Source organism: Pleurodeles waltl, chromosome 12 (assembly GCF_031143425.1).
Source record: "Pleurodeles waltl isolate 20211129_DDA chromosome 12, aPleWal1.hap1.20221129, whole genome shotgun sequence".
In the NCBI taxonomy this organism is placed as follows: Eukaryota; Metazoa; Chordata; class Amphibia; order Caudata; family Salamandridae; genus Pleurodeles; species Pleurodeles waltl.
Genome location: NC_090451.1, coordinates 636,079,678 through 636,201,573, shown reverse-complemented (window position 1 = coordinate 636,201,573; position 121,896 = coordinate 636,079,678). Strand labels below are relative to the sequence as shown.

At 47.5% G+C, this 121,896-nt stretch overlaps 1 protein-coding gene across 1 annotated transcript; it reads left to right on the top strand.

The window, feature by feature from the left end:
- The first annotated feature begins 803 nt into the window (after positions 1 to 803).
- LOC138267167 (cytochrome P450 2J2-like) lies at positions 804 to 87,152 on the top strand. Its single transcript, XM_069216016.1, has 9 exons — positions 804 to 949; positions 2,487 to 2,614; positions 34,904 to 35,056; positions 37,442 to 37,602; positions 38,186 to 38,359; positions 79,781 to 79,922; positions 80,412 to 80,599; positions 81,231 to 81,300; positions 86,447 to 87,152. The coding sequence occupies exons 1-9, from the start codon at positions 804 to 806 to the stop codon at positions 86,653 to 86,655; spliced, it is 1,371 nt and encodes a 456-aa protein (XP_069072117.1). The 3' UTR covers positions 86,656 to 87,152.
- Positions 87,153 to 121,896: the final 34,744 nt, after the last annotated feature.

Sequence of the window (121,896 nt, the reverse complement as noted above, 5' to 3'; positions counted from 1 at the left end):
ATATGTCACCCCACTGGGATTTCCCCCTCTTTTGCAAGTCCTGTCAGTGCTCCATTTCTTGGCAAGTGGCTCCTTCCAAGCGACAGTGGCCATGGCAGCTGGGATGTCCCAGCCTATGTTCTCAAACATGCTGAGCAGAGTGTTGTCTGCCCTGATGAAACACATGCCCAGCTACATCGTTTTTCCCCAGGTGGAGGATTTGGCCACAGTGAAGGCTGACTTCTATGCACTGGGACGTAACCCCAACATCATTGGTGCTATTGATGGTACACATATTGCCTTTGCCCCCCCGTCACCCTGGGGAAATAAACAGGTGTACAGAAATCGAAAGAGCTATCACTCTATGAATGTGCAGATAGTGTGCCTGGCGGACCAGTACATCTCCCATGTGAATGCAAAGTATCCTGGGTCTGTGCATGATGCCTTTATCCTGAGGAATAGCAGCATCCCATATGTAATGGTTCAACTCCGGAGGCACAGGATGTGGCTAATAGGTGAGACCATGGTTCCCACCCAGTGTATGTTGGTATATGGGTGTGGGGTTGGCCCTAAGGGTGAGTGACTGGCTAACCGGTATCCCTCGAAATTTACAGGTGAATCTGGTTACCCCAACCTCTCATGGTTACTGACCCCAGTGAGGAATCCCAGGACAAGGGCAGAGAACGTTACAATGAGGCACATGGGTGAGCAAGGAGGATCATTGCGCGCACCTTTGGCCTCCTGAAGTTCAGGTTCAGGTGCCTCCATCTAACTGGTGGATTCCTGTGATACTCACCCAAGAAGGTCTGCCAGATTATCGATGCATGTTGCACAACCTGGCCTTGAGACGCCAGGTGCCTTTTCTGCAGGAGGAGGAGGCTGGAGGTGGTCGTGTGAAACCGGTGGAGCCTGTGGACAGTGACAAAGAGGAGGCAGAGGATGTGGACAACAGAACAACTATAATACAACAGTACTTCCAGTGACACACAGGTAAGACACTGTAACCTCACCTTCCATTGCTGCTTTGTGAAGTGATTTTTCTATGGCTGGCTGCTGTTCTCACTACAAGGGCCACTTATTGTACCCTTTAACATGTCTATTTGCAGATATTTGTGCCCTCCTGTGGCTCCTGGTGTATTGACTGCAGCACATTATAGGTCATAAGTACGTATACATCACTGTACAGTCTATTTGCGAAGTTCAAGGTGGACAGGGTGACAGAGTGGGACACATGGGTGACATTCAGGAGAGTCTTATTTCCTGGCAGGGGTTTTGGCAATGTTCTCTGGCTTCTGCCGGGATCGCAGGGCCCATTTGTGGGGTGGTTCTCCTTCTGCAGGGGGTGGGGTGCTGGTGGCCTGTTGTTCCTGTGGTGGGGCCTCCTGTCCACTAGCGTCAGCGGAGGTGGAAGGCTGTTCATCGGTGTGGCTAGTGTCGGGCCCGTTGGTGTGCCACTGCCTCCCTCATTGTGTTGGCCATGTCAGCCAGCACCCCTGCAATGGTGACCAGGGTGGTATGGACCTGCACAAAGTAAGCTTTAGATATCGGTCATGGATTTGAGTTACATCAGGGCTGATTTTGCCTTTTTATTCGTCTGAGGTCCACTGAAGGTGTAGTGTTGAGTTTGGGAATAGTAATAACTTTGATTACGGCATTAGAATACTCCAGCGAGAAGTTCCGCTTAAAACAGATTTTGGGGTGTACTTTTTTTTTTTGTATCTCATTCGATTGGAGGAGGTTATCCTCAGACTAAAAAAATACTGGTGTGGGGGCAAGATGCATATGTAACTACAGTGTCAGTAGACATCGCAACACAGTATTCCAGTCAGCAGCACAGCAGACCAAGATGCTCGTTTTCATACCAACTTGCACCATACCCTCTCTGCACAGACACTGTTTAAAACAGCACAACCTACAGTAACATTATGTGTTTATTTTATTGTGTTGCTGACAAGATTTTTACTTTGCCAGAGTAACTGTTGAGGGTGTATAAAAGTTGTAATTGCTTTCGGGATTTTTGCAGTTATATGCAGGGCCCCTGAAATTATGTGGCAGGAAAGGACTAAATTATGAGGCAGGGTTGACCAATGTATGTGGCAAGAAAAGTCCAATTATGTACTTACAACGCCAATAGATTTAACTCAGGCAAATGTAAGACCTATTGCACTGCAAATGCTTGTGATTGGCTGCTCTTGTCGGGTCCTTGGTGACAGGTTGGGTGTCTTTACCTTTTTTTGTGCAATGATGCCTATTGTGACTGTGCACTTTAGAAGAAATAAGTAAACAGAAACAACTTGACAGCCATTGTAAACATATGGGTTCATACTGATATAGCAGCAAATAGAACTATGACATTTCTGGAGTTCTGGGAGATGATGTTTACTTAGTAAATGGATCTTGACGTGTGTAGAAAATCTTTCTGTAGAAATTGTTGAGATGCTTTCAACTCAACTAAATTTGGGTTATGTGTGTTTTTCAGATTCATCGAAAATATGGTGACATGTTTTTTTGGGTCGCACCCCTGTTGTGATACTCAACGGTTACCAGGTGGTCAAGGAGGCCTTTGTGCAATCTGCTGTAGAGTTTGCAGGCCGACCAGTTATGCCCATCTTGGAGTGGTTTCTTCATGGTCGAGGTGCGTTCTAAACCTCTATTATCTCCTATATTAAAGAGGAATGATAAACTAACACCTTCCTGCTGGATTCTCCACAGCTCTGTATTAATTATTTTAAAAATCCATTTACTCCGGTGTCACTAGTTTTGCATCCATTACTACTTGTGTGATACTGGGGAACACTTGCCTCCCCCTGTGCATTTGCATTGACCAGACACTGGGGGTTATTCCAACTTTGGAGGAGGTGTTAATCCGTCCCAAAAGTGACGGTAAAGTGACGGATATACCACCAGCCGTATTACGAGTCCATTATATCCTATGGAACTCGTAATACGGCTGGTGGTATATCCGTCACTTTACCGTCACTTTTGGGACGGATTAACACCTCCTCCAAAGTTGGAATAACCCCCACTATAATTTTTTTGTTTTCATCTGTTTATTGTTGTTTTTCAGTAGAAACATTTCCCATTACATCATTCTCTCTTGTCAGTGCTTACAATGACAATGCGAGCGGGGTATGCATTTCTCACTCATCAGTAACTAAAGTCAGTTTGGCATAGATCCTCATTTGTACATCAACCCTGTCAAGTGCCAATAACATGCATAGTCTTCATACCCGCTTGTTGACACTTGCCAATTTGCTGTATAATTCCTCGGAATAGGTGCGCAGATATCTTACTTTTCATCAATTAGCATCACAATAGGAATAACTATATGATTTCCAGCATCGGCAACAATTCACAATACATTTTCATATCTAACCAAAACATTTCTAGCAACACATTCCAACTGCAAAAATGTAAAGGTAAAACAAGAATCTTCAGGTCTACGTTGGTTTCTTTATGTTACCATTCCTTACAGAACACTGCGGATGGATCGGTGTCCTCTAAATATTGCATTTCAACTATGCCCAGGGTACTTGCTGTAGTCACTAATACCTGCCACTGAGCCCCCTGCATATACGACTAAGGGTGCCCGCTCTGCTCCTTTCGTTTTGCTTGTGTGGGTTTGAATCACCATCATCCATGCTTGTCTACGTGTCTGTGAGGTCTGTACTTAGTCCCGCTACTAATGCATTCCACCCACTGACCATAGGATGCCTACATATACCCATTGCGTCTTCATGGCTCAGTGCTGCTCTCTCAGCCTGTGCCCAGTTCATCAATGAGTGGAGCCAAGCCCTTAAGAGCTGTGGACCTAGTGACTTTTTCTGGTGTGTGATTAGACGCTTAGCTATCAGGAGCCCCTAATCAATAAATCAAGAAGTGGGCTTATGTTTCTTGCTCCTCTGGTATAGATCTAGTATCCATACCTCCCACGTACCAGGGATGCTTCTGTCTGTGCAATGCATTAGGTGCCTCAATACCCTGTCCCAGTATGACTGCAGGGGTGTGCAGTCGTACATGTGAACTATGTTCGCATTTTTCAGTTCACAGCACGGGCATGCAGCATTCGTGGTGCCAAAGCATTTGTTAATGTTAAGAGGAGTGATGTATGGCCTGTGCACAATATCAAATTGTGTTAACTTAAACCATGCATTTCATGGGATGGTTGTGGGGGTCTGCAAAATATTAGACCACTCTTTTTACTTGTTCAGGGGCGGACAAAGTTCTGCTCCCATTTTGCACTCGGGGACTCAAGCAATGATGCTGTGTGCGCACACAGTGAGGCGGCGAGCCACCGCGCCAAGTGTCGATCTGTTCCCATGACATGAAGATAATGTATGGTTTGGTGTATTGGCGGCTCGCCAGCGACCCCACAATGGAGCCATGTAGCTAAAATTGCCTGGGTGGGAGACCCGTTGCCTCTGCCAGCGCCTCATAAGTCAGAAGCGCCCGTCTTCATATAGGTCTCCCACCATCGCCACTCGCGCTACTCTCCACAAAACCAGTTCTGCCGCCGTAGTAAATTGGAGTCCTTGCAGCGTGCCCTGTAATGCCAAAGCTGGCACATATGGCACTGTTGCGTCAGTTATGTGCAAGCTGCTCCGAAAACATTTGTGTGCCACCAGTAGCAGCGGTTCACTACAGGGGTGAAATAGACGGAGCACACATTGACCACACACTATCATTCAGAAATTGCCCCAATGTGCCTTGTCGATTTTAATCTTACCAAGGCCTAAATAATAGAATTAGGAGCCACGGTAGACGAGTGTTGCACAGTGTATATTTATTTTGTAGATTTCATACTGTCTATGTTGCTGTCTCACCAGAAAACATTTTAGGATTATATGCATTAGGCCTTAAAAAGTGATGAAAAATATTGTGCTTCTTCTGAACGCTTAGGGCCACTTAAAATGACAGAAAAGGGTGACATGCAGATGGTCTTTTTTGAATATGTAAATAAAAGCTTCTATGACAAAGAAGGTATTGCTATTTCAATCATGTTTCAGATATATATATATATATCTCCTCTTCCCACTCCCCTCTCCCACCTCCCGTGGCCCAGCTCCGCCTTGCACTGCTGATGGCTTAGCCAGCAGCTGTAAAATAAAACCATAATTAAATATTGTTTTATTTTACAGCTCCTGGCTCTTAGCCAGGGGGCTGACGCTCCTTCTCCATTGTAAAGCAGCCACCACCGGTTAGAAATAACCTTTACAGTGTAGAAATCTGTAGTTTTGGCAGAATATTTGGTGGCAAGCGCAACACATCTGTAATAACTCAGAAAACATCACAGCTGTGGTATAGCACTTTTGCAGTGAGACAATTATTGCCACACATGAAAGTCCCACTCACTGAGCCAAAAACCACCTAAAGCAACTGTAGGAAGTTGGCTCTGTATGTGCTATTTCAAAGTAAGGAATAGCTTGCACAGAGTCCAAGGGTTCCCCTTAGAGGTAAAATAGTGGTAAAAAGAGATAATACTAATGCTCTATTTTGTGGTAGTGTGGTCGAGCAGTAGGCTTATCCAAGGAGTAGTGTTAAGCATTTGTTGTACATACACATAGACAATAAATGAGGTACACACACTCAGAGACAAATCCAGCCAATAGGTTTTGTATAGAAAAATATCTTTTCTTAGTTTATTTTAAGAACCACAGGTTCAAATTTAACATGTAATATCTTGTTTGAAAGGTATTGCAGGTAAGTACATTAGGAACTTTGAATCATTTCAATTGCATGTATACTTTTCAAGTTATTCACAAATAGCTATTTTAAAAGTGGACACAGTGCAATTTTCACAGTTCCTGGGGGAGGTAAGTTTTTGTTAGTTTTACCAGGTAAGTAAGACACTTACAGGGTTCAGTTCTTGGTCCAAGGTAGCCCACCGTTGGGGGTTCAGAGCAACCCCAAAGTTACCACACCAGCAGCTCAGGGCCGGTCAGGTGCAGAGTTCAAAGTGGTGCCCAAAACGCATAGGCTTCAATGGAGAGAAGGGGGTGCCCCGGTTCCAGTCTGCCAGCAGGTAAGTACCCGCGTCTTCGGAGGGCAGACCAGGGGGGTTTTGTAGGGCACCGGGGGGGACACAAGCCCACACAGAAATTTCACCCTCAGCGGCGCGGGGGCGGCCGGGTGCAGTGTTAGAACAAGCGTCGGGTTCGCAATGGAAGTCAATGAGAGATCAAGGGATCTCTTCAGCGCTGCAGGCAGGCAAGGGGGGGCTTCCTCGGGGAAACCTCCACTTGGGCAAGGGAGAGGGACTCCTGGGGGTCACTTCTGCAGTGAAAGTCCGGTCCTTTAGGTCCTGGGGGCTGCGGGTGCAGGGTCTTTTCCAGGCGTCGGGACTTAGGTTTCAGAGAGTCGCGGTCAGGGGAAGCCTCGGGATTCCCTCTGCAGGCGGCGCTGTGGGGGCTCAGGGGGGACAGGTTTTGGTACTCACAGTCGTAGAGTAGTCCGGGGGTCCTCCCTGAGGTGTTGGTTCTCCACCAGCCGAGTCGGGGTCGCCGGGTGCAGTGTTGCAAGTCTCACGCTTCTTGCGGGGAGATTGCAGGGTTCTTTAAAGCTGCTCCTTTGGATAAAGTTGCAGTCTTTTTGGAGCAGGTCTGCTGTCCTCGGGAGTTTCTTGTCGTCGTCGAAGCAGGGCAGTCCTCAGAGGATTCAGAGGTCGCTGGTCCCTTTGGAAGGCGTCGCTGGAGCAGAGTTCTTTGGAAGGCAGGAGACAGGCCGGTGAGTTTCTGGAGCCAAGGCAGTTGTTGTCTTCTGGTCTTCCTCTGCAGGGGTTTTCAGCTAGGCAGTCCTTCTTGTTGTTGTTGCAGGAATCTAGTTTCTAGGTTCAGGGAGAGCCCTTAAATACTAAATTTAAGGGCGTGTTTAGGTCTGGGGGATTAGTAGCCAATGGCTACTAGCCCTGAGGGTGGGTACACCCTCTTTGTGCCTCCTCCCAAGGGGAGGGGGTCACATCCCTAATCCTATTGGGGGAATCCTCCATCTGCAAGATGGAGGATTTCTAAAAGTTAGAGTCACCTCAGCTCAGGACACCTTAGGGGCTGTCCTGACTGGCCAGTGACTCCTCCTTGTTGCTTTCTTTGTTCCCTCCAGCCTTGCCGCCAAAAGTGGGGGCCGTGGCCGGAGGGGGCGGGCAACTCCACTAAGCTGGAGTGCCCTGCTGTGCTGTGACAAAGGGGTGAGCCTTTGAGGCTCACCGCCAGGTGTTACAGCTCCTGCCTGGGGGAGGTGTTAGCATCTCCACCCAGTGCAGGCTTTGTTACTGGCCTCAGAGTGACAAAGGCACTCTCCCCATGGGGCCAGCAACATGTCTCTAGTGTGGCAGGCTGCTGGAACCAGTCAGCCTACACAGATAGTCGGTTAAGTTTCAGGGGGCACCTCTAAGGTGCCCTCTGTGGTGTATTTTACAATAAAATGTACACTGGCATCAGTGTGCATTTATTGTGCTGAGAAGTTTGATACCAAACTTCCCAGTTTTCAGTGTAGCCATTATGGTGCTGTGGAGTTCGTGTAAAACAGACTCCCAGACCATATACTCTTATGGCTACCCTGCACTTACAATGTCTAAGGTTTTGCTTAGACACTGTAGGGGCACAGTGCTCATGCACTGGTACCCTCACCTATGGTATAGTGCACCCTGCCTTAGGGCTGTAAGGCCTGCTAGAGGGGTGTCTTACCTATACTGCATAGGCAGTGAGAGGCTGGCATGGCACCCTGAGGGGAGTGCCATGTCGACTTACTCATTTTGTTCTCACTAGCACACACAAGCTGGTAAGCAGTGTGTCTGTGCTGAGTGAGGGGTCTCTAGGGTGGCATAATACATGCTGCAGCCCTTAGAGACCTTCCCTGGCATTAGGGCCCTTGGTACCAGAGGTACCAGTTACAAGGGACTTATCTGGATGCCAGGGTGTGCCAGTTGTGGAATCAAAAGTACAGGTTAGGGAAAGAACACTGGTGCTGGGGCCTGGTTAGCAGGCCTCAGCACACTTTCAATTCAAAACATAGCATCAGCAAAGGCAAAAAGTCAGGGGGTAACCATGCCAAGGAGGCATTTCCTTACAGCAACGTTCACATGACTTGTTAGATGTAGGGACCAAGTTATTTGCTAAATGTGCTGAAGAAAAAAAGAGTAGTATTAACACCAGTCAGTCAAAAATGATTTCTATTTAGACCCTGGTCTTTAAACAACAGCAAAAATGATATACACTGTGATTTGTTATACAGTGGTTAAACAAACTACCATATGCACCATAAATACTCAATATTACAGATCACAAAAATACTAATATATTTAATAGTAGATACGAGTGTGCCACAAATAAAATGTATGCCTAAAAATATTAGCCATGGATAAGATATTAAACAACCTAAAACCGGGATAAAAATTCCCTCACAGCAGCCATAAATCTTCCCAAGGCACAAATCACATCCAGGTATCTCATATCTATTAAAAGAGCAGGTGCTTGGTGCAATCCCGAATGTTGCAGTTTAAAAAGAGTGGCTTTAAAACCTTTTTCGTATTGACCACACCTTTGCACAGTCCAAAAAACATTTACCTAATAAACCACATGTGGATGTTCCCTGTGCATCTAGCATTGCCATTTGTACCTCATTGCTTTGATAGCAGGTATTTAGGCCAGTTCTTAGCGTTAGTACCTCATATCTAAGATTGTGTTTTAGTAATGCCTCTATATATGGGAACCATTCTTCATTTTGCCATGAGTCATATAAGAATTGGGTGGACAACTTACCGTTGAGGTACCCCATGCCATGATCTCTGTTTACATTTGCCGCTAAAGTGCAAAGTTCCCTCTTTGTGGTCTTGATTACCAGATCTGTCTATCTATATTCGGCCCTATTCTCCTAAATATGCCCCCCAGTTTTTCTCTGACACCCTTGGCGCATTTCAGTTCACTGAGTGTGTTTCAGTTCACTGTGTAATCACATTTTTACATTGTATCACTACCTTTTGCCTATCACCTGTTGTTAGGCGAGGCCAGAATCTTGCCACCACCTCACCGGCTAAGCGACTCCAAGAGGGTAATCCTGTTTCCATCCTTATAGCCTGTATCATTGTTGTCTAGGCTTGGGTAATGACAACAGGCTTTTTAAAAATGTAGCCTCTTCTTACTCCTAATACTGCTTACCACTTGGGTTTAGCACTTCAACTCCGTAGTGGAGTTCCAGGTGAACCAGAGCTGCATATGCATTTCGCATAGGTCTTAAAGCCATACCAATTTATTTAATCTTTGCTACATTTTTTAAGGCCACTTACTGAGCCCATTACTCTTGTTTTTAATGCTTCTATGTCCTTTTTCCACAATAGCTTATTTTCAAACCATACTTCTAAGTATTTATGTTTAGCTTACTGTCTCTGGTTTAATAGTACCTAGGTGCCATGTATATTTGACAATCTTTTCCCCAAATACTATCACTTTCCTTATATCTATGTTTACCACTAGTGTTTTCTTGTTACAGTATTCCATTAAAATATCAAGCTTTTTTTGTAGGCCTATTTCAGTCATATCCACAACGACTAGATTATCAGCATATAATAAGCAATTATAATGTGTGCTATTCATTTTGGGGCTTAACCCTCTTGCTGCAGCGAGTACTGATGGAAAATCTGCTATAAACATGGAGAAAAGCAGAGGAATCAGGACACAGCCCTGGTGCAGCCCGTTTTCGATTGGTATTTTCTGGGACAGGCTTTCTTCGGTATCCATTCTTACCTGAGCCTGGTTCTGATAATGACGTTCTTTTAAAATTGCCAACAAGCTCCTAAGGATGCCTGACTCATAATGTTTCCCATAGGCTGTGCCAATCCACTGAATCAAATGCTGCACGGAAATCAACGAAGCAGCAGAAAGGGGATTCCCTTTGTCCACCAACTTCAGTGCAAGAGCCCACAGGTCAAAACAGTGATCTGTCGTTCAGTGGCCCTCCTGGAACCCCCCTTTTCTAATGGGGCTATATTAGACTGGTTGGCCCATTCCTTGAGCCTCCCCAAGAACACTTTTGAAAACCGTTTTACACCCACATCAAGGAAGTTAATTAATCTATCATGTTTTGGGTTCTTAAAATCCTATTTGTTTTATATATCAGCCTTATTATAGCACCCTTCCAGCTGACTGGATTTTGGCCAGTTGCTAATATTTTCTGGAAAAGTAAGTAACAGATTTGGCCCACCAATCTATCTTGGTTTTAATTATCAAGGCTGGCAGGTTATCTGGTTAGTTCTAATGTCCCTATGGTGTCTTTAATAATCTCGAAGGAGAAATATGTCCTAATTTCCCCTGCTACAATAGACCATTCATCCCTATCTCTTGCCTTTTCCTCACATCCTACACCATACATATCTTTTAGGTGCTTTACCCATGCTGCTGCTTCTACCAAACATCTTAATGACACACATCCCTTTCCTGTGCCTTTCTGCACTATCTGCCAGAACTTTCTCGTATTTTTTGTTTCAATTGCTTCCTGCATGCTTGCCCAGCAACTCTCCTTTAAAGCCCTTTTCCTATCAGCTATTAGTTTATTTTTTTTATCTCTGGCGCTGAGAAGCTGGCAGCTTTTTGTCTTCAAGCTCTTCTCCCATTTCCTTTTCTGGTTTATAGGTTTCTACATTCCCTTTTATCAACCCATAGGTTCCCTTTTCGTATACCTACACCGGCCCTTTCTTGCTTGTCCCTTACAGCGTCTATTTTCACCTTTAGACAATCTACTGCTTGGGCAATTATGTCACTATACAATGCTATATAGTTTTCAGGTATATGCTACCACTGCATCGCTTCAGAGTTCTGTTGTAGTTTGGCCAGCCCCTACAGATGCTCTTCTGAGATCCTGGTGGTTAACCGTTTTGGGTGTTCTGGCTGTAAGGGGACTACCTTTTCCTTAGAGTTTGTTCCATCTGATATTGTTTCCAGATGCAGCAGATAGTGGTCACTTCCATCCAGTTTCATTACCTTAAAGCTTACAATTTTTATTGAAAAACGATACGTGTAAAAAGATGTAATCAATCTGACACAATTTCTTACCATTTCTAAAGGTTTGTCTCGCGGGACTGTCTGTTAGTGGGGCCATCTACACTGAACATTCCTATTTGAACCAGGTATATTACCAGTGCAACCTTGTGCACTGTAGTTTTACATGCTGTGAAACTTGCATAGCTAATATTAAATGCTTGTATGGTATCTTTAATCAAGCAGTCGCTATTTCTTGGATCCAATTTATGATTGAAATCTCCTAGCAATATTATCATATCCTTACAATAATTTCTACAGATCCATTCAAGATAATCTTTGAAGATTTTTATTTCTCACCCACAATCTTCAGAGCTCCCTGCATGAATATAAACATTAATTGTGATCAGGCCATCATAATCTTTTCCCTCATTATGCCCTTCCACTCACATACCACTTACTTTTTTCCTTTAGTCATAATATTTTTAGGTAGTCTTTGTTGAGATTAAAGTTAACAGCCCCCACCCAAAAAGGCCATCCAAAGCCCCCCCCTTTTTCTGCTTTTGTGTAGCCATTTTAGCCATAGCTCCATTCACGTTATTTTAACACACTAGGCCAAGCCGCTGTGCACCTTAACCTAGATATATTTTATTCGGCTTCATTTTATTATTGTTACAATAGCCACTTTTAAGGTCTTGTTTTATTTTCTGTTTATCTAACTGTTTTTGCCTAGGCCAGCACTCTGTTTTCAAACAACACATTCTTGATCACTCTGTGCTTCTTCCAAGGCTACAGCACAGTACATTGCCGGTGAACGTGGTAGAAGTATAGTCTCCAACATTCGTAGAAAACACATCCTTACGTAGGGACATTTTCCCAGAACATCAGCTGTGTTGTTATAAAAACACTTCCTTGTCCCTTACACGTTAGAGGGAGGACCACAACTGTATGCCGATTGCCGAATGCTTCGTTACAGATGCTAACGCAGACCGCAGGCCTTTGCTCAGGTATGGGGGATGATGTCTTCCCAGGGGAACCTGAAGGGCAGAATTAGAGCTTAACATGCTGTGCTCTATCATAGCCTAGGTAGGAGTTAGTCTATTGACGATAGTGACAATATGATAGCGTTATTTTTATGCTGCACTCTTCTCGTCACAATTTTAATACTGTTATGTTGTGTCGTCCTGGTTATTGCAGCTCACGCTTTGCTATCTAAGATGCAGTCATTTTATAAAACTCATTATTGAAACATATACTGCCTCTGATTGTCATTTATATATGAGACCAAATGTAACTGAGAGAAACGGATGAGACCTGAGTGACCACGGCTGCCCTGAGAAACCAATTATGTCATGCGCTCGGCTGCCCAGTCATCCCTATCCTTAGGTAGAGATGAGGCACTGCTGGTTAGCCAGAGCAAAATCTGGATTGTAGCTACAGGTGTCACCCGCAGTGGGTTAGACTTAGTCTCCCACACCACAGGCGATTCTGACGCTCAAAATCCAGTAGTCTCATTAGAATGAGAGCCTATGCGACACTTCTTTAACCCTAACCTGCAACCCCCCCCTCCCCCAATACAGGAGGATCATTGCAAAGCCATGTTTCCTGTAAGCATATTATTATTCTATAGAATTCTTAATGTCTTTAAACACAGCTAGACATGGCATTTTTGTTAAACCCAACACATACCAAGATAAAATCCATAGGCTGTGCAGCTGCCTTCTATCCTTGTATAGTTCGCTCAGCCAACCTGACTCATAAGGAGTCTGGGGAAGAGGGTAGAAAAGACTGCATTATAAACACCATAAATGCCTTCCTCTTAGCTGCTGTTAAAGCCCTTACCTGGCATTCGCACAAACTGGAGATTCAGTTGGAGCTAACACATATATTGGCTCAAAGTGTTCTTACGCTGGATTGGAAACTGGATTTATTAAGTGGAAAGGTAGATAGTTGGTGATATAGATGGAATGAAGGTAATGCGGTGGGGGGAAGCTCTAGTGATGAAATAATTGATGTTAGCAACCCTGCCTGATATGCTAACAGCACTCATTAGTCACTGTAAAACTGCCCAGGATCTTCTCAATAACGTAGCCAGAAAAAATTGAGACAATGAGTCCCCCAGTGGGTAGCTCAGTGGGGGATTCCCAAAATAATACCCTTATAAATAGGGAAGGGCTACACATACAGAGAAGGTACAGTGGGGATAAGACATCAAACTCTCTCTTCACTCAACGAGGTGCACGAGGCTGGCCTCCCCCAATCGGCAAATGGCACAGGACGGGACAGTAGCCACATGCAATACCAACTCACGGGTGGTTCAGGTTCGATGTATACAGGAGAAGCTTCTTTCAAAGCTCCCTAAATTGGTGCAACCTGAATAAATATTTCAGTATCAGGAACAGGGACTCCCACAAGAAACAGTTCCACCCAGGGAAGTAATATCGGGGGATCAGGTGTGTACCTGGAGCACAGGGCTAAATCACCTCAAGCCTGACATTATAGGTACTCGGAACTCCCCTGCTTCTCATGGGTCTGACTATGAGCAGGAGTGTCATGGGAAATCAATCATGAATAGTATAAAGTCCCAGAAGAACTTTGACCAGCCTGCTTTAAAATGTACCCCGCGATATGCATCATGGAGGCCTTGAGACGTCCTTAATAAATCAAACATATTGCGTTTGCTGCACAATATAACATTGCTATTGAATCTTGCATCAGGAGATCTCCTCCCGGTAAACATTAATATCTATGCTTGGATCGCCTGAAAACATGGAATGATCAGGGCATCGTAGGTCTGAGGGAAATCAAGGAGGGATGTCCATGTGGTAAGCATGTTCGGCCTGGCCTTCTCCAATAAATAAATGCCGGTATCAATTATAAACTTGTACATAAATCCGAGCCGGGCAAAAAAAACAGGCAAATATTAAATTCATCTTATCTTTGCTGAACAAATTTTAGTATGAGCACCCGGATCATGGATATGTGATAGCAGGAGACTTTAATCTAAGCAACTTGGGTCAGGAGGATGGGCTTCAAGGAGATTCTGCAAGAATGACTTTAGAAACTTCAAAGACTTTGAAATGAGAATGACCAATTGTAGTGAAACTGTTGTTGTGACACCTCTACCAACATTCAGAAATATTTCCATATTATACTACATTTGTGTGTGATTCGGTGGGCCAGATGCCTAAGCCATCAGGTCATTAATAGAACAGAAAGTGACAATAATTCTGTGACAATAGAAATTGGTCTTGGAGCAGCAAGGCATGTGCCCTACAAAGCTACGGGGAAGCAAATGTTATCTCATTTGTGTCATTTGATGAAACTAATTAAATGGGATACAGCTTGCTCTACCAGGTATGCACTGTGGAAACAGGCCAATGGCCCCCTACTGTTGTAAACTGGGACAAGTCCAGTGTCTAACCAGTGGGAAATCATGGTGAATAAGCTCCACTGTGCACTTTATGGCTCTAAACAGCATAGGCCACTTTGCTCTAAAAGAAGGATAAGTTACTTACCTGTAAATCCTAGTTCTCTTCCAGGGGTATCCTCATCAAAGTCATATACATTGAATATTCCTGCCCTCGTGCTGGGATCCCGGAGCATATATAAAAACACACATGTATAAGTATGAAATATATATGAAAAAATAAAAAAAAATAGTAGATAATTTCCTTACCAGAATCATGTATACATGTGTATAATAGCAATGCTGACTATGTTGATAAACAGGCAAAAATGCTTTATTTCTATGGAGTTTTTTTTTATTTTATTTTTAACACTCTCCCTTATAACTACAAGAAAACTTTCTGAAGCCCAATTGGAGGGCACAGAAAAAATACCAGCAACACATGTGAAAAGAGAAAAAACTACATTGAAAACAACAGAGCATTATTAGCCAATAGGCTGCATGCAAGTTAATACAGCAGAACCACAAAATTTGGCACCATGCCTTTAAGACCCTGAGCACCTCCAGTATCCCACCATGCCTCAGGGGTGAAGAAGAGGTGACAGTTGGTTCACAATTAGGTCAGTACTTTTTTACGGTGACAAGGAATCCAACAGATTAGATAGATGGTCTGTACTGCACTTCTAGGAGACTTGTGTCCGGGGAGGAGGGTGGGTTGTTTATGACTTTGATGAGGATACCCCTGGAAGAGAACTAGGATTTCCAGGTAAGTAACTTATCCTTCTCTTCCAGGGGATCCTCATCAATAGTCATAAACATTGAATAGATTAGCAAGCCCATCCCTTATCTCTGCGGACTGTCTAATAGAAGTGCAGGAAAAAGACATACACTATGCAAACAAATTTCTCAGAGACGCTTGACCAACTTGAGCGTCTGCTTTGGCATCTGAATTTAAACAGTAATGCCTAGTAAACGTATGTACAGATCTCCATGTAGCGGCCTTACAGATCTCCGAGATTGGAACATTGTTAAGGAGGGCAGCAGTAGCCGCTTTTCCTTTTGTCGAATGAGCCTTAGGCCTAGCCAATAACTGATTGTTAGCCAATTGATATGCAGTTACAATACATGAGACTATACATCTAGAAATAGTTTGTTTTGAGGCTGCATCGCCTGTTCTCATATGTCCATAATTTACAAACAGGCGGTGAGATCATCTAATCAATTTGGTCTTATCTAGGTAAAATTTTAGCACTATTTTCAGATCCAGGGAGTGCAAGGCTTTCTCCGTCGGAGTATCCGGATTGGGGAAAAATGTTGGGAGTGATATAGTCTGATTGCTGTGAAAATCCTACACCACCTTCGGTAAGAATGATGGATGATTTCTTAGAACAACTCTATTCTCATGGAAAACCGTATACGGTTCCCTGGAGGACAAAGCCTGAATCTCACTGACCCTCCAAGCCGAAGTAATGGCTATGAGAAAAGCTGTCTTCCACTTAAGGTGTTGTAAAGAAGCTCTGTGAATAGGCTCGAAAGGAGGGCCCATGAGTTTAGACAACACTATGTTCAGCTCCCATGGAGGCGAGGGTTTTCGAATGGGTGGAAAAACCTTCTTTAAACCTTCTCAGAAATCCTTGACTACTGGCATGGTAAAGAAGGATTTCTGAGAAGGTGACTTACGATAAGCTGTAATGGCAGATAAATGTACCTTAATAGATGACAACTGAAGACCTGATTTCACCAGATGGAGCAGGTAAGACAATATGACCTCCTCCTGAGCCAGAATAGGATTCTGACCCTGTTGACGATACCACATGTAGAATCTCTTCCACTTGAACGCGTAAGAGCGCCGCGTGGAAGGCCTTCTGGACTCCTTTAAAATGTTCATGCATTCCTGCGAGAGCCCTAGATGCCCATACTGCAGCAATTCAGGAGCCATGCCATCAAGCTCAGTTAGGGAAGGTTGGGGTGAAGAATCTTGACTCCCAGCCTGCAAAAGAGATCCGGTCTGCATGGCAGCCTCTTGTGCGGTTGTTCTGACAGCTTTAGAAGATCCGTGTACCAGAACTGTTGAGGCCCCTGCGGGGCTATGAGAATCATTCTGGTGTTGGATCTGTAGAGTTTGTTTATCACCGCTGCTATCTGGGGAATCGGTGGAAAAGCGTAGATAAACTGACCAGTCTATCAACAGGGCATTCCCTCTAGTCCCCGGACGGTAGAACCTGGACGCGAAGTCTGGGCATTTTTTGTTTACTTCATCTGCAAACAGATCTAACTGAGGCTGAACCCATTGAACGAAGATGTCTGCGACGACCTCGTCATGAAGAACCCAGTCGTGGGCGTCTGCGAGGGTTCTGCTTAGGAAATCTGCCTCCACGTTCTGCTGCCCTGGGAGGTGGATCGCTGTAAGAGACATTCCCCTCGCTATGAGCCAGTGCCAAATGGTTTGAGACTCCAGAGACAAGGGCCGGGATCTCGTACCCCCTTGTTTGTTCAGATAATACATTGTCGTCGTATTGTCCGTCTGCACCAGCAGAGACTTTCCCTGGATCGATGGTGCAAATGATTTGAGAGCCAGATGAACCGCTCTGAGCTCCAGCAGGTTGATATGGTAAGTCTTCTCTTTGCTGGACCACAAGCCCTGAGCTTGAAGGGAACCCAGATGAGCTCCCCAGCCCTCTAGCGATGTATCCGTTACCAGAGTGTCGGAAGGAATTGGTTGGTGAAACGGAACTCCTACTGGCAGGTGATGTCTGTGCATCCACCATTGCAATGATTGCGGCGCTCCTACAGGAAGAAGCATCCTGTCCTCCCATTGGCCTGTGTGTTGATTCCAGTTTTCCTCTAGAGCCTCTTGAAGAGGTCTCATATGCAATCTGGCGTTCGGGACAATGAAAATGCAAGAGGCCATGGAGCCCAACAGAGATGTCACCTGACGGGCCGTATGCGCGGGGGAACCAAGAAGATCGTGACACTTCCTCCTTATTGATAATAGTCGTTCCTCCGAAGGATACACTTTTTCTAGCTCTGTATTCAGTATCGCCCCCAGGTAGTGGAGGGTTTGAGTTGGGATGAGAGTGGACTTTTGGAAGTTGACTTGCAGACCTAGAGAGCGGAAAACACTGAGAACAATGCCTAGATGCTTTTTTGCCTGTTCCGGAGAGGAGGCTTTTAGTAGCCAATCGTCTAGGTATGGATAAATGAAGATTTTCTGCTTCCTTAAATGCGCCGCTACTGTTGCTACACACTTGGAGAATGCGCGAGGGGCAGATTTGAGGCCGAAAGGCAGAACCCTGAACTGATAGTGTTGAGAGGCTATCACAAACTGAAGGAATTTTCGATGTTTGGGTACAATCGGGATATGAAAATACGCATCCTGCAGATCTATGGAGCACATCCAGTCTCCTCGATGCAGCTGAGGGAAAATCTGATGAAGAGCCAGCATTCTGAATTTTTGTTTCCGTATGAATTTGTTGAGCAGCCTCAAGTCTAGAATAGGTCTGAGACTCCTTCCTGATCCTTTTTTGCTACTAGAAAATATCGAGAGTATACTCCTTTTACCCTTTGGGCGGCTGGCACCTTTCTATCACTCTTTTCTGCAACAGGGCGCGAACCTCTTTGTGTAGTAAGTTCATGTGAGCAGGCCTCGACTTGGTTGGTGGCAAATGAGGTGGAGGTTGTCGGAAAAGAAGAGAGTATCCATTCTCTACAATGTTCAGCACCCATTTGTCTCTTATTATGCCATGCCACTCGTGAGCGAACTCTGTGATACTTCCCCCAACCGGAGTGGTGGACGGTATTAAGGGTAGTGAACCCTCATTGTTTTGTGGGGGTTTTGGGGGTAGACTATAGAGGTCTGCTTGATCCTCGGTCTCTTGTGGCCTTGCGAGAAGGGAAGAGAGGACGCCCTTGCTTCTGTTGTGGTCTCTGGGACCAATGAGGGGTTTGAACCCTCTGTTGGAACGGGCACCTGTCATAAGGTCTGTACCTCCTTCTGAAGTCTTTCCTTCTTTCCAGACCAACTGCCCTCATAGTGTCAACCTCCGCCTTCATGCGTGCCATCTCATCATCCGTGTGGGCTCCAAATAACAAGTTTCCATTAAACAGAAGATTCATGATATGCTGTTGCGCCTCCTGCTTTAACCCTGTGAGCCTCAGCCAGGAAGATCTTCTTGCGCAAACCCCATGCGCGTATCCATGTGCCGCCAAGTCCACACCGTCTGCGGCTGCACTGATGATTTGATTGCCCACCAGACTTCCCTCCAGAAGGATCTCCTGGAAGTCCTGCCTGTCCTCCCTAGGTAGCTTTTCCGCAAATCTGTTCAGCGAGTCCCAGAGAGATTGATCATATCTGCCTAGGAGTGCTGAGGCACTGGAGGCCTTCATCATCGATGCCGCCGTGCCACACATCTTCCTACCCAGAGAGTCCAGATGTCTACTCTCCTTGTCTGGCGGAACCGTTGAGGATGACGCCACTGAATGCGTCTTGCGGGCTGCGGCTAATCTGACTGAGTCTGGTGGTGGATCAGCCCTGAGAAACAAAGGATCCTCATCAGGGGCCTTGTACTTTTTCAAGATCCTAGCAGGAGCTGAACGGAGGTTTGCTGGCGTCAAAAAAGTCTCCATGGTCGGCTGGAGAAGACCAGGCACTAGTGGTAACAACTTCCCTGAAACCGTTCTGTGCTGCAAGGTTTCGAAGATCACTGATGAGGAAGTTGAAGGTTCCTGGACATCAATGTTAAGCTTTTGTGCTCCCCTGAGCAGCACCTCATTGAAAGTTGTTATATCATCTACCGGGAAACTCTAGCTGGTGGAGAGTCTGTCAGAGTCGTGGAGTAACCTCTTATGGAAGACCTCGACGATGTGGACCAAGAAGGGGTCCTTCTGTGATGGCGCGACCTTGACCTAGACCTCCTCTGGGAGCGTGACCTGCTCCGAGATCTTGTGGTAGTGCGTCGAGGCCTAGTGGTAGATTGGCAAGACGTAGAGCGAGCCCGCTCTGCATGCGCCGTTGGCGATGGTGTCCTCGGAAGAGACGCTGATGGTGAGTACATGCGTGAGTACTGAGAGCCTGGAGAAGCCGGCGCCTTGTTAAGGCTCTCCAACCATCTAGGCGATAGGTTTATGGGCGAGATGTGCCCTGGCGATGAGGCCTTTGACCGTCTGGACGATCCACTCCTTATGGAGACCACTGGACTTGGTGGTGTGGGATTCTTGTTGGTCGGGGGTTGCTGACGCTCTTCTCCTTGAGAGACAGCCAGTAGTTGTCTCGACATTGATCGGTGTACCGACGGCGAAGGAGGCCCAGAATGTGTCGTAGGCTGCTCAGGTCTCGACGGCGACTGGTGGTCCCTTGCATGTGTGCGACTCAAAGTCGTATGGTTCGCCGTCGAGTGATGGGCCGCTGACGACGGAAGTCTCTGCTCTCCAGGCTGCGGCAACCTCGTCTTCTGTGCCGTCGATGGCTGTAATGCCTTCGATGGCGTATGAGCACGCCGTGCTGGCTCGACGTCGATTGGTGGGTTGCCGTCGACAAAGATCTGCCCCGATGAGGGAGATGAGCTTTCGACATCGTATCCTTTGACACCGGTCGGGTCGCCTTCGATAAGCGATGATGCGACGGTGGCAGCGATGACGTAGACGGGGAACAAACAGGTACTTTCTTACCAGCTGACATCGATCTGCCTGTCGCTCATGAGAATGGCTTGTTGACTGCATAGGAAGAGAAGAGGATGATGTTTTCTGCCTCTCATGAAGCCCATGAAGTCTGATTTTCTCTCTGTCCTTCAGAGCCCTTTTAGACATGTTTTTACAGTGCCTGCATGTGTCAGGGCAGTGGCTCTGAGGCAAACACACAATGCAGAGAGAGTGAGGATCAGACTGGACCTTCTTCTTCCCACAGAAAGGGCACTTTACAAAAAGAAAAGGCCTTTTCCAGACAGGAAAAAACCCCTCACTCAGAAAAAGTTGAAAAACGTCGAGTGAAGGTAGAAAAAACAAGGTTTTTTAATATTTTTCTGTGAAAAACTCTGAAAAACTGAGAGCTCAATGCTCCAGGATCCTCTCAGAAGAAGCCGGAAAAAAGAACTGACCTAACTGTGAACCAACTGTCACCTCTCCTTCACCCCTGAGGCATCGTGGGATACTGGAGGTGCTCAGGGTCTTAAAGGCACGGTGCCAAATTTTGTGGTTCTGCTGTATTAACTTGCATGCAACCTATTGGCTAATAATGCTCTGTTGTTTTCTTGTAATTATAAGGGAGAGTGTTTAAAAAAAAAAAAAACTCCATAGAAATAAAGCATCTTAGCATGTTTATCAACATAGTCTGCATTGCTATTATACACATGTATACATGATTATGGTATGGAAATTATCTACTAATTTTTTTTATTTTTTTCATATATATTTCATACTTATACATTTGTGTTTTTATATATGCTCCGGGATGCCGGCACGAGGGCGGGAATATTCAATGTTTATGACTATTGATGAGGATCCCCTGGAAGAGAAGTGGATAAATTTACAACATCCCGGGAGTACCAACATAGCAAAAAGGCATGCAGTGAGGCAGAATCACGCTACAGGAAAAATAAAACTCCCATTATGGAATCCCTCAGAAGTCTGGCAAGGAAAGAGTACAGGAAAATAATATGGAAATTAAAGATGAAGGATAGAGAGGAATGCTAGAAACGAATACACACAATGATGCCAAGGAAAAGCAGAGCATTCTGGGGCTATGTCAATACCCTCTTACACACATCTGCCAGCAAAGAGTGTGATTTCTGCTTGTGAATGGGAAAGCTATGCGGGAAAGCTATATGTGGGCCCAGATTATGTAGATGCTCATGGCACCATGGGGTCACAACATATATTATATGGTCTTGATAATAGATCGTTAAACTTTACTACTAAATCAGTGCAAGTCATACTTAGTAGTATTCGGCGTGATTGACCGCCAGATCCAAATGGCCTTCCAGGAGGCATCTTGAGAGATGACTATGGGGGTTATTCTAACTTTGGAGGAGTGTTAATCCGTCCCAAAAGTGACGGTAAAGTGACGGATATACCACCCGTATTACGAGTTCCATAGGATATAATGGACTCGTAATACGGCTGGTGGTAAATCCGTCACTTTTCCGTCACTTTTGGGACGGATTAACACCTCCTCCAAAGTTAGAATAACCCCCTATGTTTTTTGGGTTGAGCCTATGACTATCCTGTTCAATGATTGCCTATATTTTTCTGTGTTCCCAGAAGCCTGGAAAAGGTCAATTTTGTTCCCAGTGCATAAAAAGGGGATATTACCTGGCCTGGCAATTATAGGCTGATAGCACTATTAGATGTTGATGGTAAGGCCTTTGCAAAGGTGCTCCTACAAAACCTTGAAAACTGGATCACGGAAAATGACATTATACCCATATACCAGACTGGGTTTAGATCTTGCTCTTCTACAATAGACAATGTTCTTTCCCCTTTCATACCTGGGTCAAAAGGCACTGAAGTCCCCATCCCATCCACTCTACGCTTGTTTCATAGACTATAGTGCAGCTTTTGATGGGGTTGAGCGTCATATTCTCTGAAAAAATTAGCCGCGTGGGGGGAGAATACCAAAAAAGTTTCTGGGATCTATAATTGTGCTATACTCCAACACATGGGTGCTTATCAAGATATCTCAAACACATGTAACAAAGAAACTTTATACTAACAGAGGTTTTTAAAGCAAGGCTGTGTCATTGCCCCCACTCTTTTCAACCTTTATAAGGCCGACCTGGGCACAGAGTTGCTTAAAGGAAAGATATTCCCTCCAAAATTGGGCAATACTTGCTCCCTATAATTCATTATGCAGATGACTTGGTTCTGCTTGCCCAGACTCGGATAGGGCTGAAAAGGGCTTGGATATACTGCATTGTTACAATGTAAAAAATGCATTACGGGCAAATGTGGCTAAAACCAAAGTTTTGATCTTTTCCCGCCAAACCAAAAAACATCAAATGGATTGGAACCTTGGTCTGTTAAAGGTACAGGGGGAAACAAAGTATCACTACCATGAAGTTTGGATATCAAACTTGGGGAAAATCTCATATCAAGCAGCAGCTTTGGCAGAAAAAGCAGAGAGAGTTACCTATGCCCTGTTCAAACGTTACTATCAGCCTCAATCCCAGACTGCAGAGGCAATCAGAAGAGCCATTAAGGTAAAGTTACTGCCAACAATATCCTATGGGCATCTTGCATATCCTGGTAGGCTTACTATGTTGCCTGAGAAGCTTCAGGCAAAAGCCTACAAGAATATATTTTGGATTCCTAGAACCACTAGTCACGCAGGGATATGCCTGGAATTTGCTTTAATAAAGATGGAAACTGAATGCAAAATGGATATAATTAAGCTTTATCATAGCGTCTGCAGAGCCAACACTGACAGCATGAGGGGGGTCTTTGAAACCAATTTTTCAATTTGAGTAACTGGGCTATTAATCTGAGGAGCGTTGAGGAACTCTTGAATATGTCTCCTTCCTCGATATAAACCACAGGTACTCCAAGTGTGAAAAGCATCCTTCAAATGAAAATACAGCCGACACGTGTTTCGTCAAAAAGACTTTTTGAAGGCTGTAATACAAATAAAGAAAAATATATATCAATGTACCAACCCTGGTATATAGCATGGGTACAAGATGAGAATAAGTGGACTAACTTCTTAAAGAACCATACAAATATAAAAATGAAAATAAGAAGTGAATGCCAAATCTCAAAGGGGTCTCTCTCGTGAGAACGAGACAAGAGAGAAAAAGACGATATAATTATAGAAACCCTGTGAGGGAAACGAGATACATGCAGTGCATATAATAGAACCCTATAGCTCTAAGTGGTACATACACGTTACATCCAAAACCAAAAAGAAAAGCTGGCCCGTAACATACAAAAATGTCCGTAGAACCGGATGTGCCTGTGGTATACCAAAAAAATAAGGAAGCAATCCAACCTAAGGCGAGTAAATGTTTAACCTACCAAAATGATCCATACTAGCGCCCTGTCAAAATAATTATAAGGTACCTGGAGGACACAGGAAACCATTTTAACACCAGAAATATATCAATTGCATAGCATGAAGTATGCAGAAAGAAGTCGAACTTGGTAAGTCTAGAAAAAACGAAGATGATATATAAAAACACAACACAGTGTAGGAAAGACTAAATTTGCCTTAGACAAGACACCAAGAAAAGAGCAGACAAGTAAAGAAAAAGCTCCCCTAAACAAGGTGACATGCCTAAATATTGCAGTGGAAAGAGAGAAGAAAGAGTTGTACTATATTTTCCAGACTACAAACCACTAAATCAAGATCTAACATCCGTTCATTAGCAATGCTACTGTCAGCACTATATACCAAAAAGAAGAATCGTGCTGTCATCCTCAAAACAAGAAATTGTAATAAACTCCAACCGAAAACAAGTACAATAATCCTTTGTGCACCCCATGGCATAAATTCAAGTCCACACAATTATTACTTTATGGCTGATGAACATGTAAAAGGAACGCTTGTATTTATGAATTGCAATACCAAATTCATTGTATATTGCCTGATTTGTGTTGGCAACCGTGTATATGTAGGCAGCACAATCAGGCCATTTAAAGAGAGGATCCAGGAACACATTAGGGCCATAAGACACAATAACACCGATTACCCCTTTGCACAACACTATAATTTGGTCCATGGACAGAGAGAGATACTGGACATATCCTCTTATGGTATAGACACTATAGGCACCTGCCCTAAGGGTGGGGACAAGAGTTTGATGTTAAGACAGCTGGAGAGTAAATGGATTATTAGGTTGAGAGCAATAGAAGGATTAAATACAGAGAAAGACCTACATTTTTTTGGAATAATGTGTACTTTATTGCTGGTGATCACAGGGTTGTATTCATAACATGCTCCGTTTTATTTATTTGATGTTTTTCTAATTTTGTTATTTCAAGACTGTATTTTTTCATATTACCCTTTTATATTTATATGGAATATTTCTTGGTAAATATACATGATGCCACTTTGTCTTTGTTGATTACTAGATGTATTGCTTTATTCTAGCCATGTAGTATTCTCGATTCTGGGCCCTATTTAGGTAGGAGCGTTATATGTGGTCTAAAGAATTACTGGTATTGCCCACACCGCATGGGTTTTATTAGACCTTAGAATGCTTAGACACAGATGTATATGTGCTTGGTAATTATGGTGGTCATTCTGACCCTGGCGGTCTTTGACCGCCAGGGCGGAGGACCGCGGGAGCACCGCCGACAGGCCGGCGGTGCTCCAATGGGGATTCCGACCGCGGCGGTAAAGCCGCGGTCGGACCGGCACCACTGGCGGGGTCCCGCCAGTGTACCGCCGCCCCATTGAATCCTCCGCGGCGGCGCAGCTTGCTGCACCGCCGCGGGGATTTCGACCCCCCCCTACCGCCATCCAGATCCCGGCGGTCGGACCGCCGGGATCCGGATGGCGGTAGGGGGGGTCGCGGGGCCCCTGGGGGCCCCTGCAGTGCCCATGCCACTGGCATGGGCATTGCAGGGGCCCCCGTAAGAGGGCCCCTACATGTATTTCACTGTCTGCTGCGCAGACAGTGAAATACGCGACGGGTGCAACTGCACCCGTCGCACAGCTTCCACTCCGCCGGCTCGATTCCGAGCCGGCTTCATCGTGGAAGCCTCTTTCCCGCTGGGCTGGCTGGCGGTCTGAAGGCGACCGCCCGCCAGCCCAGCGGGAAAGTCAGAATTACCGCCGCGGTCTTTTGACCGCGGAACGGTAACCTGACGGCGGGACTTTGGCGGGCGGCCTCCGCCGCCCGCCAAGGTCAGAATGAGGGCCTATGTCTTTACAGTTACTATTGCTTCCATGTTCGTTATGGGTATAAAATTGTCAATTTGGACCTTAATTTCTCAAATACACATATGGGTCTCTTCAAGTGGCCTGCTACATGTGGTTTTGCTTTACTGCAGACTAAGAAGAAATACACAAATACTGAAAGGAATTTCTGGTATGCAACCCTCTCAGTCCAGAAACACATTTTTCAAGACACGTTGCAATGATGTGCAACACAAGTGCACATGTGGAGAAAATCACCACAGGGAAATAAACGTGCACTGCTTTACTTTAAACTGAGAGGAAACACGAATAAAAGGAATTCCTACAATACAGGGCTCTTTGTCTGAGTAATAAATGTATTAAAGCACTGTTTCAGGTTTGAATGTAGGAGACATGTAAGTCAAATGCAGCAACACGAGTACACCTCCAAAAATAATCACAGCAGTAGAATAATAATATTCATAAAACCAAACAATAAAAATACACTACTTTAATCATGGATTATATCTCTGCATATACAGTGATTATATATTCATGCACAACGCTAAGCCAGAAATAATAATTAAAAAGAATACATCACCATGGGGCTTGCTTGCTTCACCCTTTTGCCAGCAACAGGTTGTGAACCCAGTCGACCGTGGAGAAAGAGAGACATCTACCCTCAAGGGAGTGATGGCAGGCAGAGCGTCCTCTCCCGCCCGAATTCAGTCTTTTTCCCCAGCCATCTAGTTTCCGTCTCTTATATACCTTAAACAAGCCGAAGAGGAGAATTCTAGAAATCCTCCACCCATCCTGTGAGTTGTGGTTCAAAAGCTGGCTACCTCAGGTCAGTTTCGAGAAAACACATTGAGACTGGCCACATCCCAAGATGCGTTCTCAAAACCAAGCTGTTTCTCGCCGTACCACAAACATTCTCCTGGTACATCCTTATCTTACATTTGGTCCCAATGTGACGGTGTGTGAAGTAAACTAAGCACAAAATGGATTCAGTAGACAAGATGAAGCAGTGGTTAAATACAGATTTAATTACACTCCACCCTTTGCCCAATAAGTCTTATAACACACAGGTCTAAAATCAACTTTTCTTTTGTTTAAACACGGCAAGTAATTGGGTATGCATTGTACACAGCAACACAATGTTATAACTATAGAAATTACCACAAGTATCCCACCCAAGACATTGCGTAACAGCCCAAAAATCAGGCAACCACTGGAATAACCAATCCCGCCACCCTTTATCAACATCTTGTTTTACTCCTTTCACGAATTCATGTAAAGCACTATTATGGGACTGGATACATTTGGAGTGGTCGGACAAGTTAAAACAGCACATGCCTTCAAATTCAGAACATCTGTGGTCATGTTTCAACAACAAGTAATCTATAGCAGCCATATTTCTAATGCAGCCTTTCTAGTACCACGCATATCTAATAAGAATTCAGATAAGGCAATAGACGTGTGATTAATATTTTTAACCGTTAAGCATGCCAACTTATTGATCATTTGAGTTTTATAAACGGCTAAGCCGGATACGCCTACAATAGAAAGACTCAAGCTTAGATATTCTGATTTGGATAGTAATTGAATGTCTGAATCAGTGTCCTCACTTAATTGAACTGCGTCCCTAGGATAACAAATATGTAAAGAGTTAAATGGAAACATCATGAGTCCTAACTGTGTAAAGGTACACGGTCCACCAGCGATATTAGCAGGAATGTAGGTGAAAGAAAGGTTTCCACACGAGAACAACCATCCCACTGGTAATTTAACGTGTTTGATGTGACTGGCAGCAGTCACCAGGTGATGACAAGCCATGTGGTTGGTTACGTTTTTGCAATGTTGGTCCGTTCGGGATGAACATAAGGTTTGCTGTTCGCACGGGATCTTTTGAGAACACCCTGTTGTGCTTTCTAGACGTAGTTGAACACATTTTCCAACGTTACGAGGATTGCACGACAACTGGTAACAAACATCACCTGTGGTGATATTGTATACAATTATCTGAGTGAGATTATCCCACTTCTCATTGGTGGCTTCTTGACAGTCCCTACAATATTCATAAGGACTGAAATTAGTTTTTACATCGTGTTCTTAAACAATCCCATCCTGTTTGGTGGCGTTAAAAATACACAACAGGACACTTGCAGGTGTAGGTACTGCAGTCAAACAGGTTGATAGAACATCCACAGTACTCTGCATAGTTCCCATGCAGAAGTCTATTTGGTTAAGCACAACTCGTGCTAAGTGGGTCCAGATATTCTCCGACAAGTGTAGCAGTGGTGTTGCTCGACGTGGTCAATCAATCAATAGTAGTATGATCTGTAAAAGAAACAAGTATGATAATTCTTGCAAATAACATTTGTCAGCTGGGTTGTGCTCCCATCTTTCCTTTCCTGGTTTCATAATCAGAAGGATGTTATCTGGGTTCTTAGCTATGATTTCCGCTGGTTCAGGAGGATGGCTCGGGGATTCTACCCACACTTTAGCATCAGGATTTTTGTCAACTGAATCAAAGCCTCCCTCCCCACATACTGTAAAAAGGGCTGGGGCAGATCCTTTATTAACTATTCCTCCATACACTGGGATAATCACCATTTGGGCAATCCTATCTCCAGAGTGTATTATCAAATCAGTATCTCCACTATTAAAAAATATAGTCTTCATTTCTCCTTAGTAGTCTGCATCAATCACTCCCCCCAAGACCTGAATACCTTTGAGTGCCAACCCAGATCTTTGAGCAATCAATCCGAAATGCTCTGGGGAATACGTATTCCAACACCTGTTTCACAGAGTGCCATATCTCTCGGTTTGAATGTGTACACTTTTAAAGCATGCAAGTCCAGACCTGCAGGTTCAGGTGTGGCTCTGTAAGGGGCTAAGGCTCTGGGGTTTATTTCCCAGTACATGATGGTGTTGGTGGCCACATGGGGCTGTATCTGCAACGCAGGGGTTAACATTCTCATCAGGTAAGTCTCAGCATTTGTTAGTGGTAGTATTCAGAATCTGGAGGGCTTCATTTAAATGCTCTCTCCAGTTTTTCAATGTTTTGTCTGATAATTTTCGTAATTGGGCTTTCGGCAAGCCGTTCATTCTCTCAATCAGTCCAGAGGCTTTTGGATAATAAGGTATGTGGTAAATCCACTCCAATAATGTGTTGTACACAGTAATCCTGTATCAATTTCCCTTTAAAATGTGTCCCATTGTCACTCTGGACCTGGAGTGGTACTCCATAATATAACATTACAGATCCAAAGTTTTTTATGGTATTGTACTGAGTAGCACGTTAACATGGGACAGCAATCAGGTAACCAAAATAGGTGTCCACTGCTGAGCAAGCATATTGACACCCATGACTAATCAGTAGAGGCCCAGTGTAATCAATTTGCCATATCTGTCCTGGTTACTTTACTCTCCCCAACTGACCTCTGACAGTTTGCGGGACAGATCTCTGTTGTGTGTGCTGACAAATAGGACATTGCAAAATCACAGTTTTTATCACATCTAGGGGAATGTGCATCCCTCTAATCTCTGCGCATCTGTAAATGGCTTTTTCTCCCAGGTGTCCACATTTTTGGTGCGCACATTTAGCCATCCCCACTGAGTCAGAATCCTGTGTTGCCCCTTCTGCCTCTGAGATTTTGGCTTTGTCGTCTGCAAGGGAATTGAACCAGCGTTCTAGTGAATCAATGGGACAGTGAGCATCTACATGATGCACAGTAACAGTAATTTACTCCAGCATTTCCCGAATTTCTTGCCACAACTCTTTGCCCCACACTTCCTTAGAATGGATGAACCAGTTATGTGCGTGCCATGTGGGAAGCCAGGTGGCTAACCCATTGGCAGTGGACCAAGAATCAGTGTAAATAATACAAGTTCCAGGCAGCTCTTGCTTTAGAGCCTGATACACAGCGTACGACTCTGCATATTGGCTACTTTTCCCTTCTCCGGTAGTAGTTAACAACTTTTTGGTGACTGGATTGTATGACACTGCTTTCCAAAGTCTTTTAGCTCTCACATATTTGGCTGAACCATCGGTAAACCATACATGCTTCCTTTCCTCAGGGGACAAGGATTCAAATGTCTCACCCCATCTCACTGATGACTCTTTTACCTGTGTTACCTCCTGCACCCACTCCTCATTCTGCACTGGGGCTTGTGACACCTGTTCATGTAGAACAGCAGTGCCTGCTGGTCCCGCTCATGCTCTATCTCGAATGTACCATTTCCAATGTATGATACTAGCTTCTTGCGCATGTCCTATGCGGTGTGTTTTAGGTGAGCTCATCACCCACTGCATTATTGGAATCTCAGGTCTTAGAATCACATTATGACCTGGGGTTATTTGCTCATATCCACTAGAGCCCAATAAGACGCTAGCAGCTGTTTCTCAAAGGGAGTGTATCGCTCCCTAGCTTCAGGTAATTTTTTAGACCAGAACCCTAGGGGCGCCCTTATTCCTCCCTGCTTTTGCCACATGCTCCAATTTGCATATTGCCCCTGAACGGTTACATGCAACTCGGTGTCGCCATCCTGTAATGGCCACAAATCTAAAGCATGTTGAATCGCCTCCTTTGCCAAATCAAACTCTCATTGCTGCTGTTCACCCCATTCAAACTCATGTTTCTTTCTGGTCACTTTGTACAAAGGGGCTAGAATCTGACTTAAATGTGGAAGATGTTGTATCCAAAAACCAAACAATCCAATGAATCGCTGTGTCTCTTGCTTAGTAGGTGGAGTGGTAAACCCTAGAATCTTTTGTTTCGCTTACGGCAACATCTCTCTGTGTCCCTAATTCCACTGAATCCCTAGAAACTTCACATTTTGAGAGGGTCCTTGTGTCTTGTCTGGATTAATCATCCACCCTTTACTCTGCAAGAGTTCCACAACCCGCTCCAACTGAGTCTGCACCTGTTCTTGTGTCACTTCCGGAATCATCACATCATCAGTGTAATGGGTCAACTGCATGCCTGGAATGATAGATATTTCATCCAGGTGTTCTGCCCCTAGCCGGTGATAGATGGTGGGGCTATGTAAATACCCTTGGAGGATCCTTAGCATTTGGAATTGTCTGCCAGAATGCGAGAAAGAAAATTAATCTTGCCACTCAGGGGCCAATGGTATAGAAAAGAAATCATTGGCAATATCAAGAGTAGCATGCCAGGTCCTTTTATGTCTCTGTATTCTCTCAATCAAAGTGACGGTGTCTGGCACCACAGCTGTCAATGGGGGTGTATGTTTGTTCATCTTGGGCTAATCAATGGTCATTCTGTAGCTCCCATCAGGTTTACGAACAGGCCATAAAGGATTGTTCCATTTAGTGGTGGTTGGAGCTATTATAACAGCTTTAATCATATCTTTTATGGTTTTACTTATTTCCTCGTGCCCTCTTGGAATGTGGCACTGCTTCAAGCAAATTACCTTGGTTGCTGGGGGCACCTTCACTGGTGGTATCTTCAACTGACTCACTCTCTTAGCTGCCACTGAAATGTACCTCTGAGCCAAACTGTTGATAACCATCATCCAAATACAAAGTCATTCCTTTTAAAATGTCAATTCACAGTATATACTCCAAAAGGGGCACAATTAAAACAATATATTCTCTTTTTGGTATTCTTCCTATTTTCATTTGAACTGTAGTTTGCACAGTGGGGGTCTGCTCCCCCCCAGCCCTGTTATGGTGTACTGCTGACCTGAAAACTTTTTAGGATTTCCATAAATTAAAGAGGCATCCGCTCCAGTATCGACTAATGCTCTAACTTTTTGCACATTTCTGTGTTTCCAGTGTATTTCTAAATCAACATGGGCTCTGTTATCTTCACGAGCCCAACTTTGTACCAGAGCTTGGCCAGTTTCCTAGTCTCATTTAAACCAGTCAACTTTTCCCCAAGTCAGATCTGGATATATGCTTTCATATCTGCGAGTAGACTCTCCTCCATCTCTGTTCCCCAAAGTTAACCACTTGCTGTCAAATCCTTCCTCCTCTTTCCCTCGTGAAGAGACAGTTTTCTTCTTCTCCTTTCCATCCTCCTGCACCTGTGGCTGATTCTGAGTTGTACGTTTATTATCTTGCTTGTTTACCTTTCTGCTACCTTCCCTACGATCCAAGCCTCTTTTGTGGTACATCTCCCACAAGCTCTTAGTATCTGTCCCATCAATCTGCTCTTTGTGAGCACCATCCTTCAGTAATGCCATGCACATATCTCTCCTAGATAGTCTGTTATCAGTACGACCTCAGACCTTGAAGATCTCTCTGGTTTTTCCCAGACACCTAATTCACCTAACTCTGTGACCACCTCTATCATATCTTTCAAAGCCTACCCTGTCTGATTAATTAAGAAAGTCATTATTACTTGCTTGTAGGCAGGTTGAGCAAGGCAAATTATTGTTTCTTATTGGTATGGTAAGCGGTCTAAGAATTGGTGTGCAGTGCCCAGGAAAATGGCAGGTTTCATTGCCTCATCTTTAATTCTCTGCAATTCATCTTGCAAGGTATACCAGGGTTTGTCATTGGGTGGCCACTCTCAATCTGTAGGATACTTCAGATTACATCCATAAACTGGTAGTTGCAATAAATTAGTCTGGTGTTGCCCTTGAAAACAGTTCCTGTATTACTGTGTCACAACTGAGAGTACAAAACTTACAAGTATCTCCTATATCTAAAATTACTTCAGAAGCCCCGGTTTCAAACAGTCTTACAACCCAGGTAAGTAATGGCTGTGCGTAAACCATATTCTTGTCCTGTGTATTCAATTCACACTGGCCCTCCTTCTTAATCTCCTCTTCACTAGAAGTGGAGAATTCTTCTGAGTCCCAAATGTTCACGCCCCATAAATCTGGGTCTCAGTCTAAACCGGCTTTAGCAAGGGCTAAATGAACTTTGTTCTGATTTATTTTTTCCTCTACGTTTATGGAATTTGTTTTGGGCGACCTTAACAGCTGTGCTCTCGGCCATGGTTTGGTAGGTGTCTGCTTTATCTTGTAATAACTTATTCTGACAAGACAGCTAAGTTACGGTATTTTTTGTGTCAACAAGTTGTTTTTCTTATTGCTTCTTTTCTTGTTCCAACTGCTTGCACTTTTCATGCATTTTCCTGTAGGCAGACATAATTATCCAACCCTGTCTGCCAAGAACAGAGAGGTTATTTTTCCGTTCAAAAGGCACTTTTTTTAAAAACATGTAACCACATTTTGTGGGTCTGCATCCCCTAAACATTTGTCCTAAACTTGAAAGAGTACTGATAAACAAGAGAACTTGTTCACTAAAACATTATATGGCTCTGTCATCTATCCCAGAATTTCACATGCATTTTTAGAAATGGTTTGCGGTGCTGCCTTTGACTTTTTGCCAAGCATATTTCACTTTAAAATTTTGCACTTCTAACTCCCCCTTTCACTGCCCGACTACCCCAATGTGTTTTGCTCTATTGCAGTCTAATAAGAAATACACAAATACTGAAAGGAATTTCTGGTATGTAACCCTCTCAGTCCAAGAACCGAGAGGAAACAAGAATAAAAGGAATTCCAACAATACAGGGCTCTTAGTCTGAGTAATACATTTATTAAAATTCTGGTTCGGGTTTGCATATAGGAGAAATGTAGGTCAAATGCAGCAACACAAGTACACCTCCAAAAATAATCACAGCAGTAGAATAAAAATATTCATAAAACCTAAAAATACACTACTTTAATCATGGATTATATCTCTGCATATACAGTGATTATATATTCATGCACAACGCAAAGCCAAAAATAATAATTAAAAAGAATACATCACCATGGGGCATGCTTGCTTCATCCCTTTGCCAGCAACAGGTCGTGAACCCATTCCACCCAGCTCCTCCAGTGTGTCCCAGACTTCAGCCATCTTGCTTTGCAGGGTGTGGGAACACTTTGGAGGCCTCTGAGTGGCCAGTGCCAGCAGGTGACGTCAGAGACCCCTCATGATAGGTCCTTACCTGATAAAGTAGCCAATCCCCCTCTCAGGGCTATTTAGGGTCTCTCCTGTGGGTTCTCTTCAGATTCTACTTGCAAGTTTCTAGCAGGAATCCTCTGCAACTACTACTTCATCCTCTGACCTCGGATCAACTGCAGACTGCTCCTGGAACCGCTGTAACTGCAACAAAGTATCCAGAAGGGCTACTTTTTCCTCTGCAACTTCAGCTCCAGACAGCAACTGCAACAGTTTCAACGATGTGCACGCTCTGGGGACTCCCTGTCTTTACCCTGCACCAGAAGGACCGAAGAACTCTCCTGTGAAGTGACAGTCACTTCCTTGCTCACGCAGGCATCTTCTGAAGTCGATGACCGGTTCTCTTGGACTCCTCTCCTGGCGACAAGCGTGCTCCTTGGAACACAGAGGGTGGACCCCATCAACACAGACTGTCCTGAGGTCCTGCTGTCCCAATTTGGAGGAGGTAAAACCTTGCCTTCCCCCAGAACGACAGTACCCCTGTGCACAGCGCCGTCTTCACCTCCAGAGGCCTCTGTGCACTATTTAAAAATTCCTTCGTGCACAGCCTGGCCCAGGTCCCCAGCACTCTATCCTGAGACGCTCAACTAGCTGCGTTGTTATCCAGCAGAGTGGGACCTTCCTTTGTAGTGTTGCACCAACCGCATTTTGCACCTCCTTTGTCCCTGTGTCCTGGGACTCCAGTGGGTGCTATCTGATGTCCTGAGGGCTCTCTGAAGTGCTTAGAGCCCCCTCTTCCTCCTCACAGAGAGTTGAGGCCCCCAGGTCCCTCCTGGGTCCAGATAGCGGCAACTTGATTCAAAACGCGACTTTGCCAGAACCAAGGCTTGTTGGAGGAAACCAGCGCCAAAACTCGCCTGCATCCAACTTCTCTTCGTGGGACATCCAGTGCATCATGCAGGAACCCGCTGACATCTTTCTTGGGGGCATTCCTGCAGTCTTCGTCCAACCGGGAACTCTACCCTCTTCTGGGTTGGCAGGGGCTCCTGTCCTTCCTGGGCCTTCTTTTGACTTCTGGACTTGGTCTCCTTCCTCTGCAGGTCTTCAGGTCCAGGAATCCACCATTTGTTGAGTGCAGTCTTGGTTGGTTCTTGCAATAACTCTAATCACTACTTGTAGTGTGTCCTCAGGAAACTTGCAGGACTTTACTCCTGCTTTTCGGGGCTCTGGGGTGGGGACATTTACTTACCTTTACTGTATTCTTACTTTCCCAGCGATTCTGCACACACTACACTTGTCTAGGGAGGAATTTGTGATTCACATTCCACTTTCTTAGTATATGGTTTGTGTTATACCTAGACCTATTTTCTCCCATTGGATTCTGTAGCATTTCCTATTGTTTGCACTATTCTATGTCTAATTACTTACCTTATTTTGGTGTCTACTGTATATATATTGTGTACAATACTTACCTCCAGAAGGAGTATTGCCTCTAAGATATGTTTGGTACTGTGTCGCCCAAATAAAGATACCTTTATTTTTGGTAACACAGAGTATTGTCTTTACTTGTGTATAAGTACTGTGTAACTATAAGTGCTATTGAAGGAGCTTTGCATGTCTCCTAGTTCAGCCTAAGCTGCTCTGCTATAGCTACCTCTATCAGCCTAAGCTGCTAGAACACTACATTTCACTAATAAGGATAACTGGACCTGATATAAGGTGTAAGTTCCCAAGGTACCCACTACACAACAGGCCAGCTTCCTACAAAAACAATATATATTTTTTTTTTTCAGGGATACTGACTGCCCCGTATGGACCTTCTTGGAAACAACAACGTAGATTTACTCTGATGACTCTTCGAAATTTTGGCTTGGGGAAGAAGAGCTTAGAAGCACGGATATCCGAGGAATCAACATTCCTGATCCGGGCCTTTCAAGAAACAAAGGGTAGGACAACTTTGCCTTTCTTTAGGTAGCATTTTTACTGGTCACTAGGGCTCTCTGTCAAATAAACAAAACCAGGATTTATTAGAGCGCTGCTAATCACCCACAAGGGTATCTAGGTGCTGCTGAGGGGGCTCAGTTGAACAGGCAGGTCTTTAGTCCTTTTCCTAATTCCACAAGAGAGTTTTAAGGTCCGTAGATAAAGCAGGTGGGGTTGTTCCAGGATTTCACAGTGAGGTAGGAGAAGGAGCATCCTCCACTGTTGCTTGTGTGGATGCAGGGGATGAGTGCAAGGACGAGGGAAGCAGAGCCCAGGTGTCTGGAGGGTTTAAGCAGTGGTTGATGTATGCTGGTCCTTGATTGTGAAGGGCTTTGTAGGAGTGAATCAGAATTTTAAATTGGCATCTCTTTGGAATCGGCAGCCAGTGGAGCTTCTTGAGCCAGGGGGTGGGGGAGGGGGTCAGAGGGTTGGGGGGGGGGGGAGGATGGGTGGCGGGGTTTGTGGGTCTGTTAGGGGAGGTTGAGGATGAGTCTGGCTGCTGTATTCTGTAGTCTCCTTAGGAGGTGCATGGTGATTCCTACATAGAGTACGTTGCTGCATTCCACCAGACTGGTGACTAGAATCTGAGTGACGGTTCGTGTCATGTGGTTGAGGAAACATATGAAAATCTTACGGAGCATGCAAGGAATGAGGAAGCAGGCAGAGGAGACTGCGTTGATCTGCTTTTTCATGGTGAGCTTGCTGTCCAGGATAATGCCAAGGTTGCATGCGTGGTCTGTCGGAGTGGGTCCTGGTTCGGAAGACCACCAAGAATCTTTCCATGGGGAGGTGTTGTTCCCAAAGATCAGCACTTCCGTTTTTGTCTGTGTTGAGTTTCAGGCAGTTGTTTTTCATCCAGTCGGCGATGTCTGTCATACACCTGCAGAAGTTGGCCCTTGTGCTGGAGGGGGTATTCTGGTAGTGAGAGGATGAGCTGGGTTTCGTCTGCTTAGGATATGATGGTCATTCCTTGGACATTCCGCGACTTTGTCTTTTTTTTGGTGGCCAGTGCCCTCTGTTGACAGCTGTAACCCTGCGGCCTCTCAAATGGTGACTGGACCACCATATGCTGGAGAGTAGCTTAACTGCTAGTTTCTGGGTCTCTCTGCTGACCATGGGGCCATCTGATGTTGAAAGTAGCTCTTGTCTGATGTGGTATGAGTCTCTTCTGGTGCCGAAGAGGCTTTAATGAAGGGTTTTTTTTGAGGGGAAGATATTTTGTTTGGGTCAGACTCTATATTGGGCCCATAGTTTCTTAACTTGTAGAGTAAGTGGTGGATGTAACTGATTACAGGCGTTCATTTCTGGCAACAAAGACCAATTGCTGGTATTGAGGGCTCTTTGTTGGTAGTTGTACGGGTCATATAGTGGTGCTGGATGCTCTTAGATAGTGGTGGGCTTCCTTAAATGGTGGTGGTTTCCTTTTGCTGGTGTTGAAATCTCTATTTGCTGGTGACAGTGGTGTTATTTGCTGTTTCTGTGGAAAACTGGTGAGGTGGGGGTTATTTGTCTCCTGGGGTTCTTTGCTTGTCCCAGGGGACCTTTGTCATGATTGGTGCCTCCTTATGTGTTTGAGTCTCTTTGCTGGTTTCATGTGCTTTATGCTGGCATTGGAGACTCATATACACCAATTATTTGGCTTGAAGTGCACCTTCATGGTGCACTATCTGTATGAGTTAACATCAAAGTAATCCTTTATGTAGGTTAGAGGCACTCTAACTTTCCAGTGTTGAACACTCCTTTCCAATACTTTGGGGGTCATTCTGACTTTGGCGGGGGGCGGAGGCCGCCCGCCAAAGTCCCGCCGTCAGAATACCACTGCGCGGTCAAAAGACCGCCGCAGTAATTCTGAGTTTCCCGCTGGGCTGGCGGGCGACCGCCAGAAGGCCGCCCGCCAGCCCAGCGGGAAACCCCCTTCCATGAGGATGCCGGCTCCGAATGGAGCCGGCGGAGTGGAAGGGGTGCGACGGGTGCAGTTGCACCCGTCGCGATTTTCAGTGTCTGCTTGGCAGACACTGAAAATCTTGGTGGGGCCCTGTTAGGGGGCCCCTGCAGTGCCCATATAGGGGCCCCCAGGGGCCCCACGACACCCGTTACCGCCAGCCAGGTTCTGGCGGTAAGGGGGTCGGAATCCCCATGGCGGCGCTGCCTGCAGCGCCGCCATGGAGGATTCCCTAGGGCAGCGGGAAACCAGCGGGACACCGCCGGTTTCCCGTTTCTGACCGCGGCTGTACCGCCGCGGTCAGAATGCCCATGGATGCACCGCCAGCCTGTTGGCGGTGCATCCGCGGTCCCCGGCCCTGGCAGTAGTCAACCGCCAGGGTCAGAATGACCGCCTTTGTCTTCAGGTCAGCCATTTGATCCTCAGTTCAAAGTAACCAATGCTGTCTCCAACATAATTTGCTCACTCGTCTTTGGAAATCGGTTTGAGTACAGCGATGCCAAATTCCAGTATCTTCTTCATCTACTTAGCAACAATGTTCGGCTGGCTGGCGGGTTGGCTGCTCAGGTACGGCCAAGAACCACAGTGTTTTCTTTCTACCAAAGTATCTTTATTTCACTGCAAGAAAAACATAAACATTTTAGAAACCATTTCCTGTAATGTGCAGTAGGAGACATGTTCTCTTAAGGTGTCAGTTTGATACCATTTTACTAGGACAGAAGATTGTCACCCTTTCACCGGTTGTATTCTTGTTTTGTTCTATGTCAGCCAATTTCATTAATGCACCAAATTACACAGTTTTGTAAAATGGTAGGTCTAAGGTGGCTAACAGAGTGTTGAAGAGATGTGAAGGCATATGTCTGTTCAAATTTATCCTATGATATGCACAGTAGTTACCCTTTTGCAGCCCTTTACCAAGGGTTTTCACCTGATAATGGACACTTTGATAGAGAGGCAAAAAACGTACAACAATGAAGTGCGTAGATTAACATAAGGAAAGGTTGTTTACTACAGGCCACCTAAGAGTGACTTGTGTTTGGAACAGCCCTCAGACTGGCAGAAAATATTGAGAAGGACGTATGAGGATTTTGAAAGCTGTGAGTTTAGGACAACCTCTGTATTCTTTTAGCATTCTGTTGTGTACTTTCAGATGGTCAATATGTGCCCTTTTTTTAGACCCTTTCCTGGGCCACACCAGAAAATATTGGACAATGCTTGTGAAATATTCCAGTTCATTGACAAGACCATCCAGGAGCACAGACAAACACTTGATGCTGAGAACCCAAAGGCCTACATTGATGCCTACTTGCTTGAAATGGACAAGGTAAGGGGCCAGGACCCATGAGTGTCCTACATGGTTGTTGGTCCATTGTGTTTTGAGTCTGACTTATAACCTTGTCACCATATGGCTTCACCCGGAATCTGTGGTCTTACATAGATGAAACTGCAGATGAGATTAAAGTGCAGAAGGAATGTTAGTCATGATGGAACAGTAGAAATCCACAGTGCATTTAATTATCATGATATAAGTGGACATTTTAATTTAGTATTCAATAAGTAATATGTGTCTTGTTTCTGGGAATGCATTTGCTGACAATGACTGTTTGGCTGAGACAAAGAAACTGACAGAGCCGCTTGGTGAGCAGTTTAAGAATTATTTTTCATTTGATTAAGGAGTCTCTATGGTCTGGCTTTACAGGGTAGCTGTTGCCAGACAATTATGTGATCCTTACCAAAGAGGGCCTTTGGCCCTGCCCAAACGTTGGGAGCCAGGAGTACATGTTTTGATCGGGCAGAAGTTGTGTGTGTCCAAAAAAAGACAGCTTGCCTTCCACACATGATCATTTTGTTTATTTATCCAGCTGCCTAAGCCTGAAATTTCAGGGACACACACAAGCCATTGGAACGCTAGCATAGTGGCTTAAAAAACTAAATAATCTATGTGTTTTTTTACCCTGCAGAGGCATAAATGGGATGAGGGCAGTCTTAACCGACATAAATATTTAGGTCTGGATTGACGGTGCAGCTCTCACCTGACCTTTTAACCTACACATATCATTCTACAGTTCTTTGCATCCACACAAATACATCTCTTTTCCCATGCTATTTACTTATAGTGCTTCACATTACCATACAACGTTCCTTTAAAGCCAGACGTAATTGGCATTGCCAGTGCTTGTTTGATATACTGGCTAGGTGTTGGTTGGGGCTTAGTGATGGCACATGTAGAATGCAACTAAACATTTAGAAAAGCCTCAGTAGAAGGGACTGTTCAGAGAATGTTTTTTTCATTTCTTCCTGAAAGAGTGATTTTTAATTTTGGTGCTGTCTATGAAAGAGAGCATGTTCTATTTCCATTGTCCTTAGAATATAAGGTTTGGGCCTTCCTATTTGGGAACACAAAAGGATGATGGACGGAGTGCTGAACAATGCAAACACTCACCCCCAGTCACAGATCTGGGTATAATCCATCGCTCTTTTGCTCACCATACCGATCCAGCTTGGAGCCAGCCATATGCAAATCAGTCTTGACCCTGTTCCTCATGGGAACAGTCCAGCCCAAACTGACAAGCAAGGTCCTCCCTGGACCGGAAAAAAGGGCAATTTAAAACATTAGTAGTGACAACAACAAAAAATGAATTCAAATTTCAATGTCCTTTTTAAAATCGCCAATTATATCTGGGACAATTGAAGCCAGCAAATGTTCCATTTCGGCAGGTAGACAAAATATCAAAATCAGTGCCAAGGAAAACCATAGAGCACTTGTGTTCCAAAGCCTGAGCTTCAGCTGAGGCAGCAGCATTCTGTGGTGTGCCCAATGGTAAGTTAACAGCTCCATTATCCACGACAGCTTCCCAGAGCAAACGCACCCTCGACAAGCATGTCTGGTAATGAGCCCTCAACGAGAACATCAACAGATCAGCATCCAATGAAAGTAAATGCTGTGTAGAAAGACAAACTTTCAGTGCACATTTGAAAAGGCACCAAAGGAATCGAAACACCGGCTGCACACAATCAAAAATCGGTCTGACCAGTCGTACTCCAGTTCTTTTAGGAGTGGTGCTCTGAAATACTGCATAATACATTTGCGACACAGTTGTGCCTGTGAAAGCGTTTTCAGTCCTCCTTGTTTTGAAGGGACAGCATTGCACAGAAAAAATAGCAACAGCAGAATGCTACCTTTCATAGCCAAAGTAATCGGAAATCCCCCTACAACATCCAAAAATATTGAGTGTATGGCGCTGAAGGTATTAAGCCAAATATAGAGGAAAAGGTGTGAACAAAACCAGAACCAACATCCTTTAAGAAATGCGAAATTCCAGTAGTACTGGACGCGTTACATATTCATCCCACAAGTTCACCAAAGTGTCTCGGAAAGTTTGCTCTTAAAAGTGACTGAATCCCTGCAGATGACCTTGCAACTTGAAGCGCATAGGTCTCACGTGCAGATGTAAGCACTACATGTTTTTAAAACAATAAAGCCTTGAGTCCGCTCAACATGTCAAAATTCACATGTGAAGTAGCAATATGAGGCCAAAGCTCTGCTACTTCCCTTTGTTGTGACGAGGGGAAAAGGACACTCCCACAACAGGTGACAATTTGGGAGACCAAAACGAGACAAGCTATTCTGTCTCGCATTCCACAACAACTTTCACTGTTAAGGAGCACATAGTTACTGTTTGAGAGCACCTGGAACGCAGGTCTAATCAAGGGGACCGGAACTCCCTTCAGATAGCAAGCCAAGTTCGCCGCTGCGGCATTACACACCTGTGCAAGGACAGCTGCTTACAAACTATCAAATGGCTCACAGAAGTCTTGCATTTACTGTTGCTAAGAAAGTCCTCTTACATGCCATTGAAACATTTGTATGAAAAGGGAAGCTCCCACACCTCATGTATGTAACTATCTCCCAGCCTTTCACATCTGCCTATTGGAATCTGTCTCAAGCAGGATGTGACTTGAAGTGTTGAAATAGGCACATTAATAACCCTGTGTATCAACCACTCAGCAGATGTTATTTCAGCCACAGTAAAAGACAACTTTTCTAATTCTCGATATTTAGCATGACATAAGTCGCTTTCTTCCTAGCCATTATTTGTTGTTGTCACGTTAAATTAAATGTTGAAAATGTATCCCTTGCGCTAATGTGTTGCCAGGGAGTGCGACCTGCTTTCAATGTTTGTAGTGTCCAACCTAACTGCATAATGGACCTTAGCTGACTGTCCATTCAGTAAAGATGACATGTTGCTCTGTACTGTGTCTATTGCAGAAGAGACAATGTGTATATCCGGTCGGACAAGGTGTTAATACCATTATCTACAATGGCTAATGCTTTCTGTAAATTTTCCTGATCTGTTTGCCTTAACCAGGCAGCAGCTTCTTGTTGAGAAAGTTCCGAAATCTTGTTATATACTGCATATAAGAACCGCTTTCTGTGTTGTCTTCTGGGGCCTAAGAGGAAATTCTGCAGATTCGTTAGACAGGAGACTGAGGTGTTCTTAAACAGCATCAAGTGATGAGCTTTTCAACCATTGCTGGTATAATTTCCATACACTCTATATGTTGTTAATATACCCGAGTGTTCCGTTGAGACATAGCAAGGGTCTAGCTTACTTGTTCTAAACCCCCACGTGGAGTCTGCAAAACGTGTATGGCACCCATTGGTGTCCACTGGCCACAATAACCACCCACCAGGATGTGAAAGTGATGTGTTAAATGTTCCATTCTGGACCTACCCATTGAGCCGATCTTTGGATGCATTTATGTACTTTTGCCATTTGTAAAATTTGGCAGGGGCAGGAATACTGGGCGCATTCAAATCCTTAATTTTTGCCAAGCCTAAACAACTTCTCTGTTGTACAGTTTAATTTAAAAAATAGCATTTGAACAGGAATCAAGCATGCTCTAAATAAAGCTTCCTTCCCCCCTATTTGTCAATATTTAGTTCCCCACACACTTTTTAAGTCAATCGACTTCAACCAATATTCATAGCCTTTTATAGCTAACCGGGAAACAAAGGAATCTGAATAAATTAATTTTGTATCAGTCAATAATGTGTTTACTTTCCATTACTGGCAATTTAAAATAATATGACTCAGAATTTTTAACATTGTGGCCAGAAAAATAGGCAAACTTTTCAGTATATGTTTTGGAACTCCCCCCGGCAGAGTCAGACAAAGTTCCCAATGTGTAAAATTAAAAATAGTCTTTGGGGTACTTGCTCTGTGAATGAAATTATGTCCATAATAATGATAACAGAACATATCTCCATAATTCTCTTTGGATCGATACACATCCTCACTTTCAAATACAATGAAATATTGCAGAGCAGTCATCATAGAATCAACTGTTTTTTATATCCCAATCATCAGAAACAACTCGGGGTGTTATAACATCGTTCATGGAAAGTTTAAAAACATAAGGAATTTGAATGGCCTCCATTGGGCCGTATATATATCAAATGATACTTTATCCCAAACAATCCCATCAGTAATTGGTACAGCGGAAATGTTCACTAGAGAAAAGTCTCTGCGGACCTTGTGAGAAGAAATATTTGGTTTTAGGACCTCATCCACCAGTTCAACTGTAGAGCTTTCAGGAAGGTTATGACCATGCATTAGTAAAAAGAAAACAATGACAAACCCAATCCAAAGGAGGATGGCAAGTACAGGTAAAAAAAAGCCATAGATAGTTCCTGGGAAGAATACAATAGTAAATTTTGAGCCAAATGATCAGCTTACGTGCTCTTGACAGTTCTGTTGCAGTAGAGGCAGATGAGTCAGTGAAAGTGTCATTGATGTCGGCAAAATATCCAGAAAGAAGTTCGTGCAAAAACATTAACCATGTTTGAAGGAGGAGAGCTAGCAGAAGTCTCCCTCAGTGGATCATAGTAGATTATACCATCCGTTTTTGAAGAAGTTGAGTAGAATCACTCAATGTTGTTGACGTTGCTTGTCGCAGAAGAAGTTAGTGGGAATAATGAAAGATTATTTTTCACCCTCCCCAAGCACGGAGAGTTATCAGCATTGCTCTTTAAAACCTGTAGAGGAACATCCTGGACTGTAGTGAGAGGGATTCACCAAGTTCTGCTGTGCAGGATCGGCCATATGGTATAGCCTGACATTGTCAATAGAGACAAAGCGATTTTCGTTAGAACAAGGCAGCAGTAGTATAATGACATTTCTGGTACTGTGTATTCCGAGGAGTGGAGCTGGTACACAATAGGAAGGACCAAACTCCTTTTTCACTGCAATGTTTTCAAGCACTAGATCCCCAACTTTGGGAATCCAGCCGGTAGATGTTATTGGTACATCCCTTACCGGCACTGGGAGATGCGTTGTCGTCACAGAACGGTTGTTAGTCCTGCAAGAACGTGACACCTTCGTTTAAGTCAAAAGGTGTATCTGCCACCTCCGTGCCAAGACCATCAAGATCTGGAACATACATTTGTGTTCCAAACAGGCATTCGTATGAGGTTGCCCCCCCACTTTCCCCTCCCCCAGGGACCTTCTGGGAAGATTAATAAGTGCTCTCTGGACTCCATACAGGTGTGTAAGCCAACTACAACCCGTGCCTAATACGGTGGCTGTTAAGGATTGCTTTAAATCCCGGTTTCTGCGCTCCACAACACTGTTTCCCCCAGGATGAAATGGAGACAAATAATGCAGTTGGACCTTTAACGAAGCCATGGCGTCCCTGAAAGCCCTTAAGGCAAAAGCAGGGCCCTGGTCCGGGTGTAAAGCCGCAACAGCATATGTACTGATAAAGACTTGCAAAATTTTTATAACAGTTCGAGCGTGAGCCAACCATTGTGGTCAAACCCATAGATATCTGGAGCATGAGTCAACAGCGACTAAAATATATATGTATGCACTGTCAGGTGTCAAGAGACCACAGTCCAAGTAATTGAAATTAGAAGGGGTGTCTGCGGTGGGCGTTTGACGGTGGAGCCTTTTATTTGTTGATAGATCTCACAACAAAGGACATACTGCTTGGTCTGTTTGTACAGAGCTTGTAACAATGATATTGTAGCCAACACGCCAGCATTGGCAGAAGCAATTCCCTCCTGCACTGCTTTGATCAATTCTGGTCTTTGATGTTTATTGGGAATCACATGATTACCCACCTGTGGTATTACCACTAGAGCTGTTTTGAGGCATGATATGTGGTAGGAATATTTGACAGGATATGCCTTTGGCAAGGGCGGGCCGTCAGACGAGGCATTCACAGCAGCCATCAGCATCCAATTTCGATCTTGAACGAGTTACTGCAGCAACAGAAGCCGTAGCTACTGCTGATTTGGATGCTTCCTCAGTCAACAGTATTCAACACGCTGGTCCCAGTGTATGTACAACATGGACACTAGGTAGCGTTTCCTTCAGATCCACTACTTTTGCCCGTAGAAGTCTGTGTTTAATGGTGTTTCCTTTTGAATCTCTGAACCCATTTTGGCGCCAGTAATGCAGGTATTCATTGAAGGGCTGGAACCAATAGTATGAATCACATACAGTCAGCATCAGCTGCTCATGATCCGCGTGTTCCACTGCCATCACCAGAGCCTTGAGCTCTGCCAATTGTGCAGTGCAGTCCCCTAAGGTCTGCATGTAAGTGTGTTGTGGATGGAATTCACCATCCTTCATGTAGCCACTCACGCCTGCGCAAGCAACGGAGTATTGATGTTTTGTGCCTGTAGCTGGTTGGGCTGAACCATCAGTGCACATAATTGTTTGATATTGTTCAATAGGCAATGTGTTTGGAACTGGGTATTCAAGTTTGTATTGCAAAAATTCTTGAGTTTGTAATTTTGAGTCAAACGTATAGTCCGCATAAGTGGATGTCAGAGACATTGCACAATGAATCCAACATGGATGTAATGCTTTAGCATTAGGAACGCTAGCTTTGGTCGGCAAGGGCCGGGATACCACAATAATATGTTTCCCCTGGGCCAGAGGTCTCTTTTTAATGACAGCCATCTGAACAGCAGTGAGAATTTTTTCAGTGGAAGCAAAGCATTGTTCTGCTGTAGAGTATAGATGTGATTTGTGTGCAATTGGGACGGTCTCACCCTCAATGAATGTTACGTAGGTGAAACCAATGGCACCAGCAATTACTCTGATGACCAAATGTTTTTTGTTGTCCCTTGTGTGTAGGTGTTTAGTTGCAAGCATGTCTTGCTGTAATGCCCTGAGAACGCATGTGTTTGATTGTCCATTATTTGCTGGAAAGGCCAGGACGTATCAAGTCATATAAAAGTTTACTGTGTTGTGCATAATCTGGAATGTATATTCTTCCAACATTTTAATAGCCCAACAAAGACTGTCTTTTTGATGGTGTTTGGAGGTTGTAGTTGTGCGCAATTTTCTAAAAATTGGGGCGCAAGGCTCTTGCCTTCATCTAATAATTCATATCCCAAAAAGAGACACTAAAGAAGGCTATTTTCATTTTTTATTTTTTTTTAATTGAAATTGTAGCTGAATTTGGCAAATCCCACAACAAAGCGGGCTACCCATATTATGTGTTGCATGAGGTCGTCATCTGCAAGGTAGATATCATCCCCGTTGGACAACCCCTCAGGGTCAATGCCATGTAAAATAGATGTTACACAAGCTGAAAACAGTCCTGGAATTTTCTTTTACCCTTGTGGGAGTCTGCAAACATTTTTCTGAGAGCCTAAAGCGCTGGAACTTGTTAAGTCCCTACTTTCAGGCGCTATATTTTGGCAGAAAAAAACATTGGAAATATCCAGGGTTGTTTTGTATTTTTTGCACACTATGTTGTTCATAAGTGCTGTGTGCATTTTGTATAGCAAATGTGCGTGTATGACTGTTTAAATGTCTGTAGTCTAAGACTATTGTGTATGAATGGTCAGGTTTAGCTACAGGGAATAATGGATTGTTCATTGGTGAGACACATGGTTCAATTATGCCCTGGTACTCTGTGAGAATTCCTTTCACGGGTGCTTTAGCTTCATGCTTCATTGGATATTGGGGACCCCACAATAGATGTTCTCCTCTTCCGAGAGATGTTCCCCCAACAGGTGAATGTTGAAACAAACTGCTCAGTGCCAAATTTGTTGGGACCTGCCCAGAAAGCGAAGAATGGATGGAACCCTGATTCTGAATGTAAAACATGGCTGTCATGTTCTCTGTCTTTAATAGCACAGTTTTCCCTGTAGCAGTGTAACAAACATTTTCAGGGCTAGTCTGATGGCTTGAATCTCCAGGTAATTTATGTGTGCCAGTGGTGCTGAGGGGTCCAGCTGCCTTGGACAGTTGTTTTGTGGTGGTGAGTGTAGGAAGGTGGCCTGGTGTGTGGTGAGCACGCATGGTATTATCACCTTATATCGGGTCCAGGTATTCCCCTATTAGTGAGGTGTAGACAGTGTCTAGGAAGCTAGGCTCTCTAGGGGTAGCAGTGGATGAGCAGCCAAGACTTAACTAGGAGACATGCAAAGCTTATGCAATACCACTACAGTCACACAACACTTACACACATGAAAGAACCACACAGTGTTACAAAAATAAAGGTACTTCAGTATAGTAACACAAATAATAAAATACTGAATAGGCAATACTCCAATAGGGGGTAAGTAAACACACTTATTATGTATACATTAGATGTCAATGATTAGCATAGAAAGCAATAGCAAATAGTAAAACAATAGTAAATAGTGAAGGCCCTGGGGGGAGACCAAACCATATACTAAGTAAGTGGAATGTGAAAGGCAGTTCCACACCCAAGGAAGTGGAATCAGTAGAGGGGAGCTGGAGGAACTAGGAACCCCACAAGGTAGGTACCAGGTTGCCCCCTGGCAACTAGGGGAGGAGAGGTAAGTACCTGGTTTTCCCTCAAACCCACAGGAACACTTTGGAAAAGGACTGTGCAGGACCCAGACAAGACTGGAAGAAACCAAAGGTGGATCCTGACAGAAGAGGATGTGCAAAAGAAGGGGACCCAGTCCAGTTCGAGTTGGAGTGTCCAGTTGTGGCAGGAGCCACTACCCACCCTTCTGTGGATGCAGGACTAGGTCGACGGTGGATGAATAAAATCAGAAGTGCAGCACAGGAGCAGAAGAGGAGTTCAGAAGTTATGCAAGTGATGTCCCATGTCGACAGTCGTGATGCAGTCAGTCAGTGGTGCTGGAAAACCACCAACAAGCCTTGGCAAATGCTAGAGTCAGAGAAGGATGTTTTGCAAGGCTGAAGAGGACCAGCAAGGCCCAGGGGACTCAACCCAAGGAGGGGAGTCTGAGGTGACCCTCAGCAGCTGGGAGTCACAAGAAGAGGAGGCAGCCCCCCAGGCTACCCATGGGCAGCAGGCACAGGAGTCACAGTGAGGCCCACTCAGCACAGTTGGAGAAGAGTCCCATGTCGCTGGAGCAGCAGGTAAGAGTGATGGAGGCCTGCGCTATACAGAGCCTAAAGATCCTTTGGAGGAGGAACAAACAAGCCTTGGTAGCTGCAAGGGTTGTGGTGCACAGGGGTTCTGTCCTGCAAGGAGAGGCAAGGGCTAACTGTCTCCCAAGTTAGAGAGCTGGCAGAGAGGACCAAGTAGACCACTCCAGACCACCACCGGTGATGCAGGGTCCCCACAATTCCGAAGGAGAGAGGATCCACGCAGCCGGTAGGTGTTGCAGTTGGTACCTGGGGACACAGGGGAGTGACTCGTTCACTCCAAGGGAGATTCCTTCTTACTTCTTGTGCAGGCTGATGACTCGTCGGCTTCGGAGGATGCACAGCCAGGGAAGTGTTAGCAGTTGCTGGAAGGAGCCGGAGAAACAATGTCGCAGAGAGGAGTTGTCGCTGGAGTTGAAGATTTTCGATTCCTTGAGGGTCCAGTTGCATTCCCAATGGCCAGAAGATGAAGTAAAAAATGCAGCGGAGTCCTGCTAGAATCTTGTACGTCAAATCTGAGGACCCACTTGAGAGGTAGACCCTAAATAGCCCAGGAAGGGGGATTGGTCACCAGGCAGGGTGACCACCTATCAGGAGGGGGATGTGACGTCACCTGCCTGCCCTTCCCCCTCGGATGCTCCCAGGGGCCTCTGTCCAACTTGGATTCAAGATGGCAGAATTAAGTGGCCACCTGGAGAGCTCTGGGCACCACCCCTGGGGTGGTGATTGACAGGGGAGTGGTGGTCACTTCCCTTTCCATTGTCCAGTTTCCCTGGTCTGCTGCAAACTGTTTTATGCAAGGAGGGCACCAAATGTGCCCTTCAAAGCATACCAGTGGCTTAGGGATGCTACCCCTCCCAGGCCATAGTATACACCTATTTCCAAAGGGGAGGGTGGTAACTTCCTCTCCCACAGTAAATCCTTTGTTCTGCCTTCCTCTGCTTGAGCTGGTCAAGCTGGATGAAGGCAGAAATCTGTCTGACTGGTGGCAGCAGCTTGGGCTGCCCGGAAAACCCCATAAGACCAGTAGGACCAATGCTGGGGGTCCACTAAGGAGCCACCCAGAGTGCATATGATTCCGACATGTTTGATACCAAACAAGTCCAGTTTCGGAGGCTTAATACGGCTACCCTGCGCTTACGAAGTCCATGAAAATGGAGCTGGAGTTCGTAGGGGCACCTCTGCTCATGCTGGGGTGCCCTCACACACAGGTACCTGCACCCTGCCCTCTGGGCTGGGAAGGCCTACCATAGGGTGACTTGCAGTGACCTAGTGCAATGACCTGTAGTGAAGGATGCATGCACCTTTTCACGCAGGTTGCAATGGCAGGCCTGCAGACACATTTTGCAGGGGCTCCCATGGGTGGCTCAAACATGCTGCAGCCCACGGGGAACCCCTGGTGTCCCAGTGCCCTGGATACCTAACTATATACTAGGGACTTAAATGGGGGCACCAGTATGCCAACTGTAGGTTGTACAAAGTCCTAAGGAACCAAATTTAGAGGGAGAGAGCACAGTCACCAAGGTCCTGGTTAGCAGCATCCCGGTGAACAGTCAGAACACAGTTGACAGCAGGCAAAAAGTGGGAATAACCATGCCAAAAAGAGGGTACTTCCCTACATAGCCCCCCACCCCTCCACCCACCTCAAACGAAGGACAATAAGACTAACCTGGGTCAGTTGAGTCTTCATTGTCTAAGTGGAAATATCTAGAGAGTCCATCTGCATTGGAGTGGTTACTCCCAGGTCTATGTTTCACTATATAGTCCATTCCCTCTAGGGCTATGGGGGATTTTCACCTTTCATCTGTTTTAACCATAGGAAGGACTTGTGGTCTGTTTGAACAGGTAAGTGAGTGCCAAATAAGTATGGCCTCAGCTTCCGCAAAGCCCAGACCACAGCAAAGGCCTCCCTCTCTATGGCTGACCAACACGTTTCCCTGGGTGTCAACCTTCTGCTAATGAAGGCAACAGGTTGATCCTGCCAGTCTTCATACAGCTGAGATAGTACTGCCCCTATCGCTACACCAGAAGCATCTGTCTGCACAATAAATTACTTGGAGTAGTCAGGGCATCTTAATATAGGAGCAGAGCACATGGTCTGTTTAATGTCATCAAAAGCTTTTTGGCAGCTAGCTGTCCACAAAACCTTCTTGGGCATCTTTTTAGAGGTGAGGTCATTTAAGGGGGCTACAATGAAGTCATGGTTCTTAATGAACCTCCTGTAGTACCCTGTCAGGACTTGGAAGGCTCTGACTTGGGTTTGTGTGGTGGGGGCATTCCAATCTAGAATGGTCTGGATTCTGGCCTGTAGTGGTTGGATCTGGCCTCCACCTACAAGGTTGCCCAGATAAACCACTTATCCCTGCCCTATTTGGCACTTTGAGGTCTGCTTTCAGCAGAGCCTCCAACACATTCCTAAGGTGGACCAGGCGATCCTCCCGGGTGGAGCTAAAGACCACTAGATCATCAAGATAAGCTGCACTGAAGCTTTCCAGGCCTTGAAGAACTTTGTTCACCAACCTCTGTAATTTGGCAGGTGCAATCTTTAGTTCAAAGGCATCACTGTGAAGTGATAGTGCCCACTATGAGTGGAGAGTGTAGTTTTTGGTTTGGCATCTTCTGAAAACGTGATCTGCCAGTAGCCAGCAGTCAGGTCAAAAGTGCTCAGATACTTGGTAGAAGCCAGTGTGTATCTATGAGCTCATCTGTCCTTGGGCTAGGATGAGCATCTGTTTTAGACACTGTATTGAGACTCCTGTAGTCCACACAAAGCATAATCTCTTTTTTTTACCGTTTTGGGAGTGTGGTTTTGGGACAAGAACTACAGGTCTAGCTCAGGGGTTGTTAGAGGACTCAATGCCTCCCAGGTACAACATATTTTGCACCTCAGATTTGATGCACTCGCTGACATGATCAGGCTGCCTGTAAATATTACTTTTAATAGGCAAGCTGTCACCTGTGACAATGGTGTGGTCACACCATATAGTTGAACCAGGGTTCAGGGGGGCCATTCAGAGAACTGTCCCAGGAGGATTCTGCAGTCATCTTTTTGTGACTCAGAGAGGCAGTCTGCAAGCACAACCCCATCTACTGAGTCACCCACTGTATTGTGGGAGAAGAGGTCAGGGAGATGGTCACTCTTCTTCCTGTCCCTCATCAGTTGCCATGAGCAAGGTCATGTCAAATCTGTCATAGTATGGTTTCAGGTGGTTTAAATGAAGCACCCTGTGGGGGCTTCTAGGAGTGCCTAGATCCACCAAGGAGGTGACCTCACCCTTTTTCTCCACAATAGTGCGTGGTCCACTCCTTGTGTCTTGGAGTGCCCTAGGAGCCATAGGCTCCAGGACCCACACTTTCTGTCCTGGCTGATACACAGTAAGCACAGCCTTCTGGTCATGCCATTGTTTTTACAACTCCTGGCTGGCCTAACGTTTTTGGAAGCCCTCTTCATGTACTCGGACATCCTAGATCTGAGGCCTAGTACATATTCAACAATGTCCTGTTTTGGAGGCTTGAGAGGTTGCTCCCAGCTTTCTTTTACAAGAACAAGGTGACCCCTAACAGGGTGTCCAAACAGAAGTTCAAATGGGCTATAGCCGACTCCCTTGTGAGGATCCTCCTTGTAGGGAAAGAGGAGGCAAGGTAACAGGACATCCCACCTCCTTCTGAGTTTCTCAGAGAGTCCCATTATCATGCCTTTTGTATTAAACCTCTCAACTAGTCCATTTGTTTGTGGATGTTAAGGGGTGGTGAGTTTATAAGTTACACCTTACTCCTTCCACATGGCTTTAAGGTAAGCAGACATGACATTTGCACCCCTGTCTGATACCACCTCTTTAGGAAAAAAACACCCTGGAGAGAACTCCCATGAGGGCTTTGGCCACTGCATGAGCTGTAGTGGTCCTAAGAGGAATGGCCTCTGGATATCTGGTGGCTACCACCAGTATGAATTTATTGCCAGAGGCATTTAGAGGGTCCAGGTGGCCAACAATATCTATGCCAGCCCTCTCAAAGGGCACGCTGACTACTGGTAGTAGAATTAAAGGGGCTTTTGGGGTGCCACCTGTCTTGCCACTGGCTTGACAAATAACACAGGAGTGACAAAACTCCTTGGTGTCTTCTGACACATAGGGCCAGTGAAAGTGAGGGACATGCCTGTCCCAAGTCTTGCTTTGCCCCAAGTGGCCTGCAAGGGGAATATCACGTGCCAAGGATAATAGGAACTCCCTAAACTTCAGACGGATAACCAGTCTCCTGGTGGCACCCCATTTAGGGTCCCTTGCTTCTGAGTATAGGAGGCTATTATCCCAGTAGACCTTATGGGTGCCACTGATATCCCCTGCCTCTTGTGCTGCAGCTTACTGCCTTAAGCTCTCCAGTGTGGGACAGGTTTTCTGTTCCATACAGAGTTCCTCCCTGGTGGGCCCCCATGCACCAGAGAGCTCAGCTGTGTCAGCTTGGCGCTCCTCTACTGTAGGTTCCACCTAAGGAGTAGATTCTCCTCCCTCAGGAGTTCAATCCTTACTGGAGGCTGGAGCAGGGGGTACCTTTTTCCCATTTCTGCTCTTCTGTTTAGGATCCTCCTGGGCCATTGTTCTAGGCTCCAAAGTTCCCTGTTTTTATTTTCTTAGCCTGTGCTCTGGTGAGGGCAAAGATGTGCCCAGGGATGTCCAACATTGCTGCATGGGCCTCCAATTCCACTTCAGCCCAAGCTGAAGTCTCCAAGTGATTGCCTAACAGACATTCTACAGGTAGATCAGAGGACACTAAAACCTTTTTAGGGCCAGTAACGCCCCCCAGATGAAATCAATAACTGCCATAGGGTGGCACAAAGTGTTATTATAAGCATCAGTCACTTGGTAGGTGTTACCAAGTAGGTTTTGCTCAGGAGACACCAGTTTTTAAGTCACTATAGTGACACTGGCACCTGTGTCCCTGTTGGCCTTGGGTGCAACAGCACTGATTAAGGGATGCTACCTGTCCTTACCCATATTACGGGGACAGGCAGCTAGAGTGGCAAAGTCAGTGCCCCCATCTGAGACCAAAACAGCCTCTGTGGCCTCCCAGACTAGCCTAGATCCCACTACAGTCCCCAAGGTGAGCCCAGCTACACTTGTGGACTAATTACTACTAGTGTTATTACCACCTCTACTGCCATTGCTAGGGGCACTAGAGGTAGACGTGGTATTAGTAGTTGTGGGGGGCTTGGTGACTTTCTTAGGAGAGGAGCTTTCTCCTGCCCTATGGCCTTTGTTTTTACACATGTAGCACCAAGTCTTCTTAAATTTGAGGAAGAGGATTTATTCCCACACCCAGAGGAGTTTTGTGGGCCTGATGAAGACTTTAGTTTTATCTTTGTCCCCACCCTTATCCTGATGCTTACTTACTTCCTTCTTCTTGTAGTCACCCACTGTGTGAGTTTTCTTGCTCACCCTGGTGCAGACCCACTTGTCTGCCTTTTTTCTCAATTCTTGGGGAGGGGTCAGATCAGAGCCCACCAGGTACTGATGCAGGTGATCAGATATACAGTTATTCAAAATGTGCTCTCAGAATTAAATTGTATAAGCCCAGGTAGTAACTTACTTCACACCCATGCAACCAGCCATCCAGAGCTTTCATAGAACAGTCCGCAAAATCTACCCAATCTTGGGCGGACTCCTTTTGTTTTCACAGAACTTGATCCTGTATTGTTCAGTAGTCAAACTAAAACCATCTAACAGTGCACTTTTTAGAGCTGTATAATTGCCTGCATCTTTATCTTTGACAGTAAGGAATTTGTCCCTGCCTTTGTCAGAGAAGGGGAGCCACAAGAGTACTGCCCACTGCCTTTAGGGGGACCTTTTGGACTTTACAGGTCCTCTCCAAAGCAGTGAGTCATTTGTAAATGTTATCTCCTACTGTGTAAGGTGGGACTATCTTGCTTAGGTTCCTAGAATCATGAGTCCTCCCTGATTCTGGTGTCCCTAAAGCTCGAATTGCTGCCACCATAGGGTGCTAACCCCAGACCATGTCTTTTCATCTCCACTACCAAGACCTCCCTATCTAGGGCCAGCTGTTGCTGCTGCAGCCTCAGCTTGGCCTCCTCCAACCTCAGTTTCCTAAGCTCCCTGTCCAAGAAATCTTCCCCTGAGGTGGAGCAGTGGGTCCCCTCAGATACTGAGGAGATATGGGTGTTGACAGAGGATGATCTATCCCTCCTCCTGAGAACTATCTGAATCAACCCCCTAGGAGTGAAGGTGGGCCTACTGACATGAACCCTCTTTCATTATCTGCAGTGCTCCTACCAGGGCTATGGTGTTCCCAAGGTTCCCTCTGACCCTCCCCAGTGAAGCCTAAGTCTACCCTGTCTAGGACTGGAGGGTCAGTTTCTACTTCTTCCTCCTCCTGGCTGCCAGCATTGTCCTGGTCAGCTTGGAGAAGTAAGCCAAGAAGTAGACTTTTATTGGGATTTCTCCGTGTCTTCAGTTTTCTAGTGGCACGCTCTTGGAAGGTAAGACCCTCATAGTGACAGTCTGCGGCCTGAGAGTTGTGCTCTACTGAAGACATTTTCTTGCTAGAATGGTGTAGGGTCCCCCATGGGCTTCAGCATGTATTATGCCACCCATGGGGAGCCCTGCCACTGCAGCCTGCGTGAAAGGGTGCATGCACCCTTTTCACTACAGGTCACTGCACCAGGTCACTGTAATTCACCCTTATGGTAGGCCCCCCCAGCCCAGAGGGCAGGGTGCAGGTACCTGTGTGTGAGGGCACCCCAGCATGAGCAGAGGTACCCCCACGAACTCCAGCTCCATTTTCATGGACTTCGTGAGTGTGGGGACACCATTTTACGTGTGTACTGGACATAGGTCACTACCTATGTCTAGCTACATAAGCGTAACTCCGAACCTAGGCGTGTTTGGTATCAAACAAGTGGGAATCGTACCCCAATACTTTTGCCAGTCTTGGAAGTATGATTCCATGCACTCTGGGGGCTTCTTAGAGAACACTCAGCATTGCTCCTACCAGCTTTCTGGGAATTTATGGGCAGCCGAAGCTGCTGCCACCCCTCAGACAGGTTTCTGCCCTCCTGTGTTATCAGCTCAAGCCCAGGAGGGCAGAACAAAGGATTTCCTTTGGGAGAGAGGGGTAACACTGTCTCCCTTTGGAAATAGGTGGTACATGGCTAGGGAGGGCTCCTCCAGAGGGTCCATTGATTCTGCCATCTTGAAACCAAGGTGGGCAGAGGCCTCTGGGAGCATGTGAGTGGCCAGGTCAGGCAGATGTCGTCAGAGCCCCCTCCAGATTGGTGATCCCCTGGCTAGGTGACCAATCCCCATTCCAGGACTATTTAGGGTTTCCCTCTTGGGTGGCTCCTCAGATTCGAAGGTGTAACGACTTTGGGAAGGAATAAGGCCCTAGTGCATAACACCACTTTGTCGGGGTGCAAAGACAGAAATGGGGGGCTTTGAAGAAAGTGCCAGGAGCTCACTCACTCGGCAAGGACAGGTGATCGCAACAAGAAAAACAGTTTTGAAAGTAAGGAGCCATAAGGGACAATTGTGTAACGGCTCAAAAGCAGCATACATCAAGTAAGTAAGGACAAGATTGAGATCCCACTGAGGCATGATCAATCAATCAATCAATCACTGCATTTGTAAAGCGCCCTACATACCTGCGAGGGTCTCAAGGCGCTGGGGAGGGGGGGTGCTACTGGTCGAAGAACCGGGTCTTGAGGAGTCTTCTGAAGGCCAGCAGGTCCTGGGTCTGTAGTAGGATGGTGGGGAGAGTGTTCCAGGTCTTGGCGGCGAGGTAGGAGAAGGATCTGCCGCCGCCGGTGGTTTTTCGGATGCGGGGGACTGTGGCCGAGGGCGAGGTTGGCTGAGCGGAGGCTTCGGGTGGGGGTGTGGAAGCTGAGTCGGTTGTTGAGGTAGGTGGGTCCGGTGTTGTGCAGTGCTTTGTGTGTGTGGATCAGGAGCTTGAAGATGATCCTTTTGTTGACGGGGAGCCAGTGCAGGCCTCTCAGGTGGAGTGTGATGTGGCTGCGGCAGGGGACATCTAGGATGAGTTGGGCCGAGGCGTTCTGGATGCGTTGGAGTCGTCTTAGGAGCTTGTTTGTAGTTCCTTAGTAGAGGGCGTTCCCGTAGTCGAGTCTGTTGGTGATGAGGGCCTGGGTAACAGTTTTTCACGTGTCGAGGGGGATCCATTTGAAGATCCTGCGGAGCATACGGAGGGTGTTGAAGCAGGACCCGGAGACGGCGTTGACTTGCCTGGTCATGGAGAGAGTGGAGTCAAGGATGACCCCCAGGTTGCGTGCGTGGTCCGTGGGTTCCGGGGCTGTGCCTAGTGACGTGGGCCACCAGTAGTCGTCCCAGGCTGATGGGGTGGGTCCGAGAATGAGGACCCCCGTCTTGTCTGAGTTCAGCTTCAGTCTGCTGTCCTTCATCCAGTCGGCTACGGCCTTCATTCCTCGGTGGAGGTTAGCTTTGGCGGTGTGGGGATCTTCAGTGAGGGATATGATCAGTTGGGTGTCGTCGGTGTAGGAGATGATGTTGAGATTGTGTTGTTGTGCGACGTGGGCCATGTAGATATTGAATAGTGTCGGGCTGAGGGAGGATCCCTGTTGGACGCCGAAGATGATCTCAGTGGTTTTGGAGCGGAAGGGTGGGAGGCGGACGCTCTGGGTTCTGCCGGAGAGGAAGGATGTGGTCCAGGCCAGGGCCTTCTCTTGGATACCGGCGTCATGGAGGCGTGCTGATAGGGTGCGGTGGCAGACCGTGTCAAAGGCTGCTGATAGGTCCAGGAGGATGAGAGTGGCTGTTTCTCCTTTGTCCATCAGGGTCCGGATGTTGTCAGTGGCGGCGATGAGGGCGGTTTCGGTGCTGTGGTTACTGCGAAAACCGGATTGGGAAGGGTCCAGGATGTTGTTGACTTCGAGGTAGCGGGTCAGCTGTTTGTTGACAATCTTCTCGGTCACTTTTGCCGGGAAAGGGAGCAAGGAGATGGGCCGGAAGTTCTTGAGGTCCTTGGGGTCCGCCTTGGACTTCTTCAGAAGGGCGTTGATCTCGGCGTGCTTCCAGCTTTCTGGGAAGGTTGCTGTCTCAAAGGAACAGTTGATTGTTTTCCGGAGGTGGGGTGCGATGGCTGCGCTGGCTTTGTTGAAGACGTGGTGAGGGCAGGGGTCCGATGGGGATCCGGAGTGGATGGAGTTTATGGTTTTGATTGTGTCTTCGTCGCTGACGCTGGACCAGACGGTCAGGCGACTGGTGCGAGTGGTAGTCGCAGGGGTGGTGGACTCGGTGGTGGGTGCGGGGGGGTCAGGGTTGAAGCTGTCATGGATGTCGGTGATCTTGCGGTGGAAGAAGGTGGCCAGGGAGTCGCACAGGTCTTGAGATGGCGGGATGTCGTTGGTGATGGAGCTGGGGTTGGAGAGTTCTTTCACGATGCTGAAGAGCTCTTTGGTGTTGTGTGCGTTGTTGTCTAGGCGGTCCTTGAAGGCGGTCTTCTTGGCGGTCCTGATGAGTTGGTGATGTCTGCGGGTGGCGCTCTGGAGGGCTGTGTGGTTGTCTGGTGTTCGGTCGTGGAGCCATTTCTTCTCCAGTTTCCGACAGGTGTGCTTGGAGACCCGGAGGTCCTCGGTAAACCAGGCGGCTTTCTTGTTGGTGTGGTTGGTTGTAGAGGTCTTGAGAGGGGCGAGGGTGTTGGCGCAGTCGTTGATCCACTGTGTGAGGTTGGTCGCGGCTGTGTCTGGTTCGGTGGGGTGTCTCATGGCGAGGGCGGTAGTCAGTTGGTCCTCGGTGACCTTGCCCCAGCAGCGGCGTGGTAGCTGTTGGGTGCGGTGGTGTGTGGTGGGTTTTCTGAAGGTGAAGTGGACGCATCTGTGGTCGGTCCAGTGTGGTTCGGTGGTGTGGTTGAAGGACACGTGGGGGCTTGCGGAGAAGATGGGGTAGAGCGTGTGTCCAGCGGCGTGAGTGGGTGTCGTTACGAGCTGTTTGAGTCCGAGGTTGTCGAGGTTGTCGATCAGGGCGGTGGATTTGGCGTTGTTGTTGTTCTCGAGGTGAAAGTTCAGGTCCCGAGGAGGATGTAGTCCGTGGAAGCGAGGGCGTGGGTGCTGATGAGGTCGGTGATGGTGTCAATGAACTGTGGGCGGGGTCCGGGAGGTTTGTAGATGAGAGTTCCTCTGAGGGTTGTGTTGGGGTCGTTGTGGATCTGGAAGTGCATGTGCTCGGCGGTGGTGAGGGTGTCATCGGTGTTCGTTGAGATTTTGATGGAGTCTTTGTGGATGATGGCGATTCCTCCTCCCACTCCTTTGGTGCGGTCTCTGCGGGAGATCTTGTAGCCCTGTGGGATGGCTGTGGCGATGTCTGGTGCTGAGGTGGCGTTCAGCCAGGTCTCCGTCAGGAAGGCGGCGTCGGGGCGGTGGAGTCTAGGAGGTCCCAAAGTTCGATGGCGTGCTTTCGAACGGAGCGGGTGTTGATGAGGATGCAGCGGAGGTGGTTGGGTTCTCGGGCTGGTGGTGTGGAGGGTTGGATGCTGGTGAATCTGCAGTTCCGGCAGGTGAAAGGCCCCTGGGTGCGTTTCGGGGTGGCCCGGTAGCAGGGGTGGTCTCGTCTGGTGTTGAGTGCGTGGAGGGTGCTTGCGTCGTAGTGCAGTCTGGCGTTGCGGGGGGTGCGGGTACCAGGGGCTCTGGTGCTGGGTGCGGTCCAGACGTGGAGGGGCGCAGACGGGCTTGCCTTAGGCGCGGCCTCCATATGAGGGCAGACGGAGGGAGGAGCAGCTGGGAGGTGGGAGATGGGCGGCCAATGGGAGTGAAGGGGGCGGGGCAGCAGGGGCTCAGCGGCGAGGGAAAAACCCAGAGAAAAACGGCAGAAAAAGACGGCAGGAGAGGGACAACAGGGCACAGGGGTACAGAAAGCAAAACACAGGGGCACAGAATGAATAAGCGAAGTGGCACAGAAGCCAAGCGCAGGGGTACAGAAAAAAGGGAGCGAGTAGTCAGGCAGCAAAAGCGGCAACGGAGGTTCAACCCACAGGGGGCTGCGTGGCAGATGGAGGGAGCGACCTGCCTGGTGACAGGGTCAAAGGTCGCTTATGATAAATGGAGTGGGAAGAAAAAAATGGGTGAGAGGCTTAAGTCGACTTGAGACTTAAAAAGGGAAGGTTGATCAGGCAATCTAAGAAAAGCTGAGATAGCCAATAAGTAACCTTCAAGAGTGCCCAATGCAGAGCCCTGCTGGGCTAAAGAAAGAATGAACAAAAGAACCTCAGAGAGAGGAGCAGAAAGGGGATCAACAGACTTGTGGGTACACCATTCCACAAATTTATGCCAACAGGCATATACCGTTTTGGTGGAGGGACTCCTGGCTTCCAAGCTAACTTCACAGACTTCGGGTGGAAGGTCAAAAGCCGTCAACTGTCGCTGCTCAATCTCCACACATGAAGACGAAGATTGGACAGGTTCGGGTGGAGAACCATCCGGTGCTGCTGTGACAGAAGATCCTCCTGAAGGGGCAGTCTGACTGAAGGATCGGTGGCCATACTCAGTAGTTCTGGATCCCATACTCTCCGTGCCCAGTCTGGAGCTACCAGGATTACTTGGGCCCGGTCATTCTTGATTATCTTCAGAACTCTGGACAGAAGTGGTATAGGCATAAAGGAGGCCGGAGTTCCACTTGAGACTAAAAGCATAGCTGAGCGAGTGGCGCCTTGGAAAACGATGTTGACCCTTCAGGATAATGCTCTGATGTGCCAGCCATATCCAGAGGCGCAGAGCCTCCTGAAATAAGGTCCTGGATGCCACTCTGCCCTGTAGGTTTCAGTACCGCATGGCAGTAGTGTTGTGCGTCAAGACCTGCACCACTTTCCCTTTGAGAGAGGGAAGGAATGCTTTAAATGCAAGAACGATCACCCGGAGCTCCAAATGAATGATGTGGAGTCCAAACTCTGCCGGAGACCAAAGACCTCTGATCGCCACCTCTCCCTTGTGGCCGCCCCAGCCCAGGAGTGACGTGTCTGTCACTACTGTCAGATCTGGTTGGGGAAGGGAGAGGGATCTGGCGCTGACCCAATCCTGATACGAAAGCCACCACTGCAGGTCTTTTGCAGTCCTCTCTGAGATATGGACCATGTCGGAGAGATTCCCCGGATGATGCACCCAATAGAACTTCCAGTCCTACTGCAGAGCCCGCATATGCCATCTGGCATGTGTCACTAACAGGATGCAGGAGGCCATGAGACCCAGCAGCCTCCTAGTCATTTTCACCGAAACCCAGGATAGAGGCTGAAATACCGGAATCATCGCCTGAATATCCTGGACTCGCTTTTCGGGAGGTTAAGCCCAAAACTGCACTGTGTTCAGAACAGCTCCAATGAAAGGGAGCATCTGAGAGGGAGTCAGGTGTGACTTTGGCATGTTTATAGTGAACACCATTGTGTGCAGGAGGTTTGCCGTAGTCTAAAGGTGGGAGATGACTTTCTGGGGCGTGTCCGCCCTCAACAGCCAGTCAAGGTAGGGAAAGACTGAAACCCCCAACCTGAGCAGGTGAGCTGCAACCACTGCCATCACTTTCGTGAACACCCAGGGGAGCTGGTAAGGCCAAAGGGAAGCACAGTAAATTGAAAGTACTTGTGACCTACCATGAATCCTAGGTAACGTCCGTGGGCAGGCAAGACTGGAATATGGAAATAAATGTCCTGCAAGTCCAACGCTACCATCCAGTCTCCTGTGTCCAAGTCAGACAGGACCTGAGCCAGGATGAGCATTTTGAACATCTCCTTCTGAGGGAGAGCTTGCAGGCTGGATGGTCGAGGATAGTACGTAATTCCCTGTCCTTGATGGTCACCAAAAAGTATTGGGAATAACCACCACAACCTACTTCTGGCACAGGGACCCTCTCTATGGCTCCCTGGGCCAAGAGAGATGCTAAATCCTCGTAGAGAAGTGCCAGATGATCCTCCGGTAACTGGCCATAGGATGGAGATATGGATAGAGGGGCAGTCTCGAAGGGGAGGGAGTAGCCCTTTTGGACAATCTGCAAAACCCACCTGTCCGTGGTGATGGATTCCCAGTGGGGCAGGTGATGGCGAATCCTGGCAACTGGACTGGGTTGGGGGAACAGACTAGGAAGGCTTGGAGGCTGCAGCAGGGGCGGGGTGGACTGGGCAGACCTCTGGTTCCCTGTCCCACAAGCCCGTGGGATTCTACATCCCCGGCCATGCAGGGGCTAAACAGCATGGGTGGCAGGGTGGCTGGGAAAGGGATGCGACAGGGATCCCCTTCCTTGGCCACAAAGGGGGCGAAAGGTGGACTGTTGGGGATGAGGGGCAGTCGAATGGACGAGGGACCGAGCTGTAGCCCTGGTGTCCTTGAACCTGTCAAGCGCCGAGTCCGCCTTGTCGCCAAAAAGACAGGTGCCATCAAAGGGCATGTCCATAAGGCTCTATTGGACATCCCCTGAGAAACCAGATGTCCTCAACCAGGTGTGGCGCCTCAAGGCCACCGTCAACGCAACCGATCTACCCAAAAGAGTCAGTTGTGTACAGTACACATTGAATAGTGAACTTCGCAGTGTCTCTCGCATCAGCAACTGCTTGAGAAGTGATAGTCCGGTCCTCCTCCTGTATTTGTGGCACGACGTGCGCGATCGTATCCCACAGGGAGTGAGTACAATGGCCCAAAAGTCATGCGGTGTTCACTGACCGCAACGCCAGACTGGAGGAAGAAAACATCTTCTTCCCAAGGTGCGGAAGGGAATGCGCCAGATGACGAGGATGCCTAGATAACAAGGCTGTCAAGCATGGAATTTGGGACAGGAATTTAGGGTCGTTCAGGGCGGCCCGATTGTGGCGAGCAATGGACCTGTTCACAGGAGCCCCTGTGCGGAGTCTGGACCAAGTACTGAGTAAGACATCAATCAGGGCTTCATTCAAAGGAAGGAGAGGCTCAGATGTGGAAGGCCAAGGACCTCAGCCCCCCTACTTGCAACCATAGAATAAGTGGCTCCCTCTGCCGTAGCCACGGTAGGAGGAGAAAGCATGCCAGCGTCTGGAGAAGTATCCAGACCACTGGCCTCACCCAATTCCTGTGCCCAGTCCATGTTAGGGTTGTCCTGGTACTCATAAGGGTCCAGGGACCCCTCTAATCCGTCTCTGTATTCATAGAAATAAGAAAAAGGGTCTGAATCCAACCTGGGGTGAATAGAACCCATCAAAGAAGAGGGCGTCGTCCGCCGACGCCGCTCCAAATCAGAGTTATCAGGGATTAAAATCGGGGGTGACGCTGATCGTGGGCACAACTGACGACGGGAGTGTTGATGGTGAAAGGGCAGTGAAGAAGGTTGAGATGGTACCATCGGTGTCGGTACGGATCCGGTAGGGGATCCAGAGGGGACCTCAGAGGCCGGGGCCAGAGCTGCAGGTGCGGAACCCAAAGGGGTCCCAGACAAACCCCCAGGGCCCGAAGGCACCGAAGGGGGCGGGGGGGAGGAGGGGGTCAGACTACACAAAAATTAGATACATGGCTTCATAGAATTCTTTCAATGGGGCAGGGGTCGCTCTGGCTCCCAAAAAAGTCAGGGAGGCACAGAGTGGACCCAGAAGTAGCCTCCCAGGGTGGAGGCCTAGAGAATCAACGCTTCTCCTGTCACATCAGCTGAGCGATGGGGTGAAGTCGAAGGTTGTTTAGCCTTCTTCGACTTCTTTTCCTCTTACCTGAGTGACCCGAAGACTTGGAGGATGACGAGTGGTGGTGACTCAGCGAGACCGGGATTGACGCGGAGTCGAGCGCTGGGCCGATATAAGCTTGAGGGAACGCTCCCTCAAGGCCTTCGGGTGTGTGGTAGCACTCCAGGCACCACAAACAGACCCAGTGCGGATCTGTCACCGACATCATGCGGTGACAGGCCTAGCAAAGTTTGAAACCGGTCTGTGGAGACATCCTCAACGCACCTAACATTCACCAAAAACTCAACAAGTGTCAAAATCAGTAAAAAATTGACCAGGGTAGCTCTCTCCAGATCAGTGCATAGTGCGGAAAGAAAATAACTGACGTCACCATGCAGAGGCTGCGTCTATGTACGACTCCCAACGTCATCACAGCGACCACAACGCCCACGGAGTTACCAGACGCCACCTAACGACACTCAAGGTTACTGCTCGAATTAAATTCTCCGGATCCAGTTTTGACGACCAGGGGAAATTCTAAGGTAAGGAATCTGAAACTGGAAGTCTCTATCAGATAGAGTACCTTTATTTTTGTAACACTGAGTGTTTTCTTTCATGTGTGTAAGTGTTGTGTGACTACAGTGGCATTTCATGAGCTTTGCATGTCTCCTAGAGAAGCCTTGGCTGCTCATCCACAGCTACCTCTACAGAGCCTGGCTTCTAGACACTGCCTACACTACACTAATAAGGGAGACTTGGTATAAGGTGTTAAGTACCTTAGTTACCCACCACATATCAGTGAGGTGAACTTTAAATGACACATGTACCAGTTCTGATTTAGACAGAGATAGTAGGTAAGGTAGAATCTGAGCAAAAATGTCTCCATTTGAACCTATAGGCTCTGTTGGTGGAATTAGCCCTCACCTTGGATAATAAATGCTTGAACTCGTTGAATTCAGAAGTCATGCACGCAATTGGAGAGAGGTGGGATGTGGACGGAGGATCTGCTCTTTGTTCATGGTTAATAGAGTTGACGCCACAGGCAGGCGATATGGGTTGGTTTCCAAGAGCAGAAGAAGTTGCATGAACCAGTGTTGTCAGGGCCTGCATGGAGCAATGAGGATCAGGTTGCACGGTTCTCTCTTCATTTTCATTAGAATCCTGGAGATGAGAGGTTATGGGGGAAAAGCGTAAGCAAAGATCCCTGACCATTTTATCAAAAACGCATTCACCCATGACCCTTTCTGTGGTTTCCAGCTGGCGAAGAACCGTCTTTTTTGGTTGTCTTTCGGCGCAAAGAGATCTAAATTTGGTGTGGCCCTTCTCTGGAATATGAAGTCGAGAATTGGTTGATTGGAGTTCCAAATCATGGCAGGTTAGACTGGTTCTGCTAAGGATATCTGCTAGATTGTTCTTTCTCTCTGGCAGATGCTTCGCCTTGATGGACATACAGCGTTGTAGTGCCCATTTCCAAATTCTCTGAGCCTCTAGAGAGAGAATGTGAGACCTTGTTATCTCCCTGCTTATTTAGAAAATGCATGCAGGTGGTGTTGTCTGTTTGAAAGAGGACGGATGATGTTTGTATCCTCAAAAGGAATGATTACAGTGCCAGAAAAATGGCTCTCATTTCTAGGAAACTGATGTGCATTTTGGAAAGAGAGGCACTCCATCTGCCCCTTCTTTGGAGATCTTGAAGATGGGTTCTCCGACCTTCCAGGAAGGCATCTGTGGTGACAATTGTAGGAAGCTGGCCTGGTGTGTGGTGGACACCTATGGTGTTTGCACCTTATACTAGGTCCAGCAAACACCTATTAGTCAGTGAGACATTGTCTAGGAAGCCAGGGCTCTCCAGTGGTAGCTGTGGTGAGCAGCGTAAAGCACTTGCAATACCACAGTTGTCACACAGTAACTTATCTCACATGAAAGGAACCACACAGTGTTGCGAAAATAAAGGTACTTTATTACAGTAACACTGAACTAGATTACTTATAAGCAGTCCCTCAACTGGAGGTAAGACTACACTATATACACACGTAGTAGGAATTAGCATATGAAAACAAGAAGGATTAGCAAGAAATAGCAGAAAATAGCTAGGGCCTTATAGGGTGGTGTAGGAAAATACCACTGTTGGCATGGTCACCCCGCCACTTTTTTTGCCTAGTGTTGATGCCAGCTTTGATGGAAGTGTTCTGGACCCTGCAAAGCAGGCCCCAGCACCAGTGTTCTTTCCCTAAAACTTTACCTTTGTTTCCACAATTGGCAAAGCCCTGGCACACAGTTAAGTCCCTTTAAAAGGTACCCCTGGATCCAAGGGCCCTGTGGCCAGGGAAGGTCCCTACGGGCTATAGCATGTATTATGCCACCCTCGGGGATCCCTCATTCAGTACATGCACACTGCTTTGCAGCTTGTGTGTGCTAATGGGGAGAAAAGACAAAGTCGACATGGCACTCCCCTCAGAGTGCCATGCCCACAAACCACTGCCTGTGGCATGGATAAGTCACCCCTCTAGCAGGCCTTACAGGCCTAAGGCAGGGTGCACTATAACACAGGGGAGGGCATATCTGCATGAGCACTGCACCTCTACAGTGTCTAAGTCAATTCTTAGACATTGTAAGTGCAGGGTAGCCATACTGAGTATATGGTCTGGGAGTCTGTCATTACGAACTCCACAGCACCATAATGGCTACACTGAATACTGGGAAGTTTGGTATCAAACTTCTCAGCGCAATAAACCCACACTGATGACAGTGTGGGATTTATTGAAAATGCACACAGAGGGCATCTTAGAGATGCACCCTGTATGTACTGCTAGTGCAAGGCTGACCGGTCTGTGCCAGCCTGCCATTTCCAGACGAGTTTCTGACCACATGGGGTGAGTGCCTTTGTGCACTCTGTGGTCAGAAACAAAGCCTGTGCTGGGTGGAGGTGCTTCACACCTCCCCCTGCAAGAACTGTAACACCTGGCGGTGAGCCTCAAAGGCTCAAGCCTGGTGTTACAGTGCCCCAGGGCACTCCAGCTAGTGGAGATGCCCGCCCCCTGGACGACCCCCCACTTTTGGCGGCATGTCTGGAGGGATAATGAGAAAAACAAGGAGGAGTCACCCCCTCAGCCAGGTCCACCCCTAAGGTGATCAGAAACTGAAGTGATCCCCCTCCTTGAGAAATCCTCCATCTTGCTTTGGAGGATTAGGACCAATAGGGATAGAGATGTACCCCCCTCCCTAGAGGTAGTGGGCACAAGGAGGGTGTAGCCACCTTCAGGGACCGTAGCCATTGGCTACTGCCCTCTGACCCTAACACACTCTAAATTTAGTATTTAGGGGCAACCCTGAACCCAGCTCTTCAGATTTCCTGACAACCTCACGAAAGAAGGAGGACTGCTGAGCTAAAAACCCCGCAGAGAAGAGAAGGAGACACTGACTCTGCCCTGCCCTACCGACCCGTCTCCTGCTTCAAAATGTTGCAAGAAAGAAAGTAACGCCTTCTGCAGGAACAACGACCCCTGAAAAGCATCCAGGGGACTGCCTGCATCATCAAGGGCCAAGAAACTCCAGTAGACAGCGGACCTGCCCATAGAAAAGACCAAGAAACCAACTTTAAAGTGACTCTCACCTCACCCCAGAAGCGTGAGTTCAACTACTCTGCACCTGACGCCCCCAGCCCATGTCCAGAGAAACCAACTATCCAGAGAGGAGCCCGAGGCACCTCTGACAACGTTGTCCACCCTGGGCTGACCTCTCTGCACCCCCACGACGACACCTGCAGAGGGAATCCCGAGGACCCCCCTGACCGCGACTGCTCGGGACGAAGATATCGGACACCAGGAGAAGCACTGCTCCTGCAGCCCCCAAGCCAGTGAGAAACCGACCCACCGGTGCAGCAACGACCAGCAGGCGGCCCTCACCGTTGCCCAGTTGGTGGCTTGCCCCAGAGGCCACCTTGTGCCCTGCCTGCAGCACCTAAGTGACCCCCGGGTCCCTCCATAGAGTTCTATTGAGAACCCGATACCCTGTTGGCATACTGCACCCGGCCACCCCCGTGCCGCTGAGGGTGTTGTTTTTGTGCCTACTTGGGGCCCCTCCAGTACCCCTCCAAACCCCTCTGGTCTGCCCTCCAACAACACGGGTACTTACCTGTAAGCAGACGGGAACCGGAGTACCCCGCGTCTCCATAGGTGCCCACTTTATTTTTGCACCTGTTTGACCTCTGAACCTGACCTGCCCTGTGTTGCTGGTGCTGGGTGTTTGGGGTTGCCTTGCTGGAATACCTATGCCCGTGAGACTGAACCCGTAAGTGCGGTACTTACCTCAGAAACTGTACTTTACTTACCTCCCCCAGGAACTACTGAAAATTGCAGTGTCCACTTTTAAAATAGCTTTTTGCCATTTTAAAGAAAACTGGGTACAATATTGATTCTAATCAAAGTCCTAAGTATTACTATGCAAAGTACCTTTCATTTGATGTACTTACCTGCTAAATGAATCTTGTGATTCTAGAAATAAATCAACAAAAGAATATTTTTCTAAATAAAAACCTATTGGCCTGGAGTTAAGTCATTGAGTGTGTATTTTCCCTTATTGCTTGTGTGGGTACAACAAATGCTTAACACTACCCTCTGATAGTCATAACTGCTCAACCACACTACACGAATAGAGCATTAGTATTATCTATTATTGCCTATGTCAAGCCTCTTGGGGAACCCCTGGACTCTGTGCACACACTATCTCTCACTTTGAAATAGTATATACAGAGCCAGCTTCCTACAGGGGGCGAAACCATATACTAAAATAGTGGAATGCGAAGTGAGGTCCCCCACCCAAAGATGTAGTATAGTTAGGAGGGAGCTGGGAGAACTCATCTCCAAAGGTGAGTACCTAGATGACCCCCCTGCGACCAGGAGAGCAGAGGTAAGTTACTTGGTCTTCTCATAGACTAACAAGGGGACTCGGAAAAGGAACTTTGCAAGAACAGGACCAGTCTATGGAACCCAATGGTGGATTCTGGAAGAAGAGGAACTGCAAAAGAAGGGGACAGAGTCCAGTCCATACAGGAGTGTCCAGGTGGGGCAGGACCCACTACCCACCCTTCTGTGGATGAAGATCCAGATCGATGATAAAAGATGAAGGCCAGCTGTAGAGTCCAGGAGCTGCAGAAGAGTCCCTGAAGTAGTGTAGAAGCTGTCCCACACCATTCACCGGGCTCAGTCGGGTCAATGGTCAGGAGGACAACCAACAAACCTTAGCAAATGGAAATCTGGACAGAAGAGGATTTGCATAGCTGAAGAGGACCAGTAAAGTCCAGGGGACTCAACCCTTAGAGGGGAGTCCGGGCTGACCCTCAGCAGTCAGGAAAGCCAGCAGAAGTAGTTATAACCCCCATAGGCAACTTACTGGCAGCAGGCATAGTAAGTTGCACTGAGGCCCAGTCAGCACACCTGGAGAGGAGTCCCACATTGCTGGAGCAGCAGAGGGGAGACTGTCCTTGCAAGGATGCAGTGCTGGGGCCGGGGCTCCTTGGAGCCTGAAGATCACTCATAGCTGGAGTCAATAAGCCTTGATTGCTGCAAGAGTCGCAGTGCACAGGGATTCTGTCCTGCCAGGAAAGGCAAGGGCTCACCGTCTCCCAAGATGGACAGAGGGCTGAGAGGACGAAGAGGACAACTCAGAACCACCACCTGTATTGAGGGATCCATGCAGTTCCAGTGGTGAGCAGATCCCAGCAGCCAGATGTCATTGCATTAGGTACTTGCAGATGCAGGAGAGGTGATTCCTTCACTCCAAGGGAGACTCCTTCTTGCTTCTTTGGTGTAGCTGAAGTCTTGCCGACCCCAGAGTATGCACGGCCGTGGAAATGTTGCAATTGCTGGAAGGAGCCGAGAAACAATGTTGCAGGGCGAGGTCGTCTCGGGATTTGCAGATTTGTTTGGTTCCAGTGAAGTTCAGCAGAGGTTCCTGTGGCCGGGAGCAGAAGGAGTCCTGGTGGTGTCTTGCACGCGGAATCAGGGGACCCACCCACAAGGAAGTCCCTAAATAGCCCTAACATGGGGCTTGGTCACCCTGCAGGTTGACCACCTATCAGAGGGAGTCACTGACGTCAGTTACCTGTCTTGACCAACCAGATCCTCTCAGGGGCCTTTGCACATCTTATTTTGATGATGGCAGAATCAAGTGGCCACCAGGGAGAGCTCTGAGCACCACCCCTGGGATAGTGATGGACAGGGGAGTGGTCATTCCTCTTTCCTTTCTGTGCTTTAGTGCCAGAGCAGGGATCAAGGGTCGCTGGACTAATACAAACCAGATTATGCAAGGAGAGAACCAAATGTGCCCTTCAAAGCAAGCCGGTGGCGTGGGTAGGCTACCTCTCCCCCGGCTTGTAACACTTATTTCCAAGGGAGAGGGTGTTGCATCCCCTCTCCCGCAGGAAATCCTTTGTTCTTTCTTCCCCTGCTTGAGCTTGTCAAGCAGCAGGAGGGCAGAAACATGTCTATGGGGATGCTCGCAAAACCCTGGAAGACTGGTAGGAGCAATACTGGGGGGGGGGGGGGGGGGGGCATTATGTAGCTGGACCACAGGTAGTGTGACCTGCGACCAGTACACCGGTAAAATGGCCTCCCCGCCCTTACGAAGTCCAGTGCATTGGAACTGGAGCCCATAGGGGCTCCTCTGCTTATGCGGGGTGCCCTCACACTCAAGAACCTGCACCCTGCCCTTTGGGCTGAAAGGCCAACCACAGGGGTGGCCTACAGTGACCTGGTGTAGTGAACTTTAGTGAAAGGGTGCATGCATCTTTTTATGCACGCTGCAAATGGGAGGCCTGCAGACACAGTTTGAATGGGCTCCCATGGGTGCCATAATGCATGCTGCAAGTCATCAGGGACCCCTGGTGTACGAATGCCCTGGGTACCTAGGCACCATATTCTAGACACCTACAGGGGTGCACCAGTATGCCAACTGTGGGGTGTAAAGGGTACCAAAGCAACCACGTTTAGAGGAGAGAGCACAATCACTGGGGTTCTGGTTAGATGGATCTCAGTAAAAACAGTCTAAGCACACTCAAAACAGGCAAAAACCATGCCAAAAAGAGTGACTTCCTATAATAATGAAATCTGGAAGTGGAGAGAGAAATGTTAGCCGTGCTGAAAGGTTGCTGGCGGATTGTCACCATAGAAGTGCCTTTTTCATAGTCTGAGTAGTTCGAATTAGAGCGTCGAATGATCCAGTTACTTGGAGCCACTGCTTGTCCAACTGTTCTTGGAAGGATCTCATTCTGAGACGTGCATGACGCAGCATGAGGATGGCTGAGGACATCATGCTGAGAAATGACTTGAGGATATACACAGAAATGAACTCTTTTCTGGACAGATCGTGAGCCTGGGATATTATGCTTCTTTGTCTCTCTGCGGACAAGAATGCCTTGTTTTGTATGGTGTCCAGAGTTGCCCTGAGAAAAGTTATCCTGTGAGAGGGTGAGAATACCGATTTTTGGAAACGGACTGTAAGTACTAGAGAAAACAGTTGGAGGCACATTGACGTGGCTTCTGACACCTTCTGAAGAGACAGAGCTTTTACAAGCCAATCCTCAAGATACTGAAAAGGTTGTAGTCCTTTGAGCGACAGATGTGCTGCTACCGTGGCAAGACATTTGGTAAACACTTGGGAAGCTAAACGGAGACCAAAGGGTAGGACTTTGAATTGAAAGCGAGCTCCTGCCACAGTAAAACAGAGATATTTTCGATGCTTTGGGTGGATAGTGAGGTGAAAGTAGGCTTCTTGCAAATCGAGTGGCCATAACATCTGCATGGTCGGGAAGTTGCAATTTCTCTTGGAGAGTTACCATACGGGAGGCCTTTTTCTGTAGATTTTTGTTCAGCTTCCTGAGGTGTAGAATGCAGTGCCATTCTCCCGACATTTCTTTACTAGAAAGAAACAAGAATAAAACTCCTTTCCTCTCTGAGAACGAGGAACGTTCTCTAATGCACCCTTTTGTAGCATGATGGCTGCTTCCTTTTTGAGTAAGTGGATTTAGGGTATAGGTGATGTGATGTTTATGGCAAATGAGGAGGTGGAAGTTGGACAAACTCCAAAGTATGGCCATATCTTATTATATCTAGAACCCACTTGTCTGTGGTAATTTGTTTCCATTGGTTGTAGTAACAAGATGTGTGTGCTTCCTTGGGTGGCAGGATAGGAGAAACTGTAGGGGGCTCCACTGAACTGTCACTTATTCCTTGATGTGTCTCTAGATTGTGCTGGATGCTTACATGTGGGCTGCTGTCTGGAAAATGCAGCTTGCCGTGGTGCAGGATATCGGTGCTGCTGGTAGGTGGAACAAAATGATTGATAGTTTTGTGGTTGGTACTATTGATAGCTCCCACAGAAGGCGTAGGTTTCTTGATCTACTGCTCGATGAAAAGGTGTTATCCTGTACTGAAGTGTTACCAAGGACCTAGCCGTATCGGTATCCGCCTCAATGGCCTGTAAGGAGTCATCTATATGCTTGCCAAAAAGCATATCGCCGTCGAAATGCATGTTCAGAATCTTACTTTGTACCTTTGGCCGGAACGTGGTCGCCTTAAGCCAACTTGGCATCTAAGGACGGCTGCACCAGCCAGCTAACAAACGGCAAGGGAAGTAATGTCCATTGATTAATCAATTATTTCGGAAGCTGCTCTTTCTCCTTCTAGTAAGATTTTGCGTGCCTCCTGTTTTTTATCATCTGGCAGAAAGTCTAGATATGGTATGATATCTTACTACATCTGCCGATCATACCTCCCCAGTATTGCTAAGGCATTGGCTGCCCGCACTGTAGTTCCGGAGATGGTCATGAATCTCTTGCCTATGTTATTGAGTCTTCTACCCTCCTTGTCAGGAGTGGGAGTGATAGGCGCGGAAGGATTCTTTGATCTCTTCTGTGCAGCCTGGGTGATCACTGAGTCTGACTTTGTATCTCCCACCAAACATGCAGGTGCATTGTTTATGGCCTTGAATTTTGTATCTATTTTGGAGAGGGGTGCGGTACTGGTGCCTTTATGACCTTTGCGCCTTCTTCCCATACATAGTAGATTATTGGAATCCCTCTCACAGTTCTTCTTGACTGGCCCTTAAAATGGTAAAGAAAACAGTCAGACTGCTTGACCGTTATAGGAAGGTGAAACCTAGTTGCGTCCCTTTCCATCAGGGCGTGAAAACCACCCATGTCCTCTGGTAGTGAGTCTGCTGGTTGGGCAGGTGGAGGAGAAGGTGTGTGATTCATCCCATTCATTGCTAGAAGGTCTGGTGTCTTGAATTTCACCCTGCTCCGCATCATCATCAGTTGAAGGCAGATCTTGCATTGAAGGAACGGCAATGTGTGAGGGTGGAACAACCCTTGGTGTTGAAGCAGGTATAGGCAATGGCGTTCTTTGAGGAGGAGGTGGTTGTGATCCCACAGGTGTTGGAAAATGTGTACAGTACTCTATCAACATGGGGTGCAAGTCTTCTACTAATGCCACAGGAAGCTGAACCATGGATACCTGAATGGGTTCTATATATTGCTGGGTCTTGTCAGCCACACATTGTGGGCAGAATTCCTGGATGTAATATTGGTCATATTCGTCATCATCATCCTCTTGATATTTGTCATTCAGCTGTGATGGACTGTGTGCTGGGCCAAATAAACCATCATCAGATTCTTCCAGAAAATTGTCAGGTGGTAATGGTGATACCTGCAAAAGATCTTGGTAAAAATTTCTGGAAGATGGTGCCTGAAAAAGAGGGATAACTTGCAAGCTTGAGAGTCATTTCATTCTAAATGATGGAGGCGTCGATAAGAAGCATGCTGTTGACAATGGAACTATATGATATGATGTGGTTGTCTGTGTTGTCATCGCTGATTGTTTTGTCGTCGACGATGTAGTCTTCGATGGTGGAGGTGCTGTCGACGGTGGAGGTGCTGTCGACGGTGGAGGTGCCGTCGACGGTGGAGATGCCGTCGACGGCGGAGGTGTCGTCGACAGTGGAGGTGTCGTCGACAGTGGAGGCGTCACCAACGGTGGATATTTCGCCAAGGAGGCTTTCACTGGTGTCTGAGGAATCTCCATCTAGGGAGTGGAGGTTTTTGCTAATGTCGATAGTGCAAGTTTCTTCTTTGATGGAGATTTTGATAACAGACGAAGAACTAGATGAAGGTTTTCCTTTTTGTGAGGAGATTTGGGAGGGTCCTGGTGCATTTTCTTAGCAGCCTTTTTATGACCCTCTTGAGACTCTTGTGATCTCTCCCTCATGAGCCTCTTGTGATCTCTCCCTCTTTTTGTGCTTTTCAGAAGAGGTGTTCAGAGCTAGCAGTGTCTTCATCTTCAGAGATGACATCAGATTTAGTTTTGAGTCTCTGTAACCAAATCAACAACCTACGCTCTGTCTTTTAGGGTTTTGGTTGAAAAGGTCCTACAAATTTTGCAGTCTTTGACCTTATGCTGCGGGTAGAAGCTATATATAAAATCCTTCTAGGGATCCTCCTGGTGAAGTCTCTTCTCACCACAAGATCCACATGACGTGAAGAGACCTTTCTTAGACGAGTTAATATGGTGAGATATGGATGAAGATATCAGAAATGTGAAGAAATACTGTGCAGAGCTCAGGGAAACTCCCTTTCACGTGACGTGCGGTAGAAAATGTGAGCAACTCAGTCTCTCTTGCAAAGGTTCTACAGGGTGCTGTCGTCTGATTGGTTGTGACCTAGGTTAAGTTATTTTTTTACAAAAGGATATGCATAGGCTATTGCAGTGGCTATCCATTACAGTGTACTATATTAGTGTATATTGCATTGCTGTTCTAGTGATACAGTGGGACTCCCACTTCGACGACGAGGAAGATTCAAGCATATGAATCTATGAAAGATCCAATACTGGAGAAAGCTATAAACCAATACAACAAACATAACACAGGGTCCTTTTTCTGGTTTTTGGAACATAGTAACCATTGCCGCTCCTATTGTGAGACAAACTATGCATGTTGTTATATGACAGAGATTGGCAAAAAGTTTTCATTACTTTGATTCCACTGTACCTTAGAACTGATCTTTGCAGAAATCACTACCCCCACACATTTCATATCCAGAGTTTTAATCACCTTCCACACTGCATTCTGATTTTCTAGGGTCTCAAACTTTTCACCTCACCAACTATCTCAGAAGTAGTTGGGAAGCTGAACCTGTCAAGGAAACCCAATTGTTTCACTCCAACAGAGTGAACAGATATATAAACCTGCTGGTGGAATGTCCTAAACTGTTCCAGTCTCAGTTTTTCAGTACTAAATTATACTTCATTCCTTTTTATTAATTGTGCTAATTTTTTTAATACTTTTATTTGTGCATTTTCTCAAATACACAGTGAAAAAACAGTCATAGCAGTTGGTGTAATGTGTGAAGTGGGAGTATCCAGTTGACCCCTACCTTTAATTGTGCTAATTAATTGCAGTTTGGACTCCACTTGCTGAAAGCCTATATGGTACCAATGTACTTGACTAGTCATTTTGTTAAAAAAAAAAGAAAGTTTGCATTTTAGGAGTGTGTGAGCCATAGCATTGTTAATGTGAATATTTAACTGCCCCTAAACGTAATTGCTGCAACTTTTTCTGATTCTGTATAGAACCATTTTTTTGTGTTTACCTTTTAGAATTTTCAAGTCTTTTCAAAGTCATGTTGTATATTCTGCTTAATTCTTATGTCAGCTACCAGAGAAATGCACTTCTCTAGACAGCAGATTTCACCATATCTTACATGAGCTCATCCATTTCCCCATCATTATTTAGCTAAACGTACTTCCTCACCTGGTTCTTTCTCCAGTAGTTGCCATTGAGCTTCCAGTTATTCTGTTTAAAGCCCCCTCGTCCCAGCAGAATTATTTTAAGATAAACTCTAATGAGTTTGTGCTGGACTGATGTCCTTATGCACCATTTAACAATGGACCAGACATGGTTCTCCTTTAAGCTAAAAGTTATTACTATTACTTTGAAGTATTGTTATTCATCACCTTGGTTTTGATGAATAATCGAACAGCATCTACGGGTTGGTACGTCCCTAGTAGTATATTGTTTGCTATGAATGGCAGTGACAACACTTGTTTCTGTCCGACATGAAGGATCAAGAATCACCAAAGAATCTCCCAGATGTGCTGCATAGATATAAACCAAGAAATGTGACGGGGTGCAGCCCTATCATACATCTCTGTATGTGCCAATATATGTATTGTGGAAAGCAATAAGACAGTGGATTCAAGCTCTAAATGCATGTGCTTTCCCAGAGTTGAAGATTAGCTTTAGTCCTATTAAGCATCCATTCACTGTGCCTATGGACTGGACCTCTTAAAATAGAGGAATGGAAATCTTGCGTTTATCAGTGTAATCTTTGAAAGCGTTAAGTGGACATGAGTTAGCTGTACCAGGTGTTTTCTAAGGTGGAGGGGGAATATGGTTATTGTGGCCCTTCACCATGCCAGCAATTTTCTATAATGAGTTTTGAGTGGTTTCTGTGAAAGACCTAGACATTTTGTTTTCTTCACCAATTTATGTGGGTGTGTGTTAGTCTCAGCAATATAGGGGATCATTCCGACCCCGGCGGGCGGCGGGCACTGCCCAAACACCGCCCCGCGGTCAGATGACCGCGGGGGGGGGGGGCATTCCGACTTTCCCGCTGGGCCGGCGGGCGATCTGCAAAAGATCGCCCGCCGTCCCAGCGGGAAAGCCCCAGCAAAGATGAAGCCGGCTCCGAACGGAGCCGGCGGATTTGCTGAAGTGCGACGGGTGCAGTGGCACCCGTCACGATTTTCAGTGTCTGCCAAGCAGACACTGAAAATCTTGCTGGGGCCCTGTTAGGGGGCCCCTGCACTGCCCATGCCAGTGGCATGGGCAGTGCAGGGGCCCCCAGGGGCCCCACAACACCCATTCCCGCCAGCCTCTTCCTGGCGGTGTAAACCGCCAGGAACAGGCTGGCGGGAAGGGGGTCGGAATCCCCATGGCAGCGCTGCTTGCAGCGCCGCCATGGAGGATTCCTTTGGCCAGGGGAAAACTGGCGGGAAACCACTGGTTTCCCTTTTTGGACCGCGGCTTTACCGCCGTGGTCAGAATTGGCCAGGAAGCACCGCCAGCCTGTTGGCGGTGCTTCCGTGGTCATTGGCCCTGGCGGTCAATGACCGCCAAGGTCAGAATGACCCCCATAGTGTTCATGATGCTTCTGATTCTTGTGAGGATTGTTTTTGTCTTGGTTTTCATTATTTTTTGTGAAACCAGTGATGGTCATTGGATGCTGTTAGTCTTTAGGATGAGATGCAGTTCCAGGCCGCATGCCAAAATTCTGAAGGTTTAATAGTTGCTGATCCAGGGGAGAAAATTGGTGAGGATGAAACTGAGTTATTGTTGCTTAGACCTTGAAGGGGTTCCATCTGAAGGCTCCAAGTATGTGGGTTTACTGGGTGGGGATGTGGAGAAGGGTGCTAACTGTCTCTCAGTTCATATTTTGGTCAGTGGTTGGGGGACTTGCAAGTTGTGGCGGTGTGAGCTAACAAAGTTCAAAACTCAGATGCACTGGGGTATTCTGGTGTTAGTACTTTGCAAATAGGGAAAGTCTGGTAGTAGAATGCCTTTCAGTGACTTTGACCCACTCTTCATGTGTGTTGTGATGGTGATGTGTTATGGGGTAGAGTTGTTTAGGATGGTAATCGGTTTGGATGTGTTTTTTAAGAATGTGAATAAATGGATGGAGGTAAATGGTATGTATGTATGTATGTCATATTTGTAAAGCGCATTCCGACTCACAAAGAGCATCGAAGCGCTAATGTAGAAGGTGAGAAAAGAGGGAGATAGCAAGAATCCAAGGAACCCACCCAAAAAAACAGATAACAGTAAGAGAAAAAATTACTTAAAAGTACAAACCGGGGTACAAAATGGATGCTATCGGGGGAAGAGCCAAGTTTTACCTAGTTTCCTGAACCTTAGGTAAGAGGGTTCTTGCCTGATATTCAAGGGAAGCGAGTTCCAACCTTTGGCAGCAGCCACGGTGAAAGCTTTATCCCCCCATTTAGCTTTATAAGTACGGGGAACCTGAATTTGATAGGCTTTGGAGGACCTCAGGTTTCTCTTAAGAGCATGCCAACAGAGCCTGGCGGTGAGGTAGCGAGGACCGATCCCGTGAGTAGCTTTATATGCTAGACAGAGCGATTTAAAGATGATGCGCTGAGCCACCGGAAGCCAGTGTAATTGTTTGAGGCTCTCTCTGACTGATACCTGCCGTGAGAGGTTGAGAACCGCTCTAGCGGCTGCGTTCTGGACCAATTGCAATTTGTTGATCACGGCCTTGTCCAGATTAAGGAATAAGGCATTAAAATAATCTACTTTAAACATCACCAATGCTAAAATGGCAGAGACTCCATTCATGCTGGAGATAAGGAAAAGATTTCCTGAGCATTTTAATGAACCAGATGCATGTCTTTAAGGTGTGGTTTACCTGATTTTTAAAGGATAAGCGATCATCAAAAAGAATGCCTAAATTCCTACTGACAGTGATGGGGACAGGAAGCGCGCCACATTCTGAAGGCCACCAGCGTGAGCTCCATAACTATTTTCCTGGTCCGAAACAGAGAATTTCGGTTTTGGTGGCATTCATTTTAAGCCAGTTAGTCTTCATCCAATTGCTAACTGCTTGCATACAGTTGTTGAACCGGTCCGCAACCTCCTCCCAAGGCATTTTGATTGGGATGATAAGCTGAGTATCGTCTGCATAAGAGGACGGGATGAAGCCAAAGGAGTGAATCAGACTAGCCAGCGGGGCAACATACATATTAAACAGAGTGGGACTCAGAGAAGATCCCTGTGGAATCCCGCAGGGTAATAGATAAGGCGTGGATCTAAAGTCGCCACAACTTACAGTGGTCCATCTGTTAGTAAGAAAAGATTCCAGAAGCTTAAGGGCTCACTCTCTAATCCCTACTTGACAAAGGCGGGACTTCAATAGGTGGGGGGAGATGGTATCAAACGCCGACGATAAATCTAATAGTACTAGGATGACCCCTTGACCTCCTTGAAATCAAGGCCGTCTCCGTACTATGCGCCTTTCTGAAACCATGTTGAGGCGTCAAGGGCTCCCACTTCCACTAAGAATTCAGCCAGTTCCAAATTCAAGATTTTCTCTAAAATCTTTGCCAGATAGGGAAGAAGTGCTATTGGCCATAAATTGTTTAGGTCCTGGCTGTCGCCATCTGGCTTCTTCTTAAGGGGAACCACTATGGTTTCTTTCCATAGGGAGGGATACACCCCAGATATCAGAACCTCTTGAAAGATAGGAGCTAACGCCCGAGCCTTCAGGTCGGGGGCCAGTTGAAAAATAGAATGGGGCCAACGGATCCAAAGGGGAACCAGACTTAATTTCTATGATCCTCTTTCTAATACTGTCATGAGATGGGATATGGAAATCAGATAGAACTTTACAGCTAGCTTTGGAGTCGGTAGATCCCCTAGAGGGGAGTTCCGTAGAGATCTCATGAGGAGCAAAATTTGCGTTTATTTGGAGAATTTTGTTCTCAAAGTGCCTAGCAACCTTATCACAGAACTCCTGAGAATTTTCCAGATCGAAAGGCCTAAGGGGAGTGAATAATGCCTTTATCTCCTTAAATAGTTCTCTAGGGGCATTTAATGCCTCCTTCACTTTGGCAATATAGAAATTAGATTTGGCCTTAAAACGCGCCGCTTTGTAAGCCTTGAGGGTGGACTTTAATGCAGCTCTTTCCTCTGGGACTGGTTTTAATTTCCACCGGTGCTCCTGTTGTCGGTACTTTCTCTGGAAAGATTTAAATTCGCTCATAAACCAAGGTTGACCAAGCGTCTTCCGGCTGCAAGGCCCCCGGATTTTTAGGGGAGCCAGTTGAGTCATGGCCATTTCAACCCCTTGCTGAAAACTGTCAAGCAGGGGCCGAGCTAGCTTCTTGGCTCTGTCCCAGGCCTCTTCTAAGGCCGGGAACTAACTCTTCCACTTTAATCTGCTTACATGGCCTAAATACTTTTCTCTTCACCTCATACAGAGCAGGAAAGTGCGTTATGTCAAATTTAAAGTTTAGCAGATGATGATCCGTCGAACTTAACTGGGTACTGGTTAACACCAGCTGTAGAGAAGTACGAACAAAGACCCCATCTAATATATGTCCTGCACTATGGGTAGCTGCCGAGACTCTGAGGGACCAATCCAAGGCCTCCATAAGATCTAAGAACTCCCTAACCACTGGAGTGCAGATCTCGTCAAAATGAATATTAAAATCGCCTATTATAATTGCCTTTGGGGACAAAACCATAGGTTCTATCAGCTTAACCCAAGATTGGACAAAGTTTATAGGAGGGCCCGGCGGTCGATAAATCAATAGGCCCTCCTACAGTACTCCACTGTTCTGAGAGATCTTAAAAGCCATTGTCTTGCATGTTTCAGAGGCGGGGCCAGACCAAGCGCACACAAGAGTAGCCCTGCAGATAATAGCCAAGCCCCCACCCCTATTGTGGGGTCTATATAATCTGTAGTAGGTATACCCTGGGGGAGATGCTGCAACAAAATCCGGGTCTGATTCTGTTTTGCCCCAGGATTCTGTTAAAAACAATCAATATGCCAAGTATCAATCATTTCGCAGATTTCCAGTTTGTGCGTGGGGAGTGAGCAGAAATTTAACAAGGCGTACTGCAACGGCTGACCGTGAGCTACCATATTTTCCTGAGCTGCCATTCCAGACATCAGAGGCTTCCTATGCTGAGCTCTGGCCTCCTTCAAGGTTAATGGAGCTTGTACTGTCCAATTACATTCCTCACAGGTCCAAGCGCCCCGTAATCGGATGGCGCCTTCTGCTTACAGGGCATATTCTTAATCTTGATTTTGCTGCTATACCCCTGAGGGGCCGCACATTTAAAAAAATGGGCAGAATCTCTGGACCCTGGGCCCGTTCGGGCGCAGACGGGCTTGCCTTAGGTGCGCCTTTGGCGTGCCCGCTGCGCGGCCGCTCAGCTGGATTCATTTATAGCGCCAGGCCAAGAGCCCGACGTCAGCTGGACTGCTAACTCGCAGTACAGAGTCTCTGATGGCTGGAAGGAGGGCTCTAACTGACCCTCACTTCCGGTGCAGGCTCTAGAATGATGCCTGGCTGAAGAGACGACAAAGAAAGGTAAAAAAGCCCCAGTTAAAAATAAATAAAAACAGCGCTCCCCCAGGCAGTGTTTCCCCCACCCTAATGTAAGTATATTTAAAAAGTTGAAAATAAACTTCCCTCATGCCGCGCAAAGCTGCCGAGTGACGCGCTCTCCTTCAATGCGCGGCCGCTCAGCTGGATTCATTTATGGCGCCGGGCCAAGAGCCTGACAGCTGGACCACTAACTCGAGGTACAGAGTCTCTGATGGCCGGAAGGAGGGCTCTAACTGACCCTCACTTCCGGTGCAGGCTCTAGAATGATGCCTGGCTGAAGAGACGACAAAGAAAGGTACAAAAAAGCCCCAGTTAAAAAGAAATAAAAACAGCGCTCCCCCAGGCAGTGTTTCCCCCACCCTAATGTAAGTATATTTAAAAAGTTTAAAAAATTGTACATTCCTATATACATCACTGGTGTTTGAAAGTTACGTGGCCCTGTGTACAAATTATAGAAAATGCTGTCTAGAGTCGGTGTCACATATGAACATACTTGTTTGTACTTCCCTTTTCCTGTATGTTTGATTGTAGCAAAACTCAAATCCAGACTCCACATTCTCGTCTGAAAATCTACAAGCTTGCATTGCTGACCTCTTTGTAGCTGGGACAGACACAACTTCCACCACTCTCAGATGGGGGTTTCTGTACATGATCACCTACCCAGACATCCAAAGTAAGATATGCAAAATGATGACCTAAGGCTAATATATACAAATTGATACCTAAAGTACTAGATACACAATAACAGTCTGTGTGTGAAGTTGGCACAATATCTTTTATGCAACGTTAAGGGTGACTGCCTTCTGATGATGATCTGACTTCTACAGTGAATAGCAGCAGAGAATTTAGAAGAAGCTTAACAGAGGCATGAGGTTGAGATACACATTGGAGGATCTTTGTTGTCCCATTGTTTTGGAAAGGCAGGTGATTTGCGTGGGAGGAGTCTGATTCATTGGCAGAGCTGTGTTTATTCTGAATTAGCAATGCAGTGCCGAAGTTACAGTTTGGAATATTGGTAGCATGTCTCAGTTTGTTTGGTCGTAGGACTCCTCACCATATGCCACCATATTCACAGACGTGGGAGGCAATCAAGGGGTGTTGATGATAACACCACTATCACTGAGCTTGCCTTCCCTTCTCTACCTCACATCTCTGCTGCTAGTCCGGTGCCAGCATGAGATTGAGCAAGTGGTGGGCTGGGACCGCCTGCCTGCCTGGGATGATCGGCTCCAGATGCTCTACGTGGAGGCTACTATCAATGAAATTCTGCGCTTTGGGAACATCAGCCCTGCTGGAGTTTTCAGAGAAGTCACCAAGGACACCACTCTCCGAGGGTACCACCTGACCAAAGTGAGTACCCAGAAAATGACTGAAGCCAATCTCCAGTTCAAGAGAACTAAGTAGGTAAAGCTAAAAACGAAGTGAATTAGATTTGGTACCCTAAGAAAGATACACTGAATTCCAAAATACATGCCACTACCTGAAGATTTACAGGCTAGATCATTTACATTTAAGCAAACCTCTGGGTCCCTGCATGCCATTGTAACCAAATCAACAGCACCTGTTTTCCCACTTGTGCTCTGTAAACATACCTGTAGACGTGCCTTAAACTATGAAGTGAGTATTGGCACATTAGTTATAGCTTAGGCCTACAATGCTTCCTTGCAATTGTTTTATCATCTGAGTCAAAGTGATAGAGAAAGTGTAATAGGTTGAAAGTGACATTGTCACTAGAGTCATAATGTAAAATAAAAAACTGGGTGATGCTGTAAGATGAGGTATTTCACATAATGCTCCACAGGTAATGATTTAATCCCATCAGTGTGCATGCTGTCTCTTGGATGTTCTTCAGTTGCACTGATTCTCTCCAATCCCCTAGTTCTTTTTGTATGTCATCCCAGGTTTGTTCCACAGTTTTCTTAAGGTTGCATCCTCTACACCTGAGATTTTGTTTAATGCCTTTCATTTCATCTTCGTTCAGGGCACCTCTGTGATCTCTAACATGACCTCCCTTTTCTTCGACCCTTTGGTGTGGAAAGAGTCTTCCTCCAGTATCAGGACATTATCCATGTGGACAATGCAACGTCTGTCCTTTGACACACCACACTAAGACACTTGATCTGGTACCCATCGGCCGATGGAACCTGATAAAACATACTAATTGCAATACAAAAAATTGTGTGTACATGATAACATGTCCATGCGGCCTACGATATATAGGAATGACCACCAGACCTGTCAAGATAAGGATCAATGAACATAGAAGTAACATCAGATGTGGCCGTATAACTACTAAATTATGTGCCCACTTTCTTGAGAAACCCCACCATCCAGACGATTTGCGCTGGGTAGTGTTGGAATCCCCCAAGTTTATCAACGACTCCTCCCAATCATTGTTCAGACTTGAACAACGCTGGGTGTTTAAATTACATACTAACATCATTGGGTTGAATGATGACATCCCCTGGGTATCTTAGTCTCGTTAAGAGCATGGATCACTGATTCGTTTGTACTAAATGAGGCGAATCCACCTATAACCATTTTTATGACCCCCAACGATGGGTATTTTTACGAACTTCCTGTTTTTTTGATCTAAAATAGCAATGAATCTCCTTCCTTTATCGCTAGTCTATAACTTGCCTGATACACCACTTTTTATCTGGTGCCATTATCTCATATGCTGGCAATGTATCATTTTTAAATTAACTCATTTTTGACGTTGGACACAATAAATATTTTACCAAGCGTTCTTTGTTTGTACTCTCCAATTCTAACCAGAGAGGAGCCGTCCAAACCCCTTTCTAAGATGGCCGACACACTGGCAGTGAACTATTTGATGTTTTGCTAATCATTCGGACTTCATCAAGTCCGTTTTTCATTTTTATGAAGCCACGCCGTCGAAACGCGGAAGCAATTAGCTTCCACACCGCGTTTAAAATGTGCCGATCGAGCACCGGCTCTCTGTCTTCAGGGCGAGCACGACTGTGGGTAGGTGTCTCGAATTGAGGACGCCTATATAAAAGTAAGTGTGGGGAATCGTACTTCAAGGAGAGCGTTCGACAGAGACTAGCTCTGCAATTTTTCACTATGCTGAATATACCTCCATTGAATGGGACTGCTTTATCTTTAATGACGGTTGGTTGGAAATATGCTTTGATTTAAGATCTATCAGTATTATTAACTCGGTGATACAGTTACTCTACCAGACATTTGTTAAAGATAAGGAGGAATTTTTACATACGGCTATTTCTACAGATATTAGATTGATTTCAAATGATGATGTCAGGATCATGTTATTTAATGGTGCTTAGCATGTTGACTTATTCCGGCATCAATACCTTTTGTTATAGGGGTTACTCTACTGCATATTTTGTCCCCTATTCAAGTTTTAAATGTTTCTCAATGTGCTAACAACATTTCACCCCTGCCAGAAGCTATAGGCTGGATCGTGCTACTCCCTAAGGGGCCCCCCAAAAGCAGAGGGCGGGTAAGCAAATGTTCTTTTATGTGTTTGACACCACTTGATGCACAGATTCACATTGGGGGTGAAGGTCATACAACCGTGCTCTCAGATTTGTTTGCATTATATCCTTTGTTTTCTAGGGCGACCTTTTTGTTTACGAGACAGTTCACAGAAATGCTGTAAGTGACTGCTATTTATCTCTCATACACGTAATTAGATAGTGTTTTCTTTTGTACACAGCCAGGAGAAGTCTAGTTTGCTGTAGGTCCTGATGAAGCGTTAGAGGATCTTTCACGACCAATATTACGCGAAACATGTTGACCATACCCTAGGGGACAGGTGACAATTTCCCAGTACTCCAGGCTTTCTAAAGTGGTTGAGCATCATTCTCATTCCCCACTTTATTATGTTTTTAATCTTGATCGTAACCCCTCTGGATAGATATTAAAACAGAACAAGTTCAGGGGTTTCTAATCAATCTTAATTTGATCACTCTCCTGCCATTCAGAGTGTCTGACCTTCATAAATCAACGGCAGCCACCACATATCAAAAAGATCTCCGGCAAAGAGCCCCCGAAAGGGGAGCCCGTCAGACATTGCACCAGCCGGTCTGACGAGGAGCTTCCCGATGATGAAGCATGACACCCTTTCGGGTGTGTGAGGGTTTTTAGCTCCTAAACTTTGTCTGTTCACCCTAGAGTTAGGAACAGTGTACTTTTGTTATTGATTGCACGTATTGGGAGTGTGTACACTGGACCTTTAATCCTCCCGATCCCTCTTTTTGTTGATATGAATATATTGTTATGCTCATCCACTGCCTCTGTATTTGCTTTCCCTTGTGTAATGTCTGAAATTCTGAATTATTTTTACCTGTCTGCATCTCTTTCTCTGGGGATCTGCATCCTGCTGCCCACATTTGTCTGTAAGGTTTTTAAGATCTCAGAAATATCTTCAGTGACAAAGACTATAGTACATTTTGCTCCACAAAATATTGCCTGATTTAGGCACCCAGGCAGATGAAAGATGCCACCTTTGCTTCACAACTGAACAAGGTTTTGAAGTCCATATATAGCCATATTCTAAGACATTGTGTGCCAGAGTGATAGGTTGAACTGGCTTGGGTCTGGGTATCTCGTGTGGCCTTGAATCTGTGTGAGAAGATCCGTTCTGAGAATAAATGTGCTTGTGGGGGATGATGAACATCTCCAGAAACATGGAGTACCAGGATTGTCAGGCCCTCCTGAGGCCACTAGGATGAGTGTCAGAGATGTTTGTAGCATTTTTTGACCACATATGAGAGGAGTGGGAGAGGCTGAAAACTGCAGGCAAAGATCTCTGACCAATGTATTCATAGTACATTGCACATGGACTCTGGGTAGGAGCATCCAGAGGCAAAGTTTGATAATTTTGTGTTTTTGGGGGTGTCTGTTTACGGGTTTCCCCACCACTGGAAGTATACCTTTGCAGAACTTGAGGGCAGAGTTCTCTCTAGTGGACATGTTGATACATCCTGCTGAGCGGGTCTGCAAAAGTTGTTGTCCTCTTCTAGGAATATGTCTTGGCAGATCGCACAAAGCCACATCCTCTGTGCTAGTGATGAGAACGGGGAAGGGTGTGTGCCACCCTTCTTCTGTTGGTAGAACATGTCTGTCATGTTGTCCGTCTTGATGAGGACTACCTTCCATCTAATGACATAGAAGAAGTCATTGAGGGCTATTTGTATGGTTAGCACTTATAGCTAATTGATGTGGTAGCTGTATTGTTGAGGAAGCCACATTCCCTGTAGTCATGTCCTCAAGATGTGTTCCCAAGGTTTTGAGAGATGTGTCTGTGGTTGTGGTCACATGTGAAATGATGTATGAGCCAAGCTCTGCCCAGCAACAATTTGTTATTGTTCCCCATTGCAGCACATTGTGAGTGTTGGCCTTTATTAGCACCAGATTTCCCCAGTGACCCTCTGCTTGTGACCACTGAGCCGCAAAGCAGTCTTGTAGGAGGCTCCGAGAGAGCCTTGAATATGGGGTACAATAACGATACATAAGGCCATCATCCCTAGGAGGTACATCATAGTTCAGACTGCGCATTGATGACTGAGCTGCAGAAGAGTCAGCAGCTTCTGCAATGCCAAGAATCTTTGTTGTTTGGGGGTGAACTTTCCCCTGTAACTGTGGTTAACAGATCCCTAGAAGTTTTGAATCTGTTGAGGTTGTAGGTGGAACTTGGTGGCGTTTATGATAAACTGCAAGCAGGGAAATTGCTGCCGGAGGGCAGCCTTGGCAGTGCTGCCTGCTGCCGCTCTTGATCAGCCAGTCATTTAGATATGGGAGGATGTGAGTGGCCCCATTTTGTAGATGTGCAGCCACCACTGCCAGGCACTTTGAAATACCCATAGCACTGCAGTGACCCCAAAATGGAGCACTTTGAATTGAAAATGATGTCTACTTAACTGAAAGTGAAGATATCACCAATGACAGTGTGAATGGCTATGTGAAAGTAGGCATCTTTGTGGTCAAGCACTGGCATGTAGTTATCCAGTTGGATCAATGGAGAGACGTCCTAGGGAGTTGTCATACGCAGGTGTTGCCAAAGGATTTGTTTGTTTAGAGGCCTGAGGTCTAGAATAAGCCCAAAGGAGCACTCCTTTTTGGGAATAAGGAAGTATAGGTGGGGGCACAGTCTCTGCAGCGCTCGTAGCTCCTCCTCTGGGAGGACATGCTGAAGACGTGTGTGGCTATTATTTTGGGAGGGGTAGTGACAGCTACTAGGCTGTAGCTGGAACCCTCTGTGTGATCTGATCTCCTCCCAACTTGTGAGGAAAACTTTTATTCTGCCTCCAACACATGATGTGTGATCAGGAGGATGAAATAAGGCAACTCACTGCAGTGGAAGATATTTACTGGAGCCACCTCTGCCCTCACCTTTGATGTTGATCCTATAGACAACCCTGGTGTAGCCCATACCAGCCTGCAGGTAGAAAGCCTGCTGCTGTCTTTGATAGGTTTACTGCTTGTTAGGTGAGGTGGATTTAGCTCTGCCCCTGAGCTGTTGCTTCCAAAGGGAGCCCTTAAGCGGAGGATTTTTCGGGGCATCCATGGATTTTGAAATGTGTCTGTCCTTATTTATCTTTCCAAGCTTCTCATCAAAGTTGGGACCAAAGGGATGCTCGCTGTCATATGAGATGTTGAGGAGATGGTGCTGGATTTCAGGTTTGAACCCAGAGATTCAGGAACCAGGTGTATCACCTGAGTATGTCACTGGTATTAATGCCTCAAGAAGCTGTGCTCGCAGTGTCCGAGATGTCCTTGCCCTCGGCACTGTTTCTTCCCCCTTCTCCTATAATCTTCTGCGAGATGTTTGGCAAGTTCCTGCATCACCGCTCATTGGGACCTGTGCTATCTGGAGAGGGGTCCAGCAAATTTGCCTACACGTCAGTACATGGCTGCCTGCTATGCAATTACTTTCTTCCTCACAAATTCAAACATTTTGTCTCTGCCAGTGATGCATGTGCTTAGCATTCAAGTGCAGACCACAGCCACCTAGCTCTGCAAAAAGAAACACAAATAAACAAATAATATGCTATTTCTTGTTTCTTTTTGCTCGGTGTTATTCCTTATAGACATCTTGTTCTGTTTTACCTACTCATGCCCTGCTCCTGGTGTCCTTGTTTCTTGGGTTCTGTTGTGTGATGAGATTTTGTATCTGGAATTCTTCTCATGCCCAGTTTCTTGTTGTAGGTCAGCGGGTGTGCCCAGGGGAGCAGCTCGCCCGGATGGAACTCTTCATGTTCTTCACCAGCCTACTCCAGAATCTGGACATCTTTCTTGATGACAAAGAGCACCGTCCTGATTTCTCTTACACAAGCGGCCTTGTGCGTGCCCCCCATCCCTACAAGCTGAGCTGTCGGACACAGCCACAGTCATTTATGCAAAATGCAGAGAAGTAATCCCTTAGCGTGATACCTCAATCTGGCCATCCCAGTTATAGAAGAACGTAACTGTAAATATATTTCTAGCGCCAATTGCTTCTCCTTTGCCTCAAGTGTCCTTTGCAGGAATAATTTCCAACATAACTCTAGACCTATCAGTAGCTGAGACACATCTAGGGCCAAGAAGGCCGTATCTGCAAGGCACAATGTATAACCCAGCTGGATGTAATACAAAAAAGGCATTAGACTGAAAGTCTTGAAAGAAATATTCAAATTGTAACAATAAAAGAAACTAGAAATCATTAAGACCAAGTATATGATGTGATCTTAGGAATACAATAATGACACAGAACTGAGGGACTTGTGCATTACTGGTCAGGGCGCAATAGAGTTGGCGTTTCTGCGCTCTGACTGAACTGCAATATGGCCTTCATTTGCAATGCATATCATGTCCTGATCAGCATCATCTCAAAATATGGAATCCCAAAGGTCGAAAAGCCTCCTACTTAATAAGTAGGAGACAGCAGGCACTTGTGGCACGTGATGAATGCTTGTGAATGCTGGAATGAAGGTCTGCAAGCAGCAGCAGTTCTGTATTTCAAGCGTTTCTAGTCATGGTTTCTAGAGGTGCAGGGATCCCAAGGGGATGGCTTTCCCTTTGCTAACCAGTTATCACCCCAACTTAGAGGCAGGTAACAGAATGGTTTGTGACCACAGTTGACTCATAAAGAGAAGGGCAACGTCTCTTATCTCTTAAAGCATCACTGTGTGTCCCTTGTCTTACCTCATCCCTTCAATTTGGTGAAGAGTGTCTCTAAGTATGGTGGAAAAACTTCTAAATGGGTCAGCAGAGAAGACTGTGGCAAGTGCACACAAATGGAAGACCAACCTGTGTATATGACCAAGTACTTCATTGGGCAATGATTAGGTAGTGGCAATTATTGGAGGAACTAGAAGATGGATCTACAATGCATTGCGTGATGACACAGGAGCCATCTAATGCAGTTTAGTAAATACAATTCCAAATACTTGTCGCAGGGAGAAACACTTAAAAGGACGGAGATCACACCAAGAAAAATTAATTTTGGGCGCTGCAGAGAATGGCATTTTTGGAAAGAACAATGATAGTTGAATTCTTTGTGTAAATGCCACAAGCTCTACAGCAGCATTTTTAGGTGTGTCAACTCATCATCCAGAAACCTGCAACTTGTCAAATTTACTTTGCATTAGTGATGCAGGGCATCAACAAATGATCACATATTGCATTGTACCGGGGTGGATCTTGGGCAAATCCCACAAAGAGTTGATGTAAGTGGAAACGGTGAGTGAATTTCCACTTCTGGCAATGGTGGATATGGCACAGATACTCTATATGTATTTAGAAATATCTACAAATGGCTGACGATCCCATGATTCCCAAGGGACATGATCCCAGTAAGGATTGGGTAGGCAACGGTGACGCGATCATCCAATCACTTGTTTTTCACTTGAAAATCCACAGAGTGTTCCTGTAGTTGTTCTGGCTCACAAAGGGCCTTATTATGATTTTGGCAGACGGAAAAGCCTGTCTGCCTAAATCCCGACCGGGAGGTTGCCGCCACTGTGGCTGCCTCCCGCCAGGCCCATTACGAGTTTCCAACTGGGTCAGCAGGAAAGGGCCTACAGCATTGTCTCAGGCTCGTAATCGACATAAATAACACCTTAAACTCACATTTCTCATACAACACGCAAAGATGCTATGTGAAGATAGCCCTATCTCTCTCCTGATCACCACACTACACTCAATCCATACTTTACATCTATGAAGGTAACAGCATCCCTCAGGTCATTACTCATGACACCAAAACTCTCCTTTTATAGTCCACACAATATCCTACACCCTTCCCACCAAACATGCCCAAAGGAGCAGTAAGCTACCCTTCTAAGAAAGCTCTTTGTATTGCAAAATACTAATGACCCCGCAGTAGAGAGATTATTATCTCTGTTGCGGTACCATAGATCTGTCTCCTTTGTCAATGCCTAAGGTAACGAGCACACTAAGGACTCAGACGCCCCCCTCTGTCGCTGTTCCCTTTGAAGGCAAGGTTGCTACTTCCTAATTAAAGGTTATACCTCTTTATGCCATTTACTTGGACATTTCCACCCACAATAGTAATAAATAACACAAGTGTGTGGGGTGGAGCAACTCAAAGAAAAGTGAAAAACTCTGGGCCTTATTGAGATATTGGTGGACGAGTTGCTCCATCACAACGGTGATGGATATCCCATCTGCCCTAAATCTAAATCCCATAGGATTTAAAGGGGTTTAGATTTGGGTGAACTGGATATGAGTCACCGTTGTGACAGAGTAACTTATCCGTCAATGTCTAAATCAGGCCCTTTGTTTCTTAAATATCTAGAATACAGGATTTTTCACTGGTAGAGAGGCTAAACACTTATACAACCGAACCAGCAGAAGGGCGAGCCTTACTTCAAAAGGTCACAAGAAAAGAGCCAATCAATCTACAAACTATGTACAATTGTATCCATCCTTTGAGATAAACATCCACTTCATGACCTCCCCATCCATCAAAAAGAAATGGAGCCGATTGGAAAAATGCTGCAGTGCGCAGTGTGCACCAGCATCCTTGCAATGTTCACTGTCTGCAAAGCAGACAGTGAACACTGTGACGTTGCTGGCCAGGGGGGCTCCCTGCACCCATTCTCCGCCAGCCTTTTCATGGCGGTGCTACCCCCAAGAAATCGCTGGTGGAGAACGAAGTCGTAATCCCCTGGGCAGCGCTGCCCTGGCAGATGAAGACTGCTTGGACCACCAGACTGCCGGGATGACTAATCCTGGCAGTCCGACCGTGTTGCAACTGCCGTGGTCGTAATGTGGCGGTGGACCGCCGCATTGGCAGCAATCCCACCACCACCGCAAACCTTTGTAATCAGGCCCAAAGTGTTTTGTCTATGTGTGTATGTCCTACCTGTTTACTGGTTTTAACATTGGTGTTGACACTGATCTTTGGATCAGGGTCTTTATTTGGAATGACAGAATTATGACCTTGAGATGTATCAAGGATGTTTTTACAGACATTTTGTCTAAATGTTTATATTTTAGGCCGGGTTTAGGGTGAGAAATCTTCCTACAACATGTAAGAGGTATAATTTTACAACTGAGTGCTCTCTGTGTGGGGACACTTTATGGATTTAGCATAGCACCCCACTACTTGTAGATTAGGTTGATCTATCCCTGAAGAATTGCCATAGATCTTTTAAGGCTAATCAGGCAAGAAACATGTCGACCTTTTAGGTGAACATAGGGGGACAATATTTCCCAACATATTCCCGCTTTGTCTTTTATTTTTAACAGGGACCCTCCCAGTAAAGTATCCTCAGAGGGATACCCCAGGCAATTTTATCCTCTTGTTTACCAATCAATGGATTCAGTCAATATTGACTTTCTGATGAATACCTCAGACTCTTGATGGCACACACAGAAAGAAAAGCTTTAAGGCAAAAAGAGCCTGTAGAGGGCCCTGCGGGGCATTGCAGTGCCGGCCCAGCGGGGAGCTAGCCCAGTGATAGAGCATGCCACCGCTTGGCGTGGGTGAGGGCTTTTCCTCCGAAAATGGTGTTAACCTGAATAATTTTTAGGAACAGCACACTGTTTTTTTATATTATATGTTTGGAGAGTGTGTGCTGGACTTTAATTACTCCCAGTCCCCCTATTTTATGTTTATGACAACAAAAAGAAATGCCTGAAAATAAGGTTTGCAGTGTCCTCACTAGTCCTTTCGTATTGACAGCTTCTAGCAAAATTAAAACAAGCATACTGAACATAGGGTTATGCAACTCTTGCATTTGTACCCTGACAACATATCAAGAAAGTTTAAGGTGGTTTAGTTTTCTCAGTGAATATTACGAACCGCTACAGTGAGTGCTAATAGCTCAATTAATGAAACAACATAAGTCATCTGCCTTGATTCTGGCCAGGAATAAATTGTTCATCCTTATTTGAGTGTGTACTAAATGTTTTCTACAGCAACAAACTAAGGATTGTACTTTTTCAAAGGTCAGAAGGACAACCACCTATTCTGCCTCCCAAAGCTTTAAAAGCAGTGTCAGGTCCCATTCAGAAGGCTTCAGGGCTAGCAGGGGCTTCTGGGCCACAGCCAGGGGAGTTTAGGCCTTTTACCACTGCTGTCCTCTGGTGAGCCCTACTGTGGCTCTGCAAACTGGGCACAGCACAACGGTTTCAGCAACTGACTCTCTGTAGTAGCGCAGGCGAGCAGTCACAGACTTCTCAGGGATGTTAGTGTGGGAGTACTCAGACTCAGAAATCAATATTACCCACCCAGCAGCGCAGTGAAGTCAATGCGCAGCCCAGGGCTTCTCTTTGTTGAAAGTACTTTGGTGGTCATTCTAACCCTGGCGGTAAAAACCGCCAGGGCGAATGACCGCGGTAGCACCGCCAACAGGCTGGCGGTGCACCGCTGGGCATTCTGACCGCGGCGGTTCAGCCGCGGCCAGAAACGGAAAGTCGGCGGTGTACCGCCGACTTTCCGCTGCCCTTGAGAATCCTCCATGGCGGCAGAGCGCGCTCCGCCGCCATGGGGATTCTGACACCCCCTACCGCCATCCTGTTCCTGGCGGGTCTCCCGCCAGGAACAGGATGGCGGTAGGGGGTGCCGCGGGGCCCCTGCAGTGCCCATGCCAATGGTATGGGCACTGCAGGGGCCCCCGTAAGAGGGCCCCACTATGTATTTCAGTGTCTGCTATGCAGACACTGAAATACGCGACGGGTGCCACTGCACCCGTTGCACCTTCCCACTCCGCCGGCTCCATTCGGAGCCGGCGTCCTCGTGGGAAGGCTGTTTCCCACTGGGCTGGCGGGCGGCCTTTTGGCGGTCGCCCGCCAGCCCAGCGGGAAACCCAGAATGACCGTCGCGGTCTTTCGACCGCGGTACGGTCTTCTGGCGGTTCCCGCTTGGCGGGCGGGTCCCGCCGCCCGCCAACATCAGAATCAGGCCCTTTATTATTTAAAAAAACAGAATTCCTCTACACGTTTAATCATGCATGAATACCCGATTCACGGATACAAGTCTTTGTGCTCTCTGTCTGCTGAGTAGGCCTTTATCTGGCTCTATTGGGACCCTCCCCTCACACTGGGATCCTCCCTGTTGTAGGTTTGGAATCTAACGGTCAGCTATATGGGCACAGCCCATGCCCTCTTTGTTATTAGCAGCACTCCAGTAGTATTCCCTCAGTTCTAGGCCCCTTTCATTTCTCAACTCATTCGTGGTTGCATGGTGGACCTGCTTTCGGGTGTCCTGCAGCAGCAGAATCTCACTAGCAGCAGGTGTGAGACTTCAAGCAGCACATGGTAGTCCAGCAGCAGTGTGGGCAAAGCTCAGCCCACCTGCGGCAGCAGGATCTTCAGCAGGCAAGCAGGAGCCTCCACACAGTACACACCAATCATCCCAGGAGTACATGTCAGCTACAGCTCAGCACATCGGTCACAGAGGGTAGAGGCAGGTGCTGAGGCATCTGTTGGTGGCCCTCTTCTGGGCGGCTGCACTCTCAGGATACCTCGCTGAATACTAAGGGGGTCATTACGACCTCGGCGGTCTTTTTGCAAGACCGCTGAGGTACCGCTCGGCGTATTATGACCGTTGGCTGCTCTCCGTCCTTGTTCCGACGGAGAGCCGCCAACAGCCATACTGCCGGGAGGCGGGGAAGTGGAGGCTGCTCCACCTCCACCGCCAGGCCAACAGAACACCGCCCAGCGAATCACGACCTGTGAGTCACTGTGGCGGTGTTCTGTTGGCGGTGTGGTGTCGGCGGAGCTGCCCCCATGGCTCCCGTCCCCACCCGGAGGATCGTCGGACCAGGTAAGACGATCGTCCGTGAGGGGAGGGGGGTAGGGGGTGTTGTGTGGGTGCATGGGGGTGTGCATCTGTGTATGTAGAGGGGGTGTGTGAGTGCATGTATGCCTGCGGGTATGTCTGTATGGGTGTATGTGTGTGTGCGTGTATCACTGTGTGTGTGGATGTCGGCGTGTGTGCGTGTAAGTATGTAGGTGGTGCGTGCGTGTCGTGTGGGTATGGGTGCAGTGATGTTGGAGGTCGGGGTGGGGAGGGGGACCCTGCCACCTTTGGGGGGTGGCAAGGGTGTAGGGGAGGGAGTCGGGGTGGGGGAGACCCCTATCAGTGCCAGGGAAGGAATTCCCTGACACTGACAGTGCTTACCGCCATGGTTTTCATGGCGGTTCATACCGCTGGAAAACAGCAGCGGTAAGCCGGGTCCAAATACCGCCAGCGGTATAGTGACGGATGCCGGGCTGGAGACCCAGGTCTCCAGCCCGGCGGGCGAAACGGAAAACCGGCGGATGACCATGGCGCTAACCGCAATGGTCATAATACGGAAAAAAAGACCGCCAACCTGTTGGCGGTCTTACCGCCGGTTCTCCGCCTTCCGCCAGGGTCGTAATGACCCCCTAAGTCTTCAGTTCTGATGTATACTTCTCATCGTAGATTTCTCACCTTGTGAATAATCCCCATGCATCACACTTTATTTTAAAACTTGTAGAGCAGTTCCCCTGCACATCGTTAGACGGAGGTGTCTGGCTTCACACCAATGTCATTCCACTCCAGAAGTGAGCTGAGCTGCATATAAGCACCACCCATTCACACTCATGTCTGTTCCTTACTTTCTGTGCCTTTCTGCATGGTCAGACACTGATCTGGAGTTTCTCCCTGGTATTTGAACAGATTAATCAAAGAAATTTCATCCAGTGGGCAAGAAAAATGTCACAACCTAAAACCACAGGGTTTAAACCGTGCAGAGACTGTCAGATGTATCTGGCAGAACCCCATGAAGTGTGTGTGTTTGTGGTGTCTGGGGTCGGACCACGACTCCAAATTCTATAGCTAATGCTTCCAGATGAACCGGAAAGCCGTACAAAAATGTGCAGCCAAACTCTATAATGTCAAACACAATAAGAATCTGCACAGTGCCCTGTTGAATTCAAAAGGAAGATCCTATTCTAGCTCCGTAAGTCATTCCTGTGGCAGATTGTTGTCTCGGTCGAAGGCTTCAGGTAACTAAAACAAAAAAATCCCAGAATCGGCCTCTTTCTGCCACTCTCAAACTCCAGAGAGGGTGCAAGGGTGTCACTATGCCTCCAGGTCTTGCTCCTGATCTACATTGGAGCGATTCCTAGGATGGTCATCATGTGTTTCTAGGTCTGTCGGGGACATTGCAACAAGTAGTTTTCAGGGAGGCTAAACTGTGTTTTCTCAAGACTTTATTCGCTTCTTCTGGCATACCTTCCGGTTTCAAGGATCCACATAGACCTTCAGTCGGACTTCCACTGGAGGATCTGCCCTCGGTGCCATCTGTGCCCTTTGGACCAGTTTCCAAATCAGCACTGGCTCTGGTGCCTGCTTTGGCTCAGGTGCCATCTGCTGCTTCAGTCCTACTCGCATCAACACTACTGACACCGGATGAGGATATACACCCTCTTGTGCTAGCTGAAATGAATCGGCCATGACCTCAACCAACATCGCTCTCAGGCTGACCTACAATTGCCAACCATGGAAGTGAAAACTAGTGTATTGATGTGACTGATTGTAATGTGTCATGGGTGCCAGTGAGGCCCATTCAGTACCATCCCTGAATGAGGTCTGTGGACTTCTGCGGGGGCGTCCAGGCAACTCTAATGGGTATGCCCTTTGAGGCCGCTAACCTTTTTGGTGACAGAGCAGACTTGGTCTTGCAGCGTTTCATGGAGAGTAGAGCCATGGCAAGTTGTGTGGGCCTTTCTTCTCCCACTAGTTAATTCCGTGGCTACAGTAAAGTATTCTTCTTCTGTTAACGCTTGACTCCTCCTCCAGACCAACAGTCTTTTAAATCTTCCATGGAAGACGCTCTCAAAGACAACAGGTACAGCAAGGACAATGCGTTAATCACGCATCCAGAAGCCCCAACCCCAAAAACCTCTTTAGTATGTTCTTGCCAGCACAAAGCAACCATGTTGGAGGCAGGACCCGATACGCAGGCCATCACGGCAGGCAAGTGGTTCCTCCAACTGTCCGTTGGTGCTATTCTTTTCTTCCCAGCCATGCCTTCTACCATCTTCAAAGCGGCTGACTGAGGAATATATGTCCATTTTATGACAGGAAAGCAGGCCCTTTTGGCCAAAGTGACCATAGAGAGGGTTCCAGCCTCAGAAGTAGAAAGTTTATTTTGCTAATTAATTGTGCCAAAGAAAGACAGAGGCCATTGTCCTGTTTTAGATCTTCACCCTCACAATTCATCCCTGTGGAAGAACAAATCAAGATGCTTACCCTAGCCCAGGTCCTGTCTACCCTATACCCTGGAGGCTGGATGGTAGCTTTTGGACCTGCAGGACTTTAATTTTCACATCCTCGTTCTGCGGGCCCACAGACACCACCTGCGGTTCATGGTAGGCCAGGAGCATTTCCAGTGTCCAGTGTTCCCCTTAGGCCTCACCAGTGCCCTATAGTGATGGCTGTGGTTTCAGCACACCTTCGGAGGTTAAAGGTACCAGTCTTCCCAGCCTCAATGACTAGCTGGTTAAGGCAAGATGGCCCCAGACAGTCATCAAACACCGCCAGATGAGTGCAAACCTTCTCACATGCTTGGGGTTTATTATCAAGATGCGGTTGTCCTACTCAAGCCCTTTGCAGATGCTGTCATTTATCATAGCTTTTCTATATATCGTGGAGCTTCGTGCCTTTCCCCGGGAATGAAGAGCTCAGGACATTGAAGCTATGATTCTGATGTTCTGTGAAGCCCTGGTAAAAAAACGTGTTTGAACGGTGCCGATACAATGGCGCAATTGGCAGTGCTGCCGTCATAAGTGCACTTACAGGACACATGGGGAACCAGCAGGTGCTTATACGAGCTTCAGTAATGTCCACTGTAGGAAGCTGGCCTGGTGTGTGGTACTTACACCTTATAGCAGGTCCAGGAATCCCCTATTAGTGTATTGTAGGCAGTTTAGAAGCCAGGCTCTCTAGAGGTAGCTGTGGATGAGCAGCCAGGGCTTAATCTAGGAGAAATGCAAAGCTCATGCATACCACTGTAGTCACACAGCACTAACGCACATGAAAGAAAACACTCAGTGTTCCAAAAATAAAGGTACTTTATTTTAGTGACACAATTACCAAAATGTACTAGAGAGGCAACCCTCCAATAGGAGGTAAGTAATACACCAGGTATGTACACTAGTAATCAGCAATAGGCATAAAAAGTGATAGAAAACAGTGCAAATGCAAATGGTCAATAGTGACCCTAGGGGGAGCCCAAACCATATACTAAAAAAAATGGAATGCGAATGAAGGACTCCCACCTAGGTAAGTGGAATGTGTAGAGGGGAGCTGGGGGAAACTAGGAAACCCAAAGGTAAGTACCACAGTGGCCCCCAGCAACCAGGAAGAAAGGAGTAAGTTACTGGATTTTCCCCAAACCACCCAAAAGGAAAGAAAATGCAACATCCAGACAAGACTACAAGAAACCAGCAGTGGATTCCTGAAGAGGAAGACCTGCGGAACAAGGGGACCAAGTCCAGAAGTCACAGAAGAGTCCAGTGAGGGCAGGAGCCACTACCCACCCAACTGTGGTTGCAGGAGTTGGTCGACGGTAGGACCAAGACGGTCAAGAACCGAGCCCTGGAGCAGATGAAGAGTTCCTGGAGGATGCAGTCGGGGTCCCACGCCAGATGGATGATTGCAGGTGGTCAGTGGCGTGCAAAAACCACCAACAAGCCTTGGCAAAGGCAGAAGTCGCGATGAAGCAAAAGTGGAGCTGCTGGGGACCAGCAAGGTACAGGAGGACTCAACCCAAGGGGGGAGTCCTCGATGGACCCTCAGCAAGGCAGAGAAACCACAGAAGATGAGGCAGCCCCCAAAAGAAAGAGACCCGCTGGAAGAGGAACCAGGAGTAGCAGAGGAGCCCACGCAGCACAACTGGAGAAGGGTCCCACACCGCACGAGAAGCATGCAGAGGGCTTTGTGTCGCAGGAAAGAGTTCTGGGGTCTAGGGCTACACAGAACCTGAAGATCCCTTGGGGGAGATGCCAACAAGCCTTTGTAGCTGCAAGAGACATGGTGCACGGGGGTACTGTCCTGCATGGGAAGGCAAGGGCTCAACCAAAGTTGGACAGCTGGCAGAGAGGAGCAAGAGGACTACTCAAGACCACCACCCATGATGCAGGATCCACACAGCTCAGGATGAGAAGAGATCCACGCAGCCCATCGTCGTTGCAGTTGGTTCCTGCGGATGCAGGGGAGTGACTCCTTCACTCCAAGGAGATTCCTTCTTCCTTCTCGTGCAGACTGAAGACTTGCTGTCCTCAAAGGATGCACAGCTGGGGAAAAGTTGCAGAAGCTGGAAGAAACTGTAGAAACAAGGTTGCAAGCAGAGTCTTCGTCGTGGATGCAGATTGTCGGTTCCTGGAGGGTCCAGTCGCGGTTCCAGTGGCTAGAAGTCCACGTAGAGGTTGCAGAAGAGTCCTGCTGGAATCTTGCTAGCCGAATCTGAGGACCCACCCAAGAGGGAGACCCTAAATAGCCCTGAAAGGGGGATTGGTCACCTAGCCAGGTGACCACCTATCAGGAGGGGGCTCTGACATCACCTGCCTGACCTGGCCACTCTGATGCTCCCAGAGGTCCCTGCCCACCTTGGATTCAAGATGGCAGGTCCCAGGGACCCTCTGGAGGAGCTCTGGGCACCACCCCTGGGGCGGTGGTGGATGGGGAGTGATCACTTTCTTTCCATTGTGCAGTTTCACGCCAGAGTAGGGACTGGGGGTCCCTGAACTGATGTAGACTGGTTTATGCACGGAGGGCACCAAATGTGCCCTGCAAAGCATACCACTGTCTTAGGGTGGCTACCCTTCCCAAGCCATGGAAAACCTATTTCCAAAGGAAGAGGGTGTTACCCCCCTCTCCCACAGGAAATCATTTATTCTGTCTGTCTGGGCTTGAGCTGTTCAAGCAGCAGGAGGACAGAAATATGTCTGAGGGGTGGCAGCAGCTTGGGCTGCCTAGAAAACCCCAGAAGGCTGGTAGGAGCAATGCTGGCGGTCCCGTAAGGAGCCCCCTGAGTGCACGTAATCTACTTCCAGTACTGGCAACAGTATTGGGGTATGATTCAGACAACTTTGATACCAAACATGCCCAGGTACGGAGTTAATATTATGTAGCCGGACAGAGGTAGTGACCTATGTCCAGTCCACGCATAAAATGGCGTCCCCGCACTCACAAAGTCCAGAAAAATGGAACTGGAGTTCGTGGGGGCACCTCTGCTAGTGCAGGGGTGCCCTCACACACAGGTACTTGAGGGCCTGTCATATGGGTGACTTACAGTGACATGGTGCATTGACCTGAAGTGAAAAGGGTGCATGCACCCTTCCACGCAGGCTGCAATGGCAGGCCTGCAGATACACTTTGCATAGGCTCCCCATGGGTGACATAATACATGCTGCAGCCCATAGGGATCCCCTGGGACCCCAATGCCCTGGGTACCATATACTAGGGATGTATATGGGGGCACCAATATGCCAAATGTGGGGAGTATGTGGTTCAAGTAACCAAGTTTAAAGGGAGAGAGCATAGCCAATGAGGTCCTGGTTAGCAGGATCCCAGTGAACACAGTCAAATACACTGGCAAAAAGTGGGGTTAACCATACTAAAAAGAGGCTACTTTCCTACATCGCCCGCATGGGCATACCACTCCAAGGGCTTAGCAGCTTTAATGGGGCTCTTCCAGGAATGCCACAATGCCTGACTTGGCAGTACAGTGATTCGTTTGGTGCACTTACAGAGTCTCTGTCAGACAGACCATACACCAAGGTCAATTACAGCAGTCTCTCCCATGATCTGCTTCTCCTGCAACATTGGCACTTCCTTCCTTTGCTCCAAAGCAGGATATCTTGGCACCCAGGACATTCCTGTAATTCCTCATTCAGCTTGTACTCCAGGTAATGTTCCTTCGCTTCTTGGGGCAGTGACTGTCAGTGAAGCACAAACCCTTGGCTGCGTAGCATTCCCTGAATACTTTCCAGAGTAGCCCCTCTTCCGTGGAATAGACCACTGCAATGAACAACAATGGGTCTCCAGCCACCATCTTTATACAAATTTCACAGACTGTGGATGTGTATTCCAGGACTGCTTCCTTGGAGCCAGTCTGGGTCAGTTCACCTTTCATCTGACTTGACCAGTCCACCTTCCAGGCCTCTCCCTTGTCTGCAAGTGTGTTCTGTCCAGTTGGACGGTCTCTAGGTTGAATGCCCACTACAGAAGTACAAAGAGATGAGAGCAGGCTACACCCAGCTTTTTATGATGCCTCCTTACAGAGATCAGGAAAATAGACAAGAATCTGTGCCCTTTCAGTGGTCTCCTTTCCATAACAACAGATTCTGCTGGCCTAAGCTTGTACCCCCTGCCGTCTACCTAATCGCAGCTGCAATCAGCCATTAACAGCTTCATGTAGTAGGAAGGGTCCTGGCACAACTAAGGAAAACCTGTCTTCTTTTTCCTTCCCATAGCATCTGGTGCTCCCCCTTCCATGTAGGAGATGCCTCCTCTGCTCCATCTTGTTATCTGGTCCAGGCTGTGGGCTTCCAAAATAGAACACACATGCCTGTGTCTTTTGGGCACATCATATTACTAACCCTAGCACACATACAGCACGTGGGGTGTCACATTCCATGCTCTAGTTTCATCATGAGAGGCAAAATGTTTTAGATGAATGTGCCAGTTGGCCCGCATTCATGTCTCCTGTGTAAAAAAAAGCCTGTCACTATAATTCTTTAATACGGTATGCAAAAAAAGCGACAAGAACTATAGTTGCTGTCAATATGACAGTGTGCTTGGTGTATGTTAGACCTGCCATCTTTTGGCGTGTTTCCCCTGTCTTTTTGCCTTATGACCTCCTGTTTTTTTTGGTATGCTGGACTCTGTTTTGGCTGGTTTATTGTCTGTGCACTTTACCAATGCTGATCAGTGCTAAAGTGAAAGTGCTCCCTATGTAAATTGTACTGGTGATTGGTTACCCATGATTGGCATATGTGATTTACTGATAAGTCCCAGGGCCTGTAAGTCAAATGCTACTAGTGGGCCTACAGCATTGGTTGTACCACCCAAATGAGTAGCCCTGTAAACATGTCTCAGACCTGCCACTGCAGTGTCTGTGTGTGCAGTTTTAAACTGCCAATTCGACCGGGCAAGTGTACCCACTTGCCAGGCCAAACCTTCCCTTTTAATACATGAAGGCACCCCTAAGGTAGGCCATAAGTAGCACCATGGGCAGGGTACAGTGTATTCAGAAGGTAGGACATGTACTGATGTGTTTTACATGTCCTAACAGTGAAATACTGCCAAATTCGGTTATCGCTGTTGCAAGTCCTATCTCTCTCTTAGGTTAACATGGGGGCTGCCTTTAAATAATATTTAAGTGCAGTTTCCCTTTGGGAGCAGATAGAGATGTGGCGTTTGGGGTCTCTGAACTCACAATTTAAAAACACATACTTTTTGGAGCAGTACTGCCTCTTTGCTTTGTGTGCTTTGCTGGGTTGGCCTGCAGTTGCTGCTTCTGCCTTAAAGAGAGCAAAGACTGGACTTTGCTGTGTATCCTGCTTGTGAGGTTTTTCCTAAGGCTTGGAGTAGAGCTTGCCTCCTGTTGGAAGTCTCAGGGATATCAAAGACTCCACCTTCATCTGCCTAGAGCACTTGGAACTGTGTGTTCTGTACTGCAACAGAAGAAAAACCACCATGACGCGGTCAACAATGCCGCTGACTGCACCGTGACCCGACGACATCACACGGAGCTGTGCCCCACCTCGAACCGCAACCCCGGTCTCACCGACGCCACCACCTGAAGCTGTCACTGAGCTTCTGCTAGCAACATGTCCTGGGGGCCCGCACTCCGCATCGCCTTGCTCACACCGCAGCCTTGGCCTCCCCGATGCCGCCGCTACACGCTGACACTGAGACACATGAAGCACCGTCCCGTTCTGCACCGCAGCCCCGGTCCACCGAAGCCAGCGACTCCAGTGTTGTCAACAGACGTCCCTGTGTGCACCGTGACTCATGGGTGCCGCACGGAGCCCACACTGCCAACTTGGACCTACTGACGACAACGCTTCAGCAACGACCACATCGCTGCCTGCACCATGACCTGAAGACACCTCACGTCGCACTGCCTCGCTTCACATCGCAGTCCTGGTCTCACTGATGCCACAAGACGCCGTCACCGAGCCGCTGCCTGCACCATGACATGTGGGCACCGCACACCTCACAGTCCCGCTTTGCACTGCAGCCCTGACATTATCAATGCATCGCTCCTGACTTCGTCATCAGCCCAGAGTTCGATCTGCAACGCGTGGGACTTCAAGGGCCGGATGACCCCTGCACCGACCTTCGGAACTGACACTTGCGACATCAGTGATGCCGCAGTCCAGACCTCATTGCTAGGATCATGCCGCCCTGCATTTCCAAGGTATTGTTTGCAGGTCTTCCCGAAAACCATAGCTAACCCTCGACACCGCAGCTGTCTTGAACTGTTGGATTTGTTCTTCACGAAGCCGTGAGAGCCCCAAATGGAGCTATCGACTTCAAGGAACTGGATTTTTAAGTTAATTCTTGCAAAATTCATATAGTTATTACTGTATGTTGGATTGTTCTTGTTTTGGACTCGTTTAACACAGATAAATATTGGCTATATTTCTAAAACTGGTGTGGTGTCCTTTTGTAGTGTTTTCACTGTATTACTGTGTGTTATGTGCAAATGCTTTACACATTGCTTCTGAGATACGCCTGACAGCTCGTGCCAAGCTACCAAGCGGGTGAGCAGGGTTTATCTGAGCTGGGCATCTCCCTTATCCTGACTAGAGAGAGGGTCCCTACTTGGACAGGGTGCAAACTGACTGCTAACTAGAGACCCCATTTCTAACAGTGCAGCCCTCTTGACTGAGGGCTAGGCTCAGAACGTGACCGGGCCATGGTCTGTGCACACACAGGATTAGTGTGTGGTATGAACAAAAATAAAAAAAACAGGATCATAGGTATCCAGTTCGAGCACACAGGGCAAGGGGCAAGACTGTATATCTTCAGGGGACATTCCTGTACCAATAAGCAGGATTGTACGTGCCCACAGACACCTGGCTGAACAAGGCACACTGATTTTGCTCTGCTTAGCTGTAAAGTTTCTCCTCTCTAGCAATATTCCATTTGTAAAGCAGTGTTTTACATCAAGATAAGTAGAAATGGCTATTTGTAATCGATTTTTTATATATCCCTGTTGGCTAATACAAACACATTTAATAGACAAAACTTTAAAAAGGTAAATAAAAAGGGAAGGTAATTAAGGACAATTATTTTAATAGCAGTGTTGGGAGTAGAATGTAACATTCATATTAAGAGAAATGGCGGTATAAACCATTAACTGTGTTGGGGTACCAATATAATAAAGAGTATTGCCTGATAAAGGGGAATGAAAATACCTATCTGCAAAAGTATAGGGCATTGTAATATAAATTCATAGTAAGTTAAATTTTATTTCAAACCGAACGTATCTCCAATCAAATATGTAGACAACAGTTGTCCAGTGTGGCTATACCCCCACATTTTTAGAATGCCATGGGATAACATCAAAGGAAAAATATAGTCTTAAATTATTTAGAGGTTTAGATACTTGATGTAACAAGACCAGTTCATCAGGGTACTAGGCACAGAGAAAAAAAAAGTATTTTCATTTTCTAGGGAAGGAAAGAGATGAAATCGGTAATAGACTCAACATGTATTTGATGAGACATGCAGAGATTAGAAATACACAATAAGAAAGGTGTTAATTTTAAATTCTACAGTAGACCACAAAGACTAGATCATTGCTTAATTTGTACCTGCACCTAAAGAATTTGTTGCATTGTTTGAGTTTGGAGAGTTAACAGAGCATGTGGTCAACTGTACAGTACTGTAATGAAAAAATACAAGATCGGCTACGAGTAAGACGCCACTTGGCCGTGATTATAACCAAACTACAAAATAAATTGAGCAATGCATTAAAGGGACAACAAAAGTGGGAGGTGAAAAACCAGATGGAAATATATTTACTAATTAAAGGAATGAAGAGAGAATTAGGAGTAACCAGGAACATAATGTGATTTATTAAATTGCTGTTTGTGTGGCAACAGAAAATACCTTGTATACAGCAAGCCATGTACAGGAATAGAAGAAAATGAGTTACTTACCTGTAACTGTAGTTCTCCAGTATTGTAATCTTTCATAGTTTCACATGCTTGAATCATTCCCCGTCGTCGAAGTGGGAGTCCCCAGTATCATAATAAGTAGTGTACATTATAATAATAGGCTTTAAAAGGAAAACAAAGCTCAATTTAATAGCCTGTCTATGTCCTTTCGTAAAAAAGGACCAAAGCTATACATTGACTAATCAGGCGTCAGCACCCTCTAGAACCCTCACCACAGAGGGTCCAGTTCCTCAGATTTTTACGCGCAAAGGTGAGTTAGTACTCAAGGCCTGATGATAAAAGATGAGCCTCTATGGGGAGGAGGGGGGGTTACATGTGAATCTATGAAAGATTACAATACTGGAGAACTACAGTTACCGGTAAGTAACTCATTTTCTTTTCCAGTTTTGAATCTTTCTTAGATTCACATGCTTGAATCAGAATAATCAGCAGTTTAAAATTTCAATTCATATGCATATACAAAGCAAGCGGATGGTGGGTAGATAAATATATAATGGCTCACCTTATTGGAATGGATGGCGTAAAACTGCTTGCTCCACTGCTGCATCCGATTTATCAGCCTCCTCCAAACAATAATGTTGCGTGAAGGTGTGTCTGTTAGACCATGTCGGTGCTCTGCAGATCTGCTGGATAGACACACCTGCAAATAGAGCTGTTGATGTAGATATAGCTCTTGTAGAGTAACGTTTAACCATACGAGTCAATGGTTTCCCTGCCTTTGCAAGGCAGAGTTGAATGGTTTCAGCAATCCATCCTCCCACTGTGGCTTTGGTTGCTGGAAAGCCTTTCCTGAAGTTTACATATGAGACAAATAACTGACTTGATGTGTGAAATTGTTGTGTTCTATGCAAATAGAATCTAATGCACCTTCTAACATCTAAAGTGTGAAGCGTCTGTTCAGCAGTTGACTGGGGATTTGGAAAAAATGTTTTTAGAATGATGGGTTCTTTTAGATGGAAATCCGATGGAATCTTAGGTTTGAACTTAGGGTTCGTTCTAAGGAGGATACAGTCCTTCTTGAAGTGCATGAAGGGCTCTTTAATGGTAAAGGCGTGTATCTCACCCAGTCTTCTAGCAGATGTTAGTGCTACAAACAGGCAGTTTTCCCTGTAAGATATTTGAGGTCTGCTTTGTGTATAGGCTCAAATGGGGCCCTCATAAGCTGGCTTAAGACAATATTAGGAAGCCATGTAGGAAGTGGTTTTGTTACTGGGGGAAAAACTCTGAAGAGGCCTTTCATAAATTGCTTGATAACTCTCGACAACCATAGGGAGGGTGTTTTGTCCTCTCGTCTATCTCAAGATATTGCTACCAAGTGAACTCTTATGGATGAGTGTGTGAGCCCTGATTTTCCTAGTTGCAAACAATATGGTAAAATGTGTTCAGGATTCGAGGAAAATGGGTGCAAGTTTCTTTGATAGAATCAGATACAAAAACGTTTCCATTTGAGCTAATATGATTTATTGGTGGACTCTGCTCTAGCCTTGGCTAGAATCTCTGTACAATCAGGTGGAATGTCTAGGTCTTTAAATTCATGGTGTTCAGGAGCCATGCTTCGGATTGGGATGCAAGATCTGGCCTTTGTTCATTGTTAGCATTGCCTGACTGGGCAGTAACTGTACGTGCAGCTTTTCCGATAGCTGCAGAAGGTCTGTGTACCAGAACTTCCTGGGCCATTTGGGAGCTATGAGGATGATCCTGCATGGTTCTGTCTTCATTTTGCGAAGTATCCGTGGGATTAGAGGAATCAGGGGAAAAGCTTAGGCAAATATTTTCGACCATCTTATCGAAAAATGCATTTTCCAATGACACTTTTTGGTGATGCCAACTTGTGTTGTACTGGCAGTTCCTGTTGTTCCTGGTGGCACAGAGGTCTAGTTTTGGCATGCTCATCAGATGAATATGTTCTGCTGATCTAACTTCCATTCAGGGCAGGTTGAAGTCGATCTGCTCAGAGTGTCTGCCAACACATTTGATGCTCCTGGCAAATGTTCCGCTCTCAGAGATATTTTGTTCTGTATTGTCCAGTTCCAGATTTCCTGCGCTTCATGCGACAAGGCTTCAGACCTTGTTCCCCCCTGCTTGTTTGGGTACTGTATGCATGATGAGCGTGGATCATTTTTTGATTTTGGGAAGGAACAAACGGAGCGCAAGAGCTATGGCTTTGAGTTTGAGATAGTTGATGTGCATTTTCTTGTCGAGATTGGTCCATTTCCCACTGATGGAAAGATCTTGCAAGTTCGCGCCCCAACATTGTAGTGACGCATCTGTTGTTATTACGTAATCTGTCACTGGAGACAGAAAAGTTAATCCCTCTGCCAAATTCTTTTTCTGCATCCACCACTGCACAGAGGATCTCATTACGTGGGTTATTTGTAAGGTGTTGTCGAAAGAGCCTTGAGATTGTTTCCACTACTTGTCTAGCACCTCTTGCAGTGGCCTCATGTGAAGTCTGCAGTTCGGAATTAAAGAAATGCAAGAAGAAAGCATTCTTAGGAACGATTTGTACATCCAAAACAGACCTTCTTTTGATTAGATTGCGAGCTAATTGTTGTATTCTTATCTGTCTGTCCAAAGATGCCATAGCTTTGTCAGTGATGGTGTTGATAAATGCACCGAGGAATGCAATTTTTGGTTTTGGAGTGAGAGAAGACTTCTGAAGATCTGCTGTGAGACCCAAGGTTTTTAACAGGTGTAGACACATGTTTGTGTGGGCTGTGTTTGCTTGCAGTGAAGGAGATTTGATCAACCAATCGTCCAAGTATGGGACCACTTGAACTCCTTTTTGCCTTAGACGTGATGCTACTGGGGCTAGCATCGTTGTAAATATTCGAGGGGCTGATTTTAAACCAAAGGGGAGCACTTTGAGCTGAAAATGAGCGCCGGCTACCTGGAATCATAGGTATTTTCGATTATTTAGATGAATGAGTGTGTGGAAATACGGATCTTTGAGGTCTATAGATGTCATATAGTTGCCGTGGTTTAGAAGTTGTAGAATGTCCTGTAAGGTGACCATCCGAAAAGATTGTTTTTTCAGCTATTTGTTTAGTTTACGAAGATCTTATATCGGACGCCAATCTCCTGATTTATTTCTTGATGACAAAGAAACAGGAATAAAACCCATTCCCTTTTGAGTAAATGGTACTCTTTCTATTGCTACTTTTGATATCATGAGGGAAATTTCCTTTAGTAGCTGCTTTAGACGTGGAGGAGGTGGACCCTTGGGAGGGCAATTTGGAGGTTTGTTGATAAATTTGCGGGTGTGTCTTCGAGATATGACATCTATGACCCATTTGTCTGTAGTTATAGTGGGCCATTGGTGGAAAAATTGGGAGAAACAACCTCCTAATTTGTGTACTAACTGGGAATGTAGGGTAGCCTGCACAGATGTTAGGTCATTGCTTCCTTGATGAGTCTCTACCTCTGGTGGGTTGTTTTCCCCTAGCTGGCTGCTTGTAGGCTGCCGTAGGCAGTTGTCTATACTGCTGAGTGTATTGAGAATGATACTGTCCTTGGAAGGGTTGATATTGCTGTCTATAAGGTTGAAAACCTCCACGAAAGGTAAAAGTACTCTTGCCTCTGGCTCCCCGAAAGGGTTGCCTTTTCGACCACAACGCACCCAATAATCTGGCAGTGTCAGTATCAGTCTTAATAGTCTGTAATGCTTCGTCTATGTGTTTTCCGGATAGTGATTCGCCATCATAAGGCATGTCCAAAATTTTAAAGAATGTGGCCTCTAACCATCCTTGTCTTCTGAGCACCGCTGCTCCTGCTAGTTGCCGAAAACCTGTTGCAGAGATATCAATAGCGCAGTCTATGATTTCTGAAGACGCCTTCTGATCCTCAAGAATAATTTTTCTGGCTTCTTCTCTAGGCTCCTCTGGAAGGAGATCTATGTATTGCGACATATCCAACCACATTTGCCTGTCAGACCTTGCCAGAATCACAAGAGAATTAGCTGCACGAACTGTGTCAGCCCTGCCATACTCGAGAATTGTTTTCCGATAGAATCGAGCCGGCGCCCATCTCCATCAGGTGGTGTTGTAATGGGTGCTGATGGGTTTTGGAACACGGCTGGGCAGCTTGACTTATCGCAGAGTCTGGTTTCGGATATCCTAATAAACAAGCTGGTGCATTGTCTGGAAATTTCTATTTTTTAACCAGTCTTGGCATGACTGCTGCAATAGTGGCTGGATTCTTTATAGTATGAATACCCTCTTGCCAGATTAAATCTTTTATGGTTATTGCTTACATTGACTTCTCTCTGGGTTCCTTAAAATCGTACAAAAAACAATCTGTTTAGAGATTAGAGGTAACTCAAACCTATTTACTGCACGCTCCATTATACTATGAAAACCACCAATGTCGTCCGGTGGAGAGTCAACTGGAGGCAGCTGTGGTGGTGATGGTGGTTGTATGACGTAGTTGTCCCATTCTGAAGACATGGAGGCTTGATCCCTTATTTCCCCTTCTTCTTCCCATTTGTCCTGCAATGTATGTTGATCGTCTGACAGTGGATCCGCTAATGGCATTGTAGACAGCGGAATCCCTGAAAAGGACAGCGAAGAATTGTGAGTAGGCGGCATTTGTAGAGGTGATCTTGCTGGTGTTTGAAGCTGCGATGGAGGTGCAGATTGTGCAGGTTCGGGAAAGCGTTTATAGTAATCCTGCAGCACTGCTTGCAAGTTAAAAATCAAGTCCTGTGGCATCTGGACTGTTTGATCCTGTATTGGTGTGCTAGGCTTTTAGGTGTGTTGTACATTCTCAGTGAGGTAAACGTTGGAAAGATAGTACTGGTCATCATCCTGGCACTTCACCCGCAATTCGGATGGTCTGTGCGCTACACCAAAAGGTCCTTCATCCTCTGACTCATTGTCAGATAAATGATACAGTGGAAATGGTGTGACTTTACTTAGGGATGTGTGCTCCGGACATAATAGTTGGTCTGCAGGGGACAGGCCAGTTACAGGCATCAAGGTTGTTGAAGGCAACATGTTTGTTGGAGGTAACTTCGTAGATGGTGACGACAATAGTATCGTCCATGATGGTGTTGTAGACGGGGGCTTCATAGACGATGAGGTTGTCAACGGTCGTTTCGTCAGTGAAAATGATCTTTTGATAACCCTCGTCAAAGGAGGTATCGTCGACGGCAGGGGCATTACTGCCATTGTAGCGCTCCTCGACAGTAATACCTTCGTCGGAGGTCTCGTTGTAATCCTGCAAGATACAATGGTCTTCGATGACAATGGAGAAGAGGACCTTATCATAGGCGATGTCGCTGTTGGGAAAGTCGGTGTTATGGTCATAGATGTCGTCGAAAAGACCGTCATCGACGGTGAAGGAATTTTTGAAGTTTTTAATTTTTATCAGGAATTATTTTTGCTGTAGAAGGAAGCGATTTCGACATTTTTCTGACAGAACTTTCTTTGGTAGCCAGTGTTGAAGGCTCAGAAGAGACTTTTGAGGAAGATTTCTTATGTGGCACCATCTCTTTTCCATGAGATTTTTTAAGTGCTTTTTTGTGCGGGCCCTGGAGGCTCCGCTTCCAAAGATCTTTCTCTCTTGTGGGATTTCTCAGTTTGCACAGAATCATCACTCTCTTCGCCAGAGAATGTATGTTCTTTTGATTTACATTTTTGCAACCACAAGAGGAGCCTTCCTTCTGTCTTTTAGGGTTTTCTGTGAGAACGTTCTACAGATTTTGCATTCCACAACCTTATGCTCTGGATAGAGACAATAAATACACTCACTGTGGGGGTCTTCTGAGTAAAGTCTCTTTTTGCCACAGGTGTTACATGGCTTAAAAAGGCCTTTCCTTGGAGATCCTGACATGGTGGGAATGTCTCAGGCTCTAATAAAATATAAATTTTTAAAGCTGACCTGAGAAGTATTCAGTTGAAGTAACTTCTGAAGAGAAAAGCTGAGCAAGCTCAGGGAAACGTCTATCACTTGACGTGCAGTAGAAAATCTGAGGAACTGGAGCCTCTGTGCTGAGGGTTCTAGAGGGGGCTGACGCCTGATTGGTCAATGGATAACTTTGGTGCTTTTTTAAGAAAGGATATAGATAGGCTATTAAATTGAGCTTTGCTTTCCTTTTAAAGCTTAATATTATATTGTACACTACTTATTATGATACCGGGGACTCCCACTATGACGACGGGGAATGATTCAAGCATGTGAATCTATGAAAGATTACAATACTGTAGAACTATAGTTACAGGTGAGTAACTCATTTTCTTCTAGTCCTGTACATGGCTTGCTGATTCAATACTGGATAAATAAAATATGACTTGTGACAGTTGTGGACAGTTTCCAAAAGTGTGCTGAGCTAAAACACAAGAGGTTCTGGAGCAGTGTCTTATGTAAGCAATGATGTATAAGAAATAACCTCCGGTTTAAATATTGTGACGGTCTGTGAGGATAATGTGTATGAGGGACACCAGGAGGAAAATCCCAAGATCAGGACACCTTAACCTCACCCTATGCAGGAAATTGAAGGATTGTTAGTAAATGTAGATTCAGGACTCATATACACAATTCCACTTGGAAAACTAGGAAATTAGGGGGTCATTCCAACCCTGGCGGTCGGTGATAAAGCGGCGGCCAACCCGCCAACAGGCAGGCGGTCAAAAAAATGGAATTCGGACCTTGGCGGGAACCGCCAACACAGACCGCCACTTTAACACTCCGACCGCCACGGCGGGACAGTCAAACAGCGCGGCGGTCACCGCCAACAGGCAGGCGGCAGACAATGTACCGCCCACCCTATCACAACTCACCAATCCGCCACCTTTTCCGGGGCCGGAGCCCCACCGATAAAAACACGGCGGAAACAGACTACGAACTGGAAAACGCTCACCTATACACACTCCACGAGGAAGGAGGACAGCATGGAACCCGAATTAAACATCCTACCAGCTATTGTCTACCTGCTCATCTACAACGAGTACGAACGCCGGCGCAGACGACAACGGTGAGGACTGCACCTACGACACAGGGGAGGGGGGAGGAGGAAAGGTTACGGGCACACACATACGCGATACCCCCCCCCCCCCCCCAATACCTACACACCAATGCAGAGCAACAAGTCAGAGTGACACCCCCCAAACCCGCGGGAATAATGCAAAGACATAATTAAAATGATCCATAAAATTTATGTATAAAATAGGTTCATCTAAGTCGTGGTAAACATGCAATATGAAATATACAAAATAACGAATGAACATAGTGTAAATTTGAAACATAGGCAATCAGTCCTGCACAGTCAGTTAAATTTACATAGTCCGTGGGCCAATGTGTAAAACACATGGGCAAAGCCCACACAGGAGACCGGATACCATTGGAGAGAACACTGCAGGGGCATCAGATGATAAAAATACAGGCACCTCAGGGGGAAGGGAAGGGGGGGCACCTCAGCCACATGAGTCCACGATGCCAGATCCACGAGGGGCCTCCATGCCCACTGTACCATCCTGGGGAGTGCAAAGCCACAGTCTCACAAGTCTCCACAGTGGGTGGGTTGCCCACTGTACCATCCTGGGGAATGCAAAGCCACAGTCTATCAGATGGATAACAGACTCCACTGGTATAGGAGGAGGCATGGTGCCCAGAGTGCTTCGTGAACACCTGCTCGACACAGAACCGGCACTTTCAATGGGCCAGCGGTGCTTGAGACGGCGGTGCCCAGCGGAGCGGTGCTTGAGATGAAGGGCCCAGCGGAGCGGTGCTTGAGATGAAGGGCCCAGCGGAGCGGTGCTTGACAGGAAGGGCCCAGCGGAGCGGTGCTTGACAGGAAGGGCCCAGCGGAGCAGTGCTTGACAGGAAGGGCCCAGCGGAGCAGTGCTTGAGATGAAGGGCCCAGCGGAGCAGTGCTTGAGATGAAGGGCCCAGCGGAGCAGTGCTTGAGATGAAGGGCCCAGCGGAGCAGTGCTTGAGATGAAGGGCCCAGCGGAGCGGTGCTTGAGATGAAGGGCCCAGCGGAGCGGTGCTTGAGATGAAGGGCCCAGCGGAGCAGTGCTTGAGATGAAGGGCCCAGCGGAGCAGTGCTTGAGATGAAGGGCCCAGCGGAGCGGTGCTTGAGATGAAGGGCCCAGCGGAGCGGTGCTTGAGATGAAGGGCCCAGCGGAGCGGTGCTTGAGATGAAGGGCCCAGCGGAGCAGTGCTTGAGATGAAGGGCCCAGCGGAGCGGTGCTTGACAGGAAGGGCCCAGCGGAGCAGTGCTTGACAGGAAGGGCCCAGCGGAGCGGTGCTTGAGATAAAGGGCCCAGCGGAGCGGTGCTTGAGATGAAGGGCCCAGCGGAGCGGTGCTTGAGATGAAGGGCCCAGCGGAGCGGTGCTTGAGATAAAGGGCCCAGCGGAGCGGTGCTTGAGATAAAGGGCCCAGCGGAGCGGTGCTTGAGATAAAGGGCCCAGCGGAGCGGTGCTTGACAGGAAGGGCCCAGCGGAGCGGTGCTTGACAGGAAGGGCCCAGCGGAGCGGTGCTTGAGATGAAGGGCCCAGCGGAGCGGTGCTTGACAGGAAGGGCCCAGCGGAGCGGTGCTTGACAGGAAGGGCCCAGCGGAGCGGTGCTTGACAGGAAGGGCCCAGCGGAGCGGTGCTTGACAGGAAGGGCCCAGCGGAGCGGTGCTTGACAGGAAGGGCCCAGCGGAGCGGTGCTTGACAGGAAGGGCCCAGCGGAGCGGTGCTTGACAGGAAGGGCCCAGCGGAGCGGTGCTTGACAGGAAGGGCCCTGTTCAGCGGTGCCTGTCTTGGCGGGGCCCTGTTCAGCGGTGCCTGTCTTGGCGGGGCCCTGTTGAGCGGTGCTTCTCACGGCGGGGCCCTGTTCAGCGGTGGCTGTCTTGGCGGGGCCCTGTTCAGCGGTGGCTGTCTTGGCGGGGCCCTGTTCAGCGGTGGCTGTCTTGGCGGGGCCCTGTTCAGCGGTGCCTGTCTTGGCGGGGCCCTGTTCAGCGGTGCTTCTCACGGCGGGGCCCTGTTCAGCGGTGCTTCTCACGGCGGGGCCCTGTTCAGCGGTGCTTCTCACGGCGGGGCCCTGTTCAGCGGTGCTTCTCACGGCGGGGCCTGTTCAGCGGTGCTTGTCCTATCTTTGAGGGAGCCAGACCTGGCCAAGACTCCCCGCTTAGTCGCCCTCCGACCTTGCGGTTGCGGGGCCCTCCTGTGATGGAGTCCTGGGCCCGTGGGTGTCGTCCGTCACACCCGGAATGGGGCTGGTGGGGCCCTCCTGGTCAGCTCGCCTGCTGCATGACTTCTCCGCCCTGCTGCCCTTGCCCTCTTTCGCTGAAGCTCTCTGGCCCTTGCCTCCCTTTGATGATGTGGCAGGTGACGGGGCAAGGCTACTGTCCTTGGTGGCAGCCGTCTCAGGCTTCTCGCGCCGGCCCTTATTTTTTTTTGTCCTCTTCCCAGGGGGTGGGCTGGCTGTCCCCTTGCTGCTGGCCGATGTCCCTGCCCTAGGAGCTGGTGGACTCCAATAGCCCTGCACAATGGTCATACTAGATGCAGGGCTGGTGGTGGCTGAGGTGCTCTTTGGACTCTTACCAGATGGAGGGGGTGGGTCAGGTGATGCAAAGAGGTTAATTTTGGAGAGGAAAAGTTTTTTAGGAGCAATGGGAAGGGTAGGTGCAGTAGGTATGGGAGTGGAGGAAGAGGATGTGGTTTGTAGGAGAGTCAAGTGTGCTGTCTTTGGGTGCAGGTGCCTGTGACGGAGGCTGTCGTGAGGTGGATGGCTGTTGGGTGGGTGGCTGCCTGCGTTTGTGTGTTTTGGAAGAGGGGGTGACAGACACACTGGGAGAGGACACAGGGGACGTGTAAATGGCAGTGGGGGTGGTGACTGCACGTGTGAGGACTGTACTGGAGGGTGTGCTGGTAATGGAAGTACTGGCTGATGGTGGTGTGCATGCAGGTGTGAGTGGAGACGTGACAGGGAGGGAGGAGGGAGACGAGGAGGAGGGGGACACAGAGGTGGTAGTGACTGTTGCCATGTCTGCATCTGGATGTTGCTTTGGTGAATGCTTGTGGGATCTGTGGTGCTTATGTCTGGATGAGCTGCCCTTGGGTGTTGAGGTGTGTGCAGGCTGGTCTGATGGTGTGGATGGGATAGGCTGAGGAACAGGAGACTGGGACTGGGTGGAGGCAGTTAGAAGAGGGAGGCTGGAGACAGGGACAATGGCTGCCGTCAGTGCTGAGGCCAGAGCGTTGAACGATCGCTGATGGGCAGCCTGACCCGAATGAATGCCCTCCAGGTATGCATTGCTCCGATGCACCTCCCTTTCTACACCCTGGATGGCATTCAAAAGGGTAGACTGTCCAACAATGAGTGTCCTGAGGAGGTCAATGACCTCCTCACTGAGGGCAGCAGGGGTAACTGGGGCAGGGCCTGAGGTGCCTGGGGCGAAGGAGATGCCCGCCTTCCTGGGCGAGCGGGCACGGAGCGAAGGCTGAGGGGCTGCTGGGAGGGCGGGGCTGGTGCGCTGGGTGGCGGCTGTACCTGTTGTGGCGGTGGGCACGGATGTTGCCGCCACCGCAAGGGAGCTCCCTTCCGAGGACGTGTCGGTGTCGCTGACGTCTCCACGGGTCCCCGTTGTGGAGCTCCCCTCGCCCTCCGTCTCACTGGTGAACTCGGAGTCGGTAGCATGGCCCTCCGGGGCCATGTGAGATGCAGCTCCCTCGTGCGCCGATGCCACTTCTCCTCCGCCTGATGTTGCTAATGCACACATGAACAGGAAGACAAAGAAAATGGGGGGGGGGGGGGGGGGGGGGGGGGGGGAGAAATAAAGACAGTTTGAGTGCATGCATTGGCAACACCGTTGTCGGAGAGGACAGACACAGAAGCCCCCAGCACTACGCCGCGCAATCGGGGTACACTACTCAGTTGTTTTGACTAGGCCTACAGGTCTATGGACGACAAATGCACACATGGGTGATGCAGGACCATGGATAGCTGTACTTGGCACCCTACAGAGGTGGGGGGCGGGGGCACAGGGCCATGCCTAACTGAGGGGACTAGCCTACAGAAAGCGCCCTGGCCTAGAGTTACCCACAGCCCTCCTCCCCAACCCAGACACCTCCACTGCGCGCAAAGATAGCAGAATGTGCAGATACTCACCCCCTTGTGTCTGCTGTGATGTCCTCACGCGCCCATCCAAATCGGGGTAGGCCACCGCCTGGATCCGGGACATCAGGGGGGTCAATTGGCGGCTGGCACCCCTCCTACGTTGGGAGGCCATCCCCAGCAGAGACTCAGCGGTCTTTCTGGTCCCGCGGCGGATGTCCTCCCACCTCTTTCGGCAGTGGGTGCCCCGTCTGTTGTGGACCCCAAGGGTCCAGACGTCCTTGGCGATGGCACGCCAAATGTCGATCTTCTGATGGGTGCTGACCTATGTGACATGTATAGGGTGGGAAAGGAAATATCATCACTTTTCTGCATGGTCGATGTGAGTGACCCCCCCCTCCCCAACCTTGCCATGTGGCACATGCTCTCATCTTTCGTGCGTTGCACTCCTCATTCGCTCCCCTCCCCACCATCTTACATACACCCCACTCAACACAGGCATAGCCCATTCAACGTGCACCCTGTGTACTAACCTGTTGGTCTGGAGGACGGTAGAGTAGCGCATACTGGGGGAGGACTCCATCAACAAGTTTCTCCAATTCTTCGGAAGTGAAGGCAGGGGCCCTTTCCCCAGTCGCAGCAGCCATTGTTTCTCCCAGACCGAGGTCACAGCAGCACTTGCAGTATAGGTCCTCTCCTGTGGATGATCTGGTCTCGAGTGATTAATCAGATAGAAAATGGCGGTCACGCCCACAGCGGTGCGTACCGCGACCGCCGGCGCACATCGTCATTGGCTCCTGAGACCCATAGGCTTCAATGTTAACCAATGCGGCTTAGCCCTGCGGTCTTTGACCGCCTACCGCCACGGTGTGCCACGCCAGCGCATTGACCTCACATCCCACTGTCACACTTCACAGGTCAGGCAGCCGCCATTTCAAGGGCCCACATGGCATAATTTCAACTGCGTCACACAGGCCTAGGCCGTGCATTGCCACTCATACAAGCCTTTCTATGCATTGCGAATCTTTTACTGTGCAAGCTGTGTGAACGAACCTGTGGTTTGCTTGACTGTGTGCTCCATGTTGTCCTTCCTAGGCACCGTCCACTGGGACTTGCGAGGAGAAGGATGAATCCTCCCGTGTACCGACCGCTGGTGGACCTGTCGACAATGGAAGAACGACATATTATACTTAGATACAGGCTTGACCGAGCCACTATACATGAACTGTGTGCCCAGCTGGAGCCAGACCTGATGTCCCCCATCCGCCAATCCACAGGAATTCCCCCTCTGGTGCAGGTTCATTCAGTACTCCATTTTTTGGCAAGTGGGTCTTTTCAGACAACAGTGGCCATGTCATCAGGGATGTCTCAGCCAATGTTTTCTAAGGTTTTGTCCAGAGTGTTGTCTGCCCTGATGAAATACATGCGGAGCTACATAGTTTTCCCTGAGGTGGATGAATTGGCTACAGTGAAGGGTGATTTCTATGCCCTTGGACATATCCCCAACATCATTGGTGCCATTGATGGGACCCATGTGCCTTTGGTTCCCCCCAAAGGAAGTGAGCAGGTGTACAGAAACAGAAAAAGTTTTCATTCGATGAATGTCCAGGTGGTCTGTTTGGCTGACCAGTATATCTCCCATGTAAATGCCAAGTTCCCTGGGTCAGTGCATGACGCGTATGTTATGCGAAATAGCAGCATCCCTTATGTGATGGAACAGCTACAGAGACATCGTGTGTGGTTATTAGGTGACTCTGGTTACCCCAACCTGTCGTGGCTACTGACCCCAGTGAGGAATCCCCGGACCAGGGCAGAGGAACGGTACAATGAGGCCCATGGGCGCACTAGGAGGATCATAGAAAGGACCTTCGGGGTCCTGAAGGCCAGGTTTAGGTGCCTGCATATGACAGGGGGATCCCTAATGTACTCACCAAAGAAGGTGTGCCATATCATCGTGGCCTGCTGTATGCTTCACAATCTTGCTTTGCGACGCCAGGTGCCTTTTCTGCAGGAGGATGGTCCAGATGGTGGTGTTGTAGCAGCTGTGGAGCCTGTGGAGAGTGAAGAGGAGGAAGACGACGGGGATGACACGGACAACAGGGAGACAGACATACAACAATACTTTCAGTAGCACACAGGTAAGAATCAGCCAACCCATTTTACATTTACTTAAGGCCTCATGCGTCTCTACTTTCTGTGTTTCCCCCCAGTTCCTTTAAACTGAATTGTGACTTTCCCTTCCCTTTTCAGAGCTGTATGACCCACTGCCTGACTTCAGCTTTGTTTGCCCATGGACTAAAGCTTATTGAAATTGGTATGTTGTCATCACAAAGTAACTGGACATTATAGCACCGTTATGTGTAATACATTTGTTAAGATTACAAGCAGACTCCTGTTTTTTTAAGTGGAATAAGTGATTTATTTTAAGTGCTACATATAGGTACATGTTTGGGAAACGGTGATGGGTGGGGGTGGAGTAATGTCCATGGCAGAGTCCAGTTCTCAGTCGCACAGGTGCATTGTCCATATGCCTGGGGAAGGATGGAGCAGGGGCAGTTCAAGGTTGGACAGGGTGACAATGTGGGACAGTGGGATGACATCAGGGGGTATCTTAGGCTGGCGGGGTCTTGCAATCCTACTCTGTCTTCTTGTGAGATCTCAGGTTCCGCTTGCGGGATGGTTCTTCTTCTGCAGGAGGTGGGGTGCTGGTGGCCTGTCGTTGTGTGGGGGCCTCCTGTCCACTAGCGCCGGCGGAGGTGGTAGGCTGTTCCTGGCCTGGGCTAGTGACAGGGGCCCTTTGGGGTGCCACATGGTCCTGCAATGTGGTGACGATCTGGGTAAGGGCCACGACGATGGTCCCCATTGCGGAACCGATGTTCCTCAGTTCCTCCCTGAACCCCATGTACCGTTCCTCCTGCAGTTCCTGGATCTCCTGGAACCGGGCCAGTACCGTCGCCATCGTCTCCTGGGAGCGGTGGTATGCTCCCATGATGGAGGAGAGGGCCTCTTGGAGAGTCGGTTCCCCGGGCCTGTCCCCCCCCCTGTCGCACAGCAGCCCTCCCAGTTCCCCTGTGTTCCTGGGCCTCTGTCCCCTGGACGGTGTGCCCACTACCACTGCCCCCAGGTCCCTGTTGTTGTTGGGGTGGTGGGTCAACCTGGGTGCCCTGTAGTGGTGGACACACCGCTGATTGACGTGTCCTGGAGACAGAGGCATGGGCCCGCTGGGTGGGAGCTGTGCTGGTGTTCCCAGAGGGGGTTGGGTTTGGTGTAGCCTGTGGCTGTCTGTGGGGAACCGACTGTCCAGAGGTCCCCGATGGGCCGGGCTGGTCGTCTGGCTCCAGGGAGACAGAGCTGCTGTCATCGCTGGGGGCCTCTTCTGGGGGTGGGATGGACATCTCGGGACCCTCAGTGGCGGTGTGGTGGCGTTCAGGTCCTGCAGGGGTATAAAGGTATGGTTATTGCTTCTGTGTGTGGCATTTCGTGTGATGGGTGGGTGTCCGTGTACCCATGTGCAGGCATTTCCTTGTGGGGGCATTTGTGAGGGAGGCTTGTGGGGGTGATGTGTGTGTGCAGTGGGCATGCTTTGGTGATGGGTGTCCATGCTTTGTGGTCGCATGCAGGGCTTGGTGTTGGGATGGGTGGGTTGTGATGGTGAGCCATTTGCAAGGAGTTGGGGTGATGGGGGAGGGGGTGAGGGTGGGGGTATGATTTGGCATGCAGGTGGGGTGGGGGTGGGAAGCAGTAGTGAAGATTTGACTTACCAGAGTCCATTCCTCCAGATACTCCTGCGAGGCCCTCAGGATGCAGGATGTGCAAGACTTCCTCCTCCCATGCGGTAAATTCGGGGGGAGTAGGTGGGGGTCCGCCGCCAGTCTTCTGCACCGCAATGTTCTGCCTTGATACCATGGAACACACCTTCCCCCGTAGGTCGTTCCATCTCTTCCTGATGTCCTCCTGTTTGCGTGGATGCTGTCCCACCGCGTTGACCCTGTCCACTATCCTTTGCCATAGCTCCATCTTCCTGGCAATTGTGGTGTGCTGCACCTGTGCCCCGAAGAGCTGGGGCTCTACACGGACTATTTCCTCCACCATGACCCTGAGTTCGGCGTCACTGAACCTGGGGTGTCTTTGGGGTGCCATGGGGTGGTGTGGTTGAGGTGTGGGGTGGCGTTTGTGGTGATGACTGTGGTGCGTATGGTGGTGTGTGGTGTTTGGTGCGTGGATTCTGTGTGGGTGCTGGTGTTGTGGGATTGTCTAATCTGTGCTCTCTCTAGCCTTCGGTAATGATTTCGGGTTGTAGGGGCTTGTGGGTGATGTGGGTGTGTGTTTTATATTGTGTTGGGTGTGTGGGAGTGGTGTTAGTATGTGTATCAGGTGTGTGTATTTCAAACTGACCAATGTGGCTGAGTTTTCAATATGTGCGTGTGTATTTTGACCGCGGCGGTGTGTACCGCCAACGGAATACCGCGTTTGAAAGACCGCCGCGTGGATTTGTGGGTCGGAATAGTATGGGCGTATTTCTGTTGGCGTGACGGTGGAGGTTTGGTCATCGCCATTTTTTCGCTGACCTTTGGTGTGGCGGACTTTTGTGGATGTCGGGTTTTTGGCGGTTTGCCAGTTGCGGGTCAGAATGACCGTGGCGGTTTACCGCGGCCGCGGCGGTGTTATGGCGGTCTTCTGGCCGGCGGTAAGCGCCTTTTACCGCCGAGGTCAGAATGACCCCCTTAATGAGTTATTAAATAAATATTTGAAGATAGATGGGTACCATAAAGGATTCATCGAGCTTAAAGTATCCTAGCAGGCAGACATTGCTTTAAATGTAAGAAAATGCATAGACAGAATATATGTACCAGATACAGGGCCCTGAATATTGAAGATACAAAAATGATAAGGAGATGATGGTAATACGGGTGATTGAGAGAATGTTTTATTTTTGGATGCTGGGCCACATAATGGGGGTCATTCTGACCCTGGTGGTCATGGACCGCCAGGGCCAACGACCGCGGAAGCACCGCCAACAGGCTGGCGGTGCTTCCATGGGCATTCTGACCGCGGCGGTACAGCCGCGGTCAGAAATGGGAAACCGGCGGTGTCCCGCCGGTTTCCCGCTGCCCCTGGGAATCCTCCACGGCGGCGCTGCAAGCAGCGCCGCCATGGGGATTCCGACCCCCTTCCCGCCAGCCTGGTTCTGGCGGTTTCCACCGCCAGAACCTGGCTGGCGGGAACGGGTGTCGTGGGGCCCCTGCAGTGCCCATGCCATTGGCATGGGCACTGCAGGGGCCCCCTAACAGGGCCCCACATAGATTTTCAGTGTCTGCGTGGCAGACACTGAAAATCGCGACGGGTGCAACTGCACCCGTCGCACCCCTTCCACTCCGCCGGCTCCATTCGGAGCCGGCATCCTTGTGGATGGGGGTTTCCCGCTGGGCTGGCGGGCGGCCTTCTGGCGGTCGCCCGCCAGCCCAGCGGGAAACTCAGAATGACCGCCGCCGGCGGGAGTCAGAATGACCCCCAAAATCTTAAAGAAGTATGAAAAAGTATCACACTGTATTGTTGGTGAAATGTGTCCAAGAAAACACAATTCCAGTTCAACACCCTATGCCATCTGTTCCACTCATGATTAGTCCATAAGTAAAGAAAAACAATGGATGGAATCTTGAATGACGAGGTTGGCTTTCCCTAGTCTTGATTTCACATTACATGGGTGTCCAACTAAGATTTTGTGTTGACTTATCCAGTTTGAACACAAATTAATTAATAGTTTTCCACTGCTGACATTTGGGAAAATGTTACTTTTGTTCAATGCAGCTTATCACCAGATCAACTTGCTTTCAACTTCAAAAGTTTTAACAGTGTTTATCACAATGAATAAGGTACTTCATTTAAAATAAATTCCTTTTGGTTTGGTGTTAGCAGCCTCCCTTTTTCATAGAGTGATTGTAGGCAACTGTCTCTTTGGGCAGTGTACCTCATTTTGGTATGCTATATAAAGAGTCCAGGGGTTCCCTTACCAGTGGACAGGGTCTTGCTCTAGCAATCCCTTGGTGCTCTCTTAGGGGGTGGTGTGGTTGAACAGCCTTATGCTTATCAGAGAGGAGTGTTAGACATTTACTTTAAGCCCACAGTCAATAACTGAGACCCACAATTCAATAAGGAGATCCACACCAATTTACAAAAATAACAAGCATCTTTATATATATTAAGGCACCAGAATCAATTCAATCAGGTAAGGAAGTTTTGCAAGAGAAATACTTTCACGTTTCAAAAGTCGACAGAACATTTTTCAGAAGTGGCAATGTTATCCTATAGAGGAAAAACAAATACTGCATACAAGTATAGTATAGCAACTTACAGGACCAATCTCTTGGACTTAAGGTAAGTATGGGGCAAGGTCGAAGGCCATACCAACAGATCACTCAGGGCGTCACTGGGGAGGCTGGATGCAGAATTGCAGTACAGCATCGGGAACCCAATGTTAGTCTGTGTGGATCGGTCCAATTAAAGAGAGGCTGCAGGTTTGGACTGGGAGGCTAACTGGGCTGAATCAGCAAGTGGGTTCAGCTCTCACGATGCTCAGGGACGTGGGGACACCTTAGGACCTCTTCTCCATGGGCCTGGGGTGACGGTGCAGAGGTGTCTTGAGGGGTCGGGTTTTCTCCACCAGGAGTACTCGCGGTTGAGGGGGCCTGCAAACAGAGGCTGCAGGTGGCGTTGGTGAGTCCACAGTGGGCAAGTCCACAGTGGGCAAGTCCAAGGTGGACTTTGTCTCTAGAGGGCCGGGGGAATCATGCCAGCACTGTTGGCCCACTTTAGCTCGGGTAGGCGGCATGGTTGCAGTGGTGCTTTTCATTGTCAGGTTTTGGCAGTCCAAAGTCTTCTCAGGTCTCTTCTGGTGCCTGTAGGATGCAGGGAGCCAGCACTGCTGCTCCACAGGAGTTCCTGGGTCTTTGTTAATGATAGGCAGTCCTTCCAGGCTTTTGGAGGCACGACTGCTTGCAGGACGAGAAGACTTTGGCGCAATTCAGCGGGAACAGCAGACAGGCCGGCAGGGTTGGTGCCAAGTCAATTGCTTTTTCCTCAGTCGTTGCTTTCGTGGCTCTTGAGTGCCCCTTTTTATAGGTCAGCAGGAATCTGATTTCCTGGTGCCAGGGGCTCCCCTAAATACTGAATTTATGGGCATTAGGGAAGTGTAGGGTAGTAATGAATGGGCTACTTATACCTGGGGTCACTACGCCCCCTGTATGACTACTTGGGCATAACCCTGTCCCAGAGTTCCTAGTTCCGCCACCACCAAAATGGTTGTTTCCATATCAGGCAGCTCACCATAGTGGTGGGACTGACCTGAGAGGTGGACACACCTCTCTGACTACCAATTTTCCCACCTGTCCTGGGCTCGGGGGGGCGGGGGTTGCATCCTCTCCTTTGAGGGAAGCCAGATCTACATACCAAGGGCGGTGGGCTTCTATGAAGCCCCCTGCCTTGGAATGCAGATTTGCCGGTCATTTTTTTAAGAGGAGTGTGCTAACACCTCTTCCAGAGCAGGCTTTGTTCCTGTCCACCCAAGAGCAAACACTCACACTTGGGAGTCAGAAACTTGTCTGGTGGTGCCAGGCTAGTTAGAACTAGTCGTCAAGCGTACTGGTAAATGGTAGGTTTTTCAAGTGGCACCTCTAAGGTGCCAAGTGGGTGCATGCATTAATAGATCCATTACTGGCATCAGTGAGGGCTTATTAAAACAAGATGTTTGATACCAAACATTCCTATTTTCAATGAAGACATCATTTAGCTGGAGAACTCATTCTGACAAGTGTCCAGCAAATGTGCCAGGTGAGGCGTCCCTAAGAGGGACAAAATACCTTTAGCAGCCCTTGGAGATCCTCTTTGGCACCCATGCCCTAGGTACCAGGAGTACCATTTACTATGGACTTCTGAGGGG

Excerpts from the sequence above, each read along its gene's own strand:
- LOC138267167 (XM_069216016.1), top strand. The coding sequence starts at position 804 with ATGTTGCACAACCTGGCCTTGAGACGCCAGGTGCCTTTTCTGCAGGAG. Across the intron at positions 35,057-37,441 it reads GGCCTTTCAAGAAACAAAGG|GTCAGCCATTTGATCCTCAG; the intron begins GTAGGACAACTT and ends CTTTGTCTTCAG. Across the intron at positions 37,603-38,185 it reads CTGGCGGGTTGGCTGCTCAG|ATGGTCAATATGTGCCCTTT; the intron begins GTACGGCCAAGA and ends GTGTACTTTCAG.